Source organism: Equus asinus, chromosome 2 (assembly GCF_041296235.1).
Source record: "Equus asinus isolate D_3611 breed Donkey chromosome 2, EquAss-T2T_v2, whole genome shotgun sequence".
Lineage (NCBI taxonomy): Eukaryota > Metazoa > Chordata > Mammalia > Perissodactyla > Equidae > Equus > Equus asinus.
In genome coordinates this window covers 52,183,647-52,317,920 of record NC_091791.1, presented here as the reverse complement: position 1 = coordinate 52,317,920, position 134,274 = coordinate 52,183,647, and the positions used below count along the sequence as shown (strand labels likewise).

General features: G+C 36.3%; 1 protein-coding gene across 2 annotated transcripts; it reads left to right on the top strand.

Annotated features, from left to right (window-relative positions):
• The first annotated feature begins 55,587 nt into the window (after positions 1-55,587).
• RTKN2 (rhotekin 2) lies at positions 55,588-134,020 on the top strand. 2 transcript variants are annotated; one of them, XM_014833412.3, is made up of 12 exons: positions 55,588-55,893; positions 59,658-59,854; positions 70,714-70,772; positions 76,072-76,125; positions 77,456-77,573; positions 80,249-80,443; positions 100,189-100,283; positions 109,311-109,417; positions 110,356-110,487; positions 121,992-122,157; positions 126,228-126,335; positions 127,601-134,020. In XM_014833412.3, the coding sequence occupies exons 1-12, from the start codon at positions 55,834-55,836 to the stop codon at positions 128,134-128,136; spliced, it is 1,827 nt and encodes a 608-aa protein (XP_014688898.1). In that variant the 5' UTR covers positions 55,588-55,833; the 3' UTR covers positions 128,137-134,020. The 2 variants fall into 2 exon arrangements, with proteins under 2 accessions (XP_014688898.1, XP_014688899.1); XM_014833413.3 differs by lacking the exon at positions 59,658-59,854 and having other exon boundaries at positions 55,619-55,893.
• Positions 134,021-134,274: the final 254 nt, after the last annotated feature.

The window sequence follows — 134,274 nt, the reverse complement described above, 5'->3', positions numbered from 1 at the left end:
ACTGTATCTCTGGTGCCTAGATCATTGCCTGGCACCTAAGAGCCCTCAAAAACTGATTGTTGAATGTGCAATGAATAATTGCTACTCTAGAATTTTCTCAGTGCCTATTGTTCACAAAGCTTCAAGCCTTTCCTTTCTTGGTAGTTTATAACGTGAAGAGAAACCTTTGAGACATCTCCTCTAAGCGAAATGGTTGTGGAAGAGCTAGAAAGCATGTTGCTATGGATGAAATATACAGAAAAAGATTCAGTTAAAATAGGGGGATTGTTAGATAATGAGTTTGAGTTATGTAATTATGTGAAGAATGAATTGTAGAACTCATGTTTTGTCAAAATAGGGCCTGTTTTCTAGGACCTAGAATACATGGGCAATTTTATTCTACTATTTTAGAGGAAAATTCTATTTGTTTTTAGAAGCAGAGAGGAAAAAGAGAGCACTTATAGCTATAGGCAAGAGAGAACTGAGCTTGAAAATAATATATAGGCTATAGAAATAATTCTTCTGATTGGGAAGAAGGAAGGATTCCCTCCCACCTCCAGCACCCACAGCAGTACAGGAGTAATTTCCTAGGTTATGCCGAGAGATGGATCTTACTAGGTGACTCATGGCTAAGATCATAAGGTGAGTTAAAAAGATAGCTTCTATGGAATATTATTATTATAAGGTAAAAATAGTGTTCTTCAATCTTTACCCTCTAGTCTGATTCCTCTCTAAAAATGAGTTGTTAGATTACTTTTAAATTTTTATTGGACGTGAATATACATATAAAAATTTTTTGTATCATAAGAGTAAATCCTAGTGAATTTTCACAACTAGATATACTCATGTGGCCGGCATCCAGCTTAAGAAACAGATCAATTCCCTGCTTTCCAGAACACTCCTTCTTACTCCCTTCAAGTTCTTGTCCCCTCCTCCCCTAGGATAACCATCATCCTGACATCTCACAGCATGGGTTAGGCCTGCCTCTGTGAGCTTCATGTAAATGAAATCCTATTGTGTGTACCCTTTTTAGTTTTGGTAGATACTGCCTAATAGTATTCAAAAATATTATACCAATTTACAAACCTACCAGCAATGACTAAAAATTCCAAATGCTGCACATGCTCTCCAACTCCTGGAATTTTCTGACTTTCATTTCGCCGTTCTGGTACATGGGTAGTAATAATCTCACTGTGGTTTATGGTTTAATTTACAAGCCCCTGCTGGTTAATAAGGTTGAAGCACCTTTTCACACTTTTTTATTTTGATATGTAGATATCCTCTTGTGAAGTGTCTGTTCAAATCTTTTGTTCTTCTTCCTCTTGTGCTGTCTATCTTATTCTTATTGATTAGTAAAAGTTTGTATGTATTCTAAATATGAATCCTTTGTCGGATATACATGTGGGGATTTTTTTTCTCTATGTTAGTGTCTTTTATGTCTTGTTTAAGAAATCTCTACCTACTCCGAGGTCATGAAGATGTTTTCCTGTGTTCTCCTCTAAAAGCTTTATTCTTTTATTTTCACGTTTATTTCGGCAATCCATCTGGAATTAATTTTTGAGGAATGGTATAGGAAGGGGGAGGGAAAGATGGAGAGTTCCATGGTGTAACTGTTGAGTTGAGGGTAAGATGATGTCTAACATTTTGAACATGTTTGAGTTGTAGATATCCAGTGACTCTATTGAGTAAGTCCTTGTATGTGTGGGTCTGATCATTTGGAAAGATATTAGACATAGAAGTATAGGTTTCATTATTTTTATCCCTTTTGAAAACCATATTTTGTTAATTGTTCCCATCTATTCCAAATCTTTCCATATAGAGTGAGATAAAGATCATTTTCTTTAAACTGCCAAGATGAAAGGACAATAGGATATTATTCTTTACAATAATATTATGATATGTTTATTACTGTCAGGTAATGAAAATAAACCACCACTTCATTCCTGTTTCTCCTCCTACTTTACAAATACTAATTAGCATTCAGATCACTAACACGTGGTGAGTAAGAGCTTCACAGAGATTATTCATGTACTTCCTGGTTGCTAGGGATCCAATTTGCCCACATAGTAGATTGGACACACAGGAAGTGACTAACACATGCGTTAAGTTGCATGATGAAATAAACAAAGTAGAATTCCCTGGGTTAAAAACTTCCGAGAGAGAGAGAGAGAAAAATTCCCCCTTTGGAACAGTGTTCAGAGATTATCCAGGGCTTGATGATCCAGTTTGTAGCTACATATATTTTAATAGCATATATTTTGATAATCAGATGTATTTTTTATTTTCCTCTTGTTGCCACCTTGTGGTTATTTGCAAAGAAAGACAGATACTGTGACACCATTCATTCACTCAAGCATTCTACTACCCCATACAATCCTTGTTTGTTGAGTCATAGACATGGAAACTTGGTTTTTTGAACACACCATACTCTTTCTGACCTCAAGAGCATCCTAGAAATCTCCCTATCACCACCCCCAAATGTCCTACAGCTAGACTGGGTCCTTCTCCTCCTTAGACTAGGAAAGCTTTCACCCCGCCATGCTATCTTCTCATTAGTTCACCTGAGTCAATTTTTCATCACAGAATCCTGTTTGCTTCCTTCTTAGAAATAAGCAAAGTCTATATCATCTACTCTATTTTTTCTTAATCAGACTCAAGAGGAGTTTAATTTTATTGATCTTTTTTCCATGTTGAAAGCATTATTTATCTTTTGATTTTTTAGCTTTACATTTATTAATGTTTTTGTTCCTATCTTAAAATTCCTCCTTTCTAGTTCTTTTGGTTTATTTTGTTAATCTTTTTCAATGTTCTTCAGATGTACTAAGAATCCACTCCCTTTTTGGTTGTTCCTTCTTTAATAATCAAATCCTTTCAGGCTAACACTTTCTCTCTTTATGGTATAAGCTAGTATAGCTTTTGCAGCAGTGTCTCATAGGTTTTGATATGAAGTGATCTCCTTGTATTACTTTCTAGATAGTTTATAATTTCTTTTGACTTCATCCTTAATCCAGTGGTTATCTAGAAGCATATTTCTTAATGTCCAAGTACTTACAATGTAAACACATTTCATTATGCAATAGTTGATACATTCAAAAGACTATGTAAGAATTGGTGCCTATCAATCAAACTAAAAAATGGAACATTAACAATATCATTAGGGGCTGGTCCCATGGCCTAGTGGTTAAGTTCAGTGCACTCTGCTTCAGGAGCCCGGGTTTGGTTTACAGGTGTGGACCTACACCGCTTACTGGCAGCCATGCTGTGGTGGTGATCCACATACAAAAAATAAAGGAAGATTGGCACAAATGTTAGCTAAGGGCGAATCTTCCTCAGCAAAAAAAAAAAAAAAAAGTATCATTGAAGGGCACCTCTGTGCTTTCTCTTCTTTTCTATTGATCAATTTGACTAAACTTAAAACAAAAGCACACTATCTCATTACTCTGGCTTTATAATAACTCTTAATACTTGGTATGGCAAGCCCCTATATTGTTCTATTTCTTAGAAAGTGTTTGAGGAATGTTAGGAAAGAGGGTAAGTAAGGAAATCTAAGGACCTGCCCCTCAAGAAAAACACTGAAAAACTGACAAAAACTGTCAGCATCAACTTTATCACAACTCTGGAAGCACTCAACAGTTTACAGTAACCAAGAAAACACTTAATCCAGAAAAAGGCAACGGAAAACTGGAAGTAATTCTTTGTGGCATTTTAACCCTTTCTTACCCCGTTACCCCTTCCCCAGCTCAGTGGTGAGCTGAAGACGTGCCTATGAAGGGAGCAGAGCTAACCTTGTTCTCAAAGAATTGTGGTTATCTGTTTTGAATTGTCTAGTCACTCCCTGGAGGACTAATACAAAGCTCTTGCCTTAATTTTGTCTAATTTGAAACTCTCTTAGGGCAAAGAAGTTGCTATATTGAAGGATTTTTCAAAAACATTTACAGGCGGATGAATTACTTTCTGCCACCTGGGACTAAGGATATATCAGTTGAGGCAAAAGTCAACACTTCAAGAGGTTGTTATGGGTTGAATTGTGTCCCCCCAAAAAGATAAGTTGAAGTCCTGACTCCCAGCATCCTGAAATGTGATCTTATTTGGAAATAGAATCCTTATAGTGGTAATCCAGTCAAAGTGAGGTTATTAGGCTGGGCTCTAATCCAGTATGACTGGTGTTCTTATAAAAAGGGGAAGTGTGGGCTCAAAGACAGACATGCACAGAGGGACGATGATAGGAAGACACCCAGGGAGAAGATGACTATGTGATGCACCTAAAAGCCAAAGAATGACAAGGATTGCCAGCACACTCCAGCAGCTCAAAGAGACAAGAAAAGATCCTCCCCTGGAGCTGTCAGAGAGAATATGGCCCTGTGGACACCTTTGGATTTCTAGCCTCCAGGCCCATGAGACAATAAATTTCTGTTGTTTTAATTTGCCCAGTTTTTGGCACTTTATTGCAGCAGTCCTGGGAAACCAGTAGAAGGTCTTCACAGCCTATGATTTGGTAATGGTTTCTTAGAGATGACACCAAAAGCATAAGCAACAAAAGAAAAACTAGATAAATTAGGCTTCATCAAAATTTAAAACTTTTCTGCATCAAGGGGTACTATCAGGAGAATGAAAATCCAATTTACAGAACAGGAGAAAATATTTGAAAATCATACCTCTGATAAAGGTCTAGTATCTAGAATATATAGAGAGCTCTTACAATTCAACAATAAAAGGACAAAAAACCCAAGTTAAAAATGGGCAAAGGACTTAAATAGACATTTCTCCAAACAGTACATACAAATCATCAGCAAGCACGTGAATAGACGCTTAGTATCACTCGTCATTAGGGAAATGCAAATCAAAATCACATGAGATGCCACTTGGCACTCACTAAAATGGCTATAATTTAAAAACAAAAATAAGTGTTGGTGAGGATGTATAGAAATTGGAGCTCTCATATGTTGCCAGTGGGAATGTAAAATGGTATAGCCATCTGGAAAGTAGTTTGATGTTTCTTTAATAAGTTAAACGTAGAAAATACCATATGACACACCAATTACCATATGACTCCACTCCTAGGTATATACCAAAAAGAATTGAAAACAGGTGTTCAAATGAAAATTTGTACAAAAATGTTCATAGCAGCACTATTCACAATAGCCAAAAGGTGGAAACAATTCAATTGATGAAGGGACAAATATGGCAAATCCATACAACAGAGTATTATTTAGTCATAAGAAATCATAAAGTCCCGATATATGCTACAACATAGATGAACCTTAAAAACGTTATGCTAACTGAAATAAGTCACACACAAAAGGCCACATACTGTATGATTCCATTTATATGAAATATCCAGAATATCCAAATTCATAGAAACAGAAAGCAGATTAGTGGTTGCCAGGGACTGGGGAGAAAGGAGAATGGGGACTAATTACTTAATGGATTTGGGATTTCCTTTTGGGGTGATGAATATTCTGGAATAGTGATGATGGTTGCTGAACATTGTGAATGTACTAAAGGCCGCTGAACTGTAAACTTTAAAATGGTAATTTTTATGTTATATATATTTTTCCACAATAAAAAGAAGTGATAAGATAGTGAATGGGCTCATTTTCAGTTACTGCTTCTCCATATAAAATTTTTAGATGAGTCTATCAATATCCTTGACAGCTCCACATTACTGAATCTTTCAATCTATTAACATAGTGTAGGCCTCAATGTCTTCTTTACACCATTTATTTAGTTTTAATTTCTTCTCTTTAAAGAAATTGCATATTTTTCATTAGATTTATTCATAGGTACCTTATATTTTACAATAATTTTTTGTAAAATTTCATATGCATACAGAAAAGAACACAAATAATCAATGTGTGGCTTGATGAATTAACAGGAAATGGATATACTCATGTGAGTAGTAACCAAATCAAGAAACAGAACATTACCAGCCGCTCCCCCCAGAAGTTTCCTTTGTGTTCCTTCTAAGCCACTAACACTACCCTCCTCCCAAAAGAAACTGCTTACTCCTTTCACATCTAATTTTAATGTACTTCAAATTTTCAATGCTTCCGTCGTGGTTAGTGCTTCTTGTTTGCAGTTTAATAAATCCCCCCTAAATTTAATAAAGTATGCCTCCATTTTGTTATATTGCACATGCTTCCATTGTGACTTCTTATTTGACTCGTAAGTTATGTAAATATATTTGTTTAATCTCCAAAATTTGGGGGTATTTTCTAATTTTCTTTTTATTATTGATTTCTAGTTTAATCTCACCATGATCAAAGAGCATATTCTACCCACATTGCTTCGAAGCAATGTGATCAGTTAAGGTTTCTTCCATGTACACCTGATAAAATGTGAATTCTATCACCGTTGAGTGGAGTGTTCTGTATTTGTCTTTTGGTCAAGTTTGTTAATCCTATTATTCAAATCTTCTTTACCTTTAAAGATTTTTTTCACTTTTTTTCTTTCTTTTTTTTTTTTAGTGAGGACATTTAAGATCTACTCTCTTAGGAAAATTTCAAGTATACAATACAGGATTGTTAACTACAGTCCCCAGGCTTTATGTTAGACCCTCCGAACTTATTCTTCTTATTCGTACTCTTTGACCAACATGTCCCCATTTCACCTACCCTCAGCTCCTGGCAACTATTATTTTCCTCTCTGTCTCTAGGAGTACAATGCTTTTAGATTCCACATATAAGTGATACTATACAGTATTTGTCTTTCTCTCTCTGGTTTATTTCACTTAACATAATACCCTCCAGGTTCATCCATGTTGCCACCAATGACAGGCTTTCCTTCTTTTTATGGCTGAATAATATTCCATTGTATATATACACCACATTTTCTTTATCCATTCATGCATTGATGGACATTTAGGTTATTTCCATAATTTGCTATTGTGAATAATCCTGCAACGAACATGGGAGTGCAGGTATCTCTTCAAGATACCGATTTTATTTCCTTCAAATATATACCCAGGAGTGGGATTGCTAGATCATATGGTAGTTCTATTTTTAATTTTTTGAGAAACTCTTTTCCACAAGGGTTCTATCAATTTACATTCCCACCAACAGTGTACAAGGATGGATTTTTACTGCTTGCTTTATCACTTAGTGAAAGAAGCATGTAAATTCTTCCACTATCTTTATAAACTTGGATATTCCTCTTCTTTGGTCTGTAAGCTTTGTTTTATATATTTCAGAGACATAGCCAAATATAAGATCTTGTTTGGATTCTGGTTCAAAAGTACGTTTTAAGACACTAGGGACACTTGAACATAGGCCGTCTATTAGCTGATAGTAAGGAATCATTGTTAAATTTGTTGGATGTAGTGATATCTACCAGAGATACAGACTAAGGGGTTTATGGGTTAAATTTTATACTGTTTTGTAGAATTTGCCCGTAGGGTAAGTTGAGAAGACTGAGAAATGTATTTCTTTTAAGATTTGTATAACAAATACTTCTTCCTACTCACAAAGATATATATGATGGATAAATCAAGCTGCTTGGCTTCACATGGAAAGCTGGCCTGGAATTTTGTCAGAGGCCTTAGTCAAGCATAGGTAAAGACTCCATTTTTTTAACCAATAATAGATGATTTTCTTTTCTGTCTCTTTCTGTACATGAGCCAACAAATATTTTGGGGAAAAAATTCCAATATATACAATTTTGGATGGGTGGGAATATTTTCAGAGTGAAATCAGAAAACTCATGTGACGGTTAATTTTACACATCAATTTGACTGGGCTAAGAGATTCCCAGATAGCTTGGTAAACATTATTTCTGAGTGTGTCTGTGAGGGCGTTTCTGGAAGAGATTAGCATTTGATTCAGTAGACTGAGTAAAGAAGATCCATCTCACCAACATGGGTGGACATCATCCAATCCACTGAGGACCCAAACAGAACAAAAAAGAGGAAGAAGGGTGTATTCCCTCTCTCTCTTCTTGAGCTTAGACAGCCATATTTCCTGCCCTTGGACGTTGGAGCTCCTGGTTCTTGGGCCTTTGGACTCTGGAACTTACATCAGTGGCCCACTGGGGAACTGAGAGTTACACCATGGGCTCCCCTCTGACTTAGACTAAGTTACACCACCAGCTTTCCTGGTTCTTCAGCTTAGAGACAGCAGATTATGGGACTTCTCGACCTCCATAACTGCATGACCCTATTCTTTTAATAAATCTCCTCAAATGTATATCCGTATATATCCTACTGGTTCTGTTTCTCTGAAGAACCTTGACAAATACAACCCATAAGAAAAAAAAATTTTTTTTAAGATTTTATTTTTTTCCTTTTTCTCCCCAAAGCCCCCTGCTACATAGTTGTATATTCTTCATTGTGGGTCCTAGCTGTGGCATGTGGGACGCTGCCTCAGCGTGGTTTGATGAGCAGTGCCATGTCTGCGCCCAGGATTCAAACCAATGAAACACTGGGCTGCCTGCAGCGGAGCGCGCGAACTTAACCACTCGGCCACGGGGCCAGCCCCTAAAAAACTTTATTTAAATTAAAAAGAAACCAAAACATGGACAGACTGAGGTGAGAGTTCTGATTACAGTAAGTTTGCTAAGATGTAAACTATCATTAGTGCCCAGGGATGTGAGCCAGCAGTCTTCAACATAGGAATCAACTAACAAGGTTGTGAGCAGCAAGATATAAGAGGAGAATGCCACTGGGAGATCATTCAACTAGAATTGTCTTTTGTAGGCTGATCATGGAGTGGATTTAATGGAAACTAACGTTTTTCCTCTATTCTATGAGTTGAAACCACCCTCAAGTATAGTTCTCAGGAAATTTGTGCAGAGGTATTAAAAATAGCATGTGCGAATTGCCTGATCTCACCTCTTTATAGCCAATATAATGGGCACTAATTTTTCCTGTTTGCAGATGTAGAAACTGAAGTTGAGACTTTCTCAAGTCCATATAGGTTGTGTATAGTGTAATGACTGCAGCAACCCTTAATTGAACAAATATTGTGGGACAGGCAGTATGCCATGTGTGTTACCAAAGTAATAGTTCTCACAATGAACCTGTAAGGAAAGTATGATCATATCCACTTGACGGATGGGAAAACTGAGTTTCTGAGAGCTTGAGCAACCTGCCAAAGCTCTACTCTAAGTGCTGGGTAGTTGAGATTTTATTTTGGCTCCAAACCCTGCATTCTTTCTTGTGTATTGTAAAGCCATTGACTGCCATGTGCTTCAGATTAAAATGATCATTTAACTACATTCATATGAGATTCTTTTAGAACACGTTACCTTAAATTTCTTTTCCTTTTCTTTGCCAATTGTTTTATTTCTTTGCCATTTAATTAGTTTTTAAAAATTATAAAACTAATGCTTACTTTTTTTTAAAAAAAAAGATCAAATAATAAGAAAGGTATAATTAAAAGTAAAACTTCTCCCATCCTCATCCCATACCTTTCCTAGAGATGACCACTGTTAAATTTCTTACATAGTCCTTTTCGGAAAATTTCTGTCTATATTCAAACACACAACACATTTCTTTTGACTTGGATGAATACACACTTTACATACTGGTCTGCACCTTTCTTTTTTCACTTAACATATCTTGCACATCTTTCCATATAAGTATGTATAGTTCTACATTTTCATTTTAACGGCTACATCTATTGGCATTCCATTGTATGGATGTACATCATCCAGGTAACCAACCCTACCAGGGTTGTTTCCCTTTTTTATTGTAAACAATACTGCAACAACCCATTGTGGATGGATATCTTTGCACATGTATGCGAGTTTATCTGTCAAATTAAATTAAGTGCTTGAAACTCAAGGATTATCCTCTAGGCAAGTCCTAATTTTGGTTATAATAAGTAATGGGGCATAAACGTCAGGGATCAAAGAGACCCAGAAGCCAGTTAAAAAGAATTCTTCTGCAGCATCTTTATTATCTACTGAAAGCAACATTATTTAATATTCAGATATTACCACATTGGCTGGTGAGCAGGATTCTTTCAAATATCTGAGCTGTCCGGACTCACCATTTTTTACCAAGATGATCATGGAGGGTTTTGCCTACAGGTGAGTGACATCTTCAAAGGGCCAGTACATTCTGGTTCTTTTAATTACCTTTCTTAAGGAATCACTGGGGTGTCCCAAGTCCCTCACACTAACTTGTTAAAGTAATATTAAACAGCATGCTGGATCAGTCCTGAAAAGAGATTTTCCATAAGCTGTGCAATCATAACGTGTTCAATTTGTGCCAATAATGGGAAGTTGTTCTAAGAAAGGAGCGTGCCAATCCTGGTATGACTTACTTTGAACAATTTTTATCTCACAGTTTGATATTTCTCTTTTTCCTCAAGAGACTAAGGATCGTTAAATATATAGAGTGTATTAAAAGGCGAGTTTGACTAAAGATTTATTGGAATGAGGATAAATCCCAATAAGTGGAAATGCTGACTTAAATGACATGCCTTTTAAATTTTGATAAATACTGTCAAAATGTACTCTAAAAAGTTGTTTAAAAGTATATTCCCACAAGCTTATATTACCCTGAACCCCACCCCTTTCCACATACACATCTTCATCGTGGAAGTTACTGATGTTATGATTATGGAAAATATAATTTGTAAAATATGATATCTTGTTTTTCAATTAAATCCTTAAATTATGAATGAGATTTAGCATCACATATTTCTTTTACTTACAAACTACCCATCTCAGAATTTCTTTTGAGCACTTCATAGCAAAGTGGGGAAATTATCTCATGTAAATATGAAGGGAGACAAGTCCAAATTCCCTTTGAAAAGTAGCTTCTTTTCTGGAGCAATGCTCAGATTTTTTAATAAACTCCTTGGCTCCTTGAGTGCACTGTGACTCCCCAAGAGGAGAGGTGGAAGAGAGGTTTGGAGGAAAATCTTCATGTCACACTCCTTTCCCTGACCTTTCTTATCACAACAGATCATAATGACTCCATCTCTGGTTCCTAGATGCTGTGAAAATATTATTTATGAGTATGTATTACTGTGTGTAAAAACTGTAAAGTACAAGTTTTTTGTTTTTATTCATTATACAGTTGTGTTATGTATTTAGCCTTAAGAACTGTCTTATGTGATGACCAAAAAAGGGGCTAGATAATGTAATAGATTGTCTGCAAAGATAACCGTTCCTCCCATGAAGCAGTGAAGACTATTTCCCCTCCCCTTGACTCCAGTTGGTCTTGTGACTTGCTGTGACCTATAGAATGTGATGGAAGCAATGTTGGGCAAGTTCCAGGCCCAGTTCTTAAGAGGTCTGGCAGCTTCTGCTTTCACTTGTTTATAGGGTGAAACAAGAATTGAACTATAATGTAAGAGAAAGGGAGAGACCCAGCCAGCTCTCGACCATTCCAGTCACACTAGCTGAGGTACCTGACATGTAAGTGAAACCACCTTGGACATTATAGGGCACATGAAGTTCCCAGCTAACTGCAGTCACACAAGGGAGCCTAGTCAATACCATGTGAAGAAAAACCACCAACGGAGCCCAGCTAACTCTCAGAATCATGGAAATAAAAAAGATAACTGAAACACTAAGGTAAGGACTAAAATAGTACCTAGAGAGAAAATCATATGAAATATAAAATAAAAACCAATTGTCAAGACAAGGGAGCTCAGTGTAGATGGATGGGGAAGGCCCAGACCAACGTGACAGTACAGAACTCTTGTCCTGAGTTAGAATTCAATGGCTGGGACCAGTATTCTAGACATGTGTTTCCAATAGAACTTTCTGTGATAATGGAAATGTTCATCTGTGGCTATTGAACATTTGAAATGTGGCCAGTGCATCTGTGGAGCTCAGTTTTTAATTTCTTTTAATTTTAATTAATTATGTTTAAATATAATAGCCCCGTGTGGCTAGTGACTACCATATTGGACAGTGCAGCTACTCCATCACATATCAGACTTGACCCGAGAGGGATAAAATCAATAACTCACTCCAATGTTGTGTCTTTTCATCTGCGTCCTCCTCAGAATTCTGAGAAGAACCTCATCACTCAGACCTTGATCTGCTTACGAGTCCCAGATTGCTGCTTAGAGTGACCATATCGTCAGTCACCATCTCCATTTGGAGAACCAGGAATCAGAAGAAGTGTGTTCTCCCTTGTTGTGGTCTCTGAGTAAATAGAGATGAGGCTGAGACTACAACTTGAGAAAAATCTGCCTTTGCCTTTTATTCTACGTCTATGAATAGTCTTGAGGTTAAAGCACCTATTACAAAGGAAATTTCTAAGAACTTTAATTAGGGTATTGAAATTCAAACCCAAACTTCTTTCAATATAGAAATGTTTTGTGTGTGTGACCTCTGTCAGCCTCCTGCAGCAGCAATAGGACACATTTTGGGAATGCTCTTTTAGAAAACTGCAGAAGAATTTTTATTAAACTGGGCTAAATGTCAGAATGAAATATTGAACACTTCAACCATAAATACTACATGATAACTTTCCCAAATCAATTCCATTTCCTTAATTAGAAAATTAATCACTTGAGATTATTAAACAAATATGAGGCAAGATTAAAATGATGATTTTCATTTCCTTATGGGTTAATTTTTAAATATTTAACAAAAATAGAATAATGCTTTTCTCAGAGAAGGCAAGATTGTAGCTGAGATTTAATTTAATTATATGGTAACGAGGCTCCAAAATTTTCAAACACCATTTTTAACATTCCTACCTCCTGAAGGCAATATTGACATTCACATGAATAAAATCATCCTTCTTCTATACTCACCTGGCAATGAGCCATGATTTTCCGAGGAGCCAAGGACAAATAATTATTTCAAGGACTCTTTTTTGCCAGAGAAAAATTCTTGCTTTCTTAGGAGAATAGAATTTGTTCTGCTTCACTGACTGATTTCACACCACCAAGATTGAAAATGTACTGTTTCTACTTCCTATGAGTCCTTAAAAGACTCTCCTACCCTCCAGACTTAGTTCCAATTGGATCGTCAAATTAAGGTAAACCAGCATATTATTTCAATCACTTAAAGACTCAGTTAAAATGTGAGAAGGCGTCTCTTCTCCACAAATTCCTATTCATGAAATTTTATTGTCGATAGTAGTCCTCAAAGATCATCTTCCTCCACAGTTCTCACGTTGGCTGCGTGTTAAAATGGGAGGGGGGACTTTTAAAAATACAGATTCCTGGGCCCCACTCCAGACTAATCTCAGCTTGAGCGTGGGGAGAGCAGGCATAGACATCCTTAAAGCCACTTGGGAGATTCTAATGACAGTTACACCATTGAGCCAGTCCACCATGCTCACTTTCCAGATGTGGCAACTGAGGACCAGTGACTAAGTGTGATGTCGCCATTTCCTTTCTTATTTATGAGGCCATCAGGACTGGAGCTGTCTAAATAAAGTGGTGGTTTTCCAGCTTGTGAACAAGTCACCAGGGTTACATGGGGGTGTCTCTAGGGCCACTTCAGGAGGTGAAAGGGGACAGTGAGGAAGGGGGAGCCTCTGATATCCCACTAGAACACCCTCCTAGCTGTTTGTATATTGAAGTTCTTCATATTTTGTTTGAAGAAAGGGTTCCACTGCTAAAGTATGCCAAGTCTGAAAAATCACTCCTCAAAAATGTGAATATTGTGTGTCCATTTCTGAGATGTTTATCAAAGTATCTTAGGAGCCAGACACCAATTCAACTATTAGTGAAATGTAAAAACACTTAAAAGAACAGAGGAGTGTTTATTCTTAAGTCACATTTTTTTCAGGTGTTTCATGAGCTCTAAGGGGCTATCTAAGCTCAAATATTTGCACCAATGAAAAATATGTGTACCAGGTAAGAATCTCAGGCCACAAGTGCAAGTTTTTAAAATGTACTTCATTTTTCTGCCTATTACCCTCATATCTAATGGATCTTGCTCCTGCCCATGCTTGTGTGCAATCCACGGGATTTAGGCAATTCCAAGGCATTGGGGAGGAACTCTGGTCCCTGGTCTTTGTCTGTCCTCAATGGGATCCTCTTTCCCCCCTAGCTTCAGGTCATGAGGTATACATGAGGATCCTGTTTACTTCTGACCACAGAGTCTCTTAGGTCCAGCTCTCTATCAATGGCTTTTGCCCATTGGTTGGTCTCTCAGGAAAGCATTCTTCTTCTCCTCCAGACCTCTTGGGTTTGGGGACCATGTGAGGGTGTATCAGGCTCCTCCATACAGACACCCCTTCACCATATCTACTCTATTGCTTCCCCACCATGTGCTGAGAGAAGACCCATAAAGCTTGCTACCTCTCCTGGCTCCATGATGGAAATGAGGCAGAGCTTTTCTCTGTTGCTGGATCCCTTCCCAAAGCTTTCTCCAGCAGTAGGGACCAAGGCACAGGGACCCTCTCTAGAAAACATCAGTGTCAGTGTACTCTGATTCTTCTTTCTTATGGATATTGTAATTGAGAAGATGGGAAAACTGTCTTGAACTGAGAATATTTTCTTCTTAAACCATTATTCTATTCTGAAGCCTTCAGAATCCAGGCTCTTGCAACTCAAAACACCTTTTCTCCCAAGACAGTTGTTTCTACTATCATTCCAAAGGCCTGTTTAAAACTAAAGTGTGAACAATTGCCTACTTGTTCTTCCTTCTCTTGGGTCATCTCCTCCTAGAAGTTGCCTCAGTGGAGGTGAGGAGAGTCACAGGGGACAAAGGAGGATGGGGGAAAAAACACATCAGTTAATACATTGACGTTGTATCTTTCTACACATGCATACAGGGAAATACTGATCAAGTTCTGATCAATTTCTTGACCTCTTTTCAACGTTCATCACCGTTTCATCCCTTTCTCTTCGTTGCGTATATTCTCTAAACAGGACTGGCTATATAGTTTGAGGGACTTAGTGCAAAATAAAAAGGCAAGGCACCACGTTCAAAAATTATTAGCAATTTCAAGACGCCTATGGCAGAACATTAAACCAAATACAGGGTCCTTCTGAACACAGTGGCCCTGGGCAATTGCACAGGTTATATCTGTGAAGCTGGCCCTGCTTCTACCCCTTAAAGCATCTCTTTCCTTGATTTTTATTGGAGTTTTGTTTCTTTTGTCAAAAGAAAATTCAGAGAGCTTTACTTGATATGAATATTTTTTGAGTGAGAAACAAGCTGTTTGTTACAATGATTGGTTATTTCAATGGGGTTTCCAGACGGCATGGGTTTGGTTAAAAGTGATTATCTTAGGGGCCAGCTGGGTGGCACAGTGGTTAAGTTCTGCGCGTTCTGCTTCAGTGGCCTGGGGTTCACAGATTTGAATCCCCAGCATGGACCTATACTACTCATCAAGCCATGCTGTGGTGGTGTCACACATACAAAATGGAGGAAGATGGGGACAAGGTGTTAGCTCAGGGCCACTCTTCCTCAAACAGAAAGAGGAAAATTGGCAACAAGTGCCAGCTCATGGCCCATCTTCCTCACCAAAAAAAAAAAAAAAAAAGTGATTATCCTATACTATTTTAGGAAAATGACTTAAGTTTTGTTTATGATTATCAGAAGCATTGACAAGAAATAACCTAAATTAAGTTTCACTTTTGTTTATGAAATAACCTAGATTTAGTTTTGCCTATGAGGCTTAAATTGTTTTGTCTGCTTGGGGGATTTTCAAGCCTGGTCTCTATTTTATTTTATTTTAACAGGGTTATCAAAATAATTTAAGAAAATCTAAATGTCTAGCAATAGGAATTCATAATATAAATTACAGAATTTCCATGTGATAGACAACTATGCAGTTATTTATGATCATGTGGGGATATTAAAAGACATGGAAAAATGTTATCATGATTCTGTATACCCATACTGGAAATGTTAATGTGCCTGCCCTGCCCACACCCCAGTGTAAGGGAATCAGTCCCACTCACCCATCTTGCAGCCAGGAAGTGGGGACCTTGTTTCACCACATGGCTCCTCTCTCTACTACCGCTGATTGGCTCAGGAGTGAATAATGGATCCGAGAGTAACCAATCAGTAGACTTGCCAGCAACCTACTCTCTGTACTGGCTCGATGGAAAAATGAGCAGGGCAAAGTTTGAAATTTGTACTAAAAACCCAGAGAGTATGAGACAATAAGGGTGAGAGCTCAATTAAAAGGTCACAAAGCAGGGTTGAAGCTGGGCAAAAAGACACATGGAGGGCAGCCAGCCACATAGTCAGCCCAGCTCTGCAGGGCTGACTCCAGCTCCTGGTCTGAGGTCTTGGCAGCTGCTTGGGATCCAGACCCACACTTCAGCCCGGTCCACAAGGGGGCTGCCCTAACTCTATTTCAAATCTATACATGTAAGCACACATTAAAAATATAAAATTGGATTCATAGTCTACACACTCTTTTAACAGTTGCAAGATAGAGATCCACTGAGGCCAGTCCATATGAAGGCCTTAGTGAAAGGATTTACAAAGAATGACAAGGAAATTGTCTTGGAAATCTAAGAGCACGGCCCTTGTGGACTGGGCTGGAGCGTGAGCTCAATTTTATATATATACTGCAAATACATATATATTATGTATACACACACATATATTCTCTTTTTGGTGAGGAAGATTGGCCCTGAGCTAACATCTGTTGTTAATCTTCCTCTTTTTGCTTGAGGAAGATTGTCATTGAACTAACATCTATGCCAGTCCTCCTCCACTTTGTTTGTGGTATGCTACCACAGCATAGCTTGATGAGCTGTGTGCTGGTTCACGTCTGGGATCCAAACCATGAACCCTGGGCCGCCAAAGGGGAGCACGGAACTTAACCACTATGCCACTGGGCTGGCCTCTCATTTTTATGTGTTTCATGTGTGCTTATATATATGTATGCATTTGAAGTAGAGTGACAAACTTACTAACAATATTCTTACATGTACCAAGAATATGTGGCTTCTTTATTTCTCCATTAACTGATCTGATCACCTAAAAGATACGTCCTACTGGGTGCCTGGCAATGTTCCAGTTTTCTGTGGCATAAATGTCTCCATCCAGTTTACACATTCATTTAAGTTCAACCCCCTACATTTTTGTTAAAGATATATCTGCATGTAGACAAAATATCATATTTATAAGAGTATTCATTGCAGTATTCTTTATAATATCAAAATTTTATCTATGTCCATCAATAAGGAAAGAGTTAAATAAATTATGAAGCATCTTTACAATGAAATACTCTCCAGAAACAAACAAAACAAACAAACAAAAAAGTGCACTATATACTGTACTGATATGGAAATCCCAGTGATATATTTTAAATGGGGAAAAAAAGGATTAAAAATATTTATACCATCTTTGATTTAAGAAAAGGAAAAAGCAAGGATAAGAATATATATTCACATTTGCTAACAATAGCATAAAGAAACTCTGGAAAGATACACAAGAAGCCAATTTAAATTGCGTCCTTTGGGAGGAGTGCTACTGGGGGACTAGGAATAGTGTCGATAGGAAGCAAGACCTTTTCCTGTCTATATCGTTTCAATTTATGGACAGTGTGAATATATTACTATAAAAATGAAGCATATTTTTATAAAGTAATAACATTCGACTGCCTATGAGAGTGATTTAAATAGTATCTTTTGTGTGACTTTGGGTGAAATATCAGCTCCTCAGACTTACCCTAATTCCCCCTAATTAGTATCTGGTTAGGGCTAGGTTAAATCATCTCAGGGTGGTGGAGTGAGGGGAACTTGGATCCCTGTTGGTGATCTCTCTTTTCTGCTTGGTCATGCCTTCCCTGCTGGCATCCGCAGCTGAAGTTGGAAACTGGCGTCCTTTACTCTCTGGTCTTTCTTACTTTGATCAGGCCCAGTGTTGCTACCAGGCTGACTTGGTCTTACCTTAGCACTTGCTCGTGCTCGAGACCTCCTGAGTCTCTCCCATATCCTCTGTCTGGCTCTGCTTTGAGTCTCATCCCACAACCTCTGCTATAAGATCATCCTGCCCAGGCCTGCTGACTTCCACGGAGCAATCTTCTGATTGGGCCTTCACCCCCTACCTGACTCCCTGCATCTGGTTTCAGGAAGCCCTGGGTCTAATCAGGAACATGGGAGTCTGATGTATTGTCCTTTGTACTTTCCTGACTGTTTTTCGTAATTCTATTTGTTTTTTTTAATTTTAAGTAAAAGAATTCTGTTCGGCCTTAGGTTTAATGATGCTTCAGGGCCATTTTTAGACCTGTTTTTTCAGGACAAGCTGGGATTTGATTCAGTATCATGATCGGTTTGTGAGCGGCACAAAAAGTGAGGTGGGGAAGGGTTTAGAAAATTAGAAATGGAAGATAAAATCCCCCTACACACACACTCACACACACACAATAGCTCAGTCATTGTTTCTTCCTCTCCCACTATCCCAATAATTGTCTCAGATCACCAGTTCATCTGGCTAGTTCAGACTCAGCCTAGGAAACAGGTAGGGGAGATAACTTAAGTGGCTCTTCTGTAACTATCTTTTCTTTGGTCTCAAAATTTGGTTTGTGATGTCCATTCTGTTTGGTCAAGAGAATGCTGACCTCCTTCCTTAGTGAAAGCAGATTTTATTCAAGGTAACAATGCACTCAGAAAAATGTCAGCTCTTTGGAAATCTTGGAAAGTCTGCCTCCAGATCTTTTTATGCAGAAAATAACTCTGATGCTTTTAAGCCTCTGCAGTTGGGTCTCTTTTAATAACAACTTGACTTAATTCCTAACTGATACAATCATGGGTGGGAATTTGTTCATTCATTTATTCCTTCATTCAGCAGATTATTATTGAGCACCCAGGTTCTAGGGACTATGCTAAGTACTGAATATTCTAGTACTATATATTGGAATTATGAAAAAATTTTAAAAATTATTATTATTATTATGCATATTGTGTTGAGTCCTTTTTCCACTTGCCCCTCCAAATCCACTCTCCATGCACCCTGCTCTGTACTCCGGGAGGCTGACCCATATGGATGTCATTACTGAGCTCCCTTACTCTTTAGTTCCACTTGGCTTATTTGTTTCTCCAGCTCCCTCCCTCTGGGATTGCTATAAACTGGCATCATCCTTTTACTGTAAGTCGCAGCTCCTGTCAGGCAGCCCTCTCCAGCTGTACTCTTTGTCTCCAGATGCTGGTAACTGTCCCCTTTTCTTATGTATTCAGGCCTTGGGTGGTCATACTGCCCAGTGTACTAAGCTTGGGGTCTCTCTCCATCCTTTCCATGCCTTTATAAAGAGGTCGTTTTCAAAACTCTCCTCAAATTAATCAACTGGAATGTGCCATCTCTCTGGGACACTAACGACACAGCTATCATTTATTAAGAACTCCTTTTGTGCCAGACGTTGCTGGGTGTGCCATTTCATTGAATCTTTACAGTCTTGTTCACACTTTCCCAGTAATGCTGAAGAATAGACATTAACTATAACCAAGTTGTTAACTAGGTTATTTTATTTTTCTAACCAGAAAACTTACAGAGATAGGCTCACCCTTATATAAACAGTCCAATCAGCATTTATTATGGATATACCCCTCCATCTTGTTCCCTACACCAGCTTTCCTTTCTGTGCCTCTTGCTCACAGCTCCTGGGGCTGGCCCTTGGGGTTCAAGTTTCCCTTCCGTGGTGCCTCTCTCTGTCATCTCAGCAGTGCTCCTTGCTCCAGCCACAGTTACCTTTCCTGTGCCACAAGCTCTCAGAACACGGTCCTCCCTTCCCTTCAGTAATGGTAAGTTTTCTAGATAATAATACTACAGCACTCACTGATAATTGTTTTCACCCCTCTGAGGGGTAGCAAGAACTCTCGTTGACCCATTCCCTTAATTTAAACCAAGGGCTTAACCTGTACTGGTAGTTTTGGAGACTGCTGTGATGATTGAAAGAGACATTTTGGTGGTTATGTCCTTATTGATTGCAGACCCACTTGGTTATAAAGCGGTTTTGTGCAGGACACTAAAAAAACCTCTCATATTTAGTTTCGTGAAAAAATTCTATGGCAATTTTCCACCAAAGTAATTTGGTTCCTGAAATTGTTTTCCCTTAGGTGTCTTTAAAAATTTTGAGTTATATGTTCCACACTAGGAGAGGAATTCTCCAGGCAACGTATGGAATTAACAGAGGTAAAAAAGAAAATCATTTTTGGCAGTGAAACAATACTGTCTTACCTTTCATATGTGTAGAAAAGCCCAGCCAAGTCCATTTACCATTATCAAGGATAATAGGTAATTTAGCCTCCTAAACACTTTCACATTCTCTTTCCACATTATAACACATTTTTTAAAACAAGCTATGTCCAAAAGTGCATTCGTTATGTTCCCAGGCAACATACATTCTATAGTTTCTACTGATTTGTTTCTAGTATTACAGGAGAGGCAGGAAAAAAAATATCCAAATGGTTCTAGTTGCATAATAAAACCTACATGCCAGGAACTCCCAGCGTCACAATTCCAAAAGCAGCCCTCCACATGTGCACGTCTTGTTTCCATTATCCAAACAATGCTTGAGTGGTTTAGTACAGCCCAGAGATGACTTGTTTATACTGAATGATACCGATAGCAAAGAATTCTGCCAAAAACATTCTATAGCACAGGTATGAGCTTGCCTGAAGTATAGAACTCAAGAAACCCAGTAGTCATTTGATTTGGCTTGGTACGTTTAATCCCAATATAAAATTTTCAAGAAACTATGGAATCCCTTGCAATATTCTCCTCCTATGACAGTGCAGAGAAATGTATTACTGACTCCTACCAATTTTCCTTGACTTCTGCAGTTATAAGACAGATACTGAAGAGTAGAATAACTCTGGCAGTTTTAAAACATGGCTGCAAATTCTCTGACACTCCTCCCATTGAGAGGTGGGGTCTCAGCCCCTCTCCTTGCATTTAACAAGCTTGCAACAGCTTTGACTACTAGCAGAAGGGATGCTATGTAATTTCCAAGGCTGGGTCATAAAAGGCCATGCAGCTTAAGCCTTGTTTGCTGGAACGTTCTTCTTAGAGCCTTGAGCCACCATGTAAGAATCTGACTGCCTTGAGTCTGCCATGCTGGAAAGTCCTGGAGTAGGCACTCCAGTTGACAATCCCAGCTGAGTCCAGGCTCCCAGACATCCATTCCTGCCAAGGAGACAGAAGTGTGAATGAAGCTGACTTGGACCCTCCAGACCAGCACGAAATTTCCAGCTGAATACCATCGGGCAAACAGAAAAATCCCCCAGGCAAAGTCGGCCCGAAATCTGACCCACAAAATCATGGGATGCTATTTTGACCACTGAATTTTGGGAAGTTTGTCTTACAGCATAGGGAACCAGAACAGTTACCTCCTAAGTAGCGTAGTCATTGATCAGCACACTACTATTAAGCAGCATAGCTCTGTTTGATAGACAAGGAACTGAACCACCGAGTGACACGGAAATGCAGGGCTACAGCTTGATTTCACTTGAGAGCTGTGTGTTCCTCCTTCACTACGACATCTTTTCATGTTGGTCATAAAACTTTCAAATTAGGATATTAAAAATAACTAAGTCCATTGACTTTCAAATTGTGTCCTCTGGAGACTTAGGTCTCCAAAAAAGGTGACTCAAGGGTCATTCTGGGAGAGGAAGCAATGGGAGTAGAAGTGCCAAGCAAGGGAGGTTCTGGCCCTGTTTCAAACCAAATTGGTTCTGCTTTTAGTAGCTTATAAAGCCTGTTGATATTCCACTTAAGATATCTTTCGAAAAATGTGTTTAATTACTAAAACAAAACTGGCAAACAAAAATGTTTTCAAAGTAATGATCTAGTCCAAAATCCTTATTTTAAAATTAAAAAGCCAAATCTTCAGAAACAAAGTATCTTACCCAGTCTTATATTAGTTATTGGCCAGTCAAGCTCCATGATTCCTATTATAGTGATTTTACCATGTTTAAACAATTGGCCCCGTGTCATGCACATTAGCAAGACCCAAGACTGAGATGAGTTAATTTATCCAATCAATATTTACTGAACACCTGTCAGGTACCAGGTCCCATACCAGGTCCTGGAGATGTGCCGTCGAATGTCATGGGCGTGGTTGTTGCTTTCACTGGGGTTACCACTGGACAGGAAATAATTATCAACCAATAATCCATGAGCTTCCTTTCTATAAATGGCTTCAGCTTCTGTCTCCACCATATTCATAACAAGAACCATCAATAGAGAAATTGTTAAAAGTTATATCATTTAGTCTCTTGCTGAGAACAAAAGTCAAGTTGTAACAGAGGAAAGGAAGGAAGCAGGGAACTATAATCATCCGGAAACGGGAATAATTAGGTCCCAACATAGTAGAGTAGGGTCATGTGTATAAAAGCACAAGGCTGTATAGAGTTTTCAAATTGCTATAAAACTGCCAAAATGAATTTTCAAGAAGTTTTACCCACTTCTTTGTGTTGTTTATTCAACTTTGAGAACATCTCCTTAATTATTCCAAGAATTTTTGTAAGTACTACAAAATGTAAGTACTACATTTCGGGTAGCATTCATATAACATGCTTTATAAAGATCAAAGTAAACACAGGTAGGAATGTGAGACAGTTTTTAAAAAGATACAGACCACTTGAGAGAGTACTTGGATGTGGGTGATTTTTTTGTGTTGGGGGGAAGATTTGCCCTGAGCTAACATCCACTGCCAATCTTCCTCTTTTTGCTGAGGAAGACGGATCCTGAGCTAACATCTGCGCCCATCTTCCTCTAGTTTATATGTGGCTTGATGAGCAGTGCCTAGGTCCACACCCGGGATCCCAACCGTGGAACTCCGGGCCACCAAAGCGGAACGTGTGAACTTAACTGCTCCACCACTGGGCCGGGCCCTGGATCTGGGTGATTTTTTTTTTTAAAGATTTTATTTTTCTCCCCAAAGCCCCCCCCGGTACATAGTTGTATATTCTTTGTTGTGGGTCCTTCTAGTTGTGGCATGTGGGACACCACCTCAGCGTGACTCGATGAGTGGTGCCATGTCCGCGCCCAGGATTTGAACTAACGAAACACTGGGCCGCCTGCAGCAGAGCGCAAGAACTTAACCAGTCGGCCACAGGGCCGGCCCTGATGTGGGTGATTGTTAAGCATGTACAGGTATAGAGATAACAAATCAAAATATCTCACCAATTCAGTTATATAAATTCAATCTCTTCAGGCAAACCAAATATAGAGTTTGTGAACCAAATAATTCTCAATGACTGAGTTAACACTGTGGAATCTTCATTATTAAAGGGGTAAAAGGGATATTTTAGACTTTCTATTTTAATTTTAATTTATATAAAGGCTCTGTTTAAACTCTTTAGAAAGGTCAAGCTGTAGGACCAAACTTTGTGACTCATTCTCTTCTTTAAAGACTCCAGTTTTGGCAAAATCATCTTCAATTCATCCATAAATCCTTTACTTTGCATGATCCGTAATTTAAACCCAAAAGTATTTTCCTTTTGTAATAGAGAAAGCTCATTTATCTGGCATCATCATCATGGAACGGTGTGTTATGGCAAACTAAAATTCCAGAGAATGATCATTTTTATTACATGTGAATTATTTACATCTATAAAATACAAACAAAAATATGTCACACAAATTTATACTGATGATTATTTAATCTTTGGTAATTCAAATGACACAACAAAGATTGAGCCTCAGCCTCACACTGTAAACATTTATTCTCATTGTCTACGACAACAGATATAAATGGTGGTAAATATTGGCCTGGGTCTCCACTAATGCATGAGTAACACTTTCAAAAGGCTTTTCAAATCAATCTTTTATGTGAGTTTTTAACTCCCATTTGCATAAAAAATCCTTAAAAAGAAAACAATAAACTTTACACACACAAGCACACACACATAGTTACATATTTACCTATCTCCCCAAATCAGAGATGAACTTTTTGTGACGAAGGCCCATATCTTGGAGCTTTATTTAGCAAGCTCCTAGCACAGAACCACAACGCAAAGATAGTACTCGATAAATGTTTGTCGAAATTATAGATAATGAGTAGTACTTAACATCATTTCACTTACATTGATTAATTTTTTTTTGAAGATTTTATTTTTTTCCTTTTTCTCCCCAAAGCTCCCCAGTACATAGTTGTATATTCTTTGTTGTGGGTCCTTCTAGTTGTGGCATGTGGGACGCTGCCTCAGCGTGGTTTGATGAGCAGTGCCATGTCCGCATCCAGGATTCGAACCAACGAAACACTGGGCCGCCTGCAGCGGAATGCGAGAACTTAACCACTCGGCCACGGGGCCAGCCCCTGCATTGGTTAATTTTGTTTTGTTTTGTTTTTCCCAAGAACCTTTTGACTGAAAAAGATTGACTAAAAAAATGAGGCTTAGAATATTTGTCACTTTTACAGACATAGCATTATTATGTGGTGGAACCAGAATTGGACCTTTTTGACTAAATCTTGTCTCCTTTCCACTCCTGGATTCTACCTCCCCTCATAGAAGAAGGAAATAAACGTTTTCATTTTTGGGGGGCCGGCCTGGTGGTGTAGTGGTTAAGTTCATGCACTCTGCTTTGGCAGCCTTGGGTTCACAGGCCCAGATCCCAGGTGCAGACCTACACATCGCTTGGCAAGCCATCCTGTGGCAGGCGTCGCACACATAAAATAGAGGAATATGCAACAGATGTTAGCTCAGGGCCAATCTTCCTCACCAAAAAAAAAAGTTTTCAGCTTTCTCTTGTTGTTATTATTGTTATTCCAGCAAAATAGTATGTTGCAGTGTGTTAGTTCATTCATTCATTTATCCTCTAGTACTCTGTCTTTTTCATTTGCTTCACAATACTTATTACAGTTTGTAATTCCCTATATATATATTTGTTTGTTGTCTGTCTTTCCTACTAGATCGTAAGTTCCACAGGGGCAAGGGGGCTGGTTGGTTTAATTACCCAGAGCCCAACCCAGAGCCTTGTGCACAGCAAGCATTCAGAAAACATGCGATGATGTTTGTTGAATGTTACGGAAAATATTTCCATTCTGTCTTCAATCCCTGAGCTACAAGAGTGTAGGAAGCACGTTTACCCTGGGGGGAGGGAGCACTGAGTAAAGGGCACAGCCTGAACTGGAACCAGGCACCTAGGACCTACCCTCGTGTACTGACCACACAATCAGAGCCAAGTAACTGACATTCATTCTCCAGTATTAGCTTTTTGTCTCATTCAGATGCTGTTTTCAATAGAATCTGACATTTTCATCCATGATTGACTTCCTACAGAGGAAGAAATCCTTTTTATTCGTTGGTAGGTGCTTGCTTTAATTGTTTTAAACTTTTTCTTTTAATTTCAAAAGTAAAACATACACTTGACACAATATTCAAACAAATAATATATAAAATACAGCTCTTCCCCAAACCTGGTCCCATTTCCATAGGAAACTTCTTTTCAGTTCCTTGTAAATCCTTTCAGAAAGGTTTTATTCATTTACTCCTGTGTGCAGGTGCATGTCTGTGTGTGTGTGTATATGTCATGTTATAATTTATTATCTGAATCAAGACTCTTTTGATGGCGAAAGAAGGTACTAGTAATAATGATGCAGGGACAGCAAGCATAAGCCAGGAACGTCCTTAGCAAACCTTGACATATGGTCACCCAACCTTGAAGTGTTACCCAAACCCTACTAGGGGGCATCAAGATCGTGACCACCAATTAAGGACCCAGTCTGCTGAACTGTCCAGCTGCTCCGTTCTTGTGCTCTAGAGTTTATTCTGTGATGAAGCTTTTACTGGTCCCCAGGGAAATAAGAATAATCAGTACCAGATTATGAGATTTAATTCAATTTAAAAATTTGAGTCATGTTCTGAGGTTATGCCCTTTCCACTCTTTTTGGTACTTAAATGTCATTTCAAGTGTGTAATGGTGGTTGTTTTATTTTTCAATGTCAGTTCCAGTTTCAAATTCAGTTAGAAGAACAATAACCCACTAAGATAGGTCTAACAGAAAGTTTGGAAGTAGGTGGTCAGGGCTGCTACAATGGTTCAGTGAGGTCAGCAAAGACTCAGTCTCCTTCTTTATTTCTACTCTATCATCCTTGGCATGATACCTCCTCAGTTCACGGTATCAAGAGAGCTACTGCAATTCCAGGCATGACATTCAAGTTCCAGGCAGAAAGGGGAAAGGGCAAAGGTCTTCTATTCATAATGCTTAGTTTTTTTCAAAGTTGGCAAAAGAAGCCCTTTCTGGTAGTTGTACTCTTACATTTCATTAGAAAGAATGGGGTTCCATAAAAATCTTTAGATCAATCACTGACCTGGGGACATCAAGACAGCTAGAGAGCTCCTTTTGTTTGTTTGTTTGGTTTTTTTTGCTGAGAAAGATAAGCCCTGAGTAACATCTGTTGCCAATCATCCTCATTTTTTTGCTTGAGGAAGATTAGCCCTGTGCTAACAACTGTGCCAATCTTCCTCTACTTTATATGTGGGTTGCTGCCACAGCATGGCTGACAAGTGGTGTAGGTCTGCACCTGGGATCCAAACCCACAAACCCAGGCCACAGAAGCAGAACATGCTGAATTTAACCACTACGCCAAGGAGCCAGCCCCCTAGAGAGCTTTATGAAAGATAAATCCCAGATCAAGTCATGCCTCTGCTCAAACTTCCAAAGGTTTCCCCACTGTGCTCAGAGTAAAAGCCAAAGTCTACTGGGCCCTACACCATCGACCTCCCCACTGTATCCCTGTCTGATCTTGCCTCATTCTGCCCCTCACTCACTCTGTTCCAAACACCCGACCTCTTTGCTGTTCTTTGAACACACACAGCGCATCTCCTCCTCAAGGCTCTGTGCCTGCGGCGTCCTCTGCCTCCAGACACCAGGATGACTCACTCCCTTCTCACTGAGGCCGTCTCGAACCATCCTCTGTAAAGTAGCAGCCATCCTCCGCCTCACGCCATCACTCCCTATCTCATCTTCTTAATTTTTCTCTCTAGCCCACCATCTGGCATACTCTGCTTGCTTATGTGTTTAGTTATCGTCAGTCTCCTCCCACTAGAATATAAGCTCCCTGAGGGCAGGAGCTTTGCCTGTTTTGTTCCCTGCTGTATCTCTAATGCTTGAACTGTGCCTGGCTCACTGTACGTGCTCTATTGACATTGAATGAATGAATGAATGAATGAATGACCATCCTGGTCTAGAGTCTCATAATTCACCCTTAGGCTTGAAGTAGAGACCTATCTTTCCTAAGATCAAGGGATGTTCCCTCTCTGACTGAACAAGTCTGACTCCTAGCAGGGTGGAAAAGGCTGCTGAGTAGGTAACAGGCAGTGCCTGCCACATATTCTTGGGAAATTGAAAACATTCTGTTGATTCCACTCATTTTTTTAAAAGTCCAACTCAAAATTATTGTATCTAGATACCTTTCTGGCCACCAACATTATTACCTCCCTACCTTTTTTGGGGGTGGGGGGGGTGAGGAAGATTGGCCCTGAGCTAACATGTTGCCCATCTCCCTCTTTTTGCTTAAGGAAGATTGTCACTAGCTAGGTCCTCTCCCCTTCTGAGTTGGACAGCCCTTCCAGGTGCACTTCTCAGCTGTCCACCTTCTCCGTCGACCCCTGACAGCCTCCACTTTCCAGGGGTGCCCTGTGGGCAGCTCCTCCACATCCGATCCCCCTATTGTGGAAAATGGAACCCAAACAAATAAAACACTCTTCTATATGTCTTCAGTGTAAATTCCTAAGAAGCAGACCATCAATAAATCCTATTGACACATCAGTCAAAACTGAAACAAAATGTATTAGATACATTGAAAGAAAATATATTAGAAGGTAGATGCATAAAACAGGAGTGAAATAACTTCAAAATTACTTAAGTAGAATTCCTAAAAGATAAATTCTCTATTTAGTACTAATTCTAATCAAGATTTTAATCCTCAGCGATCACCACTGGAAATGTAATTAGGTTCAAAATAACACATTCTAAATTGGTCTTTTAACTCTCACAAATTGTTTTCTGCCTCTAAACTTTATCACTCAGCCTCCACTTCTCCCTGGGTTGTTACAAACTTGTATGAGGAGTTCTCCTCTATTATTAGCCTAAAATTGTTTTTTAGCAAAATGATGATCAAATGTCGGGAAATCGGTAGCATTCTGTACGATCCTGTGTTGCACGGTTTGAAGAGTACTGTGCCCACAGTGTGGAGAAGAGGCAGTGGGCTTGTGGGTGGGAGACAAGAGAGAGGAGGACAGATCCCCCTGTCCCCACACGCATGGAACATCTGTTCCTTTATGTTAAATGGAAAATCAGACTCACCACAGCACGACAAACCAACTTCTGAGGTGTAATTGGGTAGCTAATGTTCAAAAGAAATAGTATGCTCTGTGAAAACAAACAATTTTCTCTTGGCAGTGGGACTTTTGAAGTTTTGTATAAGATTAGATAACCTCTTATCATCATTTCAACATGGGATTTCAAAACAGATCTAAAAGTGTTTCATACTCATTTGGTCTTAAGATAATAAATGAAGGTGGTGGGCTTTTTTTTTCCACCCCCTGCTCTGTTCCTGGTTGCACACATGTATTTCGGGATGTATGCGGTGGGCATACATTCATTAACCCAATAGAGTTTGTGCACCTACTATGAGCTGGGCTCTGCAGGTGAGATGATAATGTTCAAGGCCAATAACGTGCCTGCTTTCAGGGAGCTTACATTCTGGTGAGATGTGACAATAAATAACCATCATACAATAAATGAATAAGCAGAAAAAATATCAGATATAGATGAATGCTATATACTGTATTAGAGAATTAAAAACACGGGTAGTAAGGAAGCCATCTCTAAAGAGGTATCATTTAAGATGAGAGCTAAATGACAAGAAGTAGCCAGCCACAGAAAGTTCAGGGAGATCTTCATTCCTGGAAGAGGGAACCCTCGGTCAGAGGTTCGAAGGGAGAATAAGTGACACACTTGAAGAACAGGAAGGTCAGTGGCCAAAGCAGAGAGAGAGAGGGGGAGGGGGAGAGGGAGGCAATGTTGGTGAGATGGGCAGGGCCAGGGCTTTGAAAGCTGAGAAAAGGAATCTGCATTTTACTCCATTGGGTTGCCACGTAGGATTCATTGTAGCAATATGCTTTCATTTTATTTATCCATTCAATTGTTGATGGGCATTGAAATGTTTCCAGGGCTATAATGAAGGATTTCATAATGGAAGGGTGCGTCTTCACTTCTCTAACTCCTTTGGATACACACACCCCACCCCCAGCCCCTAACACGTGCTATGTTTAAATATGAAGAAAATATATCCAAGGTTTGGTAATGTGTTTTTCCATTTTAAAAGTAATACATGTTCTTTCTTAAAATTCGCAGGAAAAAACTGTAAAGAAGAAAATCAGCATCACCAGTATCCCACCACTCAGAGGTGCTGGGTGCCTTCCCTTTGCCTCTGACAATCCTCTCTCCACCCCTTAGCCCTGCTTTGATCCCTGGGAGCCTGATCTGTGTGGGCTGCACTAAGTAGCCCCCTTGCCTCTGGGCTTCCTGTTGTATTTGGCCAATGGGAGGCACTGGCGAGAGATTGGAGGGGTGGAGGACAGAGAGACTGGGGTATTTATTGTCCTTGTCACTTCCTGCTGGCTCTCCATCGATTGGCTGTATCTCTCTATAAAAGGACTCAGCTCCTGTCAGGCAGCCCTCTCCCTACAGCCACTCTTTGAGTTCTGACAACTATTCTTTAAATCCTGCTCACACCCTTGTAAATAGTCCCTTTATTAAATGCTCCTTCAAGCACCCAGTCTGAGTTTGCCAGCCGTATCCTGGCAGCAACCTGACTGATAAACCAGAGATATTTATTTCCATTGTATTTCCAGTAACTAACACTTACAGTTTGGATCATGCTTTTGTCACTTAATATTATATTTTCCTATATTATTAACTATTATTTGAAAATATTACTTGCATGGTAATATTATTCTATTCATGATTTAAGCATTCAATGATTATTGAACACTTAGATTACTTGTAATTTCTTGCCACCAGAAATAACTGTGACGAATAATATCCTTATCTGTATTCCTACTTTTCTGTTTAAAAAAATCTTTTCCTACTGTGAGGTAATGAAAATACTCTCCTATATTATGATCTAAAAGCTTTATTGTTTTGATTTCATATTTAGATCTACAGTATAACTATGGAGAATTTTTCTTCCACGTGGATACCCAAGCTGTCCCAGCACCATTTAAATGACCATCCTTTCTCCATTGCTCTGCAATGCCACCTTTTTCTTAAAGTAAATGTCCATTTATGCATAGATTTATTTCTGGGCTTCAGTCTGTTCCATTAGCCTGTCTCTTCTTGGGCCCAGATCATACTGTTTTAATTAATGTAACTTCATAATAAGTCTTGATATCTAGTAAAGTAGGTCCTTCTACCTAGTTCTTTTTCAAAATTGTCTTGACTATTCTTTTACTTGACTTTTTAGGGGGATAAATGGTGCTAAAGGGTTTTGTTTTGTTTTAATTTTATTTTTTAAATAAACATATGGTAAGGTTGACCTTCCTTTGAGGGGTATAGTTTTATGAATTTTAACACAAGTGTAGATTCATGTTACTACCACCCAAGTTAGGATATAGGCGGTTCCATGACCCCCAAATTTTCTCATGCTATTCCTTTGTAGCCACATTTTCTTCCACTCTTAACCTCTGGCCATCATTGATCTGTTCTCCATCGGTAGAGTTTTTCCCTTTTGAGAAAGTCATATAAATGGAATCATACAGAATATAACCTTTTGAAACTGACTTTTTTCACTCAGCACAATGTCTTTGATATTCATGAAGTTGTTGTACGCATCAACAGTTTGTTACTTTTTATTACTGAGCAGTATTCCATTGTATGGATGTACCAAAGTTTGTGTACATACTCACCCTTTGGAGGACATTTGGGTTGTTTCCAATTTTTAGTGATTATAAAGAAAGCTGCTATAAACATTTGTGTATGGGTTTTTGTGTGAACATAGGTTTTCATTTCATTTGGGTAAATATCTAGGAGTGGGATTGTTAGGTAAGAAGTGTATGTTAAACTTTATAAGAAACTGCCAAACTGTTTTCCAGAGTGGTTGTACCATTTTGTATTCCCATCAGCAATGTTTGAGAGTTCCACTGACAGAGCACTTGATACTGACTTTTTGTTGTTGTTTGAGCCATTCTAACAGTTTGACGTGATATCTCATTGTGGTCTTAATTGGCATTTACCAAGTGACCAATGATGTTGGACATCTTTTTATGTATATATTTGCCTTCTGTATATTCTCTTCGGTGGTCTACTGAAGTCTTTTGCTCCTTTTTTTATTTGTGGAGTTTATTTTCTTATTGTTGAGTTTTTAAAATTCTTTGTATATATGGATACAAGTCTTTTTTGTAAGATATGTGATTTGAAAATATGTTATCCTCATCTGTAAGTTGTCTTTTCATCCTCTTAACTTTATCCTTCACCAAGCAAAAGTTTTTAATTTGAGAGAGAACTTCAATGCTGGTGGTGCTACCAAAGATGGCTGAAGCAATGGCAGTCCCCCGAGAACCTCAGGGCATTGTGGTGCCAGGGGTGTCTGTAGTAACGGTTGTAGGGGTCAGTGAAAGGAGGCCTGTGTGACCATAAGTGGTCATCTCAAAGGTCTTGCCCTCCAAGCGCAGTCCAAGCACAGGAACAGCACGTAGCAGCAGCTGAGATGGAGAGTGAAGAATGGATCAGAGCAATAGCAGCTGGGGTTTATGGAGTGCCAAAGCTTGAGAGAATTTCCCTTAACAGGTGGAGTTCAGAGGAGGGGGGAGATCCCTCTCGTGCAGAGTGGTAAATTCAGGTGAGTTCTTTGATCCCAACATATATTAAATTGTAGTCATTTCCCTTTTTCCTGTCCTAGGTGTTCCACTCCACTGACTTCAGCAAGTTGAATATCCAGTTAGCTCAGTACAACCTAAGAACATTCTGTCTTCCAAAATAATTACCTGGGTTCATCTACAAAAGGTTGAAACTTTCCAATAAAAGAAAATGAAAAGACATGTTTTAAATGAGCTGTATGTGTCCTCTCTTAGTTTCCTATGTCACATTCCCAGAGAAAGCCCATTATTCCCCCAAATGAGTTTTTCTGATCACTTAAACAAATAGAGCATTCTGCTCCTCTCATTACTTGTCATAATGAATATTTTCAAATTAATGTATCACACAGTTAACATGTATGATATTGTTGTTTTCTTATAAATTTGCTGTCAAATTTTGAAATAAACAGGCCCATAGTAGCAGAATAGATCTGTACAGTTTCAAATATTTTCAAAGCGTATTTCTATTCCATTCTAATTTCTGAAAATAGCAGGAGCATAAAAATGCCTCCTTTCCTGAATATAATTTCTTGAATCTAATGAGAAATATAGGTTACTAAAAATGCTAAGCCTCAAAACTGAAATCTTTCAATATTTATCCAACAAATATTAGCTTCTCTCTCATGTTCAGATGTTGATTTTAATAGACATTAGAATTTTCCATTGCTGTTAATGTCTTAGAGCAATGAAAAGAGGGTGGAAAAGAGATGAGAATCTTCTTTATTTCTACAGAGGAAAATGTTTTCTAAGATGAAATTCAAGCCATCTATAAATGTATGTCTGTCCCAAGTTAACATGAACATCGGGACACATTTTAGAAAAATATCAGTTTAATGGGGGGGTTATTTTGCAAAAGTACTTTGATAGCAAGGCTACAGTCAAAAGTCAGGAAGAATAAATTCGTATTTATTAGACAAAAGACATTAAGAGATAAAATGATGCATCTTTTTTTTTTTTTTTTAAGAACAAAGAAGCGCCAAGATCAGGATGACCAGTAACCTCTTATCATAGGACCTATCCCAGGAGAAATTTTCTTTCATCAACTTCACCTCCTTAGGAAATTTCTGTTCCTTTACTTTCTCCTCTTAATTTTCTGAATTTTACTGTGCTATTCATTGGGGTTGGAATAGGGGCTTAGTAATTCAGATTTTCACAATAATTACTGTAAACATGTTCCAGCATATGGGTAACTGATTGTGAATGAGTCCTCGAAGCCTCAAAGGAAGGCCAAGAGACTTTTAGCTTTAAAAAGATGTGAGTGTTATCAAACCAAAACAACTCAGGAAAGCACCAAATGAACTTTTAACTTGAACAACATCTTAGTAGGATAGCTTCTGGGTGAACTCACTTAGAGAAAAATGGTAAAATGTATCCCTAGAAAGTGTGTTGTTGACTAGAAGGCAGTTAATTTTAGGGGGACATCTTCTAAACATGCTAACTTTGATTATCTGTTATTCAATGTTAAAGTCTTTCTTCTGGCAATAGTTAGAAAACTGGGGGGCCAGCCCCATGGCCGAATGGTTAAGTTCATGTGCTCCACTTTGGCAGCCCACGATTTGCCAGTTCGGATCGTGGGCACGGACCCACACACCGCTCATCAAGCCATGCTGTCACAGTGTCCTACATAGAAGAACTAGAAGGATCTACAACTAGGATACACAACTATGTACTGGGTCTTTGGGGAGAAAAAAAAAAAGAGGAAGATTGGCAACAGATGTAAGCTCAGGGCCAATCTTCCTCACCAAAAAGCATTAAAAAGGAAAGAAAAGAAAAGAAAACTGGGTCAGTTGTTAATTTCACGATTGATCAAAATTAAAAACTTTATTTTTAGGCCTTTGTCACATCAATTGGAGATATTTGGAACCAGGAGTTATAATAGAATAATCAGATTTAAAATCTGTAGAGTCTCAGAGAAGCTCTACCCTATCCACCCTTTCCTTACTCCCCTGTTTATTTACTGATGAGAAAACAGAGAAGCTAGAAAACTTGTCCAAGGCCACTGGCAGAGTTGAAAGTAGCCTGGAATTAGCCAAATGTACAAACAGTTCACCAGTCTCTCTGATTTTGCTCATGACGTTCTTACCACATCAACTGTCTAAACCTGTTATCGTCTTCCTCAATGTTGGAAAGTCTTGTAGAAACTTTCCCCTCAACCCTAAACCGAGTTAGATGTCCCTCCTCTGCCATTCCTTTGCAAAACCATGACACAGTGCACATGGCATTTGTCTGCTATGTTGTAATCACTGATTTCCCTCTCTCTCTCTCATTAGACTGGGAGGACAGGTCCTGTGTGTCTGAATCTCTGTATTCTCCGCACCTACATGATACTCCGGCTACATCAGGCGCTTAAAGATCTATGTCTTTAAAAGATTCAATCCATAGAATCAGTCTCCTTGTTTTGAAGACTACATTTTTCATTATATGGTCTGTACTTAGGCAAAGTAAACATTTATTTTATTATTGCACTGAATATCTGGATCTGTTTGTTGCTTTGTTTAGACAAAATATACACTTCCATTTTTCAGTTAATGATATTGGGAAACGCTCTACTCCCTGTGTGGTTTGGGTAAGATGGACCCCACTCTCAGGTCTGGGGGTGCTCAGGAGACCTGATCACTATATTTCACACCCTTGGCTAGAGACGTTGTTGCAGGGAAGACTATACAACTCAAGTCGGATGAATCTGACTAAATCCCAGGACTGCTCTTGGAACTCTTTGGGAGGAAGGTCTCCTGATGCTAAAACTGCTCTCAGTAAATTTGATTTTAGTTTGAACCTTCCCGGGGCCATTACCTGGAGCCTGATAGTGAAGCCAACACTGAGAAAAACAGAGTTGTGAGAAAAACAGATGAAGATTTGGTAAGCTTCTGAGCCTAGGCATGCCCAATATCAGTGCTATCAATTAGAATGTCCTTAGCTACAAATAAGAAAACATTCCATTAAAATGAGCATTCCTTTTCCTCATATTACAAAGACTTCAGGGGTAGATTGTTCCAGCACTGATTTGGTAGGTCAAATCAGGGCTCTTGGCCTACACCTCTTGTCCAACCACTTCAGCGTCACATCCTCACACAACCATGACCAAGGACAGGAAAGAAAAGTGGATTCTCCTCAAGGCCTCTCTCTTTTTATCGGGAAGGAAAGTCTTTTCCAAGGGTCCCAGGTTGACTTCTCCTTATGTGTTATGGAACAGGACTGGGTCACCTGCCCATACCCTAGCTGCAAGGGAGGCTGTGTAAGTGCAGATCTGTTATTTTTCACCTCCACAGTGAAAGATAGGCCCTCCCAGCAAGGAAAAAAGTGGTTGTAGAGGGAAGCAAACCACTTGCAGGGTCTATCAACCTCATTTTCCATGGATTTTTCAGGTGCATGAGGAAAAATCGTTCATTTATTTAACCTACTTTGAGTTAGTTTCTGTCCTTCGCAACTAATCATCTGTCCTTTGCAACTAATCATGTATAATAAAATATTTCATTTTTAAAAGTTATCTTTTTATCCTAAGTTTTACAATACTTACAGGAAATTTCTTATAAAGTAGTGTACTATTACCAAAGAAATAAAAAAGTACAAACACTATTCATTTTTAGAATATGGGTTTGCCATCCATATTTTCATAAAGGGTGACTCAAACGTTCATGTTTGTTAAGTGGAGAAGATAACTGAGCCATTAGCTCACAAACAGGGCTTTGGTATAATTTCAACATGAAATCAGTTAATAGTTTTTAGGATTCTTCATCTTTATCTGGTTTTCAATCTTTGAGATAAAAATATTTTTAGAATTTAAGACTAATGTGCTCTTTTATCCACCACCCATTCGGCAAATGCATGTCATTCCATTACTCACTGTTTGAAAAAAAAAGAAATTTTACAGAAAAAGAGCATAGAACATAAAGACATAAAAGCTGCCTTCAGTTGACTGGCAGAATTGGGACTCACAAATTTTCTTCTCTTCACAAAAAAAGTAGGCTACTTCCAGTAAAAAATGTATTTCTTTAATGCATTTTTCAGTGACTAACTTTTAAAGATTTGAACCATTTGTAAATTGGATATTCTTTCCAATTTTTTTCTAAATAATGTTGCTTTATTTTTTTCAAAAGCCAGGACAGATGGCTTTTTTATTTTCAAATTTAATTATAGCTGTACATATGAGAAGAAAACTTGTTACTGCCGTTTGCATGAATTTTCTCAAAATTTTGCACACAATTTTACAAAAACTAAATTTTCTCAGCTTTCATAATAGGTCAGAAAATAGATATCAGCAGGCTAGCTGGACTAATTTGGAATGATTAGTATAAAAAAATGAGCCTTGTACCCCAATCACAGTTATATTGAGACATCAAACTCTTCTGAGAATAATTATATTTGAGTGAATAAAAACATAATCTGAACTGGGAACCAAGGTGAATGCTAATCTTAGCTGCACTTTTGAACCCTTTCTAATGTTATTCAAACCTTTTTTTAATCTATGGTATATTTCAAATAATATGTTAAAAATATTTCAAATTGAAGTAATGCAAACAATTAGTGCCTAAAACGTGAAGATATAAAAATATTTAGACCCACTGGGAAAAGTTGGGGAAAAAATAAAAATTGAATTTGACCATGCCTCTACATTTTCTCAACCTTGGCACTATCAACTCTTCAGCTAGATAACTCTTTGTTGGGGGAAGGATCTGTCCCATGTATTGTAGGATGTTTAGTAGTATCCCTGGTCTCTTCCTGCTGGTTTCCAGTAGCATCTCCTTCCATTGTGACTACTAAAAATGTCTCCGGGCATTGACAAAGTTCCCCTGGGGGACAAAATTGCCCCCCACTGAGAACCACTGTTCTAGATTCAACTACCAACTTACAAGAAATTAGAGGGTAGAAGAGGAGGAGGTGCAATCAACAAAATCTACAAGGTGGGAAATTCTACAGATCAAATGACCTGGTTTTTTCTACAAATAAATTGCAAGAAATAGAGAAAAAGAGATTAAAAGAGTCTCAAGAGGCATATCAACCAATTGCAATGTATGGAACATATCTAACCCTGATTCATACAAACAAAATATTAACATAGTATGCAACAATAAGAGAACTATGAACACACTAACTGGATATTTGATGATAGTGAGGAATTACTGGAATTGTGGGATTGTGGTTATGTTCCCAAAAAAAGATTTTATCTGTTAGAGAGCCTACTGAAATACTTTCAGGAGAAATGATGTGCTGTTTGGGATTTGCTTCAAATTGATCCAGGGCTGGGGCTGGAAGGAGGGGGACAACTCAGGTGAACAAAGACTGCTTATGATTTGATAGTTTTGAAGCTAGGTGATGAGTTCATGAGAATTCATTAAATTATTCTCTTTACTTTGAATTAGGTTTAATATTTGCCATAATAAGAACTTAAAATATTTAGACAAGTCTTTTCTATTAGTTTTAGCCTCATACACTATCCCTGTATTAAGAGCTTAATTTTTTTACTGAGTGATTTAAGTTATTGATTACTAAGTTAATTGCCCAGAGAAAAACACAATGCATTTGCTTTAATCTAAATCTGCTGGCTCTATTAAGCCACTTAACAAAAGTATCGCTAAATCACTATTTTATATTAAGTAGACAGAGCAAAGTCTGACACAATGCCCAGTATGGTAGCTTTCAAGTAGTGCCCCTCACTGACTCTGGGGTTCCACAGAAGTACTTTCAGAAATATTTGATTCAAATTTCACCTTTTAAACATTTTTCAGGCCCGGCTCCATGGCCGAGTGGTTAAGTTCACGCACTGCGCTGTGGCGGCCCAGGGTTGGGTTCCTGGGTGCTGACATGGCACCGCTCGTCAGGCCACGTTGAGGCGGCGTCCCACATCCCACAACTAGAAGGATCAGCAACTAAGATATACAACTATGTACCGGGGGGGTTTGGGAAATAAAGCAGAAAAAAAAAAAAAAGATTGGCAACAGTTGTTAGCCCAGGTGCCAATCCTTAAAAAAAAAAAAGGAAGATTGGCAACAATTGTTAACCCAGGTGCCAATCTTTAAAAAGAAAAAAGAATTAAAAGGAAGATGTGACATTTTGAGGAAAAAAACACATTTTTTCCAATTATTTTTTAACACTACCATTTAAAAAACCCAACTTGGCGACTTACCTACCTGTTACCATGTATGCAAGTTATCTAGATTTTCCTAAGATGTCACAGAGTGAAGTTACTTCTGCTGTCACTGTTTAATTAAATAAAGAGCACCCTGAGATTGTATGGTTGAAAAATAGTACAATTTCCATTATGTACTAGTTTGTGTGAATCCAAATTTTCTCAACATTTTGTAATCCCCCCAAATGTAAATATTTAAAGTACTTTATGACCACAGCTTGTAATCATAATATCCAAATATTAATTTTTTGTTATCTTTAATCAACATAATACTATGAAAATGTTTTTAAATGTCCTAAAATAATTTTACACTTATCAAATGCTGAATTATTTACTTTATACATTTGAAAAAATGGTTGTGCTACAACAAGAAGTTTCAATATCAATGTCCATGTGGAAAGGAAATCAGGAGGTCAGGTGAGGCCTGGCATCAGCTTTGAACAAACACACCAGGCACATCTGGGGCAGGATCACATTTCGAGAAACGAGGAAACGTTAGAAATTTCACTCTAGATAGAAGTCCTGTCAGGTCAGGAATCATGTCTGGTTTGTTCACAAGTATATGCCCAGACCATTCCGAGGAGTGGTTTACAGGAGCTTTAGTTCCCACCCGAATCTCTATTAGGTCCCACCAAGTCACTCTAAATTGGAGATTAAAAAAATAATAACACCTGTTTTTAATCAGTCAGGATACCCACAGAAAAGAGAATCCAACTCAGAAGATTCAAGAGTCTCTAAGGAAGGGCCTCTTCCCTGGGATGTGAGCAGAGAGAAGGGCAACAACAAGGTATGATGAAGTACCCAGTGTCCAACAACAGGGGGAAGCCACTGGTGCCCTTACACACAAGGGGGCTGTGAAACGTGAAATTAAACGGGGTCGCTTGTGTCAAAGGGCTTTAAAATGAAGCCGGGAAGCCATTAAGGAAATGGATCTTATGCACGTACTCATGGGCAGAGCATGAACTTTCGAACGGAGTCAAGACACGAATACTCTTGTAGAGAATGCTACAAGAAACCTGCTACTCGTCACAGGGACGAACTTTTGCCTTCCTCTAGCTAGTCTTAGCGATCAATTATGTTTAGCCAAGATTAGCCTTCTGCCCCAACTCCAATAAACATTCTTTGTAATGCAAACCTCTGCCTTTTGCCTTTAAAAGTCCCTGCCCCTTACTCCCTAGTGGGACACTATTTGAGCTGCTACTTGAATCTGTATACCCCTAATTACCTTTCTTTGATCCTAAATTAAATGCCTCTCTGCCTCTCATTTTAGTTCTTCCTTTTTAGGTTAACAGGGCAAAGAGAGGAAATGATGCTACTGAAGCCCAGTGGCAGTTGGAAACTTGGAAAAGAGGCTGAGCCTGGAAAGGGTACAACCTCTACTCAAAACAGGAGGGAATTAGGAAGAAACACCAGTCCCTCTGTGCCCCCATCCTCCAGCTACTGCCAGTGCCTCCCATTGGTTGAACCAGCCAGAAGCCAGCAGCAAAGGAGCCTGGGAGATGCCTGTCACAGAGGTCAGCCTCCACAGCACAGAGCAGGGCAAAGACAGTGAATGGCTGATGGAGGTGGGCAAATGGAGAATAATCAGAAACCTTCTCCCTGCGCCACAAAATTGGCAAAATGAATTGTCAAAATTGACTTTAGTGGAGCCATTTTAAAATGGAGTCAAAGCTGCCCTTCCAGAGAAACTGCCTTGCTGTCTTGAAACTTGGACTGGGCCAAAATGGCAATTGTTTTACAAGCAATTGTTTGAGAAGTCAGCAGGAGAATGACATCCTGATCACAAAGTCTGATGATTGTGGACTTTGTGAAGATAGAATCAATAGTCAATCAATGTTAAGCCAAGACTAACCCTATGCCGCCAACTCCAATTAAAATTCTCTGTCAAACGACCTCCCTTCTTTACCTTTAAAAGTCTCTGATTTTTACTCCCTAGTGGAACACGTTTGGGTGTCTACCTGAATCTTTGTCTCCCAAATTGCAATTCTAATTTCCCAAATAAATATCTGCTGTTTAAATTGTAGTAATCTTTCCTCAGTTGACAGAATATTTAAAATCCTCAGGCTGATATTGTCACCAGTTAAATAATAAAAGAATGAAATCAAGTAAGCTCTTTAATCTAGGGTTGGAACACTTAGGTTACCAGTAGGAAGAAAAAAACAATCTTCATTATAGCTTCTACTTAAAGATTCCATTTATGCGAACAGGGTCTACATATTTCTAGTAAGTTTTAAAATTTCATTGTGTGGTGATCAGACAATTCAGGTTTGTCCTCTTCCCTTGAGTGGCAGTCTCATATAGTGTCACTGCCTCTGGGAGGGGTCCCAGGCTCCAGCAATTTCTACCTCCAGTGACATCTGCTAAGATGGCTACTGTCTTGCCTGCTCCTTAGTTGCAGGGCCACACAGTTGCAAGGAGTGTCCCTTTGGGCCTATCTGCAAGGTTCCTTTAGGTCCACGGCGCTCTCTACAATTTCAGTGCTTCTTTCAAGGTGCCCTGGCATCAGCGTGCTGCTCCCAAGTTGCTGGGCTCTGGGAGGGCTGTCAAGGACTTCTCCCTCTGGGCATCCTTCTCCATTCATGCAGAGAGGCAAGGGAAACTGTTGAGCCCTTCTCCACTGAATCTATTTACTTTGCCACCTCACAGCTAGTTCTTCCCTGGGGTCTTACTGCTTCTCCAGTCTCTATCTAGGCATGAGGCTCAGGTCCTCTTGATCCTGGATCCCCAACCTGTCTTTGGTTTTGTCAATATCCCCTTCCCAGGGACACACATTCTCTAAGCTCTCTTAGCTCTTTCTTGCACTTTTCACCTCTCCTAACTGGTTGAATCTGATCAAATTAGGGAGTGGTTATGGGGAAGCCTTTCAGAGTTTACAATACATCTCTTCAAATCTTTTGTTTCTGGTAGAGACCAGAGTTTTGACATTTCTTCTTTATAGCAATATAAGTATGGTTCTAAACTCTATCAGACACAGGCTCTCTTATTGTATTGTATTGTGTTGTATTCTATTCTATTCTATCCTATCCCAATTGGAAAGGTAGTGTAGTAAGCTCTAGAAATGAACAGATCTGGTGTAAGTCCCAACCAGGTTGGCCACTTATTAGCTGTGTGAATTAAGCAAGTTTCTTACCCTGTGAGTCTTCCTTCTTTCCTCTACTGTATTTATCTTCCTCAGGGGTGTGAGGATTAATAAGATAGAACATATAAAGCACTAAGCATCATAACTGCAGAACAAGAATACCACATATATATTAGCGGCTGCTGCTGCTGTCATTATCTTATGCAAAGTCTCTAATTCATACTTTATACACAGGGCTACTGAAAAGATAGTTATTATCTAAGCAAATAGACTCCAATTCCATTTTTTTCTTAAAGATTGGCACCTGAGCTAACAACTGTTGCCAATCTTCTTTTTTTTTTCTGCTTTTTCTCCCCAAATCCCCCCAGTACATAGTTGTATATTTTAGTTGTGGGTCCTTCTAGTTGTGGCATGTGGGATGCCGACTCAGCATGGCCTGGCGAGCGGTGCCATGTCCGCTCCCAGGATCCCAACCAGCGAAACTCCGGGCCTCGAAAGCAGAGTGCACAAACTTAACCACTTGGCCAAAGGCCGCCCCTCCAATTCCATTTTTAAATGGGGAGAATATTTAGATGTAGAAAATGCTTTTAAAAAATGGCATGCTTTTCTAAGCTTACCATTTATTTAACTTACTAAGGTCCATAGAAATAATTTGAGTAGGAACACAAGCTATGAAATCAAAGCTATTAGGAAAATATACACATGTTACTTTTCAATAATGTAGGTGAGAAAAAAATTGACCCTAACTAAGTTAAACTCAACATTAAGAATAATTGGTTGGTAGAATTTTCAAAAAAATAATTGTGTTTTCAGCATAATGATTCCACTTAGCTTTATTCTGCAGTCATTTTCACATTTTTTTCTATTTTAATATTCATCTGTAACTTCGTAATTGCTAACTGAAGTAGTAAATTCTACAAATACATAAAGGAAATGACCTTTCTCAAATATAGTAACCATGGAAGAGCTTAACCCTTTGTCAGAAACCCAGCATCTCTTCCACATGCCTGAGACTCAAAGGTTTAATTCTCACTTGACATTTCAGATCTGTGTTCTTTACTAGGGCTTGCTGCATAATATGACTTTGCTAATATTATATCCTCCTCTAGAAGAAAAATCAAGGAGTTTGATTCTGAATCTCTTGGATTCTAGCCCAAACTAATGGGAGATTTGTGTACCAAAAATCTAAACCAGAGTACAAAATAATTAAAAAATTAAAGATGTTAATGTCCCCTTTCATACTTTTAGCTAATCATCTTGAAAATAAGTTTTCTCTAATCGATACTGTACTAATGAGAGAGATGTTTGTACTGTGAAGTCAAATATGATTAATTTTAGAATAAATCAATTTTTACAAAATGTATTAGAAGTAGAACTAATAAAATTACTGCAGTATTATCATATTAGTACACAATAATTAAAGCTAAAATGAGCATATCAAATTGAAAGGATGAAAACATGATTTATAATATCCGTAAGGATTAATAACTTACAAGAGAATTACTCATTTCTTTAAACAGTGTTGGTTTATTAAAAAATAGGAGCATAAGTGACTAGGACTTATTTCTTATTGACCTATTTTAGAAGGAAGCAAGTTGGTTATTAGGAAAGCAAATGAGAGCTGAGAGAAATAATCTATCCTAATTGATCATCAATTAATTTTTATTGGTTATTCTTGCCAGACATTTGTATGAAATTATTAATATTGAAAGTACCTCAATAATTTAGCCAAGTATTTGACATGTTATTTTAATGATACATGAAAGACATCTTGTTAACGTTCTGGAATGAATAACTTTATTCATACAATCATAAATATGACGATCATAATAATAGATTCCGATTTGTAGTCTCATTTTTAAAATTGATTACTATGGCATCAGTCTGACATTTTACCTAGTGTTGTATAATGTTTTGATATTAATCTTGTTAATTTGAGGTTTGAAATGTAGCAACAGAAATAAATAATAATGATCCTGAGAAATTATTTAATTCAACATACAGAATTTTACAAAGTATATGGGAGTATTGAGGCGGAGCTGGAAGTGGCAAGGCTTTCTGTTCTACTTTTCATCTGAAAAATTAAAGACAAAATTCAGCAACTGAAATCCTGTGTTTGGTTATCCTTCTAACAGTAACCTTTCTCTAATGAAACCTGAGAATGAATTCAACAACATTGAGGCTAACTCCTGGCTTTCGATAGAGAGATGTGACTATCGTTCAAGAGCCCAATCTTAAAAGCTGTATTTTGCTTTATTTTTGAAGAGGAAAATTGCTGCTACTGCAAGGAAGGAAAAAATGACTTTCTCAGCGGACGAATGAATGCATTTATTCTGCGGCGGGTGCAGCTATACCACAGTGCAGTCAAGGAAGCATTTTATTTAAAAGACGTTGCAACGGTCACAGCCACTGAGCTCCTGGTTGATTAATGAATCTTATATAAACCCTGGCAATTGGATACGGAGGGCAGACAAACAAATTGCACAGTAGGATCTTCGGTAGTGGGCACCTCTTCTTTCTTGCTCCCACTTTCTTTTCCATTTAACTGTCTACATGTCCAACAGCACTATAACTTTTAGGCTCACAGCTGGAAAGACAAACCATAGCCAAACCCGTTCACATATTTCTGTTGATAAACATAAGGAGATGGCCCTTGGGGAAATCATGTATTGCCACCTGGGTGAAACCTTTGCCGATACTGTAAGCAGTGATTTTTAAATGATGGAGAAATATTGTGGGAGCCCACGAATAAGAACCAATTCATGTCCTTTAGTAAATGTTGTCATCGAAAAGGCCACATCAGAAAATCACTTATCAGATGTAGGAATTGGACCTCAAGATGCCATGTAGTATATATTAATGTTTATACAAATACATAATAAATTAAAGCCAGCAATTTATCATATTACTAAAGATCTTTAGGAAGAGATTGCCAATACACTCCAGAAGCACATCAAAGGTACTTAATAAGTAGTAAATTCTTCTGTTATTTTTATAACATTTTATAATGATTACATTGTTTCTACCCTCTTCTATAAAATTGTAGAGTAGAACTAGACAGATTCTGTAAGGTTTGTTCTAATTTCTAAAATTCTGTGATTGAATCTTTTTTGCTCTGAGAGTCCTGTTATACATTTTGCCAATAGTCACAAAAATTCTGACCTGATTAAGCCATAAAGAATTGACATCAACCTAGATCTTTCTTTGCTAACATTGTTACACAATAGATTTTATTCTGTACCCTAAGAAAAACATAGTATAGCACCTACCTTGTACATTTGGTGATAATTACTAAATCATTCTCATATTCAAAATACACATGGTAAAACCTTCTATTTATTTAACATATCTAACCAGTCATTCTATTAAAATGAATTTTCTGGGACAATGTAAATTTTTGCAGGGGAAATGCTTAGCTTGAATAATAAAAGGTGATTAACATGCTTAATCAATAATTAGCTTGTTTCCCCTATAAATGAATTAGATATAGAAAAAATTAGTAAGATATACTAAGGGCTTTTAAGAATTTTTTTATTCCTTTCTACAGACATTTTCAACATGTAAAACTCATTTTTGTTAAAACTGCATTATGTTAAAGAGTAATTTATGATAATCCTCATTTCTTTAACCACTATTTTTATTTTATTAATTTTAAGCACAGTTAATAAAGGTAAATTTAGTTTTAGAAATAAGCAATGTCCAAAAGCAGAACCTGAGTTCATCTTAGATAATAAAATACATATCACTTTGCATGTAATTTCTATAATTAGCTTGAACATAAGAAACCATTAAGCAAAAACGCAGAGAAGAATTCAGTTAAATAAAAACTATGCAGAAAAGTAAGTTCTTGGGCACGGAAGAAAATTCTTTCAGCAGGGGGATTACCTGGTCTTTTCTATTTAATATGAGTACATTTTTCTGCGCACAGTAACATTTTAAAAGAATATTTTGGTTAGACATTTTTCAAATATGAATCACGTGCATGATTAGAATTATATGGAGTTCTTCAAAGTATTTAGAGTGACGCATTAAACCTGCAGGTAAAAATCTCACATTTCATTTATACTATGCTAGGAAGAAAGAGTGACATTTTGATACTAACATCCACAAAATAAAGAAATGAAGTTCCGAAAGATGAAGATATTGTTAGCACATAAAAAATAGAGATGTATATCTGATGCCAATGTTCTTTAGCATGCACAAATGCCCTTTCAAGAAGTCAGAGCCACAATATTTGAGTTACAAGTGACAAAAATTTTCTTACTCATACTGTGTACTATTTTACACTTTATTTACTTATTTCAACTCAAGAATTTAGTTCATGTTTTATAAATGAATGACTATCTGTAAGTAGCAGAGAAATAGTTTGAAGCAATGAAATTATATTCATGGCAGAGTCAATAGAAAGAAATTAGAAGAGTGATCAGCAAAGCAAGCTTTCCTTTAGCAGCAACTATTATTTAACATCTAATTTAAGCATAACTAATAAGTAAAGCTTATACAGCTGAAAATGAATCCTGAATGTTTTAGATTTCTCAATGCAAAACTAGAAAGGACAGAGATAAGTAATCCATTGCAGGCGTCTTCTACGTAAGAGAAGAAGTTCAGTGTTTCATGTATAATTATCCATCACACATCATCATCATTACTGTGATAGCACCAGTCAACACAGCACTTTATAGAATCAGCATGGAGCCCTGCCCTACCTGCCTGGCCATTCACAACACAGCAAATGGCAAGCCAAAAACAACAGTCCCACGAGACCCAGAGTTCCTTCTCAGGGACAGCTTTAGTGATCGTTTACGGTCTTTGTTAACCAATGCAGAACTGCTGAACAGGCTCACGCTCTGTGGACAGTGGTCACAGGATGTTCTCCTGCCTTTAGGTTTTCAGCAAATAATAAGGCATTTTTACAAGACTCTATGATTTATTCTTTCTAATGTGGTGATCTCAGTGCAAGACAAGGGTTAACCCCTGGGAACTCAGTATTTGAGGATGAAGGAAAGGCAGATGGAGCTTGAAAACAAAGTAGGGTAATAAGCTTGACTCTGGAATTTGTGGTAAGCAAGCCAATTCAATGCTCACCCTGATATCACACAAAATAAAAATATAATACTTTCTAAGGCCAAAATAAACTCTTTTTCTAAAATTACCTTTGATTTTATTTTTGCTAGTCACAACTCTTTATCTTACAATAAAACTTCCAAAGCATTAAAGGCTCTTCAAAGAGGTTTATGATTATAAGACAGGGTGTGTGTAGTTACTTAGATATTTTAGATGCAAATATCACTACTTCATGCTGAAATTATCAAGTCACTCATTCCACTGTTATCTAACTTGAATCTTGAGTTTTCATAACTTCTCTAATGTTTTCTTCTTGGGTTTGACCTTGTATAGATATGAATAAACCAATTCAATGTTGTGAATCATACTACTGGCATGCATTTGCACATGCTTTGCATTTTTCAAACACTTTCACAAGTAGTGGATACCAACAACAAGCCCATGAAGCAGACAGGGGAAGAATACTTAGTCCTACATCACAGGTGAAGAAACTTAGGTTTAGAGATGTCAAGTGACATGGCACATAGATATTAGGTGGCAGGGCTACGACAATACTTTAAATCCTGTCTCTCAGTTTGGTACTTGTATCAGTCAGGATGGGCTAAGTAATGCTGTAGCAACAAACAGTCCACAGATCCAAAGGCTCAAAACAACAAAGATATATTTCTTGCTCTTAATCCATGTCTATCACAAGATGTCTTGGAACTCTCTCCAGTTCTTTCACTCTGAAACCCAGGATATTGTACCATTCATTATCTGGAAAGTTGCCTGTCACTGGGACAGAGGGAAAGAAAATTACAGCATATCACACACTTGCTCTTAAAGCTGCTGCACAGACACTTCTGCTCATGATTCATCAGCCAAAAAATGCCTCGTAGCCATGGCTAATTGCAAACATGCGAACCTATGATGCAGTGAACCAAACCAGAAATATTTTTGAATGTCATTGATTACAACAGTAAGTCCTTCTACGTAGTAAATATTCAACTAATTCACCTTCCTATAGGCAATATGTACTCAGCCTTCTCTGAAGAAGTAAACCCAAAAATGTCATATAATAAGGACATCAAGCTCAAAGAGCAGGATCTATGGGTAATACATTGTAATCCCCATCAGGGAGAAACCTTGAAGTCTGTGTGTGGCTCCTCTTGAACCAAAAGATCTATGAACTAAAAACGCAAATAATCTGCTCTCCAAACATCCAATATACATTGGCGAAACATGTTCAGGTAACCTCAATAACTATTCCCCTTTAGAAAGAAGAATGGGAGACACAGCAGTTGCTGGTCTGTAACAGGTGTGAAATCCCAGTGGGCAGATATTGTAAGGATCCTCTATCTCAAGGGGAGAGAAATGTTCTTTGATTAGACCTGGAAGGGGCTTTCCAGTCCATTTAGTCTCCATGGCTCTTTGTTCTACCCTCTGAAAAATTTCGTCTGTTCCATTTTCCTCCTTAGACACATTCGAAGTGAACATCGGGGAATAGGACCTTGTTGGGACACTGAGCAGCTTTTTCTGGTGACTATATTTGCAGAAGGAGAAAAACAAAGACAATATGGTGAGTTTCCCTTAAAACCAAATGTGTGCAATTTGAGACTGCTCTTTATTCTGCAGTTATGTACTTCTTATATTTTTGGTGTTAAAATACCCTTTCTCATGGACTTCTGTATCGGCTGTATGGTGGTCTTCACGAATAATGGTTCCTCTCACTATTGAATAAGTTTACATAAAATATAAATTATGCATAAAATATAACTTCTGTAGCATTTCTGGGATCTCAAGAAAGAAGAAAAATCTCTAAGAGACTAAAAATAGAACACAACAACAAAAACAACTAACCAAATGAAAAAATCTTGAGTTGAAACCAGAGCTGTGAGCTATACGTGCATGAGTGCAAATGCACATGCACAAAAGATTTTGCTCTTCCAGTGGCAAGTAGAAGAACTCCACCTGAAATTCTTATATCAAACCTAGGAATCTGGGATAACAGGTCTCAGGTATCTAGACCCTTATGGTTCCTAGCAGAAGCATGCTCAAATCTTCTCTGGAAGAAAGTTGACGTTAGCTAAATATGAACACTGAATCAAAGGCTAAAAAACACAAGGGAACAAGTCACCATGAGTAAATGTCAGTGGAAGCATCACCTGCAGGTAAAATCTCACATTTTATTTATTTTATAAAGATTTTATTTTTCCCTTTTCTCCCCAAAGCCCCCTGGTACATAGATGTATACTTTTTTTACTTGTGGGTCCTTCTAGTTATGGCATGTGGGATGCTGCCTCAGCATGGCTTGATGAGTGGTGCCATGTCCATGCCCAGGATCTGAACCAGTGGAACCCTGGGCTGCCGAAGCAGAGCGCACAAACTTAACCACTCAGCCACCAGGCCAGCCCCTCACGTTTTATTTATACTATGCTAGGGAAAGTGACATTGTTATAGCAACATCCACAAGGCAAAGACATGAAATTCCAAAAGATGAAGGTATGGTTAGGACATAAAAAATAGAGTTGTATATCTGATGCCAATGTTCTCTAGCATGCACAAATGTCCTTTCAAGAAGTCAGAGCCACATTATTTGGGTTACAAGTGACAAAAAGTTTCTTGATACTATATACTATTTTACACTTTACTTACTTCAACTTGGAATTCAGCACAAAGAGGCAAGAAAATGGAGAATATAAAAGAAATGTTAGGAGATAAAGACAATAGAATAAGATTTAAGCTATGTCCAATTGTGGTCCCTGAATGACCAAAAGGATAGAGGAGAGGCAATTTTTGAAGACTTAATGCTTAAGAATGAAGGATATAAATCCAAAGTTACAAGGTGAACAATGTATTCTTAGTGAGCTAAAGAAATGGTTACACATTAGAAACATTTCCTTTAAAAGCAAGAAGAAAATAAGAATGCCCACTACCACTACTTCCATTTAACACTGTATTGGCTGCCTGCCCTAACCACTGGAGTGTCAGGTAAAAAGAATAACAACTATTAGAAAGAAAAGAAACACAGTTGTTATTATTCACACTTAGTTGTCTACATAGAATACTCCCGAAAACCCACAGACAATTTATTAGAAATAATAAGAGTTTAGCAAGCTATTTGGATATAAAAACATAGACAAAAATTAGTTTTATTTCTATACATTAGCCACAAAACAGAAGACATATTTTTAAAGCATTATTTGCAATAGCAAGAAGAGATATAAGGAATTCAAAAATATATGGAACAAAAAATATGCAAGGTCTACGTGGAAAAAACTGTAAAACTTTACTGAAAGACATCAAAGAAGATTTAAATTTGCAACACATGTGATGTTCATGGATAGGAATGCCCAGTATCCTAAATATATAATTCCCTTCTAAATTCAATGCAATTCTGATAAAAATCCCAACAGGCTTCTTTTTTGTTTCTTCAGAACTTGAGAAGCTGATTCAAAATTTTACATGAGAGAGGAAAGGCCCAATAATAGCCAAGACACTCTTGAGAAGGAGAAAATGATGGCGAATATCTATGAAGAGAACATTTCCAGAACCAAAGCAGGAAGAGAAGAATTTGTCCTTACCCTAATTGATGGTAGAAGTGCACGTCAAGAAAAAGCTTACCTAGAGAAGGAGCTGAGTCTGTCCAGGAAACTGGTGGTGCATATAAGAGACCGTGAGAGGTGGTGGAAGCGGAGGGAGCAGAATTAGAGAAAAATTTGAGGAAGTGAGTCCACAAGTGTGCCCTTCTGTTAGACATAGATGCCTCTAGAGTTGTTATTGGTTATCTAAATCAGCAATTTTCAAAAATTTTTGTGCACAACACTAAAAACAATTTTAAAAAACTTTTTACTCCTTATATATTTTTAGGGTGGTATCTGTACTGTTTTAGTCTGTGTTTAAATAGTTACAAACGATGTAATTGCTGGTGTATTGAAAATAATTACGATCTAAAATTTAAAACATTGTATTAAGTGTATACAGTGGAATCCAAAATGTTAAAGATTTGGCACCCGGCCACCATCATCCACTTAAAACATATACGAACCACTTTATCTCTAAGGTGGAAATTTTACATTGTTCTTTTTCCTACTTAAACTTGTATTTTTATTCCACTTCCTCCACAGAATTTTATGCTACTATAAAATATTTTTGTGCTTGAGAGGTCTATTGCTTATCTTATCATGTTTCTCTGCAATAAACACATACATGTAAATTGGAATTTTATACGGTTTTACATTTCATGTGATAAGATTTAATTGTCATGAGTTTTCCTTTGGATTGCATTATTAAAATCATTAGTAGTACACAGTTGATAAAAACAAAATAAGTGTATTACAAATCATAATGGATCAATATTAAACATCAAAAGTAAAATTTCCCTGGAAATGAATCTTGAAGTGCGATGGATGAGCCCTTTTTTCCCTTCAACTAGTTTATGTATTTATGGGTGAATATTAAATAATGCTAGAATGAGACAGGTTCCAACATCAAGTTCACATCTGGTTTTCCTTTTTTTTGGTGAGGAAGAGCATCGCGGAGCTAACATCTGTGCCAATCCTCCTCTGTTTTATGTGGGGTGCTGCCACAGCATGGCCTGATGAGTGTGCTAGGTCTGCGCCCAGGATCTGAACCTGTGGACCATGGGCAGCAGAAGTGGAGCACACAAACTCAACCACTATGCCACCAGGCCAGCCCCTGGTTTTCATTTTTATAAATGTAAGCACTGAGTTCCCGGTTCATTGCTTACAGCCAATATCAACACCAATAAATTTAATTGTCCCTTTGGCCCCCAGATGCTTTACTCTGGGGCAAGGCAGTAGGGATAGGTAAAAGTGATGCCTTTCTTTTGTCAAGTGGGAAAAAGTGATTGTGAAAGAGGGACCAATGTGAGGTCTAGAAGTGGCAAGTTGTTAGGTGGATCAATTTTGGGGTGGGGAACATAAGCTGAAGGTCTTGACGATTCCTTTAAAACTGCCCAAGCCCATATAAACCTTGGAAAGTCATCATGTGATGCAGTTTGAGGACCACTGATTCAAGTCATGTAACTAATTCCTCTGGCTGATTTGCTTGCTCAATTAGGAACCCCTTGATTTTAATGTCATTTGAGTGTCCTTAGGGCTGTGTGTAATATACAGGTCGCATTAACAGTAATAACTCAAATTGCACTTAATTTCGTCCCCACCTAATAACAAAACCTCTCATCCTTTGCAAATTCCTCGCCCACCCCCCAAGCCCAAAGCAATGGCTCTTAAGTGCTCATAGATTGAACACTTGGCCACATGGCCAATTCTCGTTTCTCACTGGGCATAGGCACCAAGGCATTAAGGCTGCGCTTCCACACTTTCACACAATAAAATGCACTGGAAATGAATCAAATTTTGATGATTCATTTGATCAAAGGTAAGTTCCATTTTGTAAGCCAAAAAATGTATTACTATTTTGTCAAATAAGCTTCTTTTAAAATACCACATATTATCACCATTGCCCAACTTGTACGAGAATATCTTAGAATTATTTCTGGTTATGAAATGTTTGAGGCATCCAAAAGAATATATGTGCTGTATATGTAAGTTATCAGGTAAACACTAAAGTGAATACGCGAGAAGCCATGACTCAATTTAAGAAATAAAACATTACGAGTAGCTTTATATCTGTATGCTCTGTCTCCATCCCATCCCCCTGCCTTTCTCTGAGACATAGTCACTATCCTGAATTTTGTTTTTAGCACTCTCTTTGTTTTTAAATAAAAACTTTTATCACAGGTATGTATTCCTAAACGATGTACTTAGATTGTCTCATTATTCAGCTTTCTAAAAATTATATATTCTGTTTTACTCCTCTGCAACTTGCTTTTTTCGTGTAATATTTCTGATTCAGCCATGATGGTACATGTACCTATGATTTATCCATTTTTCCTGATATATAATGTTCCACTCAGTAAATTGCCAGAATTTTTTTTATCAATTCTCCGGAAATGAACATTTGGATTTTTTAAATACTTTTGCTATTACAGGCAATGTTGCTGGTACACATTTACAAGAATTTCCCTAAGGATATATATCCTGAAGAGTGGACTTGCTGGGTATGCATATTTTCACTTTATAAGATAGTTCTGAACTTTTCTCCAAAATGATTGAACAAATTTATATCCCCACTACCAGTGTATAATATCCTTTTGACTTGCATCTTCACCAACATTTGGTATCATCAAATTTCTTAATATTTACCAATCTAGTGACTATAAAATTCTCTTTGGGGTCTTAATCTGTAAATTGCAAATTTTCAAATTTACGGATTAAACTAACAATAAAGTTGAGCAACTGTTCACATTTTATTTGCCGTTTAGGTTTACTCTCCCACAATATGCCTACAGTAACTTTTGATCACTTTCCAGTTGGGTTTTTACTGATTCGTAGGAGTTCTTTATGTATAATCTAGGTATTAATTACTTTTCAGTGGTAGGCGTTATATCTTGAATATATCCAACCCTATTCACTTGGCTTTTCTTACCCAGTTCTCAGGGTTCTGCAGTCCTGTACATTTGCCAAAGGTAGTGATGTTTTCTTCCTGCAGCAGCAATGCCTCACGTTTGTGTGGCATAACCAGTTTACAAAGCACTCTCACAAATCTTATCTCATTTGAGTCTCCTAACAAATTGTAAAAGACAAGCTAGGTATTATTATACTCGTTTTACAGATAAGGATACTGAGTGTTTTGCCCATGGTCATAGGGCTAATAAGTCCCCAGACTCTGCATTCCATATCCTCTGTATGATTACATGATGCTTCAGCTGTTTGTAGATGATGGCCTATTCATTTGAGCAAATGCTGTACCTCTGCTTAGCATCTTTACTTCAGTTTCTTCTTTTCTTTACATATAATTCAAAATACAGCTCCAGCCTGTGAAGTTCATTCTAAACTCATTACCTAGAAGATAACAGATAAGTAAAGGAAGCACCAAGAGAATTGTTTAATAGGATATACATTTTTTTATCTTAGAGTCTAGGGGGCCGGCCCAGTGGCACAGTGGTTAAGTGCACATGTTGTGCCTTGGTGGCCTGGGGTTCGCTGGTTCGGATCCCGGGTGCAGACATGGCACTGCTTGGCGAGCCATGCTGTGGCAGGCGTCCCACATATAAAGTGGAGGAAGATGGGCACGGATGTGAGCTCAGGGCCAGTCTTCCTCAGCACAAAGAGGAGAATTGGTAGCAGATGTTAGCTCAGGGCTAATCTTCCTAAAAAGAAAAAAAGAGAGTCTAGGGGATATTAGAAACCACAACAGTTACCTGTCCTGGGGCAAACTGCATTTTTTAAAATAACGGGTCTATTATGTAAGAGAGCTGATTTCAAGTTCAGTATTTTCCTTTCTTTTGGTCTTTTAGAGAGTTAAAAAGAGGAATGTAGGGAATAAAGAGTAGACAAATATACTTTAACATTTATTAGTATTACTTTCTAAATTGGCTGTTCTATCCACATCAAATACTGATTTTCTATTTAATTATTAAATAGTATATATTTGTTATATATGCTAATATTTATAATTAGCATTAAATGTATAATGGAAGTAATATTGGTAGGACAGTAATTCCATCACTTAGCCTCCAGCTATATCTCCTACACAGGGATGGTTGGGTGGACATCCACCTATTGAGGGAGCCCAAGGAGGGTGGGATATTATATCGAAAATGGGAGATGACCAAATGTTATCTCTCAAACATTTGAGATGGTGAAAGGTAGTACTTCTTACTTTCTGGGCGTCATTAAATTCATTTATTCATTCATTCACTCATTCTCAAGCTAATCAAACTATTGCATACGAAATCTTTAACGTTTTGGTACTTTCCATGGATTATTCTATTTTTATGTACATCACATACACCAGAGAAGACTATGTTTGATGAAGCTAGCAGTAATAAGAAAAGGCCTGGGAATATATAAGGAAACAGCATTCCTACTCTGAGGTATTTTAATCATCGCATAATAGTTTTATCTTAAGCACTTCCTGGCCACATCCTTTGATGAATAATAAAGAGATAGGGCCACATCATATCTTCCTCTCCAAAGAGAAAGGTCTTTAATAGCAACTGTCCAAACTACAGATAATTACTAAATATGATCTTTCCTAGATCTCTTTCTTCAAGTATTATAAATAAGTGCATCTCCATTTATATAGCCAATAATTACTCATCAGATATTCTTCATTGGTGTCCAATTTAAAATTGGTCGGCTGGTCAATTTTCATGAAACAATGCCTTCTATAAGTATTTTGATCTGAGTCTGAGAGCTGTGTGTGTTATATGGAAATGATACATGTCTGATGATGAGCTCCCTGTGTGTATTTATTTTATGAGTCAGGTACTATACTAGGCTCATGCAGCTCAGTTTGAGTAGAGGATAATTATACCACAAAGTGGTAAGCACAAAAGAGGAGTGTGCACTGGGGGAAGGGTACCTAATGACTCTGGAATTCAGATCTGTCTTTGGAGAGAATGAGGTGAACTCCGTGTTGGTAATTTTGAGCTGGACATATTTTCTAATTGTGTGTAAGGATATGGGTCATTCCTAATGACCCATACATTCCTAATGTACAGTCATTCCTAGCTGGGCAGCTTCTAGTATCATGTAGTTCAAAGGGCCTCAAAGACGCAAATTATCCATTTGAGAGTAAGGGCACTCACTATATTTTTAGAAGTACATCTTCAAACCAACTGCTTTAAAAAGGGTCTTGTGGATAACGTGACCATATAATTTAATATCCACTTTGGGACAAGTGCAAGACCAGTGAGACACTGAGACAGATGCAAACAGGGACTGCTTCAAGCAAATAAAAAACCGTCGCCCTGTTTATAGAAGGAAAAGTGTCCAAGGCCTTCTATGAGGTGAGGGTGGACCGGCTGATTTGCTGGACTCCTCCCTCAGAAGAAAAAATATCAGAAGCCAGAGGCTTCCTGTTGCCTTTTCAAGGAGAAGTCAGGCTAGGCCAGGGAGAATGGATTTTAAGCACCTTTCAAGGGCCTGAAATCTTTGGCACCAGAATTTTGATTTTTAAAGATTGTATACTTTCCCACTACGATTAATAACAAAACTCCTTAACGAAAAAGAGTCTTTGTGTTTGTCTTTAGGGACAATGAGAAATGGGTCTCTGGAGAAATAATACCCCATCGTGCTGTCACCTTGGCTGTTGGTGGCCAAAGTAATGAAAGAAGTTTTTTGCAAGAAAGAACAGACTACGTGGGTGAGAGCATCTGGAATTATAAAGAAACATTGGGGGCAAAAGCAAAGACCTTGTGAAATGTGTCACGGTGTCTCACGAGCCTGATCAGTAAGTCCGTGATCTGAGTGACCCCGGGTGACAATGTTGTGCTGTGTGAGAGAGTGAGCGCTGAGAAGAGGGTCACTTGGTTCTCTGGGAGCGAGGCCATGGGCTCGCAGTGACACTGTGTGAGTGAGCTGCCTCCAGGAGCCCAGGGACTGCAGCTTTGACTCAGCCAGCCCCCAAACGCTTTGGGCCGCCTTGGGAGGGATGCAGGCAGAAGGCACCCCGCGCAGAGGGCGTGCCTCAAAAACCACCAGCCTAAACCCTAAGCTAGGTCAGGCGAGCTCAGCGATTGACACTTTCACTACAGCCCCGCCCACTGTGGTGCAGCTCCGCCCACGTCCCAAACTGCCTTAAGTCGGCCCGCAGCTCCCCACTTCCCAGCCCGCAGTGAGAACTCGGGCTCCGCAAACCGGCGCGGGAGGCGCGGGGCACGGGGTGCCCACTGCGCGTGCGCCCGACTTGGTACGGCCCCCTCTCCCTGCGCCCGACTTGGTACGGCCGGGCGGTTGGCGTCCTCCGCGGCTCCAGCCTGCGGCGGGCTTTTCAAATCATACCTTTGGAGGAGTGGCGGCGGCCGGGCTGCGGCGCTGGAGATGGAGGGGCAGACCCTGAGGGGTCCCGAGCTCGGCCTTGCGGGGCTTCCCGCCCAGCAGGTGAGTGAGAGGGGGCCCAGCTTCCAGTCCTCCCGCCGTTGTTTGGTCTTGTCGGGAAAGGCCTCGCTCCGCGTTTCGTCTTCAGCCGCGGCCAGAAACAAAGGGAAGGAGTAGGAGACTGCACTTTTGAGGGGCTAACGGAGCTGGGAAGCCCCCTTCTCGGCCCCCTCCGCCGAAGCCCGATTTCTTAGGGAGGAAACAGGCCGCAATGGGGAAGCGATACCAGCGTCCCGCCGCGCGTTTCCGAGCGCACCTGTCCACTCCTCTGCGCCCCACGGTTTGGACACTGATACTTTGCGAGTGTAGGTGAGGCAGGGGGATGCCCGGGATTTCTAAGAATCTCCCCGAGGCCAGTGCAGGACAGTTTGCTTACTACTGGATTTTATGGAAAGCACGGTTACCAGAGCGATGTCTCCACCCAGCAGTGAAGACTTTAGCTCCCTACCTTCCTCTTTGAGGTCAGTAAGCATCACCGTTGAATGCTCAATGGGTGCCCTCATTACATGATCATTGTTCTCACTGTGTAAAGCACTAGACATCAACTACTGCCGCAGGTGCGCTTTGCACTCCTTATTAACTAAAGACAAGTCTTTTGACTCCATAAAGCCTTTGTTGGCTAGAGTAGTAGCGTCTGACCAGAGAGGTTTTCTCTGTGTGTAAAGTACAGGCGTGTACTAAAGGAAGTTGCATGGAGAACACAAAACTATTAGCACAATAGCCCTTTTTTTTAAAAGACCCCAATACGTTTAAAAGCATCCATACACTCAACAATTCATCCTACTTGTGTCAGCCCTCCCAGATCCACATCCATTCACCTTAGAGCAGGGGAGGAGGGGTCATACTTCCCTATGTATGTTAATCTGACTCGGTTAGGGATCAGCAAACTACTGTAAAAGGACAGATAGTAAATATTTTTCAGCTTTGATGGCCACACGGTCACTGTTGAAATTAGTCAGCTCTGCCGTTGTAGCTTGAAAATAGCCGTAGACAGTATGAATGGGTGTGACTGTGCTCCAGTACAGCTTTATTTACAAAAGAAGGCACTGGCCAGGGTGTAGTCTGCTGGACCCTGCTCTCACGGATGGAATGCTAATATTAACGTCTGCTAGATATTTCTCATTTCTTTAATGAATATTTAACCTTACAAAGTTTTTTTTTAAACACTGACTTTACATTCCCTTTCTCTACTATTTCCCAAGCCTCTATAATTTTATGAAGTCTGTATCAAAAAGTGATGAAGAGGGGCTGGCCTGGTGGCACAGCGGTTAAGTTTGTGCGCTCCGCACAACTTAGGCAGCCTGGGGTTCACTGGTTCAGATCCTGGGCGTGGACCTACGCACCACTTCGCAAGCCATGCTTTGGCAGGTGTCCCACATATAAAGTCGGGGAAGATGGGCACAGATGTTGGCTCAGGACTGATCTTCCTCAGCAAAAAGAGGAGGATTGGCAGCAGATGTTAGCTCAGGGCTAATCTTCCTCAAAAAAAAAAAAAAAGTGATGATGAGAAGACAGTCTTCATTTACAAGATGAAAATCCCAGAAGCCCAAACCGATTCCTTTTAATGTGGCTGTGGCCACCTACTGGTTCCTTAAGGTTGCTGCAGTGTTCCAGATTGCTGTGGAATATTTCAAGTAGTCCAGCAGTGCTTCTCTGCCCTGGTTGCACTTTGAATCACCAGAGGAATTGTAAAAAAAAAAAAAAAAAAAAAAGTGCTCAGGCTCCACCTCCAAAGATCCAGTTGTTTTGGGGTAGGTCATAAGCTTAGTTACTTTTATAAAGCCCTTTGTCTCTGCCCGAGGTGATTCTAATGTGCAGCTGGCTTTCAGAACCACTGCGCTGGTTCAACTGCTGCCTCACTGTAGCATTTAAAAAGCAAAATTGAATTTAATGGCTCCAGATGGTATTTGTTTATATTTGAGTTGTGGGGTAAAGCTATTCATCCCAGCTTCAAGTTGCTCCCTGTGTGCACTCTCCAATGCTAACCAGCCTGCCAGAGTTTATTTCTATAGACATATGGATCACATAGATAATTCTTGTAATTAATTACTAATTACATTAAAGAAGAATTTACTTTGGGTCTGACAAGTCATAAAAAGATAAAATGGAGTGGTTGAAGTTCAGTCATGTTTAAAGAAGGAAAACCAGCAAATGACTACATTTATATAGTACACCAGTTTTGAGTTAGACTACAAAAAGAAGGTTTTTATGTGGTGATTACATGATGTAATTACACAAGGTAATTAAACAGATCTGTTTTCTGCATGTGAATAGTACATTTGATTGATTTAGATAGTCAAGTTAAATCATCTACTGCAGTTGCTCTTTTTGGGTAATCTTCATACACTATTGCTCTCCTAAGTTACAGCTTTCCTTTTTGAAAAGATTGTCTTTTTAATATCTGGAAGTTTTGTTATTAGATTCCCTTTACATTTTTTGATATAGATTTTAATCCAATTACAAAGTAAATGATAGCATTCATTTTTTTTCCCACAGAAGCCAGGATGACCATTTTATTTTTAGAAATAGATGTACTGGAGCATTATTACATGTTTGTAGTATAGTAAAGAGTATCTGATGATTTATAGTTTTTAAAAAGCCACTGTGAGTTAAATCAGAATAGTATGTTTCAGTTTATAGAATTTTAATATTACACATGAAATTAGTTTATAGGATTAGGCCATTACAAGATCATTGTATGGAATAAAAGACTTTCAGAACTAAAATGATTTGGTAGTTTGATGGTGACTCTTTAAAATAAATATATTCAACTATATTCTAAATGTCTGTTCCAGGTAGCTAAAGCTTCTGGCATTTTCTAAGCCCAGTGCTTTCACTCTGTTGCTTCTGAGATTGTTTTTATGTTTGTTACCATGACAAATAGCCTATTACCTCCCTGCTGCTAAAGCTTAGTTCCTTTATTCAGCATCTGCTCTTTTAGGACGTTTGTCCTTGGTTAATTCAGCGTCATCACCACCTCTTGGTATTTCACAATGGATCTTATATAATATGTACGTGTGCTGTATTGTTTACATTAATTAGTATATGATCATATTAGTTTCTTGAGGCTGCCATAACAAATTACCAAAACTGGGTCGCTTCAAACAACAGAAATTATTCTCTCATAGTTCTGGAGACCAGAAGTCTGAAATCAAGGTGTTCTCCCACTGAAGGCCCTGGGGAAGAATCCTTCCTCACCTTTTCATGCCTCTGGTCCTTGGTGCTTCTTGGCTTGTAGACTCATTACTCCAATGTCTGCCTGCGTCTTCATGTGGAGTTCTCTCTGTGTCTCTGTCTTCACATGGCTTTCCCATAAGGAGCAGTCATTGCATTTAGGGTCCACACTAATCCAGTATGACCTCATCTTAACTAATTACATCTGCAAAACCTTATATCCAAATAAGACCACATTCTGAGGTTCTGGGAGGACAGGAATATTTGGGAGACACTATTCAATCTCGTACAATTATGATAAGAATATGTATATTTCTCATCTTTGTTCTGTTTATTCGGTAGATTATAAAGACTTTCTAATAAAGCAAGAAATTAACGTTTTGCAAAAAAAAAAAGATTAACGTTTTGCAAAGACCATTTTGAAATAGCTATATTTTTAATATACTATCATACATTAAAACTTTGTTACTTTCCCAATATGGTATAAAATTGTAGTGATATCTGGTATATTTTCCATCTATTAGGAGTAAAAAAAAATGTAATTTTGGATTTTTGCTATCTTTTAAAATGCTTTTCTCTCTCTCTTTTTTAAGGACTGCTGCATTCAAGAAAAAATAGATTTAGAAATTCGAATGCGGGAAGGAATATGGAAACTCCTTTCTCTGAGCACTCAGAAAGACCAGATTTTGCATGCAGTTAAGAATCTTATGGTGTGCAATGCTCGAATAATGGCTTACACACTGGAGCTACGGAAATTAGAAGAGCAGATTGCAAATCAAACTGGAAGATGGTTAGTAGCATAGTTTACCAGTGGCTTCTAATGTACTTAAATATTTGAATTAAAAACACGATATAATTTAAGCTTGAGGTCAAATATCAAATCACCAAAGCTTTTAAAAAGTCCCTGAAGTAGCCTCTGATATCGTAAACATTTTGGCAGCAGAGCTCAGAGTAAACTTACTATTAAGGTGGCACTTTTCACCGGGCAGCTTCGTTGTTAAGTGAAGTGGTTAGGAAGCAAGGATTGAGGGAATATTTTAAGAAGAGGGACCAAAACTGATAATTGAGTATATAGAAATTAAAGTAAAAAAAAACCTAATTGCTTGAAAATGGTCCAATAAAGAAGATACTGTCTGAGGGTAATGGAAACTTAGATGTAGAGATCGAAATGAATGGGCAGCAAAATTAAAAAGATACAAAACCTTATGAATGAAAGGGAACTTAAAAATCTGCCAGCTTATCCCCTTCATATAGTGAACATAAGTCCCAGAGAGGCAAGTGACTTATTCAAGGACATGTAACTAGCTAGTGACAGAAGCTAATGAGAGGTTACTTAGGATTTTCCAAGTGACTTCTGATCCTTGTTCTCTCTGTCACTCTCTGCTGCCCTTTTGGATCAGGTCTAGGATTTGTTAATGAAATTTATATCCTGTGTTCTGTCACTGCATGCTGCCCTGTTGGATCAGGTCTAGGATTTGTGTGTGAAATTTACATGCTATCCTGTTTATAATGCCAAATCTTATTTGGACCTAAGAATTGATTCAATTTAGTGGTGAGATTTGGTTTCTTTTTTAATATAGATGGTCCTGCATCACCCATTGTTGATCAATCATAAAGCTCTAGCACTAGTGAAAAGTTCCTTTTTAGACATTAGTGGCCGTTGGGCTGTTCATGGTGCATTTCCATTAAATTCTTGAAAACACAGGTCAGAGAAAGAGATTTCTGTAAAAATAAAATAATGATGAGATCATGATATAATAAAGACTTGTGTACAAGGTACCTAATATTTATTAGCTGTATTGCCTTGGGATAGCTATTTAATCTCTTTCCGCCTCAATTCTTTCATTACAGTTGGCATGATAATATTTACATTTTGAAAATTGATTATATAATTAAAAACCTAACGTAGTAACTTCTACATAATTAGTACTCAACAAATGTTGAGTAATTTTCATTATTATTTATCCCTGGCATTATAAAATGAAATTATTCCAGTGTCATAATCTAGAAAAATATTTTTCAGATAGACATACATTCTTTTAAGTCAGTGCTTCTGAAACTGAGTCACATGTATCACTGAGAGTACATGATTATGTGTCAGGAGATATGCAAAGCCATAGAATAAATATGGCATGAATTTTTAAGATAAAGCATGATAAATTTGGAATTGTGGCATAGTTATGGGTTATGTTCTCATGGGGATATATGTTCCTTCTCACCAGCCTTTATAAGGATATTTTGTCAAGGAGGGGCTGTTTCAGTGGACAAGTTCGAGAAGTACTGGTTTAAGTACAGTGTGGGACTAAACACTCAGTATTATATCATCTCTCAGTTATATGGAATTCCTCTGGGAATCATATCTGCCCTCCGTATTTATAATGCATTGTGAATTGTTCAATGGAAGTTCTTTCAAACTGGCTTCTTTGTTATTTTGACTTGCCTTTATAGTCTTTAAGAACTTCCTTACTTTCTGGCACATAAAGATAACACAGGCTTACCTGGTATTTTCTGTGCCTTCAGACCTAGAATCAGTTATTTCTCTAATGAGTCCAGGTTCCCTTTAATGGTGAGTGGTGTTTTGAAACCAAGATCTGGGCATTAGGTGTACTCATTGTTACTGGGGATCACTGCTTTTATGCCTTTTTGGTGGATGTAGCTTTGGGAGAGACTTTTAAAACAATCATGAGTTTATAATGATCTTTATAGGTTTTTGTTTTCTTGAATTATTTTATTTTATATTTATATCTCTTATGCTGAAAATCTTAATTTCTAAATAATAGTAATATGTTTCCTTATTTGTTTTATACTATGATTATGTAAAATAGTTTCATCATTTTAGTACTAGTGTAATTACTGACAGTAAATGCACCTAGGTAAGTTCAAGATTTCTTTGCAGTTCCTTTCCAACATACAGAAATTATGAAAGTTTTCCAGTATATAGAAAAGTTGAAAGAATTGTACAGTGAAGACCATATACCCACCACCTAGATTCTACAATTAATATTTTACTGTATTTGCTCTATCCTGTATCTTTCCTTTATTCATCCATCAGTTCATCTTATGTTTTGTGATGCATTTCAAGGAAAGTTCTTTTTGTGTGTGTCTGTGTGTGTGTGTATACATATAAATATATATATACGTTCCTGTAGTTAGTGAATCAGGAGACTACGTTAAAAGTTACTTGATGTAATCTTTTTCTCTCTGTATGGTCATGTTATCAGTTTCATAAACTGAATCATTTGTTACTTGTTTCAGTTCGGGTTTGCCTTTTTTTTACTTCTGAATAAATTATACTTTTTGGATATGTTGTGTTTCTTTTTTCCCAATTCCCAACTAGGAGTACTTGTCTCTACCCCTACTCCAAGAGACAACCACTGTTCTGAATTTTTTCTGCCATAGGTTTTGCCTGTTCTAGAACTTAGTAGAAATGGAATTGTCCATTTGTGCTCTGTTCTTTCCTTCAGCATACTTTTGAGACTCATCATGTAACTTGCATGTGTCATTGATTTGTTCCTCCTGATCGATAAGTAGTATTCCATTGTATGAATGCATCTATTCCCTTCTTCTGCTGTTGACTCTTCTCCAGTTTCTTCCTGCTTTTAGTTGCTTGCCGGTCCCTTCAGGCAGTTCTTTTTTGAATAGTTTTTCCAGATTTTATATTTTTTTCTGTGGGAGAGCTTCTCTGATATGAGCTTCTCTAACTTTACCAAAAGATGAATTCATTTTGTTGCATTTTGATCAAATAAATTTTTATTTTTTCTACTTTACGGAATATTTTGATATTTTCTTTCTGACGTCATATTGTCAATTTTCATGAGCTTTTGAAGTCAAATATTCTTTTTCCCACAGTACCAAATTTGATATATATGTTCAGAAGATCTGTTATTGATTGTTTTTAAGGTTTTCTGTAGCCTTGCTTATTTTTTGACCACTTGAACTATCTTGGACTGAAAGAACTAAGTTAAGATTTTTGTGGGGCCGTCCCAGTGGCACAGCGGTTAAGTGCGCACATTCCACTTTGGTGGCCTGGGGTTTGCTGGTTTAGATCCCGGGTGCGGACATGGCACCGCTTGGCAAGCCATGCTGTGGTAGGCGTCCTGTATATAAAGTAGAGGAAGATGGGCACAGATGTGAGCTCAGGGCCAGTCTTCCTCAGCAAAAAGAGGAGGATTGGCGGCAGATGTTAGCTCAGGGCTAATCTTCCTCAAAAAAAAAAAAAAAAAAGGATTTTTGTTATTAAGGCTCTGCTGTCTTATCCTTGTATATCCTGTACTTTTTCTTTTATGAAACATTTGGTACTTTAGTACTTGTTATATTTTCATCGTCATCTGCAGCCTTTAGCATTGTACAGTTTCCTTTTGTTGTTGTTGTCTCATAATGCTTTTGGACCTGAGTTCTACAGTTGCCTGATAACAAGATCCTATCCTCTGCTTTCTTATTGTTTGCATTTGTTTGGTATATCTTTGTCCATCTCTTTATTTTAGCCTGTCTGAATCACTTTGTTGAAGGTGTGTTTCTTTTTTTTTTTTTTTGAAAGATTGGTACCTGAGCTAACATCTGTTGCCAGTCATCATCATCCTCTTTTTTTTTCTTCTTCTCCCTAAAGCCCCCAGTACATAGTTGTATATTCTAGTTGTGGGTCCTTCTGGCTCTGCTGTGTGGGATGCTGTGTCACCATGGCTTGATGAGCGGTGCTAGGTCCATGCCTAGGATTCAAACTGGTGAAACCCTGGGCTGCCGAAGCAGAGCACATAAACTTAACTATTTGGCCACGGGGCCAGCTCCAGAAGATGTGTTTCTTGTATTCATCCCCAAATTGGGTTTTACATTATGAGCCTATCTGAAAATCCTTTTACTAGAGGAGTTAAGCCTATTTACTTTTATATTACTGATATGGTTGGTTTCAGCCTTGTCATATTCTTTTATATTAAGTTATGTGTATTATATTATAATTATGGTTTGTCTTTTACCATGTGGTCTATTTTCTTTGCTCTTTTTAAATTTTTTTTTTAAGTAGAGTTTTATTGGTCATAGTACTTTCTAGAACTTTATATTTTAAAACTATGTACTAATAACTTTATAATGACCTTAGCTCTTTTTTTCCTTACTTAGGCTTTTACTCTTTTGTTTTTCTGCTTTAAATGTTTTGTTTTGTTCCCACTTATTATCTGTGTGGAGATCAATGAACTTATCCTACTTTCCCATTTCTTCCTTCTCTACTTTGCTACCTTTTTCTTTTTTTTTTACCCTCCCCAAAGTCCCAGTGCGTAGCTGTCAGTCCTCCTAGTCCTTCTGTGTGAGCTCTCCCCACAGCATGGCCACTGACACGTGAATGGTGTGGTTCTGCACCCTGGAGCCAGGTCTAGGCCGTTGAAGAGGAGCACACTGAACTTTAACCGCTAAGCCATCAGGGCTGGCTCTACCTTTTTTTCTAGGTTGTATTATTTCTCCTTTGGTGGAGTGGATAGTATTCACATACTAATCTTGTACTTGTGTCTCCACCTTTGTTTTAGTCTTTGATCGGCAATTAAGTATGGATTCACTACCTATCCTTTTGTTGTACTTTTCAAAATCATCTCTTGCTTGGAGGGAGCTCATGAACTAGTAGAGTCCTCAACATGAGTACAGTTTTCTTCACATTCTTGCATGTTTAAAGTGCTTTTCTTCAGTTTTGGTACTTAAAGGGCATCTTGGCTGGATACAAAATCATTGGCCAGCACTTTATTTCTTTGAGTTTCTTGAAAACCTTGCTCCATTCTTGTCTTGTTATCAACAAATCTAATGTCTAATTTTTTTTCTTTTTAAACGACTGATTGTATTCCTTTGTAAATGACTTAGTCTTTTTGTCTGGAGGCTGAAAATACTTTTCTGTATCTTAAAGTCCAATAATATTACTGGGATATGTCTAAGACTGAGCATTTTTGCTTGCATAAGACCCTTTCAATATGTAGATTCAGTTCTTCTACTTTCAGAAAGTTTTCCCAGAGTTAAAGCCCCCAAAATAAAGCATTTATGTGGTATTTTTTTTTCCTGAGGAAGATTGACCCTGAGCTACATCTGTTACTGATCTTCCTCTTTTTGCTTGAGGAAGATTGTCACTGAGCTAACATCTGTGCCAGTCTTCCTCTACTTTGTATGTGGGACACCACCACAGTGTGGCTTGATGAACGGTGTGTAGGTCCACACCAGAGATCCAAACCCACGAACCCTGGGCCACTGAAGCCAAGTCTGCAGACTTAACCACTACGCCACTGGATGGCCCCAATAAAACATTGATTTTATCTCACTATTTTGTTTCTCTTATTTAAGGACTCCAGTTGCACTTAAATTGGATCTTCTTTGCCTATCTTCAATGTCTATCACTTTCTCTTTGATGTTTTTAAACCCTTTATTTCATTTTTGTTCTTTTGGTTCTTTTCATCCTCATCCACTATGTCTCTTAGTGTACTCTCAGTTTTATCTCTTCATCCTTGGGCACCTTGTATTTTACTCTTCATTTCAGAAATGATTTTGTTTTTTCTGATTTCTTTCCTTGTTCTTTCCTCTCATTTTTTCTTCTTTTTGTCTATTTACCTGTTGTTTGTCCTTTACTAGTCTGAAAGTTTAGATTTCAGATCTCTGGTTTCCTTCATATTTGCAATAGCTTATTTAACTGCAGTTAATTCATTTTGGAGTATTGTGTTACAATTTTGTTATTTTATATTTTTCAGAGAGTGGTTGGTAGAGTATTTTTATCAGCTAAAGCATTTTGATTCTTTCTACTTTCATTTTATAGTACCTTTCTATGGATGTCTGGATCCTTTTTTTGTCCCTAGTGAAATATATAGGATGTAGGATTTTCCTGGGCCAAGTGATGAGGAAGTAGGTAGAAGAGCTTCTTGATTTCTTAGTTCAAGAGTGTTTTCTATTATTGGAACTGTGAACAGCTGCTTCTTTAATAAATGGTGCCTTTTGGGATGTTAGTAGGTTGGTTTTATGATTGTTTGATACTATTCTGTTTCTTGGGATTTTTAGTTTCAATTGCTTTCTTCTTTTTGTTTTTCCATGGCCAAGCTTTCAGAGTTTACCTCCCACATTGTGTGTGTCTCTTTTCCACAAGACTAACTTATTCTGAACCAGAATTCTTTTGGAGCCCCTTCCTGTCTACTCCCCAGGAACCAATGCTATGGTATCCACCAAGTCTTATATCCATTCTCTTTTCTTCTGGAGGAGAACACAAGCTGATATTATTTGTGTTTTGCAATGCATACCTGACTCTTTACTTGGGTAAGGCGTTCAGGAGCTGGCTTTGATGGTTTCAATAGTTAATTTCCCCACTTACATGTAAATTGAAGTCTCTGTTTTCCAGTTATCCTGTAAGTGTGGGATATAGATGATTTTATTTGCTTTCCTTGTTGACCTGAAAGCTTTTGTAGGATGCCTGAAGAGATTCTGATTTGGGTAGTTACCATTATTTTGCAGGAACTGGGAAGTCATACTCTGATCAGTTTAACAAATGCTTTAAAGGTGCAAATGTGTGTCTTCCACATAAGCTCCAAGTTAAATACTGAGGACAAAAATATAAATATAGTCAGCCTTTCCTATCTGCAGATTCTGCATCTGTGGATTCAGTAACCCATAAATTGAAAGGTCTGTGATGGTTGCCTTGGTACTGAACATGTACCGACTTTTTTCCCTGTCATTATTCCCTAAACAACACAGCATAGCAAGTATTTACATAGCATTTACATTGTGTTAGCTATTATAAGTAATTTAGAGATTATTTAAAGTATATAGGAGGATGTGCATGGATTATATGTGAATACTATGCCATTTTATATAAGATACTTGAGCATCCTTGCATTTTAGTATCCTTGGGGGATCCTGGAACCAATCCTTAGTGGCTACCTAGGGAGGATTGTACTCACAAAGTAATCTTTGTATTTGTGTAACATTTTAAGAATGGTATAGAATACATATAAAATATTGTTTCATTTAGAAGCTAAGGTAGGAAGATATTTCCCCCCTTTTACAGATGAGAATACTGAGGCTAAGAGGTTAAGAGCAACTCTTTAACATAAATAGTTATTGATGGGTAAGAGTCAAACCTAAAACTTTAGCCTAAATCTACTAAATCTACTGCCTGCTCCATCAAAATGACCATCTCCTATTTCACTTCATTCAGTATTCACTAAGTATTTATTGAGTGCCTTAGAACGCACTGAGCTGTATACCAGGCACTGGTGATTCAACAGTGAACAAAATAGACCAAAAAAAAAATCCCTATGCTTAGAACTTACATTTTAACAATGATATTCTCCCCTGCCCCAGCCTGTCAATCTCTCTCTTGTCTTAACTTCTGAGATACTTTATTTGGCTTTGTAAAGATAATACTAGTCAAAGTCATTTATAGGACCTAATTATGTCTATTATTCAACAGAATTATGATTTTTAATAATGCCATAATAACAATATAGTTTCTTATTCTCCAGTTGCCTAGTTTATTGCTTATATACTATAACTTTAAAAAAAGAAAAGAAAAAATATAGGTTACAAGTGAAAATTGTATACTCCAGGTATTTCTACAATAAAACATGGTATGGTAAAGGCATTATTGATTTTATTTTTAAAACTTTATGTTGTTTGTTGTCTGTTGAAAAGAGTTTGTTAGGTCAAGGTTTGAAAGAGAAAGCTCATCTTCCCAAAATAAGATACTTATGACGGTATTAATTTTGTACCACATAGTTTTAGGATGGTTTAAAATTCCATGTTAAGCATTTCTGAGTGTTTTAGTTCTCACTTATTTGCATAAAAGGTGAAGGATGTTATAACCTGCTTTCAAATAATAGAATCTCATTTAGAATGCTTTTAGTACTTCATTAAGAAAATATAAAATACTTTCATCGTTATGCTGTTTCTCATTATAGCTTGTTAATTTTGACAAAGAAATGCTATTTTAAATTCTCATATGGAACAATATTGAATTAGATAATCTATATTTACTCAGTCAATTTTAATACAGATTTTTGAGCAACAAAGTGGCTGATTGGCACCCTCTGTTGGTCATTTTATTTACCTACAGGAAGAAATAAAATTAATAAAACAAAGTTAAAAGTTTGTCTTTTATACTTTTATGTTTTCTTTTAAATTAGCATTTATAAATCTCACCAAAATAGTACTCTAAGCTGGGTTCATGAGAATAAGATACACTGTTATTTAGCTATGCTTTTGTTTGGATAATTTTGTGGTTATTTCTTTTTCCTCAGGCTGGCTCACTAATTGTAGCGTTTAGAATTGGCATTGACATTGCAGATTTTCAAACAAGTATTTATTTAACTGTAGCAAACTATTAGCTACAGTAGCACGTTATTAAACAGATAATGTTTAACAATTTTATTGTCAATTTGGGTTAATTAGAAAAACATCACATTTTAGCACCCTAAATAACAGTTTGAGGAGTTATTTGAATTGAAAATAATTCAAGCTTCAGAAAAATCAGGCTGAATTACTTCAGTTCATCTCTCATTTTTTCAAAGACAGACTTAATTCTGTATGATTATATGTTTAATTGGATTTATATTATAGTTTGATAATATTTGTATATAATAAGTTTCTTGACTGGTCCTGGAAATCCTTTGCAAATAATTTATAATTACAGAGAAGGAAACTGTACTCTGCCAGGTAGTTGCATAGTTTGGAGGGGAAATTTTTTTTTTTGGTAAATATTCAGCAAGTTTGCTTTTGGTGGTTCTAATATTTCAGAATTTCACTTGCCTGCCAAAGTCTCAAGTTTAATCCAATTTAATAATACCTAATGAATCTCAACTTTAGCATAATCTATGACCTATTCCATAATACTCAAATTACTCACCATATTAGAACTTCCTTGTATTTTTTCAGTGAAGTAAGTATTTTAAGAATTTGTATTATGCATTACTCATATAGAAGGTGTTTTTAGAAATATTACTTACAAATGCCAACCAACTGTGTTCATATTGTATTTCTTGTGCCAATTTGAGGAAATTCAAATTTGTGTTTGATTTCTAGTGAGTCTTTTAAGTGTATTATTTTCACCAAAATATAGTAGACTATTCAACTGAACTTTTTACTCTGATGAACTAATAAGCAAGCTACTGTTCTCCAACATGACAAACTAAACTTGAGTATAAAATATTGTACTTGACTCTTTTTTGAATTTATGATTGAATGTAACATTATTTTGAAATAATCAATGAGTACTTTTATTTTTCACTGAGTAAATTCCCTATCTTAACTTAAATACCACTATGACCATAAACTAATTAGATAGGATTCTGAGAATTTATGGCTTTAAGTTTACTACATTACTTTAATTATAACTCGTGTGCGATTCTGTAAATACCATATTAATGTCCCATATAACGTTATCAACTTAAGTATGTAAGTAAATTACTTTAGCTAATTTGGGGTATATTTCGCCTATAATACTTGTGTGTTTAACCCAGTAAGGGAGTACAAAAAAGTAGGCTGATATAGTTTGTTTTCAAATTTGGACACATGATATTGAATACGTATGAGATCTTTTTAACAAACCTACTGAAATGCAATGAGGTGGTGTCATACTCTTCTGAAAATTAGATAGATAAACTTCAAACTCCCACCCAGTCTTTCTCCAAAGCCCTCTTAGAATCAAACAGTATTCAAATGAAAAGTTTCTATCTTATCACATATTTGAAGTACCTAATTAAATTAACCAACAGTAAATTAGCTAACCAGATTAAATAAAGACCAAAAAAGGTTTAAAGAAGAATACTCTTGGAAATATTACGCTAGAAATGGAATGCTAATGTCTAAATGCAGCTTATTAGGAAATAGGATATTGGAGAAATACTGAAGGATGGGATTGATTTGGTCTAGGAGGAGATAACTGTTTTGGAAGGTTTTTTTTATGGTAATAGTATATTCTAAAGTCAAATCTGGAAGTGTCTTATATCCCAAGAATTTCCTTTGAGATTTTTTCTATTGTCATGATAATATTTTCCTCTCCACATTTTATTCTCTCTACAGAGCCACTCCCTTCCTTTCCCACCTTAGGTAATTTATTGTTTTAGTTTATGCTTAGCTTTTTGGAATTTGAAAGAAATGAAATATGATATTACCGCATATAAATATGTAGCAGAGAGTAACTTTTGACATTTTTTAGATTTTATGAGGACAAGGTACTCCTAGGCAGGAAGTTCATGATTGGAAAGTTCATTAGCTCTTTCAGGCAACTATAATCTGGGAAACTAGCAATGTAATTTATGAAATGGTGATCCAGGATGTTAATAGATCCTGGGACCTGGACAAGTATTGTACATCTTGTTTATAAATGTAGGTGACCATGAAATTTCATTGTAGAGTAAACCAGTATATAATCATCAGGGAATGTAAAGCTTATATGAAAAATCAAAGAGAATGGCTAATTATATTTCTCTTAGAGCCAGTTAACTATTGACTAAACATCTTCAAGTTTGACTAGTTGTTGACAAAACATCTTAAAGTTTGAGTCAAGCAATTTATATTAATTGGAAATCATTATTATTCATGGATATATGTTTGTTTTTAATATTTAGGCATTTGTGAAAGATTCTTAAAATAATTGCTTATTAGAAAAGATCTTTTTTTCATTAGGTTTTTTCCTTTTGACAGTGATGCGAATTTTGAAAGTGAGGAACGAACAGCATGTAAAGGAAAGATTGCCATATCAGGTATGTTATAGATGGATCGTTTTTATATTGCTGAATAAAGTCTATAAGGCAAGTTTCTAGAGTTGGTGGGTTTTCTTAATTCCCTGTGTCCATTCTCTTCCTTCCTTTTGTTTTGTGTACCTCTATCAGAATATTTATTCTAAAACACTTTTTTCATCATTATGCTCTTCATTTGTATAGAATTTTACAGTTTGGGAGAACTGTTTCATATACATTACATATGATATGCAGTTTTCTTCTCAGTGCAGCTTTGTGAAATAAGCAGGGTAGTTCTCTTTTCTACAAACTCAGAGGTTAAAGGACTTCCTGTAAGTGGTTGAGCTGGGCTGCAAACTCAAGTCTTTTGACTCTCCATTCCTTTCCTGCTGAGAAGTTTCAATAATGTTTTTAATGTCTAGGCTAGAAGTTCCATGAGGGTTGGAACTATGTTTATTTTGTTCATCACTATATACCCAGAAGCCAACACAGTGCGTGCACATAGTAATTGCTCAGCGAAAGTTGATTGGATGGATGACTGTTCTTCATTGCCTGTAGGAGAAAGACCAAACTGTTCCCCCCAGAGTTTTCCATTCTGACCCAGCTATTTTTCCAGCCATTATCTTCCACTACTCCTATACATAAACTGTCTGCTTTAGCAAGACATTTCTCTCCCTGTTCTGTCAACACACCCCATGCTTCTTACACCCAATTAGCTTTTGAAATAACAATATTATCTTCAGGGTCTATAAAGCCTTCTCTGTTATCATTCCAGCTAGAAATGAGATTTCCCTTCTCTGAATTCCTGATGCAGTTAGAAGACCCTTTACCACTAGATGGCACTTTTGCTGTGTTGTCTCAGTTTCTCCAAAGTGTTAAGGAAGCTAAAGACAATGGCTTGGAGATGCCACTGATTGAAGTGAATACGTGGCTGACTCGGGTATACACTAGTTAGAGAATGCACCTTTTACAAATCTTATCTCATAAGTACATTTTGGAAACAACAGACCTCCATCAGTCCTTAAGTAATAGCTAGGTTGTTTCATTGACCAAAAGCCCTGTTCTCTTAGCTCCAGGGAGCCTGCTGCTGCATTTCAGGCCCTCTCACCCAAGGGACTGTTTTTAAAAATGTCTCTATGGATAAACAAAAATTCTCATACAGGAAGGCTAGACCTGAATTTTACATAGGACATATTGTCCTAAATCAGAGGAATTGCCCTCAGCAAAAAGATTCTTCAGAAAAATAACTGGACTATATAAAACTCTGTTGCTTGTTTTGTAGTTATTTATATTCATGTTTTTATCTTCCCAGTTATAAGACTGAAATAAAAATTAAAAAATGTTTTTTATCTTATATCCTTTTGATGCCACACATAGTACTTTTACATAGTAGTTCACTGTGTTCAATAGATTTTAATGTGAAGAAATTATAGATCTTTAAAGGAGATTTTCTAAAAATACTTAAACATAATCCTTCGTTTCTTTCTTCTGAGGTAGTACCACTCAGTACACAAATGGGATATGTTAACTTGCTGTTGAAGACTCAAATGACGTGATAGAGTTAATAACATCTATTGTCATTTCTTAACAGTTTATTGACTGCAGCAATTCATGAAATTAGCATTAACTGTACATTTAGAAGAGTCCTTAAGTAAAAGCATTTAAAGTAAGAGAAAACAATTTTCCTGACCACAAAATACTCAAGTGTAGAAATTAAGCTTATTTCTGCATGTGTTCTTTCTTTCCAAAAGATAATTTTAAATTAAGGAACTGAAAGTCTCAGAAAATGGGATACATATGTAATTTTGTTTCATCTTTGCTTAGACTTAATTATATCTTGTCTGTGTATTTGTAAAAAATAAAAACACAAAGGAAATTAAAAACGAATTCACCTTTATAAGTCCATTTTCTTTTGATGATGGGATGAAAATGTGACTTGCTTTGATCAAAATGAATATTTGCAACAAAATTTCATAATGTTGAAAAAAATTTCATAATGTTTCTGAGAGTACATTGATCGCCAGGAGATACCTGGTTTTCCATTTCCAGCTTCACCACTCAAGGATCAGATCTTTATAAAAGTAAAAAGAATAATTGAGATTTATCCTGATTATTTCTGCTAAACACCAAATGATTGCATCGTGATAATTGTCTCAGCTTATTCATTGACTGTTAATTCAATGACCAAAGCCAAATCAGTTCACAAAAGTGCCTCAGTTCTCCCTTTTGAAAATGATAGACTTCTAGGACCTAATATCATCAAGTTAGCCATCCTATTATGGCTATTTCAGTTTACCATTAAAATGTCAGTGAAGACCAAAAAAAAACAAGACAAAGGTAAGAGTGCTGTAAACTAAAACTGAGTCAAGCATTTACTAGAATCTGGAAGGAATTTGTACTATTTGAAACTGAATTAAGAAACATAGCCAGTGGGTTACACATCCTTTGCCATCTGAACAGTACATGACCACTTGGGAAAAAGATGAGAAATGTCCACCTTCTCCTCTGGAGGATCTGACATAGCTCTGCGTGGGAAAGGGCAAGACTGACCCACAGGCTGTGGATGCCCAGCAAAGAAAGTCAGGGCCCATGCTTCTCCAAGGTAGTGTAAATAGTTAATACAACCCTAATAGAAGAAGAACAGCTGTGAACAAGGACAGTTGTGAAATGAAATGAGTCAGCAACTGCGGTCAAGCAAGAAGCAGGCTCTTTGACAAGATATCAGCCAAGTCGTAATTATAAGACAATAAGGCAATCCCATTTAAAATCAAGAGCAAAATAATAATGTTTATTATATCAATATAATTTAACACATTTTAGAAATTCTAGCTAAAAGAGTAAGATGAAACTATTGAAAAGAAATAAATTGAATACTGTTTGAAGGTAATAGATTGCAGACCTAGAAAATCCAAGGAAATTTACTCAAATACTATTTGAATTAAGAAAGAATTCAGTAAAAGTGGCTAGATTCAAGATAAATATACAAAAAGTGGTAGCTGCTCTCAAAACCAGCGGTAACTTGTTAGAGAATATGGTAGCAAAAAAGATCTCCTTTACAATAAAGACAGCAAAAGCAAAAACATTAAATACCTCCAAGAGTAACCTTAATAAAAATGTACAGATAATTGCATCATGCTACTCTGTGTAGAGACAGAATGTTACCAAATTATCAGTTCCCAAATTAATTTTGATAATAGAATTCTAATAAAACATTTTGGAAGGGGAATTTTGACAAAATATTTCTAAAATTCACATTAAGAAATTTGCAAGTGAGAATAAAATATTTTTGGAAGAATATATTTCTAACATAGTACAATATAAAGGTTCAATGGTTATAGTAGTATGGTGTTGGTATTAGAATAGACAGTAATTGATAAATGACTCAATTATATCCATAAAGCATATAACCAGGGAACAGACACTCAGAGTGGCATATATAATAAAGATGGCATCATTAAATCAGTGGGGAGGAGAAGGCCTCCTAAATATATAAATTGAGCTGGGACAATTATTTTTATAAGAAGAATATTTATATTTTTACCTCACATACCCAAAATTCTCACATAGATTAAATAACTTTTTTCTTTTTTAAAGATTGGCACCTGAGCTAACATCTGTTGCCAATCCTTTTTTTTTCCCCTTCTTCTCCCCAAAGCCCCCCAATACATAGTTGTATATTCTAGTCGTGAGTGCCTCTGGTTGTGCTATGTGGGACATCACCTCAGCACGGCTAGATGAGCAGTGCCATGTCCACGCCTGGGATAGGAACCAGCAAAACCCTGGGCCGCCGAAATGAAGTGCGTGAACTTAAGCACTCAGGTCATGGGGCTGGCCCCCTAAACAATTAACTCTTAAAAGAGTTAAAATCGAGAAAATGCAAATCTAAACAATTAAATCCTGTCTTTTGACTATTACATTGGTAAATATATTTTAAAAATTATTGTTGGACGAGATATATGTAAAGTGGCACATGAGGAGAACTCAATAAGTAATAATTTTTAATCAAAACTGCTAAGGCAGCAATGGGAAGGGCACTCATTCACACCTACCTGGTTGGGCAGGGTAGAATGAAGGAGTGATATAAGGCTTTTCTAGAAAGGAAATTGGAAATAGGCATTAAGAACCTTAAAAATAGAATTCTAAACAAAAATGCAGACAAGGATCCTGGGGTCCTGAAAAGGAAGCACAACATAAATGTGGCTTATGTTCAAAAAGATTTGTAATTATTTGAAAGTGGCATAATTAATAGGTATGAAAAACATGCACCTAAACTTCCTAAGTGTAACAGGGAAGTGTCTTCAACAGAGAAATTTTCCACAAAGGTTTGAGGAGTTTTTGTACTGTCTCAGGAATTAAAAACAACTTCACTTACCTTTGAGATCTCTACTCTGCTGAGTTACACTGTAATTCACGCATATTAATCTATTTGCAAGAACCTTGATCCTCTAACTTTGAAAATGTGTAGATAGCGTAGGAATGTCAGAGGAAAATCGTTATTACTGTTAAACTAGTATTAAAAGTCAAGGGAAGAATGAAGGAAACTAGGAAGGAAAAACTTTATGTCAAAGCCTCTAGATTAACTTCTGGAATAAGGATCATTAACAATTACTTTAGAGGTTGAAGAATGTGTGAATGAGAGAAAATGTGTTTAGATCACTTTTAGAACATATGCCCTTTTCTTGGCCTGAAAGAAGTAATGCATTTCTCTTTTTAGTTTTCTTTCTTAAGGGAAATGCCACAGTTTGTAACTTGAATATACAAAGATCTGCAGACAAGTTCCATCTTCTTACTGGAAAGAGCTTGGATCTGTTTTTCAAGACCTCGGTCTCCCAAAAACCAATGATCTTACACGAGTCATTTAATTTTCTTCATCTTTAAAGTTTGCATATTGAATAAAAGTTCTAAAGTCCTTTCTCCTTCTACTATTCTATGATTTTGAAATGTATTTGATTACATTTGCTGCTACTGCTTACCCAAAATAGAAATTTAACGTTGGGTATCCCATAATTCACCTATTTCAAAAACATAGGTCAAAATGGAAGTGGTATGGCATAAGCTTATTACAGACCTTACTTAATAAATTAAGTTCTTGAATTATAGTTGGTGGTTTTTTAGCAAATTATTTAAATAAGTGTAACAGATTTTATATTCCTAGTCTAAGCTATTTTTAAGAGAAAATATCACCTGTGTTAGAATATTTAAATAATAAATTGTATGTTTGCTTTAATGGTCAGAATCTATTATAGAATCCAGAGGTTCATTTCATTCTAAGAAATTAATTTACCAAAATTAATTACTTGTCATTTTTCCCCCTCCCTTATAGATATTCGAATACCATTAATGTGGAAAGACTCTGATCATTTCAGCAATAAAGAACGTATGTATGATTTTAATTGGTAATTGAAATGTTTACCGTATAGTAAATTTGTGATTATTGGGAGAAAAAGCTGCTTCCATACTGAAATAAATTGATGTCATTTGACAGAATAAGCAGAATCTTGCTGAACTGTTTTTCTGATTTTTAGTATAACTATGTTGTAATTGCTTGATACTAATTAAGATAATGCATATCTCATGTACTTTTAGTCATTGATAGGAACCTGTGCAAGGACGGTAAGTAACGGGTTGTGGGGAAAGGACATGTGGAACAAAAGAAAATGTTTAAGGAGTAAAGATGAAGACAACATTTCTTCTATTTGACCAGAATCTGGTATATCTTTTTCTGCCTTGTTTTGTTATTTTAGATTATTTAACAGAATGGAAGAGGGAAAGATTTTTAGCTTGATCTGATTTTTCTTTCTCCATCAGCATTTTATGGCTTTGTATAGTCTTCACAAATCCATGTATTGCTTAGGTCATGAAAATTAACCTCAAATGGTTTCTAGCTGTTAGAGGCAAAGCCGAAAAGATATGATAATCCTTTATCTTTCTTGTCTATTGTGATAGCTTTGTTCCTCATACTGTAAAAACTGAATCATATTGAGCATAATTAGTTTTATATGAAGACTCCAAAATCAGGTTAGTGTATTTGTTATTCAATTAGGAAATTTAATTTACTTTACAAAGGAATAGATGTGGGAATTAAGTACATCTTTCTGATTACTATAGAGAATAAGTTTTTCCAAAGAGCTACATTTTCTCAATAATGAGGATTTAGTCCTTTAATCACCTAATACTTTTTTAAAATATCACCAAATTAAAAGGCTCAGCAGCTATGTTTTTGGTATTCACATGTCTACTTTTTATTATTTTTGTGGTTTCCTCCCTTGCTGTTAGTTTGGTGGAAAATGTTTTGCTGTTGTTAATGTGCCTGCGCTTAACCTCTTATAATAGAAAACTTCTTTTTCTTAAATAGACTTGGAAACCAAAATGACAGAAGTATTAGTATATATATAATAATACATTTGCTATTAATTAAAGCTTAAGAAGTTTTCTAGGAATAAAATTTCTGAGTTTGGTGGTTACTTTACGCTGCTAAGAGGCCTATATTTTTAACTTTACTTTTTGATGCTCCCTGGTTTAATTATTATGTTCTAGTTGGGTAGGGTATTGATATATACTGACCAAACAGTCGCTATAAACAGTTAAGGATTACAATGTATGAAAATAAGAATCTATTGCTACTTTTCTTCATTTTCAAGTAGTTTTTAACATAAGCGTGATTTATCGCATGGATCATTGCTTAAAATGTTGTTTTTCTTCTCTAGGATCACAGCGCTATGCCATTTTTTGTTTATTCAAAATGGGAGCTGAAGTTTTTGATACTGACATGGTGATTGTGGATAAAAAAATCACAGATATATGTTTTGAAAATGTAACTATATTGTAAGTGTTTTTTAATCTTCAAAGAATGAAAATAATCTAAAATTCTACCTTTTTTAAAAGAAGGCAAAATTACTGGGTCTTTTTTTTTAAAGATTGGCACCTGAGCTAACAACTGTTGCCAATCTTTTTTTTTTTTTTCCTGCTTTTTCTCCCCAAATCCCTCCAGTACATAGCTGTATATTTTGTTGTGGGTCCTTCTAGTCGTGGCATGTGGGACGCCACCTCAACATGTCCTGACGAGTGGTGCCGTGTCTGCGCCCAGGATCCGAATCAGCGAAACCCTGGGCCACCGAAGTGGAGCACGCAAACTTAACCACTCGACCATGCGGCCGGCCCCTGGGTCTTTGGATTATTTTTGAAGCATGAAGATCTTTAAATGTTTAAATTGATTTTGAAAATTACTTTACTCAAAAGAAGCCTATTTCTGCATTTTCAATTTTCCGAAAATAAAATAAAATGAAAAATCATGTAATATTAGTAGTAAATATTTGGCTCATTTGATATGATAAATTTTTATTAATTTTTATAAATATGTGTAATTTCATTATTAACTAAGCTATGAATACAGTGGAATTTCATTATAACATTATATAGAGTGAATTTGGGCATAACACAGGTTCTTATATCTCACATAGGAGATTTAGTTACAGAAATACTAAAATACTTTGTAAGATAGTCCTGAAATATGTACCATAGGAAAAGCACTTTAGTAAAATTTTGAGATGTCCTTTTTCTTACAGTGTACTTCTTTCATGTTCTCCAAAACAATAAAAAATTGGGTGATCCTCAGGGCTGTTTTTATTGCCCCTGCTCTTTTACAAGCTCGTTTTATAGTGGTCATAATACAGAACCAGAAAGAACTCTTCAGGTAGCCATAGAAATCATTTTTAACTAACGTAAGCTTTTCCTGGCTTCTTTCAAAGGTTCTATTGGCCTAAATCAGTATGTGTTGTATTTCTTTCAGGGTTTCAAAGATACTATCTTCATATCTAAATAGTAATACCTACTTAACTATTGAAATAAAATCAGTATACGTGTTTTGCAATTTTCCGCTATGGAGCTGTACAGTTGAGATTGGAGAGTACTAGTTTTGTGCCTCACATAACATTGAAAAAACAATTGCAAACCGTGTTTTGTGGCCTCTGTCCAGTGTCGCATAAGTAATTGTGTTGCTTAGAAAAATAAAATGCATCATTCTGAGTTGTTAGCAGTAGTGCAGGCCTCCCTACAAGCTCTGTTGAACCAAAGGGATTTATTTAGGATCCCAAAAATATCACCAAATGCTTACATAATTGAGACTAAAATCATTTCCTTTAGTTATCTAAAACATTTATTTCCATTATCAACTATTGCTAGTGAATTTTTTTTTTCCTGCCAAAATCATCCTGTTAATGGGCTCTTTTCTTCATGTCACTTTGCTATTGTTTGTTTTTACCACAAAGACAAAAGTCATAATTTTTCTTCAGGGAAAGAACAATGCAAGTTACTTGGGAAGACAACACATGATTTATAATTTTTTAGAAATTCTGTAAATATTTTAAATTGTTCTAAAAATAACTACTGACAAATGTTCTAAATGCTTAAAAATGTGCTTTTTGTTATGATTGTTTTTAATAAGTATTCAATATTTATGAATCTCTGGTTTTTCTCTAAATATTGACATTTGTTAGTCATTACCAGGAATACTGTATGTTTAGAAGTTGCCAAACAATAAACTACAAAAATATCTGGAAGTTATTCCTTGGATTTATCCAAACTATAGATTGGCTATTTAAATCTTTAAAGGTCTATGCAGTATTTTTAAAATCTCTGAGGCTGATGGTGCTTCCCTCTATAGGCAACACCTGCTACTGATAGACCTCTTTTGCGGTTTGAAGTGTATTTCGTTGTTAGTAACACCAACACAATCTTTTATGGTAAAGGTAGTTTATTGTATCTGAAAAAGGGCAAAGCCTATTTTAGCGTTCTCGCTAAAATTGCAGAATTTCTACATATTGGTTTAATAAATATATATTGAGTACCTTTTATGCTAGGTTAAAAATACAAAGATTATCCAAACAGCACTTGCCCTCAAGGAGTTCCTGCCTTGAAGTATGTCTCTTTATACTGTTTTTTGTTTGTTTTCCCGTATGTAACCAAATAGTGAAATGTTATTTTAGAGTTATTAGGTACAAAGGTTGGGGGAGGGCATGGTGATGAGTGGACTCTGTGAGTAACTCTCTGAAAACTAAAGAATTCAGTCTTTTGTTTCTTTTTGTTTTTTCGTTTTTTGTTTTCAAACCTTTTTCTTTTGAAGGAATAGTCATTTCAGGAAGTCGTATGTATAATGTCAATACCTTGAGAGTAGCTATATTAAAGGAATGACAAAGAGAAATAGTTTTGGCAACAAAATGACCAGGGCATTTTATTCTTTTCTTTAAGTAATATGCCTGTATATATTAGTTAAATTGAGTTAAGACTGTCCTACTTTAGAAGCTAGTAGCTCTGGAAATTGCAGTGACTTTCTCAGGTCATTTAGATAATAAATAAACACAGGGAGATTCTGTCTCATTAACATATATTAACATAAACCTGTTTTAAATGCTGATTTTGAATGTTCTGAAAACATCAAAGGATGTTGTAACTTTTTTTCTTCTGAGTTAAATTTCTAACATTATCAATGCTCCTTTTTTCAGTAATGAAGCAGGGCCTGACTTTCAGATAAAGGTGGAGGTATATAGTTGCTGTACAGAAGAATCTTCTATAACCAACACACCAAAAAAACTAGCTAAAAAACTGAAGACATCTATAAGTAAAGCTACGGGGAAGAAAATAAATTCAGTGCTTCAAGAAGATCATGAAACATGCTTGTCCTTCAGTTCTGCTATTTTGTAAGTTTTCTAATACAGTATTTATAGTGACATAGTATAATTATGTATTTATGACATTTTTAAGTATTCTGTGTGAGTATATGTTTACATTTTAAATGGAAAGAACATCCTGAAGCAGAAACAAAATTTGGTTGTTTTGACATTTACCCAACTGAGGTATCCTTAATACCTTCTTTTGAAAGTAGGAAATTGGGTGACAGTGTTTTTAGTGATTTGGAATTCCACTATCTACCAGAAAGAGGAAATGTTTTTCTTGGAAAGGGACTATCTATATGTCAAAGTGTTTGCTACCGATCACTCTACTAATTGGATTTCTAATATGTGTGCCATGCTTTATTCTGATAGATTTTTAAAAATATTTTATCTCCTTTATAATAAATCCACGTTACCATGATCACACCTAACAAAATAAAAAATAAGTCCTTAATGTCATCTGATATCTAGTCTATATTCAGATTGCCCCACTTCTGAAAAAGTCCTCTTGTGATTTCTTTGGGCAAATCAGGATCCAAACGAGGGCTACAGTCTTGCATTTAAGTGAGTCTTTAAGTTTCTTTTAATCTTTAATGGTTTCCCATTTACTTTTTTTGTTGCCATTATTTATTGAGGATAGCAGATCTTGTAGAATTTCCAATATTTTGAATTTAGCTGATTGCATATTTATGGTCTTTTTAAACATCTTTTTCTATCCCCTCTATTTCCTATGGCTGGTAGTTAGATCTAGAGGACCAATTGGATTCAGGTTCTCTTTTAGGGCAATAATGCTTCATATTGGTTATATGTACTTCCTACTATCTCCCATTAGGAGGCCTTGTCCCACTTTTAGTCATATTAAAATTGGTCAGTGGGTTCAGGTGTTGCCAGCCTGATCCATCCATTATAAAGTTCCCTGTCAGTCTTTTATCTAATGGTTTTAGCAGCCATTACTGATCATTCATTATTCCATTAGGGTTTATAATTCGGTGACCTTTCTAAATTTGTTCTGCATTTTTTTTTAAACCTGAGATTCTCTCAAAGAAGAACTTCCTTTCATGAACTCTCTGTTATAAATGCAAAAAATTGATGGAGGAAAAAATACTTGATTCTTTTATTTGCCCAATTTTAGAATAATAAGTTGATATCCTAGCAACCATGGAGGTGATCAATATTTTGTTTTATTTGAATTCTTGAATTTTTATATATTTGTGTTTTAGTCTGTTATAGTTATTATTCTCTTTGAAGCCAAATGTCCCATCTTTGATCAGTGGGAAGCTTTAAGCTGATTCCTGCATCCTTTTGACACAATCTAATCTCTGGTAGCTTCTTTGCTTTCTGACACAAGATGTTGCACAGTCATTTTGTATTTTTCTGCTCACCATTTCTTCAAAGAACCCTGGTTTCTTTCAGATACTTTCTTTAAACATTGTGTTTGTTTCTTTACAAATAGTTTTATGTTTATGTTTCTTGGGAAAACTGTTCATCAGGCTACATTCCTAGTATTTCTTTGCATGTCTTAGTAGAGTTGGCTCTTTAGCATGTCAGTAATTTTACTATAATTACAAAAAGCAAAATATTTTAGGTATAGATCCTGGAAATGTCAATCATCAAAATATAAATAACTCCTTTCATATCAGATATATTACGTGTGAAAACTGCCTTGGAACTCTAGTATTGTGGCTTTCAGTCTATTTTGATTGAGGCTCACACTAAGAAACACATTTGACATCATGGCTGAGTACACAGCTACATAAGCAGATAGATTTCATGAAGTAATACTTAGCCCTTGCTAATTACATTATATAGGCATATGTCAGAGATGTTGTGGCTTTAGTTCCAGACTACTGCAATAAAACAAGTCACATACAAGTTTTGGTTTCCCAGTGCATATAAAAGTTATGTTTACACTATACTGTAGTCTATTAAGTGTGCAGTGGCATTATGTCTAAAAAAACAATGTACATACCTCACTTATAAAATACTTTATTGCTGAGCCAGCCCTGATGGCCTAGTGGTTAAAGTTCCGCACACTCTGTCTTGGCGGCCCAGGTTTGGTTCCCAGGTACAGGGCCACACCATTCATCTGTCAGTAGCCGTGCTGTGGCAGCGGCTCACATAGAAGAACCAGAAGAACTTAAAACTATACACAGCTATGTACTGGGGCTTTGGAGGGGGAAAAGGAAGGAAAAAAGGAAGAAGATTAGCAATAGATGTTAGCTTAGGGCAAATCTTCCCCTGCAAAAATAAACAAAAAAACCTTTATTGCCAAAAAATGATAATCATCAGAGCCTTCAGTGAGTCATAAATTTTTTGCTGGTGGAGGGTCTTGCCTCCATGTTGATGGCTGCTGACTGATCAAGGTGGTGGTTACTGAAGGTTGGCGTGGTTGTGACAATTTCATTAAATGAGACGGCGATGAAGTTTGCTGCATCAATTGACTGTCCCTTTCATGAACGATTTCTCTGTAGCATGTGATGCTGTTTGACAGCATTTTACCCACAGTAAACTTCTTTCAAAATTGGAATCAGTCCTCTCAAAACCTGCCACTGCTTTACCAACTATGTTTATGTAATATTCTAGATCCTTTGTTGTCATTTCAACAATCTTCACAGCATCTTCACCAGGAGTAGATTCCATCTCAAGAAACACTTTCTTTACTCATCCATAAGAAGCAACTCCTCGTCCATTAAAATTTTATCATAAGATTGCAGAATTCAGTGACATCTTCAGGCTCTACTTCTAATTCTAGTTCTCTTGCTATTTCTACCACGTTTGCAATTACTTCCTCCACTGAAGTCTTGAACTCCTCAATGTCATCCATGAGGGCTGGAATCGACTTCTTCCAAACTCCTGTTAATGTTGATATTTTGACCTCTTCCCTTGAATCGTGAATGTTCTTAATGGCATCTAGAATGGTGAATCTTTTTCAGGTTTTAATTTACTTTGACTAGATCCATCAGAGGAATCACTACCTTTGTCAGCTATAGCCTTACAAAATGTATTTCTTCAATAATAAGACTTGAAAGTTGAAATTACTTCTTGATCCATGGGCTGCAGAATGGATGTTGTCTTAGGTGTGACAACAATGTTAATCTTGTTGTACATCTCCATCAGAACTCTTGGGTGACCAGGTGCATTGTCAATGAGCAGTAATGTTTTGAAAGAAATCTTTTTTCTGAGCAGTAGGTCTCAACAGTGGGCTTAAAATGTTCAGTAAGCCATGTTGTAAACAGATGTGCTGTCATCCAGGCTTTGTTGTTGCATTTATAGAGCACAGGCACTGTAGATTTAGTATAGTTCTTAAGGGCCCCTGAATTTTCAGAATAGTAAATGAGCATTGGCTTCAACTTAAAGTCACCAGCTGCATTAGCCTCTAGCAAGAGAGTCAGCCTGTCCTTTGAAGTTTGAAGCCAGGCACTGACTTCTCCTCTCTAGCTATGAAAGTCCTAGATGGCATCTTCTTCCAATTCTTCCAATAGAAGGCTGTTTCATCTACATTGAAAATCTGTTGTTCAGTGCAACCCCTTCACGAATTCTCTTAGCTAGATCTTCTGGATAACTTGCTGCAGCTTCTCCATCAGCACTTGCTGCTTTACTCTGCACTTTCATGTTATGGAGACAGCTTCTTTCCTTAAACCTCATGAACCAACCTCTGCTTACTTCAAACTTTTCTTCTACAGCTTCCTCACCTCTCTCAGCCTTCATAGAATTGAAGATTAGGGCCTTGCTCTGGATTAGGTTTTGGCTTAAGGGAATGCTGTGCCTGGTTTGATCTTCTATCCAGACCACTAAAATTTTCTCCATATCAGCAATAAGGCTGTTTCTCTTATCATTTGTGTGTTCTGTGGAGCAGCACTTTTAATTTCCTTTAAGAACTTTTCCTTTGTATTCACACCTTGGCTGACTGTTTCGTGCAAGAGGCCTAGCTTTCAGCCTGTCTTGGCTTTTGACATGCCTTCCTCACTGAGCTTAAACATTTCTAGCTTTTGATTTAAAGTGAGAGATGTGTGACTCTGCCTTTCATTTGAACGCTCAGAGGCCATTGTAAGGTTATTAATGGGCCTCATTTCAATATTTTTTGTCTCAGGGAATAGAGAGGCCCGAGGAGAGGGAGAGAGACAGGAAAACAGCTGGCCAGTGGAGCAGTCAGAACACACACAACATTTATTGATTAAGTTTGCCATCTTATATGGGTACAGTTTGTGGCGCCCCAAAACAAATTACAATACTAACATTTAAGATCACTACTACAGGTCACCATAGCAAGTATAATAATAGTGAAAACGTTTGAAGTATTGTGAGAATTACAAAATGTGACACAGAGACCCAAAGTGAGCAAATGCTGTTGGAAAAATGGTGCCAATAGACTTGCTTGATGCAGGGTTGCCACAAACCTTCAATTTGTAAAAAATGCAATATCTGTGAAGTGCAATAAGCAAAGCACAAAAAAATGAGGTATGCTTGTAGGTATCAGACTTTCTTTTAATTCTAATTCTTTTTAATTTTTTGAAAATGCTGTTTATGAATCATTAAATTGATTTCATGATTCATGAATGGATATCATCCATTGAAAAACAGTCATAGAAGACATAAGTTTCTCCTAATATAAATGTCATTAAAAAAGAGGAAGGGGACCCTTTAATTTTCTTCCTTTAGAATTAAGGCCATCTTAAACCTCTTCTAGATTAAGATTATGGCTTAAAGGTACTTTAATTAAATTAAAGATACTTTAACTCAACCATAAGGTAGTGGAACTATTTCTTTTTGATGATTAAATGAACAATTTTATTTCAAGGTTGAAACATAGACTTTAGAGCTGAAAGAGACCTTTGAGATAAATCCCCAAGTCCCGTAGTTCTAAAACATTTTTAAGCAGAAAAATTTCCATATTTAAAAAATGACAGGACTGGTAGTGTCCTGGACAAATTGCTTTATTCCCTGGACCTCACTTTTATCATATGAAGGTAAGGATGCTTACACACAATCATTTCTTTTTAGAAGGCTCCTTAGAGATAATTCTAGGGTTTCATACACCTTTAAAGCATGTGAAAACAATGAGTGGGGCTCTCAAACAGATTAAAACTTCATTGTTTGGCAGCGAATACTTAAATTTTTATCCTGTCATTTATTATTTGTCTGACCCAGGGCAGCTTAATTTAAATCTCTGGGTTTTTGTTTTTCCTTCTGTAAAATGGGATAACAATAATGTGATAATCTATAACCCCATAGCATCATTATGAGATTCAAAAAGATAATTCATGAACTTGGTGTATAATAAGCATTTAGTAAATGTAGCACTATTTTTACTGTTCTAGGACCAGTGATTTTTCTGAACTTTTTTCCCAAACTCCTGCTGAAGCATTGCAGTTTAGAAACTTGACATGGGATTATAAAATGTAGACAGATATTTTTAAATTTAAAACCATTGTTTATAATTTCATAGAAGATAATCTAAGTGATGTTAGAACTTGTATGTAACCTGCATTCCTCTTCAAAGCCTAGAGGAATTTTTAAGAATAACATTATTGGTATTAAGTTTTTTTTAATAGGGACTGACATTTGTCTTGAAGTGTTTGTTTTCTTATTCACATTTGTCATTCTACTTGGTTTATACCTGAATCCAAGCACTAATTTTCTTTATGAACATTTACCATGAAATTTGCCTGCCGTTTTGCTTATTTATACTATTAAAGTTGGCTAAAAGAGTAAAACCTTTTACAACGTTTCACCAAATCCTGTTCTCCTAGTACTAGCACTCTGATGAGCATCTGGTGTGAGTCCTGAGTTAAACTCATAGCCCAGGACCACTCTTACCTGATAACTTCATTAACTGACCACTTCAGCATCGTGATAGGAGTTTGAGAACAGCGTTAGAAATCGGAAAGCATAAGGGGATCAGTTTTGTTTCTTCAATTGTGATCTAGTTCAATGAGAAGATTCCTAATGCAGCTTTTAATTTTTAACCAAAATGGCATAAATCATCAAATTTGGGCAATATATATCTTCTCTAGTAATATGGCATGTGACCAAATATAGCTGTTGTTTCTGACAAAAGAGTACATTTTTTCAGACTTCCATTTAAAGTAGTCATTTATTTTTTCATAACATTTTTGGACACCCCTCCCCCCCCAAAAATGTTATAACAGTTGGCCTATTTGATTAAAAAAATGTAGCTGATTAAACTTTTGGGAACTCAATATTAGGGTTGGCTAGAAGGAATGAGTGTAATGTTTTAGTAAGAAAATGTTATCCTGACAAGAATGCTTTAAAAGTGAGATCACTGTTGGTTTTGGAAGCATTGGCATTTTAATTAGTCATGGTTTAAAAATGAAGTAACTTGACATATCATCATAAAGTATTATTGGATCTGAAAGAAGACAGTGAACATTTTTGGTAATCTTTAGCATGCTCCCTGATGTGATTCATGTATTCACTGTATTTGTGGAATTTAGCTTACTGAAATTCCTTTAGCTAGATTTTCCCAGTGCCTCTGATAGCTGAATTAACTATTTTATGCTTCTCGAGAACTATTTAGTACATTATTCTTCATTGTATAAATATGCATCATTGTGAAAACTGGTAAAATTGAGAATGATTATTTACTCGACAGAAAGGTGTATTAACTTTTTTAAAAAAAGCCACTATAGCACATTTAAAATTAGATTGGAGTTAACAAAGCAAGTGTCCTAACACTTGTCCAGAATAAATGGATCGTTTGTGTTTTGAGGAACAGTGGTGTTAACGGTTTGGTAGTGTGAAAGATGATGCAGTGTTCGAACATAACTAACGAATCACTCAGCTATTGAGTATAATTTATTCATTCATTTAATCATCTTAGAAGTGATTATTCAGCAGTAATATCATGTGGTACATTGGACTCAAAGGTTTACAGGTCATGTTTCTTGCACTCAAAATTCTTGGAGTAGTAAAATATGGTCATTATGTATCTGTTTTAGCACAAAAACTACCTTAATTTTAAACTATTTTTTAATGAAGTATAAAGGTAATTAGTATAGTATAGTGGGGTTCTCTGTCCAGTAGACCACTTGCTAGCCATGGGCAAGTCAATTACGTGCTCTGAACTTTGGTTTCTTCATCTGATTATGTAGAGCAAAATATCTGCCCTGTCTACCTCCAGTAGTTATTATTTGTGAACCTTTAAAAAGATATTGCTTGTCAAACTGCCTTAAATTACACATAGGTAGATGTAGTAACGTTATAATGCTTTGTGTGTCTCTGTTTTTTAGAGGAGGTTTTCATCCTGGCATGACTTTACCACATTTATCGTTTCATTAAAAAGTAATATAAACTTGAAAAATAGAATTTAGAAGAGAAAAAAAGTTATTCAAAGTTCAACCACCCTAAGTCAAATAGTCAAATACTCTTTATTAATTTTGAACTGATATTTTTCTCCCCCCCCCCCTTTTTTTTTTGGTGAAGCAGATTGGCCCTCCACTAAATCTGTTGCCAGTTATCCTCTTTTTGCTTGAGGAAGATTGTTGCTGAGCTAACATCTGTGCCAGTCTTCCTCTGTTTTGTATGTGGGACACTGCCACAGCATGGCTTAATGAGCAGTGTGTAGGTCCACACCTGGGATCTAAATTTGCGAACCCTGGATTGCCAAAGTGGAACACGCAAACTTAACCACCATGCCACCAGCCTGGTCCCTCTTCCAGGTTTTTAAATACCTAGCTTTGGGAGATATTTAGATATTCATAATTATGCTATACATTCAACATTTTTCTGAAGTTATTACAGAGTCTTCACATAAATATTTGAATGACCACATTGTTTATCAATTGGCCCTATTATATCATAGTTTATTTAATCATTCTTAGAGAAGGTTGTCACTAACTTTTTTTTGTATTGCTATTTTCGTATGTGTCATTCATTGGAAATAGAGGCAAATGTCTTACATCTTTACCTTCAAGTAGTTGAGGAAAAGCTGTCTTAGTCACAATTATTTCTTAAGGCCTGAGAAAAAAATTTAAACATAGACCTTGGTCATCACATAATTTTAGCCTATTCTACCCCATAAGTTGCTTTCTAAACATGCTGCCTCTCCACTGCACTCAGTGCAAAGGCACAGCCTATAACATAGCTGCCTCCTGTGCACACCAATAGCAGCATTTTATATTCCACTGTGTATCGAAATGATGCTTTTCCTGAAGTGAAGAATACTCAAATGTTTTTAGTGGTCAGTGAGAATAAATTACAGTGTCACTTCTAAAAATAAAACCAAAAATTTCTTCATTCCCTTGCTGTCCCTCTCCCTGCCTCCCATCATTTCAGATATTTTTCTTGATGGACTTGAAATACATGTGACTATTCATCTAATACCTTGACCTCTCAGTTTCATATAACCTCCTTGCCTCCAGCGATCTTGTCCTCTCACCTGTTTCAGCCGTCCCCCTGGTGATTATACCCTGGATCTTGTCATTACTAATAATTGCAAAGCTAAAATTTTTGTAGTAGGTATCCCAATCTACCCACCACCTCCTGCATTTCCAGCTTGCTCCCGTCCCTGCTTTGATGCCACGTTAGCTCAGACTCCATGATTTACCATTTTATTATTTCCTAGCATTTCTCTCCTTTTGTCATACTTACCTTGGAAAAACTCCAACTTCGGTTAAATCCTACTTTTAGCTCTTCTGCACCTGCACTCATGAGGAATAGATGAGGAAGCTGGAGAAAAAAAGTCATAGTGACTGCTCTCACTTTACACACATGATCACCACCCTTCAGTGAATTTTCAATATGACTGAGCAAAAATCCTACTGAGTTTCCATAGCCTTCCACTTCACATCGCTTCAGAGTATTTCACATCATGTTACTTTCTCTTCTGAAACCGCATACCCTCTCTTCTCCACTCCTTATTCAAAGCTGATGACTTTGTGGTCATGTATCATTGACACTACTGACGCAATCAGAAGAGAGCTTGCATATCCTCCGTCTACCAAATCTACCAGCCTAGCTGTGTCTGTATCTTTATCTGCTGCTTTCCTTCCTTGTGAACTGCCTTTGCCTCATCTAAGGCCACCTCCTTGTGCACTAGATCCAAGTAGACTCCTGCTGTACATGTCCCCTCCTCTGCTACACCATCAGTTTCTTCCACTGTCATTTCCACAAACATATAAACATGCTGAAATTCCTCTCATTTCTACTGCCTCCTTTCACAGCTATCCTTTACAGAACAGTTTTTTATACTCCCTATCTTCACTCCCTCTCCTCACGTTCTCACTTGGACCATTTCAATCAGCTTTCATCATGTTACCTCCATCCCACCCTACAGAAAGTGCTCTTGTTGAGGTCAACAGGGATCTACGTGTTGTCAAAGCCTATGGTCGGTTATCAGAATTCCTCCTCCTGGACCTTTCAACATTATTTAAAACAATTTATCACTCTTCTTGGAACACTTCTTTTTTTTTTAATTTTTAAAAAAATTTTTATTGAGGTTATGATAGTTTACTACCTGGTGAAATTTCAGTTGTACATTATTGTTTGTCAGTCATGTTGTAGGTGCACCCCTTCACCCTTTGTGCCCACCCCCCGAACCTCCTTTCCCCTGGTAGCCACTAATCTGTTCTCCTCATCTACATGTTTAACTTCCACATATGAGTGGAGTCATACAGAGATTGCCTTTCTACATCTGGCTTATTTCACTTAACATAATACCCTCAAGGTCCATCCATGTTGTTGTGAATGGGATGATTTTATCCTTTTTTAAGGCTGAGTAGTATTCCATTGTATCTATATATATCATATTTTCTTTATCTAATTATCAGTTGATGGGCACTTAGGTTGCTTCCACATCTTAGCTGGTGTAAATAATGCTGCAATGAACATAGGGCTGCATGGGACTTTTGGAATTGCTGATTTCAAGTTCTTTGGATAGATACCCAGTAGTGGGATGACTGGGTCATATGGTATTTCTATTTTTAGTTTTTTGAGAAACCTCCATGCTCTTTTCCATAGTAGCTGCACCAGTTTGCATTCCCACCAGCAGTGTGTGAGGGTTCCTTTTTGTCCACAACCTCTCCAACATTTGTTACTTTTTGTTTTGGTTATTTTTGCCATGCTAGTGGGTGTAAGGTGATATCTTAGTGTAGTTTTGATTTGTGTTTCCCTGATGATCAGTGATGATGAACATCTTTTCATGTGCCTATTGGCCATCTGTATATCTTCTTTGGAGAAATGTCTGTTCACGTCTCCTGCCCATTTTTTGATTGGGTTGTTTGATTTTTTTGTTGTTGAGTTGTGTGAGTTTTTATATATTATGGAGATTAATGCTTTGTCAGATATATAACTTGCAATATTTTTTCCAATTGGTGGGTTATTTTTTTGTTTTGATCCTGTTTTCCCTTGCCTTGAAGAAGCTCTTTAGTCTGATGAAGTCCCATTTGTTTATTCTTTCTATTGTTTCCCTTGTCTGAGAAGACATGGTGTCCGAAAAGATCTTTTTAATACTGATGTCAAAAAGTGTACTGCCCATATTTTCTTCTAGAAGCCTTATGGTTTCAGGTTTTACCTTTAGGTCTTTGATCCATTTTGAGTTTATTTTTGTGACTGGTGAAAAAGAATGGTCAATTTTCATTCTTATACATGTGGCTGTCCAGTTTTCCCAGCACCATTTGTTGAAGAGACTTTCTTTTCTCCATTGTATGCCCTCAGCTCCTTTGTTGAAGATTAGCTGTCCATAGATGTGTGGTTTTATTTCTGGGCTTTCAATTCTGTTCCATTGATCTGTGCACCTGTTTTTGTACCAGTACCATGCTGTTTTGATTACTGTAGCTTTGTAGTATGTTTTGAAGTCAGGGATTGTGATGCCTCCAGCTGTGTTCTTTTTTCTCAGGATTGCTTTAGCAATTTGGGGTCTTTTGTTGCCCCATATGAATTTTAGGATTCTTTGTTCTAATTCTGTAAAGAATGTCATTGGGATTCTGATTGTGATGGCATTGAATCTGTAGATTGCTGTAGGTAGAGTGGATGTTTTAACTATGTTTGTTCTTCCAATCCATGCACATGGAATGTCTTTCCATCTCTTTATGTCGTCATCCATTTCTTTCAGAAAAGCCTTGTAATTTTCATTGTATAAGTCTTTCACTTCCTTAGTTAAATTCACCCCGAGGTATTTTATTCTTTTGTTGTGATTGTGAATGATATTGTGTTTTTGAGTTCTTTTTCTGTTAGTTTGTTATTATAGTATAGAAACCCTACTGATTTATGTAAGTTGATTTTATACCTTGCAACTTTGCTGTAGTTTTTGATTATTTCTAATAGTTTTCCAATGGATTCTTTGGGGTTTTCTATAAATAAGATCATGTTGGCTGCAAACAGTGAGAGTTTCACTTCTTCACTCCCTATTTGGATTCCTTTTATTCCTTTCTCTTTCCTAATTGCTCTGGCCAAATCCTCCAGTACTATGTTGAATAAGAGTGGTGGTAGAGGGCATCCTTGTCTTGTTCCTGTTCTCAGGGGGATGGCACTCAGTTTTTGCCCATTGAGTATGATGTTGGCTGTGGGTTTTTCACATATAGCCTTTGTTATGTTGAGGTAATTTCCTTCTATCCCCATTTCGTTCAGAGTTTTTTTCATAAATGGCTGTTGGATCTTGTCAAATGCTTTCTGTGCATCTATTGAGATGATCGTGTGGTTTTTATTCCTCAATTTGTTGATGTGGTGTATCACGTTGATTGATTTGCTGATGTTGAACCATCTCTGTGTCCCTGGTATGAATCCCACTTGATTGTGATGTATGATCCTTTTGATGTATTGCTGAATTCGGGTTGCCAAAATTTTGTTTAGAATTTTTGCATCTACGTTCATCAGTAATATTGGCCTGTAGTTCTCCTTTATTGTGTTATCCTTGTCAGGCTTTGGTATCAGAGTGATGTTGGCCTCATAGAATGTGTTAGGAAGTGTTCCATCCTCCCTAATTTTTGGAATAGCTTGAAAAGTGTAGGTATTTAATCTTTTCTGAAAGTTTGGTAGAATTGGAAAGCCATCTGGTCCTGGGGTTTTCTTCTTTGGGATGCTTTTGATTGCTGTTTCAAGCTGTTTCCTTGTGATTGGTCTGTTCAGATTGTCTGTTTCTTCTTGACTCAGCTTTGGGAGGTTGTAAGAGTCTAAGAATGGATCCATTTCCTCTAGATTACCCATTTTGTTGGCATATAGTTTTTCTTAGTATTCTCTTATAATCTGCTGTATTTCTGTGGAGTCTATTGTTATTTCTGCTCTTTCATTTCTGAGTTTGTTTATTTGAGCTTTCTCTGTTTTTTTCTTTGTAAGTCTGGCTAGGGGTTTGTCAGTTTTATTTATCTTCTCAAAGAACCAGCTCTTTGTTTCATTGATCCTTTCTACTGCCTTTTTTGTTTCTATAGCATTTATTTCTGCTCTGATTTTTATTATTTCTCTCCTTCTGCTGACTTTGGGCTTTGTTTGTTCTTCTTTCTCTAATTCAGTTAGGTGTAGTTTAAGATTGCTTATTTGGGATTTTTCTTGTTTGTTAAGGTGTGTGTGTATTGCTATGAATTTCCCTCTTAATACAGCTTTTGCTGTATCCCATATAAGTTGTTATGGCATGTTATCATTTTCATTTGTCTCCAGATATTTTTTGATTTCTTCTTTAATTTCTTCAATGATCCATTGCTTGTTCAATAGCATATTATTTAGTGTCCACATCTTTGTCGCTTTCTCAGCTTTTTCCTTGTAATTAATTTCTAGCTTTATAGCATTATGACCAGAGAAGATGCTTGTTGTTATTTCAATTCTTTTAAATTTATAGAGACTGTACTTGTTTCCCAACATGTGGTCTATCCTTGAGAATGTTCCATGCGCACTTGAGAAGAGTGTGTATTCTGCTGTTTTTGGATGGAGTGTTCTATATCTGTCTATTAAGTCCAACTATTTTAGCTTTTCATTTAGTTCCACTGTTTCCTTGTTGATTTTCTGTCTGGATGATCTGTCCAATGATGTGAGTGGGGTGTTGAGGTCGTCTATTGTTTTTGTGTTATTTTTGATATCTTCTTTTAGGTTTGTTAATAGTTGCTTTATGAACTTTGGTGTTCCTGTGTTGGATGCATAATATTTATAAACATTATTTCTTCTTCTCCTTTGATCATTATATATTGCCCCTCTTTGTCTCTCTTTACCTGCCTTATCTTGAAATCTGCTTTGTCTGATATGAGTATTGTGACACCTGCTTTCTTTTATTTGCCATTAGCTTGGAGTATCGTCTTCCACCCCTTCACTCTGAGCCTGTATTTGTCATTGGAGCTGGGATGTGTTTCCTGGAGGCAGCAGATTGTTGGATCTTGTTCTTTAATCCATCTTGCCACTCTGTGTCTTTTTATTGGAGAGTTCAGTCCGTTTACATTGAGGGTGATTATTGATGTATGAGGGCTTAATGCTGTCATTCTGTCACTCATTTTCTGGTTTTCCTACATTTCCTTTGTTTCTCGTTCTGTGTGTTTTCATCTACCCATTGACTTCTGCAGTTTCTTATGCTGTGTTTGTTAATTTTTTCCTTATTTATTTTTTGTGTCTCTGTTCTGCTTTTTAGTTTAGTGGCTACCCTGAAGTTTATATTCAGAATCTCGTGCATAACATAGTCCATTTTCTGATGGCCTCTTCTTGCCTTAGTCTAAACTGATTCAGTCCCTTTCCTCCTCCCCTCCTAAGTTATTATTCTCATATCTTATTCCAAGGTGTGTTGTGAGTTTGTGGTTAAAGTGACAAGATTGTCTTTGTTTTTGGTGTTTTCCTTCCCTTTATCCTAATGCTATAGTTGAATATTTGCTATCTTATTCTGATTCTATCTATTTGTCCCCTTACTCTGTGTTTTGTGACCCATTTCTCCCTTTTTTCTTTTTTCAGGTGTGAGGGCCTTCTTGGGGATTTCTTGTTGCGGGGGGGGGGGGGGGGCGGGGGTCTCGTGGCTGCGAAGTCCCTTAGCTTTGGTTTGTCTGGGAAAGATTTAATTTCTCCCTCATATCTGATGTATATTTTCACTAGATAGAGTATTCTTGGCTGAAGATTTTTATCTTTTAAAGTTTTGAATGTGTCATTCCATTCTCTCCTAGCTTGTAAGGTTTCTCAGAGAAATCTACTAAAAGTCTGATGGGGGTTCCTTTATAGATTATTTTCTTCTGTCTTGCTGCCCTGAGTATTCTTTCTTTGTGATTCATTTTTGCCAGTTTTACTACTATATGTCTTGTAGTAGGTCTTTTTACATTGACAAATCTAGGAGATCTGAAAGCTTCCTCCATACACATTTCCTTCTCATTCCCTAGATTTGGGAAGTTCTCTGCTGTTATTTCTTTCAGCACACTTTCTGCTCCGTTCTTCTTCTCTTCACCTTTTGGAATACCTATAATTCTTATGTTGCATTTCCTCATTGAGTTGGATATTTCTCAGAGACTTTCTTCATTTCATTTTAGTCTCAGTTCTCTCTCCTCCTCTTTGTGGAGCAATTCAACATGTCTATCTTCGATTATGCTGATTCGCTCCTCTATGGTGTCCACATGTGCATTCAGAGAATCCATATTTTGTTTTATCTCTTCCATTGTGTCTTTTATCTCTAGTATTTCTGATTGATTTTTCTTTATAGTTTCAACCTCTTTTGCAAAGTAACTCCTGAACTTGTTGACTTGTTTCTCTATATTCTCTTTTACCTCATTGAGTTTTTTGACGACAGGTATTCTGAATTCATTGTCGTTTAGTTTACTCATTTCTGAGTCCTCAGGACAGAATTCTGGGTATTTGTTTTCTCTCTGTTTTGATGAACTTCTTGATGCTGGAAGCACAGGTTTTTCCCATTGTGACATTATTTGGTTGCTGTTACAGCCTATCCTCACTGGATGGGGGTCGAGAGCCGCATATTCTGAGCCCTCTGCCTTCAGCTGAGATGGGGTGATACAGCACAGGTGGTGGGGGGACGCCGCTTTCTCTTGTGTGCAGTCCCCGGTTTCCTGATTAGCTCTCGCTATCTGGTCTCCTGGGATCTTGGCTTGATGAGGTCACCCCACATGAAAGTTTCACACTGTTAGAGGGCTTCTCTCGAGGCTGCAAGGGCGCTAGGGAGTCCTGGGTGATCCTGTGGATGCATGAGCTCTCCCAGACTCCTTCCCTCACAGAGCTTCCCACAGCAGTGATCTCAGTGTTTAGGGGAGGGAGCGAAGTTCTTTCTTCCCCCATTCCAGCTCCTCTGAGGGGGGCTCCAGTCTCTCTGTCCTCCATCATTTGGCTGCCGTGACTCTCTGAGGATTCCTGTGCTATTAGGATATTTTCTGTTGGAATATGGTTGCTCCTTTTTTTTGTATGTTGGAGGGCAAGCTTACTCTGCCATGCTACTGACATCACCTTGAATCACTTTATTAACTTGCCTTCTAGGACACTACTTTCCTGGTCTTTCTTCTACCTTAGTGACTGCTCCCACCTGTCCTCTTGTTCATTGCTCTTCAACTTAATCTGAAATGATAGAATGCTTGTGCCCAGTATTCAGTCCTTGGACTTCATTTAGCTTTCATTCAATTTAATCTATATACTGGTAACTCCCAAATTTTATTCTCCAATACTTGTTCCTCTCCTAACTCCAGATTCGTATACACAGCTGCCTACCCTACAACCCATCTAGATATCTAAAACAGTCTCAAACTTAACTTGTCCAAAACTAAATTCTTACTTTCCATATCTGTTCTTCTCTCACTCAGCCTCATTGTGGTTAGTAACAATTCCATTTTTCTAGTTGCTCAGGCTGAAAGCCTTGGAATTGTCTTTGATTCTTTTCTTTTTTCCAAATCCCATATCCACATTGGGTGAACTTTAAGAATAGATCAAGAATCTTACCACTTCTCACCACCCCACCAACAACCACTCTATTCCAATCCTATGTCAGCTCTTGACTGGTTACTTGCAATAGCTGTCTAGTTGGTGTCTCCATTTTCACTTTGGCCTCTGTGATCTACTCTCCACACAGCAACCAGAGAGATCATTTAAAGATACAAGTCAGGGGACTGGCCCCTGGCCTAGTGGTTTAGTTTGGCATGCTCCACTTCAGCGGCCCAGGTTCAGTTCCTGGGCACAGACCTGCACCACTTGTCAGCAGCCATGCTGTGGTGGCAACCCACATACAAAATAGAGGAAGACTGGCACAGACGTTAGCTCAGGGCAGATCTTCCTCAAGCAAAAAGAGGAAGATTGGCAACAGATGTCAGCTCAGGGCGAATCTTAGCACCAAAAAACAAAATAAAGCTAATCAGGAACCAGCCCTGATGGCCTAGTGGTTAAAGTTCAGTGCACTCTGCTTTGGCGTCCCAGGTTCATTTTCCGGTTGTGGAATCACACCACCTGTCTGTCAGTTGCCATGCTGGGCAGAGGCTCACAGTGAAGAACTGGAACAACTTACAACTAGCATATATAACCATGTACTGGGGCTTTGGGGAGGCAAAAGAAAGAAAAAAAGAGGAAGACTGGCAACAGATGTTAGCTCAGGGCCAGCCTTCTTCACCCCCCCAAAAAAACGTCAAGGTAAATCAAACCATACTGTACACTTTAAACTTATATAATAATATATGTAAATTATTTCTCGATAAAACTTCTGGGGGAAAAACCCAAGAGGTGTTCTCCAAGGGAGTCGCATTCTATGGGGTATGCCAATGTTCACTAGTGACGTGCATGCATGCATTTCATACTTGCTACACGTATACCTAGTTTTTCTTTGTAATAGAGATTTTATTAAAGATTTAGTAAGAGACAAAGAATGTTTATGAAACATATCATCTGGCACAATTAATAAAAATTCCCAGCAGACTTCTCTTCTCCAAAGTTTGTCTCTTTCTGTCTGTCTGTCTCTCTCCTTTTTTAACATGCTCTTTGATATTTTGAATGTTGAAATTTTACTATTTTGTAAAATAAATAATAAAGTCAAGAAAAAGTCTTGAAACAAAATAAAAGTAGCACAGAAAATACAATTATTATTGAATACAACTTCACTTTTTATCACCATGAAGTGCCAGGATATGAAATTTATCCTCAGAATTTTTAGATACTTTGCAAGAGTGCTATTTTAAACTAAGTAGTATAAAGGGAACTATAATTATAATGAAAAAAAATGGAATTAGTAATGAAGCCCTCCATTTTCCCATACTGTAGATAGAAACCTCAAATCTTTGAAGTTGGTAAACCAGAAGGAGATTCATTCGTACTCCCTGGTAAATAAATATGAATCGGATCCCTTCACTCCCCTTCCTATTAACCTCTCCAATGACTTCCCATTACACCTGGAATTAAATCCATTCTTCCAAGACTTGCAGAGTCTTAAGTGATCTACTCCCTGCCTGTATTCCCAGCCTTGTGTTGTACCATGCTTCCCACTTGCACTCTGTGCTCCAGCCTCACTGGTCTTCTTTCAGCCCTCTCTTTGACCATGCTGTTCTCTCTGCTTGGAATGTTTTCCTGTGTTCTTTGCTTGGCTTGATCTTTTATGACTTCATATCTGTTACCTCCTCAGAGTCCCTTCCCAATTCCCCTACCTAACACAGATCCTCACTTTTCTCATCTTCTTTTGTTCCTTTCGTAGAAATAGTTGCATTATAACTTACAAATGCCAATATTTGATTTACTCCTCTACTTACTCTCTTTTTCCTCCCTGCTGCAATAGGATATAATACTGAGTCTTGTTTACCATTAATGCCCATCACCTTGCATAGGACTTGGCACATATTAGGTGTTCAGTTAATATTTTTGAATGAATGGAGATCCTTTACAGAAACATTTGTGAGTTAACCCAAGTAACTTACAGGTTTTCTTGAGATAAAATAGCATAAAGAGATAAATACGCTAAGTTGATTAATAATTTATGTTGACTATAACTTGTCATCTATAACATCTAAATTTTCTTTTTCATTTTTTTATTGTGGTAAATATACATAATATTTAGGTAGGGCTAAATTACTCCTAACCCTTTTCACTCTGGAAATTTACCATTTTAACATGTGTAGTTTGATGGCATTTAAGTATATTCACAGTGTTGTGCAACCATCACCACCATCTATCTCCAGAACTTTTTTTATCTTGCAAACTGAAACTCTGTATTAAACAGTAACACCTTGTTACACCTAGCCACTGGCAACCTCTAATTCTGCTTTCTATTTCTATGAATTTGACTACTCTAGGTACCTCATATAAGTGGAGTCAAAAGTATTTGTCCTTCAAAGGGTTAATCTCCATAATATATAAAGAACTCACACAACTCAACAACAAAAAATCAAACAACCTGATCAAAAAATGGGCAGGAGATATGAACAGACATTTCTCCAAAGAAGATATATGGATGGCCAATAGGCACATGAAAAGATGCTCATCATCACTGATCATCAGGGAAATGCAAATCAAAACTACACTGAGATATCACCTTATACCCATTAGAATGGCTAAAATAACCAAAACAAAAAGTAGCAAATCTTGGAGAGGTTGTGGAGAAAAAGGAACCGTCACACACTGCTGGTGGGAATGCAAACTGGTGCAGCCACTATGGAAAACAGTATGGAGATTTCTCAAAAAATTGAAAATAGAAATATCATGACCCAGCCATCCCACTACTTGGTATCCATTCAAAGAACTTCAAATCAGCAATTCTGAAAGTCCCATGCACCCCTATGTTCATTGCAGCATTATTTACGATAGCCAAGACGTGGAAGCAACCTAACTGCCCATCAACTGATGACTGGGTAAAGAAGATATGGTGTATGTATACACAATGGAATACTACTCAGCCATAAAAAAGGATAAAATCGTCCCATTCACAACAGCATGGATGGACCTTAAGGGTATTATGTTAAGTGAAATAAGCCAGATGTAGAAAGACAGTCTCTGTATGACTCACCTCATATGTGGAAGATAAACAAACACAGACAAATAGAACAGATTAGTGGTTACCAGGGGCAAGGGGGTGGGCACAATGGGTGAAGTGGTGCACCTATAATATGACTGACAAATAATAATGTACAACTGAAATTTCACAAGGTTGTGAACTATCATAACCTCAATGAAAAATAAAATAGAAAAAAAAATATTTGTCCTTTTGTGACTGGCTTATTTTACTTGGCATAATATCTTTAAGGTACATTCATGCTGTATCATGTGTCAGAATTTCCTTCCTTTTTAAGGCTGAATAATGTTCCATTGTATGTATCCATGTTTTGTTTATCCTTTCATCCTTGAATGGACACTTGGGCTTCTTCCACTATTTGGCTATTCTGAATAATGCTGCTATTAACATGGGTGTACATATATCTATTCGAGTTCCTACTTTCAGTTCTTTTGGGTATATACTGAGAAGTGGAATTGCTGAATCATATGGTAATTCTATTTGTAATTTTTTGAGGAAACACCTCATACTGTTTTCTATAACGGTTAAACCATTTTACATTCCCATCAGCAATGCACAGAGATTCCAGTTTATTCACATTCTGGCCAACACTTGTTATTTTCTGGTTTTTGGTTTTTTTTTTTCAGTAATAGCCATTCTAATGAGTGTGAATTGTATTTCCTTGTGATTTTGACTGGGTTTTCCTAATGGTTAGTCATTTTGAGCATCTTTTCCTGTTTTTATTGGTCATTTGTATATCTTCTTTGGTGAAATGTCTATTCAAGACCTTTGCCCATTTTGCAATAAGGTTATTTATTTTTTCATTGTTGAACATCTAAATATTTTATGGAATAGAAAATATACTAAAATAAGTAAAACATGTCTTCTTTCTCACTATTAGTGGTGCAAAGTATAATTTGCTAGCTCATACTACCCTTACCTTGGAAAGTGCTGAGGATAGCTTCAAGACCCATAATTTGTCCATTAATGGAAATGGTAAGTACAGTCTATATTTTACTTGTTATATATGTTATGTTGATATATATATATGATGATGGTAATAATTTCTAATTTTAATATGTTACCCTGAAGTGGATATTGGCTTAAATAATGTAGGCATGAGTAATTCTCTGGATTCTTTCAAATATGTCCATCCCTTTTCCCCAAAAGAGAAAACTTTGTTTTCCTTCATGCTATTTACCAGAGATTTGTTTGTGAGGCTAGCTTAGTGAGAACAGAAGGGTTTTGCATATTCTGAGTCCTTGCCTTTGGCTTGAAATTAATGACTTCACCATCCTTCTAGTTGGCAGTCAAAGACCTGTCTTATTTTTAAATTTGAAATTGAGGAAGCCAGCCCTTCTGTTGGTAGGAAACAGAGGATATAAGAAAAGGTAGGGCTAAATTAATCTTAACCCTTTTCACTCTGGAAGATATTGGTAATTGTAATTTATCCAAAAGAAATATATAGCAAAGAGAATAAGGGAGTTAAGTGATTAGGAAGGTTTGTAAAACTTGGCACGAGCACACTCCATTCTCCCAGATTATTTTATCTATGATGAAAAATATACAGTGGTGTTGGTAAAGTAGTTTGGAAATATAATTTGGGTTATTCTTGTTCATATTCTGAAACAATGTATAAAATTATGTACTACCTTATTGCTGTAAAGATGGGTGGCTCTGTATTGATGAGATGGATGATTTTACAACAATATTTTTTGTTTTACACTAAAAAAATTACATTAAAAACAGAGAAAAGTTCATAAAATGTAAATTTACAGTTTAACAAATAATTATGAGACGACCGTGTCAAGAAATGGAACATTGTCAACGCTACTTCCCCTCAGTTACCCTAGGTGTAAATATGTCCCAATTTTTATGGTATTTGCTTAGTATGTTTCTTTATGGTTTTATCTCCTATGTATTCTTAAATAATATAATTTAGTTTTTCCTTGTTTGCACTTTATATAGATAGAATCACATTATGTCTTCTCAGTGACTTGCTTTCATCATTCAATATGTATGCATTTCATTGCTTTTAGTATTTCATTGTATGATTATATCACTATATATTTATTTCTTATTCAATTATTTTTAACAGATATAGGGTTCTTCAGGTTTACTGTTTCTTGAGTCAGTTTCAGTAAGTTATAGTTTTATGCATTTGTATTTTTTAATCTAAACTTCGGGTTTTATAAACATTCACTTCTTCGTGACACTTTATTGAATTTCCACAGCACCTGTAGTGATGTCCCGCCTTTCCGTTCCTCATACTGTTTTCTGTACCATCTCTGTTTTTTATTATCAGTCTTCCAGTAGGTTTGTCCATTTCCTGTTTCAGTGGCATGTTCTGTATATGCTAATTATTTGTTAGAAATAATTGTTGTAGTCTACATATTCTATATTACTGTGAGAAGTATGATAAAATCTGCTATGATAGTGGATTTTTCTAGATCTCATAGTTATGTCTATTTTTGTTTTATATAAGTTGAGCCTTTACTATTTGATACACACAATTTTTAAATTGTGTATTTTCTTACTAATTATTAAATACTATTATTACTTCAAACTGTGCTACTTTTACATTTTAGATGTGCCTCTTCAAATAGGATTATATATTGAATTTTAATTTTTATCCAATTTGATAATCTTTGTGTTTTTTTTATTAGAGCATTTGGTCATTTTGCATTTAATATCAAATTGTTTATAACCCATATTATATGATATTAAATATTTGGATTTAAATCTACCATCGTATTCTGTGTTCTCTATCTGTTTGCCTCTTCCATGGTAGTTTTTTTGTTCTTTCTTGCCTTGTTAAGCATTGATAGTTTTATCATTTTAGTTTTTCCTTGTTCTAATTAAAGTTATAATTCTTTTTCTCATCTTTTAGAAATTACCTCTAGAAATTTCATTAATCATACTTATTAAAGTCTAAAATTAGTAGATAGTTTTACCCATTTCTCAGGCAATGCAAGGACTTTAGAACAGTGGAACTCCACTTCTCTGACCCATGTGTCACTGTTGTGTATTATAATTCTATTGGATTTTTAAATTTCACACGATGTTTTATACATTTAGTATTTATGTAGATTTGCCTGCATTGTTTCTGTGCACTCCTTTCTGTCTGGGACTGTTTTCCTTTTGCTTGAAGTATAATCCTTGCAAGTTCTTTAGTATGTTCTGCCGGTGTCATACTTCTTGGTTCTTTGTGTTTGTCCGAAGATGACTTTATTTTGCTTCATTCTTGAGAGAGATTTATCACAAAGTATAGAACTTTGGCAGTTAATTTTTTTTTCTTTCTGAATATTAAAGAGATAATTCCACTATCTTCTGGCTTCTTTTACTGGCTGTTGAAAATCATTTGTCAGTTGTCACTTCTTTGAAGGGTAACTTTTTATTTTCTCTTTGTCTTTGGTTTTCTGAAGTTTCACTATGATATAGGTTTAGAATTTGATTTTATTTATCCTGCTTTTGGAACTCTTTGAATTTCTTTAAATTGTTGATGGTGTCTTTCATTAGTTCTGGACAAAATCTCACTTGACAGCCTCTGCTCCATTCTCTTCCTTTTCTCCTTCTAGCATCCCTGTTAAACCTCTGTCAGTTTTTCTCACTCTGCTTATTACCCTTTACAGTGTATTTTTCATCTTTTTGTCTGTCTTTACTTCTTTTTTGGATTTTTTAAATAAACTATCTTCCATTTCCTTTATTATCTCTACAGCTCTGATTTGCTGTTAGACCTGGATGCCAAGTTCTTCATTTCAGTTATTGTATCTCTCAGCTCTAGAAGTTCTGCTTGACTTTTTCAAATCTCCTATGCCACTTTGTATTCCCAGCAGACACTGTTAACGTTATATTTTAGGTCTTCATTAAAAGAGTAAGTATAGCTGTTTTATAGTCTACGGCCAATAATTCAGATATATAAAGTCTTCCTGGGTCAGTGTCTGTTGTCTTTTTCCATTGATTCTCACTCATAATGTCTCAATTCCTTGCATGTCTGGTTATCTCATGCACTTGTCATTGTAACTGAAAGTTTACATATAGGAATAAATTGATGCTTACTATTTTATTTGCTTCTGGCAGGAACTATCAGTTTAGGCCACTTTATCCAAAGACCATGCCTGAGTTTCTCTGGACCCCTCCTATCCCCACCTCCAGGCAATGGGCATCCTAGGCGGCGAGGTTAGTTTACTTCTGGTTCAACACTCCCCTGTTGGTGATCTCTTTTAGATATCAGCTTAGTGTGAGGAGAATCTCCCATAAACTGCTTACATTGTTCAAGCCCTAGAATTTGTTCTCTGTTCTGCTTCCCTCATTGTGCAGGATCGTTAAATCATACATTCAGATTTGCTGGGATTAACAAATGCTCTCAGAACAAAAACAGCTTCTGTGCTCACTTAACTCACTGGTTCTCATTTATCAGGTTTGTACTGGTAATTTCTTACAGTCTTGTTACCTCTTTGTTGCTCCTGGAAAAAAAATTTAAATATATTTGATTCAGCATTTTCAGTAGTTTTCAGTGGGAGGATTGGTCTGAACAATTTAGTCTTCCATCACACAAAACTTGAAGTCTCAATACTATTAGCATTATCAATTTTATCTGAAAATCTGGCAAATGAAGTTTGTTGTCATCCCATTTGTGTCAGTTCTCTAGAATTATCAATATTACCACCATGTGTTGAGTGCCTACTATGTGTCAGACACTGTTCTATAGAATATTATTCAGCCTTTAAAAAGAAGGAAATTCTGCAATATGTGACAACATAAATGAACCTTGAGGACATTAAGCTGATTGAAATAGCTAGTCACACACAGAAGGACAAATACTGTGTGATTTCACTTATCTGAGGTATCTAAAATAGTCAAACTCATAGAAGCAGAGAGTAAAATGGCAGTTACCAGGGTCTGGGGGAAGTGGGGGGTGGGGAGCTGCTAATCAACGGTGTGAAGTTTCAGTTATGCAAGATAAATAAGTTCTGTATCTGCTGTACAACATAGTGCCTCTTGTTAACAATACTCTACTGTACACTTAAAAATCTGTTGAGGGTAGATCTCCTGTTACATGTTCTTACCACAATAACATATAAATAAATAATCACTTTTAAAGCAGTTTTTATTCTTAGTCTCTGAGCTATAGTTTTAAGGGAGCATTGCAATAAAGTGGTTAATAGTAGGCACTGTAGAGCCATCAGCCCTGGATTCATGTTCTAGCCCTACCACTGGCCAGCTTTGTGACCTTCCCAAGTTCCTCATTTTACTATCATTTACATTTTACAGTTGAGTAAAATACAGCTTAGAAAGCGTAACATGCTAGCAAGTGGTTAAGCCAGTTATAATCCAGGACGAATGATCCAGGACAGGCTGCACTGTTTCTGCTATGCTTCCTGGTCAGGCAGGATTCCCGTTAGAGCACCTAAAGACTCAAAATACTACTGATGAGTGGACAATGGAATTATGATGAAAGGCTCTATTCTTTGAACCAGTTCACCTGAAAAGTTGTGGAAAGGAATAGCATTCACAAAGGAAGCACCGATTTAGCAGCGAGTCCTCAGCTGTCTTCCGTGTTCTATTAGACGGTGCTAGATTCCCCTTTAATAAAATGCTCACGGGCAAATAAGCTTGGGGACTGTGTGGTATGCCTCTTTCTTAGAGAAACACAATACAGACTCACATATTAAAGACTATGAAAAGACCTAAAACTCCTGACATTGGAACTTGTACATTCCACAGAAAAAATTTTAAGAAACACTATATGCCTAATTCTTTGTATATAATAGGTATATTCCTAGAAGTATGTATAAATTAAAATCTTGTAAATCAATTATATTTTGAAAAAGAAGAAAGCTTGTAATTAAAAAGAAAATTTTTTGTAAAAAAAACACCCTCTAATTTATTCTTTAATATAAATCTATGTTAATATAATGGGTTTTCCTAAATAAGGTTATGTCAGTGTCTACCAAATACTGTAAAATCAAGAGGAAATACAAGATTTTGGAAATTTGGAACTCAACTTTATTATTCTTGCTAGTTGAAGAGAAAAGCCAAAATGGTATCTTAAGGTTTATATTTGTCATCAAGAAATTTTTATGCTTTTTATAAAACAATGAAACCACATTGTGAAGATTGACTCACACGGAAGTGAGATGTTATCTGGCTTCTTTCTTTTGCCTGTGTTTTGTTTTTGTTGTTCCTGTCGTTTTTAAACTCCATTTTGTTCCCCGTTTGAAAAGAAAATGAATTAGATAAAACCTTTAAGCAATGAAAAGTCAAACTGCTCTTTCACTTCCTGTTTCATTTCATCTTGTCCTACCACCTCCCTTGGTTAGAAAAGAAGAATTAAGTATTTTGAGTAAATGTGTTGCACAAGGACTTGAGAGACAGCAAGAGAAATGGAAAGGGTGTGGTAAAGCGGTGAGACTGCCCTGGACGTGAAGCGTGGATCATGTGCCTCGCTATCTTAGATGTCATATACACATCGTCTTGTTTGATTTTCACAACAACCCTCTTACTTAAGTGAAGGTACTATTTTTAAAAATGAGAAATTGATAGATAGGTTAAGTGACTAGCCTAGATGCCTTATTTCTTATCAGAATTAGAGAGAAGCTGTGGTTCCACATTTGTTCCGTAGTGGCCCTGAGCTGGAAGGGAACCTAGATTAGAAGTAGCAGGTGATTGCAGGGTGTGTGGCAAGGAGTCTGGAGAGCAGGGAATTCTACGTCCGATATCCCTTTCCAAGGACTGCAATCAGGAAGGAATTATTTTTCTTGGTGTCTCATGAAATCTGAACTTATTTTACCAGAGAAACGCACGGTTACATCTGGTATTTAGGTTCCAGATACAGTATTGATTGAACAAAGTTTATGAACTGGTCTGAAAAACTAATCATTTATGATCCTATTTCTTTAGGAAGTGCATCCTAACTTAAAAACAACCAGCTTACAGATATTTAGAACATAAGCCATTCATAAATCTGGGGTTGCTATATAAAGAAATTTGCTTTCAAACTTTAAATTCATAAATCACAAAGCTGATTTCAGATGTATTACTCAGATCCATGCTTTTATAGAATTTTTATTTCATTTCCTGCCTATTTTAGGAAAGGAGATTCTTATTTATTTATGTCTGCATTTTGCAATCATTGCCTGTGTTGTATTTATACATTTATTTCTCTCAGGTCAAACCCTTTATTTCTAAAAGATAGCAGCTTTAACAAGGTGTTAATATAAAAGATTTGAATAGTCCCAGACAATTCATTGCATGTTCTTCTGTAGTAGAATGTTGAACAGGTAAGTTGATAAAAACTTTTTGTTTTACTTTGTACTCTTCACTTGGCTGGTCTTTTTCATTTAATTGATGTACCAAACCTTGGCTACATTGCATCTGTATATTAAATAATTGTGTTTTACAGAAAATGTTCTGTTTTCCAGAGTTACTGAGATTTCTGGTCAATAATAGTAACAGCTGATGGCTAGCTATTTTGGAGGCACTACCAACGGGGGTGCAGTGAAAACTTTAAAAATCATTTTGTGTGGTCCAGTGTGAACAAAGGGCCATATTTTGGGTTTTTATTTATGCCCTGATACACAGAATAAATTATGCAATGCTTTCCTTTCATTCAGATATGAAGGCTATATACCTACCTACACACTGCATTAAAGGATTATATTAATATTTTTTGAAAGAACTTCCAAAATATGTTAATACTTATTTCCTACTAACAGGACGTCCGGCTGCATCACTACAACTATCCAAGTCAGGAAATGAATATTAAGACATTGTTGCCATCTAATCCTCAGACTCCATTAAAAATGTTGCCCATTGTCCCAATAATGTACCTTACGACAAAAAGATCTAGTGCAGAATCATGCATTGCGTTTAAGTATCATGCTCTTTAGTTTCTTTCAGTCTGGACCAGTTCTTCAGTCTCTCCTTGGCTTTCATAATCTTGACATTTTTAAACATCATACATCAATTATTTTGCAGAAGGTTCCTCAATTTGGGTTTGTTTGATGTTTTCTTGGGATAAGATTCAGGATATGTGTCTTTGGCAGAAATATCACAGAAGTGATGCTGTGCTCTCATTGCGTCCTATCAGGTGCCATGTAATTTTGATTCATCCCATTACTGATGATGTTCACTTTGATCACTTGATTAGGGTGGTGCCTGCCAAGCTTCTCTCCTGAAAAGTTACTCTTTTGTTGCCCCCTTTGTAATTAATACGTATTTTGTGTGTGAGAGGGGAGTACCTTGAAATTATGTTAAGTATAATATTTCTTATTAGACTTTCAATTTATTCATTGATTTTATCAATATGGACTCATGTTTTCCTATTCAGTGCATCATAATCTGTTAATATCAGATTTTTGAGGTTCAAATTGTCTCCAGTTTGGCCAATGGGAGCACATTCAAGATGGCTTCTGTGTCTTTTTGACATATATTCATCCTTCACTGAGGACTTCCTTGATTTATGGCATAACAAGATATTTTAGTCTCATCATGTACTTTCCCTGCTCCAGCCCTGGAATCAGCCATTTCTCCAGGAATGCTGGTTCTTTTTAGTGGAAATAATATTCAGAAGACATGATCTGGGCTCTAGGTATATCCATTGCTATTAAAGTGTCACTGTTATGGTCCTGCTGTTCCTCGGCCCTCAAAATATACGCATATATATTTTGTCATGTATTTCTTAATCTCTCTATGTTGAAAACCATAAGTTCACACCAATACATCTAGTTCTAATCCAACACCACAGATTTCGTTCTACACATTTTTAACTCCTTTCTCTGACAGTAGGAAACCTGTCTTCTGTTGTCTTTAATGCTTTTTCTTTTTTGATCAGTCTCCCTGAAAGCAACCATTCTCCCACCTCCTCGACGTGGATGCTTCCTTCTTTCTGGGACTCTGACTCTCCATTGTATGTGCCCCCTTGCGCAATGTGGACACTCTTTACTTTGCTCAGACTCATACAATCCACACAGGGCTGCCCTCCTCACCCTGCTCAGGCTTTAACTCCCTGAGCCTGGCTGCCCTCACCCTCACCTCATGTGGATACCCACTTCAGCCTGCCTGTGCTCTGACACCCCGTGCCCAGCTGCCTGTCTGCTTGGATGCCCTTCTCACTGAGCTCTGACTTACTGTTCTGGGTCACTGAATGTGTGGATGGCTTCCTTGCTGCTCTGAGACTCTGACTCCTATGGCTGGGCCACCCCTAAATGTGCACACTCTCCTTACTCTGCTTGGGTTTTGACGCCTCAAATTGGGTAGCCACCCACATAAACACCCTCCTCACTCTGCTTGTGCCCTGACTCCTCAGGCCAGGCCATCCCCTCAGCAGAGATCCCCTTTGGGCTCTAGGCTGTGCCCCATGCGATTCGTCCTCCTCAGTCCATTCAGGCTTTGACATCTGGTGCTGGGCAGTGCTCCTACTCACCCTGCTCATCCTGCCTGGCTTCAGCTCCCTGCTGTGCAAACCACAGCTCCTCCCCCAGTTCCCTAGCACAGATGCCCATCTTGGTCGGGCTCCACCTAATGGCTTACAACTGAATTTTTCAGTAAGGGAAGAGGAAGGGCCAAAAGGTTTATTATTATCTTAAAGTTGTGCTCTGAAATGCTTTGTTCAGTGGATCACTTTGCTAATTATTATGTGAAAATCAGAGCAAGAAGTAGAATTTGACATACAAAAATCACTTTATTGGAATGTTTTTTATATTAAATGAGTTTACTTATATGCCCTGAACTACCTCCATTGATTAATAACTTTAAGATAGAGTGAGTACAAGAGATTAAAAGTTCCATGTTTATTTCAGGTGATAGCATGCTATAAACTATTGGTTTAATATCCTTTCCTGTCTACTTTCTCTTATGTGATTTTTGTCATTGAATATGGTACCAGTATTTGAGTAAGATGCACATTTACTATGTTCTTATATAAAGCAAAAAAAAATTATAAAAAGAAAAAATCACAATGTCTAATGACCTTAAATAAACACATATTTGTAACTTGATTTTTCTCTCTCGTTTAAATAGAGGAGTCTTCATTTTGGCTTCCCTTATATGGCAACATGTGCTGCCGGTTAGTCGCCCAGCCAGCTTGTATGGCTGAGGATGCATTTGCAGGATTTCTTAATCAGCAGGTTAGAGGACTTTAAATATCCTACAACAATTATAGCTCCAATTTAGATTTTAATATACTGGCAGTTGTTTGGACTTCTGGTATTGAGAAGTATTTTTTAAAGTCTTCTTTTAAATGACAGTTTTCTCACTGTTGGACCTAGAATGTAGTGGGGGGCGGTCTGGGGTGAGAAGGTGGGAAGGAGAGGGGCCTAATGCAATTCCGATGGTTAAGGAGCTGCCTCTCCAGGTTCCTCTGCCTCATTAAAGCAGTAACGAGATAATCAGCACCAGAGGGCTCCTTGTGGAAACTGAAGACTGCGCCACACCTTTCACATAAAGGCCTTTCTGGCAGACAGCTTTTGCCACAGTTTAGGCCTCTGGGCTTCCAAAGCTGCCTCTGTGCCACCTACTCCTGACTTATTTATAACTATAGTTATTTATATTCAGTAAATAATTAATTATGGGCTTCAATGAATCAATATCTTTTTCTAAAAGATTCCATTAAGAGGAAAGAAAATTTGCATTCTTTACAGGGTAGTCATCATTTCCCAGTGTTCTGAGAACAGTAAGGGAAAATTATATTTTGAATATTGAATTATTTTTATAACTTTCCTGAGTCATTAGGTGAATTGCTGTGGAATTCTAAGCACTAATTTTTAATAGAGTATCTTCTCTAAAACTCGGTTGATTTATGATTTTATGTGTATAAAAGTTATGTGGTAATTATTACCTCCATTTTGCTTAATGCTTTTGAGAATTCCAAACCTTTCTTCTCTGATATTAACGTACTTCTTGATTTTGGGCTAATTGACTCGTGCAGTAAATTAGTGGGTAACTCTATCACATTTAAAAATTTCAAAAAACTAATTTAATTTTGATAAATATTTTGTTGAATTTAGAATTAAGATGATAAATACTGATTTAAGGTTGATAGTTTCTTGGTTTTTTTTTTTTTCAGCAAATGGTGGAAGGTCTGATTAGTTGGAGAAGGTTGTATTGTGTTTTAAGAGGGGGTAAACTCTATTGTTTTTATACTCCTGAGGAAATCGAAGCTAAAGTGGAACCAGTTTTGGTAGTGTCCATTAATAAGGTAAATAAAATGCTATTTTGAAAATAAAGATAAAACGTTTTATCAAGTTTGTTTTTGTCCATAACTCACATTGTTGCCATCTTATAAAGAAAAGAGAAGGACTGCTAAAAATAGGTTAGTTCATAAAGATAATTTAGTCCTATTTTTCGTCCATTATAGAGCTTATCCAGTAAAGGAAATAGTATATTTCCTAAGAACACACAGTAGTAAATTGGAAATCTGTATCAGTAAATAGGTTTTAAAGCAGAGAATGTAACTCCACATTAACAGGATATTTACATTTTTCATGAATTTATTTAAGTAAGAGATTTTATAAATTGTTAGCTTCTGTTACAGTGATGCTCTTTCTAGTTAATATTCAAATGAACCCATAAAAAGACATTCCTGAGTATGCTTTCTGATTTCTTACAGGATTGATGGGCAGTTGTCCAACCTTCTGTCAGAATAGGAAAGCCTGACAGTCGGTTCAGAATATTTGAGTGCTTACCCTGCATTTCAAAAGTAGTACTACACACCTAGAGAGTCTATCCAATGAGTGTGTACACACACACACACGTACTGGTTTGATACAAAGGAGATTATTAAAGTTTCGTTACAAATTTTTCACCCAAAAATCTGTAGGAAAACTTTTCAATATAAGGCAGACGCATTTCCTTTTATCCCATGATCTTAAATTTATCTTCATCTGTCATCCAAGTCTAGTGTTTATTAGAGAGTTTTTCCCCCTTTCTACGGCATTCCTGCTCTAAAATACTTCAACGGCATTTCTAGAGCAGAACGTCATGTTTTCTGCCTGTGCAGTGCTCTTCATTGTTGCTCGTTGTTGTACTTTGCTTGCCTTTGGAGTGGTTGAATTAAAGGATATGATAAAATGTGACCCATCACATCTTTTAACTGTACATATTCTACTTTGTGTTTAAATTTTCTTTTGAAGAAAACTGTAAAGTTCTATGTCCTGAACAACATGTGGATATTGGTCTGCTAACCTGTAAAGACTTGAGTTAATTTCTGTCATCTTTTCCAATAATAACATTTGATCTTTTTATATCCTGCTTTTAGAAATTACACTGCTTTTTACTTAAAGGAATCCTTCAGTGAGACCTTTTATGATGTAATTAAGTCCACTTAATTTATCCATTTTGTGTATTAGAAAGATTAATACTGCTCTTAAATAATATACCTCAATACTATAACATAGTTTATTTTGGTTTAGAAAATTGTTTAAGCAAATATAATTTTATTATTGGAAAATCAATGTAATTTTTTCATTACTTGCCAACATTTTGTTTTGTTTTGTTTATACACCATTTACTTTTCCCCACCTTAGTCTTTTGAAAATTTCAAATATACAGAAAAGTTGAAATAACAGAATAATGAACACCCGTATACCCTTCGCCCAGATTCTTCAGCTGTTGTTAACATTTTGCCACATTTGCTTTCTCTCTAGATAGTTTAAAAACTTTTTTCTGAACTATTTGAAAGTAAGTAGCAAACAGCACAAGATTTCTTCCCTAGGATATTTTAGCATGTTTCTCCTAAAAACAAGGATGTTTCCTTTATAACCATAACATTGTTATCACACTCAAGAAACTTATTGTTGATGAAACAATATTATCTAAATATAGAGCAAATTGCCCCAGTTGTCCCCAAAATGTTCTTTCTAATTTTTATTTATTGTTTGATCCAAGACCCCATCTGGGATCACAAATTCCATCTGGTCACCATTCTTTTGTTTGTTTCCTTTTCATCTAAATTGTGCCCTTCTCTCGCTGCCTTGTGTGTGTGTGTGTGTGTTTCATTACATTGAGATTTTTGAAAAGTGCGGGCCAGTTTCCAAATCTGTATTTGACTAATTGTTTCACTACATTCAGGTTAAATATTTTTGGCAAGAGTTCTACATGGATGATTTTGTCTAATCTGTTTTACACTAGGTAGCTAGATAGTAAAAATGGAATCCTACTAATTTTTTTTCTTACATGTTGTACAATGAAATATAGATAATCATAAACCAAATTAAAATGTAGTCTAAACAAATGACATTTTTAAAGTCATTTGTTTTGTTTGAAAACAGTCTTCAAGGGATTCATTGTACCTTATCTCAGCCCTTTAAGGTAGGCAGAACAGGTATGTCAGACCTGTTTTACAAGTATATTATTTGTGATTTACAAGTGAAGAAACAGACTCAGAGATCAGCTAATAAGTAAAATTATATAGCTCACTCTTTTCCTAATGACTAGGGAAAATTTAGAAATTCATGGACTGTTTTTCTATTTCCTTATAGATATACGGCTAGACTAGATTTGGAAGGCAAAATTAGACTTTTTCCTATCTCCATACCCATTGAATCAGCTTTGAAAGTAAAAAATAGCCCTGAAATAAGATTCTGAGCCTGAAGCCGTGATCTACGTATAGGCAATGGCCTGGGCATATACTGAATCTTCACCATTTAAATTTAAGAGAACAGTTATAATGGAACTCCTCTGTTATTGTAGCCAATGCATCTCTATTTTCTTGTCCAATGACAAGGATCAAATTCCAGAAAAGTGGTTAACAGTGTTTACATAGCCTGAGTGAATTGATTTTTTTTTTCAGTTGACTCATTTTTCCTTGTGGTAATAAAGGCTGTTGGCCTGGAGACTGATGGGATTCTGTAGTCAATCTGCTCCATTATTAAGATGAGTGAAATCAACATATTTAGCAATCCCAGGGTGGTTTCACAGTTGATCATTACAAATTTACAGGAAAATGATTAATCCAGTAATTTGTATAGTCTCAGCCTTAGACTTGGGGACAAAATGGACTATATTTGACCCTGAGAACTATTGGCATAAATATCTCTTCCATTGTACATAACTTTTGCCTAACATACAAAAGAGAATTTTAAGGTTAAACCGTGAGGTAAGAATTAAGGTTGGGAAAATTAATGTAATTTAGTTGCTGATCTCATCAGAAATTACACTCATGACAAAATCTTCCATTCTCTAGCTTTGTGATACTACCATCTAATTTTCTGCAGCACTGATTCCTGCCCTTTCTCTGTAGAAACTTTTCTCCTTGCAGTTCCTGCTTCTACCTCAGATTTCCTTTGAGCCCTTCCATTCACCTGAAAACTTCATTCTTAACAGTGATTGCCACTGGTCTCCTTATTTAAATATGTCAAACGCTATCTCAGTCGAGAAATCTATTTGTTACTTCTGAAAACACAAGTGTTATATAATTATGTCTCCTATTAATGTAATTTTTACTCATTTTTTTCTCAACTTATAAAATTATTCAAGTTTACAGAAAAGTTGAAAAAAAATACTATAATGATCACTTGTATACTAGCTAGATTCACCAGTTAACATTTTCTCATCTTTGCTTTATCTTTTTTTGCGGGGGTGGGGTAGTTTAAACACTTTATATTATATTTACTTATTTAATTTATTTATTTTTTTTGGTGAGGAAGATTGGCCCTGATCTAACATCTGTTGCCAATCTTCCTCCTTTTGCTTGAGGGATATTGTCGCTGAGCTAACATCTATGCCAATCTTCCTCTGTTTTATGTAGGATGCCGCCAAAGTGTGTCTTGATGGGTGGTGCTAGGTCCACACTCGGGATCCGAATGTGCAAACCCCAGGCCACCAAAGCCAAGCCCACAAACTTAACCATTATGCCACCTGGCTGGCCCATCTATTTAATTTTTAATCAGCTGGGTGGTGGTATAGTTTACATAAAATAAAATTCACCAGTTTTAAGTATACAATTTGATAATTTTGACAAATAATACACAGTTGTGTAATCATTACTGCAATTATTATTGGATTATATGTTTTTTGTGTTTTTTATCTTTTTTGTGAGTACGTTTAAATTCTACTCTCAGAAAGTTTGTTATACAATAGTGTTATCAACTGTAGTCACCATGTTTTACATGAGATCCTCAGACCTCATTCATCTTATAGTTGAAAGTTTGTAAAATCTCTTTACTGATCTATATTTTTTGCTGACCCATTTGAACATAACTCTCCAACACTGACACTTCATCTCTCAATACTTCAACATGTAACTCTTAAAAATACGGGCCTTTAAATATATATATATTATATATTTACACACAGACATGTGTCTATGTATATATACATGTAAATTTGCAATACCATTATCACAACTAAGCAAATTAACAATAATTCCCTTATATCATCTAATATCCAGTTTGTATTCAAATTTTTCCTTCGTTCCCAAAATGTCCTTTTAGCTTTTGCTTTCAATCTAGGAATATTCAAGGATTGTGCATCCTTTGTACTTCTTCTAAACTGTAAATTAGTTCTAGAGGCTTGATTATATTCATTTTAAACATTTCTTACAAGAATATTTCATGGATAAAGACAGATAGTTTATAGAGCATCCTGTTCAGAGGCACTGATATCAGCTTGTCTCAGTATTGGCAATGCCAAGTTTAATGACTTGGTTGAGGTGGTGACCACTAGCTCTCTCCAGTATAAAGGTAGGCTTTCTTCTTCACACTTAGCAAGTAGTCAGTGAGGTGATACTTGGCACTGTGTGAATATCTTTGTCATCCAACAGTCTTTCACGTAAAGGTTTTAGTGACCAGATTGCCCTTGCCTGAATTGGTTATTGCATTGGAGATTGCATATGTTCTTCTCATACTGTCCTTCCTTCTACATACATTAGCTGGCATTCCTTTGTAAAGAAGGACTTTCTCTCATCAACTGGGAATGAATTACTGTCCTTTCTGAAAAGACAGGATAGATGTTTAATATTTTAATTACCTATTTTCAGAGTAAGGAGTTGGTATTACATATTGGTGTTGTATTGATATTAGCAATATGTATTGGAGTATTATTATCCCCTGCAGAGGTAGCAAATGAATGCCATGTCTGTTGTCCCCCCCACCCCCGCCATATTATGATAAACTCATAAATTTTTATCTATTCAGTGTTTTAAATTGCTTGGCTTTTAAATATAAAATGGGGGCTGGCCCCATTGCCGAGTGGTTAAAGTTCAGCATGCTCAACTTCAGTGGCCTGGTTCCACAGGTTCGAATCCCAGATGCGGACCTGGTCTGCTCATCAACTGTGCTGTGGAGGCATCCCACCCACAAAAAATAGAGAAAGATTGGCAGAGATGTTAGCTCAGGGCTAATCTTCCTCAAGCGAAAAATAGAGGAGGATTAGCAACAGCTGTTAGCTCAGGGTGAATCTTCCTCACCAAAAATAAATAAATAAATAAATATAAGGTAGATGTTTTAATTGTTTTTCTTACTTTGAAAATTTCTAAGGGACACATGCTATTAGTGTATTCTTACATAAACAGTATCTTTGATAAATGCCAACTTTGTATTTTTTGATATGTAGAGTAAGCATCAAATAAAACTTTTAAGAATAGTGTTTTTATTTCAGTTTTTAGTATATTTCGAATGCTAGGCCTTTAAGGTCTTTTTATGCTTAATAAAGTTAAATAATAAATAAAAATCAGAGTTCCTTTCTTTTGATTGTCTTTCCTCTCTCATGATTTAGAAAATAATAATTTTCTTAATGCTACTTTAAAAATTATGTGAAAGCATAAATTGTGCAGTTGCTAAGGTATATAAATAATAGTTCTGTTATTTTGATCACAGAATCTGTTCTCTAACTATAATTCTTGTCCTTCTAAATGGCATTTCCTGTAAGGCTAAGTCAGTTCATTAATTTTCATAGGGAGCCATCTGTGGAAATAGTCACATTAGGCAAAGAAAAGCCTAAAAGCTATTCCCCTCCCCTTTTCAATCCAAATTTGAAAGGATGATTTACTTCAAAGTGATTGCTTCAACTTCAAAAAACTTCCCTATGAATGTTGTTGAGCAAGACATTCTCAATAAGGGGTACTTAACTGGAGCCACTGACTCTCTTATACATTGTAGAAAGCATTTGATTAGCCAGAGTTTTATCCATTGCCAATGGGGTGGGGAGTGGAATGGAAAAGAAGTGTGGGTCTTTGAGATCAATAGTCTTTTCTTGATTTAAATACTATGCATCACTTCATTTTAATGAATAATAAAATCTGTCCTAAACAAGTCAATAACTCCTTGGTGTGATATACCTTTGTTAAATTGTCTTGAAATTGCTTTTAACCATTATGTTTATCATGGACCCTAGCAAGCAAAATTCTTATGAAGCATATGGGATTTTCTTCTGATTATATTGGTCCTCGTAATGTCTGAACCCTATCAACTTTTCAGATTGTCCTTTATTAAATGCGGTAAAAATAATTTTTTAAACAGCCTTTTCCTGTAGGAGTTTACATCTAATTTCATTGACGTAAATTGCAAATAATTATATCACACTAATACTAATCATACCTAATGCTTGGCTTAGTTTATGGTTATGCTTTACACATTTCAAAACCTTCCTTGCCATGTATTGTGAAGATATAATTTCTTTGTCATTATAGTCTATATAAGGTCTAAAGCTTGTTTTTAGCCAGCAACATTTTGTCTTCATCTCTAATTAACAAGACTTTAGACCAAACACCTTTCAAAGAACTCATTTATCCTTACAACATGTTTGTGAAGAAGATGTGACTGAAATAATAATATCTCTCCATTATAGATAAGAAAGCAGGCACTTATTTTTTTCTACTTGTATTTTATTTTATTGTTATTTTTTTCTTTGAGGAAGATTAGCCTTGAGCTAACATCTGCTGCCAATCCTCCTCTTTTTGCTGAGGAAGACTGGCCCTGAGCTAACATCCGTGCCCATCTTGCTCTACGTTATATATGAGATCCTTACCACAGCATGGCTTGCCAAGCGGTGCCGTGTCTGCACCCGGGATCCAAACCGGCGAACCCTGGGCCACCGAAGCAGAACGTGTGCACTTAACTGCTGTGCCACTGGGCCGGCCCCTTCTACTCGTATTTTATTCTTTTAATTGTCTTTTTGGAAAATTTCAAGATAATCTACAAAGAGAATAATACAAATGAACCCATCTATACCCTCACACGTTACCCCCACCATAGAATTATTTTGAAGCAAATTCTAGATACTGTATCATTTTACTTGTATTACAGTTGTCATAGTTGAGAAAATTTATAGCCATATATATAGTCAATATATCATCAAAAGTCCAGAAAGCATTCAACTTTCCCGGTCTGGTAATTTTTCAATGGTTTTTTGAATCAGGATCCAAATAAGGGCCATACGTTGCAGTTGATTGGTTAGGTCTCAAATCTCTTAATCTCTTGGCTTTCATTCTCTCTGTCTGTCTGTCTCTCTCTCTCTCTCTCACACACACACACACACACACACAAACATAGGTAATCACATATTATTAAAGAAATTGGGTCATTTATCCTATGGTTTTCCATAGTCCATAGTCTGGACTTTGGTGATTGCATCTTTGAGTTGTCTTTTTTCTTCTATTTTTGGATCAGATTTAGGTTTGTTGGTTGGTTGGTTAGTAAGAATATGTCTTAGGAAATAGTGTGCACTTTTATCAAGAGGCATATAGTAAGTCTGAGTCTTCCACTCATATTAACATCCAGTGATAAGCATTGCTTAGATCTTTTATTTAATTAGGGATTGCAAACTGGTGATATTTTAACGTTCTTTCTTCATTTATTACCCGGAATACTTCAACTTCATCAGCTATTTGGTTGAGGTACAATTCTTACAGGAAAGGATAAGAGCTTGATTTATATATTAGTTACAAAAACAATGAGGTGGTTCCCTAGCATCCTTTAAAGGTGACCAACGAGTTAGTTTTTAAATATCATTAGCAATTTAAAAACATTTTATGCATCAATCCATTACCATTGTTATTCTTATAGATGTTCAGATTGTCCCATCTTTGGCTACTGGAAGCCTCTTCAGGTTGGCTCTTGAGTCTTTTTGATCAACCCTGGTAATCTTTGATTTGTTAGCGTAAGATGTTCCAGGATCATCCAATACATTTCCTGACCCAGGCTGGGAATCAGCCATTTCTCTAAAGAGCTCTGATTCCTTTTAGTAAAAAAGAGCATTTGGAAACCGTAATCTGGGTACGTAATAGACTTTTTTAAGGTTATATAGTCAAAAGTAAAGTAAGGTAAGAAACAGTTCATGGATCTAGTCCTGATCTAATAATTTTCCATTACCACAGAAATGGAGAGGTTGAAGTACAGTTTTAAATCAAAATAACAAACTACAAGAAACTTTCCTTTGACCTTAGAGTTCATTATATTTTGTTACAAAATTTACTTCTCAGTTTATATTGTCATTGATTTCACTTGGCCTTCTGTGGGTGCCCACCATCTCATGTAGTGGAAGGTTGCAGTTCAATATGTGCTGATTGATAAGAGTATAGCCAGCCAAGGATTAAAATTTCATAGCAGGTAGTCTCAAATCTATCTACAAATCAGTGAAAGTTGACCGTAAAGCCTCCCAAAGCAACTAAAAGGGTTGAGATTAGCAAAAGTAAAACAGAAAACTCTTGCCTTGGGTAGAATACTTATCTCAGAACATAAGTTTCCTCATCTATAAATTAAAGAGTTGCATTAGAGATTGCCTCTTGAATCTGAGTCTATCAATGTAAAACTTTTTGTCATTATCTGAGTTGTTCTTTTCCTGTCTCATTCATTTATTCATCCAATATTTTTCAGTTACTTAGTGGATACCAGGCAATACTTTAGGCGGTAGAAATGAGAGCTAAAGTACTCAAGCTTCTTGCTTTCATACCCAACTAAGAAGATATACCTTCCTCATCTGTACATTGTGAGCCCACGATGGCAACAGTCCTGAAACTCACCTGTTTTCTCTAATCCACTCCTTGTTTGAGAAGTGAAGTCCTGAGCACTGTTATTGACACTTCGCCCACACTGAGAAATAGCTTGCATGAACTTTTTGACAGTATTAGAAACTTTGTTTAATCACTTTTTCTTTGACATGCAGTTTGTGGTTGAAGAAATTTCCCTTGAGTTAAATTATTTGGGGTGATAAAATATAGAAGTTAATTCAAATGATCTATTCTGCATTTCATTTGCACCTTTTAAAAACCTCTCGTGTTTTAAAAATTTAGCAGTTTTTGTGGTTACCAGAGTTAATGAAATGTATAGTATTTATATATTATTGCAGTATATTTTCTAAGAAGGATATAAATGATCCAGTTCATCAGATTTTCTACAGGGCTATTTTCATTGGAAATGATATCTTGGTATTATTTAAACTACATATTCATCTATAAAAATCACACTTGCCTTATTTGAAAGTTGAATCCATTTTAATCCTATATACAATAGGTAGTCGGAAATTTGTATTAAAATGAATTTGGGTGGAGGGAAGCACAGTTTCAGCAGCAAGAATACTTCATATGTTATTGTTTGGATTTTTTTTTAATACTAACAGAAATAGAGGGTACCCCCTCCCAACCCTGCACTGAATCAGCATTCAATTAGTCTGATAGAGAAGTACATCAAAGATCCTTCCTAGAGCTTAAGTCATTCTCTGTAGTGATAATAAGCTTTATATTTAAAGAGGTTGATTACATGCATTCTTGGGCTCCAAGGATGCCACTTAGGGCAGCATTTTTTTATATTGTATAAATAATTACTTAAAAGAATTAATTCACGAAGTTTATTACCAAGGCACTGGAGTGTAAAAAGACCCTATTATGATAAAATTATAGTGCTGGCCGTAAGTCCATTACAGTCCTCTGAAGTCACATTCCTACATTTTAAAAAGGACAGGATAGATTGACTTTAAGATGGTTACCAATCTGGGGGCCAGCCCTGTCTTAGCGGTTAAATTTGTGTGCTCCGCTTCAACAGCCCGGGGTTTGCTCATCAGCCATGCTGTCGTGGTGTCCCACATACAAAGTAGGAAGAAAAGAAAAATTACCTACATAAAAAAAAAAAGGAAAAAGATGGTTACCAGTCTTTATATTTTGTGATACTCCAAAGTTTCAAAGTTATGTTGCTACTTTATATAGCATACATTTTTTTCTCATGTGAATTTTGAATAAGAATTTCTCCTTTCAGCAAAGAACTTCTTATGTAGTATATGTGGTGTTCACCTGCTCATATTTACCCATTTTTCAGGGAATGGATAGCTTTTCTTCCTGACTCTTTGCTACTTCCATAATGTCCATATGTGAATGTTGGTTTTGGTGTGTGACTGTACATACAGTCTCTCTTCACTCCATACTCAATGAAGTGAAGAATTTCTTCCCACTCTTAATCAGCTTTTGTAACTGCCAGCCAAGTACTCTTCTGCATACATTACACTGGGCTTAACCATTTTCCTCTAGAACTGCTCTACCCAGTACAGTAGCCACTAGCAGCTGTTAGGGACCTTAACATGTGGCTGGTCCAAATTGAGATGTGCTATAATTATAAAATATAGACTGAATTTTGGAGACTTAGTATGAAGAAAGAATGTAAAATATCTCAATTTTTTTATTGATTACATGTTAATATTTTAGATATGTTGGGTTACATAAAATACATTATTTTAAAATGTAATAATTAATTATTACATAATTATTTTCACCAGTTTCATTTTACCTTTTTTAATGTGGTTGCTAGAAAGTCTTAGTTTACATGTGTGTCTCTCATTATATTTCTAATGGATAGCACTGCTCTAGAATAATGTAATATCAGTCATTATCCAGGCAGCCAAATGTCTGTCTTTGCATAATAAATAGTACTATTCCAGGCTTTTTTCCCCAAGATGCCTTGGAAACTACATGTAGTTGCTAGCTTATCTGTGACATGGCTTGTCACATGTGTGACTTGGGAATACTTTTCTCTTCTACACATGTACACGATAGGCATCACCACGATACCATACCTGGTACCACTCAGAAAAAAGCTTTGGACTATCAACATGAAGGAAACCTTTGCCTTTGTTGTAGAGTGTCATATTCAGCACTTTAAAAATAATTTTTACCATTATGAGGGTTATATTACTTTATGGATCTTTAGCTATGAGCTTTGTAAATGAATGTTACATATGAAATAAATGTTAATGAGGAAAACCTGTTTGCTGCAGTAAACACTAAGTTATGGTTTTACTGCTTTAACTGATAACACTGTATATTATGAATGAATATTATAATAAGAATCATACTTTACTGATTCTTCTGTTTTATTATTGTTGGAAATATAGTTAACGCAATTCACGTTACAGTTATGACAACACTGTACTTGTTTTATTGCAAGTTTTAAGATGTGTATAAAAGACAACAAACTCCTACTTAAACTGAGAGATCAAAACAAGTTATATTTTTATCTCATGGAATTTAACATAAATGCCATATGTAGCATATTTTAAAAAATTATTTTTAATATGAAGCATTTTTTTAAAACCTAAAAAACCTTCTGTATTTGAATTTGAATATTGAAAATTCTCAAAATTACTATTTTAAATTTCAAATGATCAGCAATAAACTTATAATTACATTAGGTATAAGCATGGTAGCTAAGCAATAAAACATTTATTTGATCATTACAGAAATATTTTCTTGTAAAACACCAATTTTGTCCTAATTTTTAGGAAACCAGAATTCGGGCAATGGATAAGGATGCCAAGAAAAGAATTCATAATTTCTCTGTCATCAACCCTGTTGCTGGACAGGCTGTAACTCATATTTTTACAGCTGACAATAGAGAGGATCTTCAAAAATGGATGGAAGCCTTCTGGCAGCATTTCTTTGATCTTAGTAAGTCAGTGTCTGGATTTCCTAGTAGTATATTCATATAGCGTGAAAGGATGCACACAGCAATCTAAATATTAAAATTATATTATTACCTTATAGTTTGTATCAGGAATTTTTTATGCTCTTGAATCAAAAGGTAGTGTATCATCATGCTTTTTTCTCTCCTCCTTCCCCCAGTGCCTGACTGACTATAGTATAGTATACCTTTGAATTCCTAGTATCCCTACCTCTTACTTTTAAGTTCCTCTTGTCTCTAAAACAACTAGACCACATTTTTTCAAAATATTAGTATTTAACTACTTGAGGCAGAGTGTTTGATAAAGGGATAAGAAGTCATTTGAGGAGTAAAAAACTTCTCTAGGATAGTGATGATCCTAAAATGTTCAGGAGGAGCCTCATTTTTATGTCACCTTCTGCAAACTCCAGACTCATAATATAATCTTGGGCATCATCCAGAGATTTTTTTTAAACCGTACATATGGTTTTTCAGTTTCAATAATACACTCCAACGGCATGGATTATAAAAACAATGTGATAGTAATATAATAGAGTTCTAGAATGTAGAAGATGTAAGGTTCTAATATTCTCAATTTAAGAAGGAATTTTATCAACAGGAAAATATTGAAATTGTATATTGAAAATGCAGACTAGTGATAATGGCTCTTTCTAATCAAACTAAGCCTACTGTTAGATTCAACCAGTATTTTATGTCTTTAAAATGCTCTACTATAAAATTACCAAGTAGAGCCATTTCCAAACAATAGAAAGTTAGTTCTGAAACTCCTAGAAATAGTCTTAGAGACATTTTAGGACTTTTTATGAGCTGTTTTTGGGAACTTTATAAAAGAGGTAATACCTGCAGTTCCCAGGTTAATTTTTATAAGCCTACTCTGATCCATGGCATGATCAAGTATTACAGTGATGGTTGGGGAGGGGGCAAAAATGGGAACTAAATTTATTGATTACTTTCTACATACCATGTGGCTTAATTTATTTCTCATAACAACCCAGTGAGATAGAAATTGTGTCCCTCTATTCTAAAGATGAGAAAATTGAGGCCGGAAGAGGTTTCTAGATTACTGCAGGGAACCAGAGGACTCCCTCCATGTCCTTCTTGGATTCTTTAGGACTTGTTTCCCTTAAGTACTATCCCTAGGCATTCAGTGGATGTTTAAATACTTGTTCATGCTTATCAGCATGCACTACATTTCTTTAAAATTTCAGCTGATCTTAGGTGTGTAACTTAAAAGACAACAACTTCCTTTTGTTTGCTGATCACAGCTAAAATTTTAACTGCTTTCCTAAATGCTCTGAGTTAGACAGTCTGTTTTACAAAAGACTATATTATTTTTAGAAATGATTCTGATATTTTGTAATTTTTACATACATAAAAAAGGAAGGAGAAGTAAAAGGAGGTAAAAATGTTGGAATATTATAGTCTGAATATCAGCTACTGCCAGATGATCTCATGTTTCCGTTCTCCAGATTATGCAAAATAATTTATCATGCTAAGATGGGGAGTTGCAAGGATAAGAATCTCATGACATTTTTATACTGTCAAAGTAATAAGAAAGTGATGACAACGGTTCTCAGGTCTGGCTACTTCTTTAATATTTAATGCTTTTGGGATAAAATCTGCCAGTCTAATTTTTAAAGTACAAATTCAGTTAGATTTGCACTTTAGAATTCATTGTTTATAAAGAGATGAAGCAAAGATGGAAGTGTTTATACTATCCTCAAGGCTGACTTGTAGTTTAAAAATTTTTACTTTCCTGGAGATAGTGTAGCCTCTTGTGGTCTTAGGTGGAGTATGACGTGTAGAACAAAGTAGAGGGTAGATTTCCAGGGCAGAAGAAAGTAAAATCAATTTAATATTTAGAGAAGTTTTGACTCCTCTTAAGAGTAGAAAATCGGGAGAGCGAGATAATTAGAAATCATGAGGAGACATTAATGGAACTAGATCTGTTTAGCCTGTAGAAGAACAGCCTGAGGAGTGGACGTTAGGAGGCAAGGGGAATGTAAGAACTAATTTTTAATATTTGAGAACTAACAAATCTGTGAAAGAGAAATGCCGCTTGTTCTGGATGATCAAAAAGGGTAGAGCCAGGAATGGTGAGTCAAAGATAAATTTTTTCCAAATATTTAATAGTATAAATATTGAGTTATAGAAGTAGCTTAGCATAACAGATCATTTTGACAACACTATAACAATAAATATTATTGTGGGAAACATCTTCAATATACAGATATCACGTGAACAACACATACCCACTTAATATTTCATATTGGGCCTTTATTTTTATGTTAGCATACTGGTATCATGTATACTGTGCATTCTGATTTATTCACTGGTAAAATAAATGTTTTAGTTGTAAAGTCTTGACCAGTGAACGTACCACATTTGTGCCTCTGACTTCAGTAACACGTGGGATGATGTGGCTTTATATTCCATTTTTCAACCTGATTAGTATTCTGCTACCAGTTTAACAATGAAAAGCTTTCATCTATCAATATAGAAAAATACTGCACATTATAATTTGTCTAGATTTGACAGAGAAATGTTTGCTAGTTTAAAATGTTTCATTATTTTTCCATTAGATAGGCCTTTTTTCCTGCCCCCAAGAAGGAAAAGCTGTCTTTTACATATTTATCTAAAAAAGGAAGTAGAGGGGAGGAATAAGTTATCAGATCTCAGATCCTACTAGATTTACATTCTGCAGAGCAACCTTTGAAGCTTCAAACTCAAGATTTTATTCCTTTTATGAGTTGCTATGTTGCTATGTGGGTTATTTTGAAATTTTTACCATATTCTATATTTAGCATTGTAATAAAACATACTAAAAGGTTTTTTATGTTTCTTAACTGTTTAAGGTGATGGATTTAAGATTTACTCATATATTACCATCACAGTATATTAGACTTAAAACAAGAAAAATGAATAGATAATTTGACTAAACACGAAATATCTTTAATTTTTAAGCCATGGAGAATAACTAAGTTAGATATTGAATATGGAGATTGAGACTATAATAAAAGGAAGAGAAATATAGATCATAATCAGTCTAAAATGGCACATATGTATATTACTTTTACTTTTCTACTAATGTAAGGTAGAATAGAAGAATGGTGAAGCCCAATAACTTACTGTTATGATGTGAATATAGAGACATAGTTTCTAGCATAGTTCTTATCCAGCTTGCAAGTGCACAATAAAGATGGAAAGGTTACATTTTTTTTATATCCACTCAGCGGAAATAAAATCTGAGAATTTTATTTTAAGATGAAACTAGTAAAACATAATTATAAAAGAAAAATTAATGTTATCTGTACTTTAAAATTTTAACTTAATAATTGAAACAACTTATTCAAGAGTTTTTTTTTTATTTATTCTGAATGCCTACTGGCTTTATTTAAAGTACTCTTCCCAAAATAATTAGATCCAGCTAGAATTTTGAGTGATATGTCTTGATAGTAATAAGCTTTTTTATACCTTTTACTTATATGAAAATACAGCATTTTCTAGTTATATGATTTTTTAAAAGCATGATAATCATCTTGAAGAGATAATTGTTAAATAAGCAGTTCTTATTTCTTAATTAAAATTTTCCAACTTAAAACCATTTTTGAGAACCACTACTCCTTGCATTTTTTTCTACTTCCTCCTAGGGAACTACATTTCAGTTGATTTTTACCTTTCAACTATCTTAAATACTCGATGATTTTATTTAATATTTAAATTTTATTTGATATTTTATTTAATATTTAAAAGAAACTTTGACCATGAATAGAAATTTGTTATTGACCATTTAGTGAAATAGTACACTATTTAATAGCTTAGAGCTCTCAGCTTAATATCTGTGCATAAAACTTTATTTTTAAAAGATTAACTTTATGCCCAGACTTGGACTTTGAAATTCTAGGTAGTGCTGTGTTTTTGTGGCTTCTTTTAGGCAATGCTTTATAAATTCACTGTTACTTTTCAAGGCAAAAAATGTGTTGATATCTATTGAAAATGAAATATACATCTTCACATTTATGTTTTAAACTAGCCTGCCTTTCTCTGTCTTTCTTAGGCCAGTGGAAGCATTGTTGTGAAGAACTTATGAAAATTGAGATTATGTCACCACGGAAACCACCTTTGTTCTTGACAAAAGAGGCGACCTCAGTCTACCATGATATGAGTAAGTGGGGTTTGTCTTTTCTAAGCTGCAGGATAACAAAAACAACATTGTCCATACTCAAGCAGCTTATTCTATTGACATTAAAATGCTAAAATTTTCAGGGCACAGTCAAATGAATGAAAAAAGACGATGATTATAGACTAAGGAACTCATGTTTAATAGATGAATTAATACAAAATTAATGAATACATATTTTTCATAGTTTGAATGCTTAAGATCAAACAAAAATGTTAAGGCTTCCAAATGAATAAGAGTGCACTGAAAATAAATATTAGCTGAGTAGCTGATGAAAATTCTGAAAATGTAAACTTGCAGATTCTAAAATATAATCATGTTTAGTAATTTTTTTGTGTGTTTTCTTAAATTTGTTTTAAAGTAATGTTGAAAATGAATATTAATAAATCGAAACTTTAATTTCAGGCCAAAAAATTGGTTTCATACTTGGGAAAATTTAAAATTTCTCGACTCATTAATATTCCATTTTTCCACACTTTGAAGGAAGTATATTTATCTTTGTAGGATTGCCTCAGTGAACGGTGTTGTGAACAAGCACAAGTCAATGTTAAATTCTAGTCCATTTTGCCACAATGTCCCTGCACTTACATATGCTTTAAAATGTTAGATTAAAAATGATACATTTGGGTTTACACACTTGAAAATACCAGTGATTCATTAAATAGACATTTATCTCTGTTGTCTTATTTTTCCCGAGGAATGTTTCATCCAGCAGCCTTATCACCAAAGTGCTATCAGGGCTTCACTCTGCTTCCCTGGGTTTTTGGTTTTGGACTTTTTCCCTATTAACAGAGACTTTGCTGGTCTACAGAAAAGAATACTAATCTAGTTACATTTGTCCCAGTCTATATATTAGGCTTTTATAAAAAGGGAATCGACTCTTACCTAGATGTCAGATAGATTTTAAATCCAAGAAAAGTTAATTAATAAATATTTAATCTATAGAATTGAATTGAAAAACGTTCTGATGTAACTCCACTCCTTTGAAAGCTAGATTTTTATTTAGGATTATATTTATGCATATATACATTGTGTGCAGTGCGCACACATAATTTCCTTATTTTTTGGTTCTATTGGTATGGTTATTTTTACAAGTAAATGCCAGTAAAAAGAAAAATCTACTTGCTTATTCTAGTCTGCTTTTGATGACGATTATAGATAGCATATTGGTTTGGAAAATAATAACTTAGGTAAAGTGTGCCCTGCTTTTGAATTTTTTTCCCATGTATTTTTTCTTAAAATTTTTACAGGCATTGATTCACCTATAAAACTTGAAAGTTTAACTGATATAATCCAAAAAAAAATTGAAGAGACAAACGGACAGTTCCTTATTGGTCAGCATGAAGAATCCTCACCACCACATTGGGCCACACTCTTTGATGGTGGTCATCAAGTGGTCATTCAGAAAGAGGTGTTATCTCCTGTAAGCAAGCGGTTACATGATGGGAAAGGGAAAAAGAGGCGAGCTCCTCTTCCTCCTTCTGGTAAAGCTCCATTCAGCTTAAAAACACAAAGCAACACAGATCAATTGGTTAAAGACGGCTGGGAAAAAACAACTGTATCTCAGACCTCGCCGTTGGATACCAAATTATCAACCCTAATGCATCACTTACAGAAACCAATAGCTGCTCCTCGGAAACTTCTTCCCGCCAGGAAAAATAGTTTAACTGATGGTGGACACACAGATATGAAAACCAATTTTGAAGTCAAGCCAGTGCCAGCTCCAAGGCAGAAATCTATCAAAAATCTTTTGGACCCTAGATCATGGTTGCAGGCACAAGTATAGAAAACCCTTAAAGTATATGTACAAAACATTTAACAAAGTCCTAACTGTGAAGCTTAATTCAGAAACACTGTAGATATAGTAATATGTAATTATGTAGGTAAATATGATAGTGATTTACATCAGTAATAAGCTGTTAGGTATAAAAAATATTTTATAATGAAGAAATGGATTTCTCTTTTACTTCTGATTTTCATCATATAAGTGATTTCCCTAGCGCAGTGCAAAAGGCAGTTTCTAGACAATATCCTAATTGTTGGAAGGGTTAATTTATTCCTAAATTAGGACCAGGCTGTGAACAAGCACTAGGCAGAAGAAAGCATTAAAATTTCTTTGGGGAGAGACTGTCTAGTAATTTAAAATGTGTTAAATATGAGCCATATTCTCATTATGAGAATATTAATACTAACGGAATGTTTCAAAAGTTTTATTCAAACCACAAATTATAGAATCCACCCAAGAAAATGTCTCCTTAGCATTCTGGAATTCTCATCTAATGGCTCACTGGCTCTCATCTATTGTTTAACTCACTGACCTTTCAAATTCCTGGATAAATTTTGGAGTATTAAATTCCTCATCTTTAGAGGGAATTTGTAATGTGCTATTCAAAGTTGTTTCCTTGATGAGCCCTGAAATCCTGTTGACATTAATTCTCATAAGGGAGGCATAGCATTTATTAGTTTAGAGAAAGGGTAGATGAAATGTTCTTTACTTCCATTTTCCTATGCATGGTGCTAATTTCCATTGTGATATTGGAATTTGGGGAAATGAATAGCTGATTAACACCTTAAAATTCATTTAGTACTTATTTAAAAAGCAGATGGCCAATTCAAAAATATCAGAAAAGTTGGCCATGGTGATAATTTTCAGAATTAATCCTTTTAAAAATTTTAATTAGATTTCCCTTTTCTAGTCAGGGTTGATGTCTGCTATTGATATTATTCATCAAAAGTCCTATTTTTACAATAATGACATCAGAAGCATTTCCATAGGAGGTAATTTCCATAGCAACTGATCACAGTGACCCAAACAGGATTATGAAATCAAGTGAGGAATAAATAGCAAGATGAATACCTTAAAGGAACAAAAAACCCATTTTTTTATAATAGTGCTTCTTGTAAACAAGAGCTGAACAATTTGAAAAATCTAATCAGAATTTCCAAATAAAACAGTTTCCATAAGGTGTCAGCAACAGCACTAAAAATCTCAAATCACAGTGAACCCTAAATGTCATTGCATGAGATAAAAATATAAGGATTAAATTACTGCCCTGCATGTAATCTCTGGAGATCTTTTTAAAGCTCATAAGAACTCAATTTGGATCAGAACTACATTATTACAAAGTAAAATGAACACTTGACAAAAAATAACATTAATTTAATGGAGCCTTTCATTATTTTTAGATACCAGAGTCTTTTTTCATTTGTGTAGCATGATGTAACTGCCAGGCTACTTTTGTGTTTGCCCAGGACTCCTAGTAAGAATTGGGACTCGAGGGAGTAATGATATAAAAGCTCTCCTGTGGCTGGCGACAACAGGATAGACATAGTGTTTGACGAGAAGGAAACCCTAGATGCTTGTCTGATAGAATTTAGAGACAGTCATGTGTATGAAAACCTAAAAGAAATAGAATTAATTTGTTTCTTCTAACTAGAAGGCTCTCATAAATTTCTGTTGTGATTGCCAGTTCAGTAAATGACATTTTAAAAATCTAATGGATATTCTTTGAATTTTTGTTTATTTTTTAAACCTTACTGCTGTTTTTGACAGCATTTGTGACTGTTATTGCCGGTAAATTATTGAACTTGAAGATGCTGCAGGCAAATTGTTTCTGAAACTGTCATCTAAGCATTCTCTCTCTTCTTTTTTTTTTAGTTGAAGCCTCCCTTATAACAAACCAGTGTTAAAACTTCCAAATTATATTCTTGTCATTTCTCCTCATGCATATTATATCACTAAGGATTTAAGTTGAGCAAGAAAGAGAATTTATTCATAGAGAAATTACCTAGCAGTTGTGCCTTCAATGGGACACTTTGAAACAAGGCTGACGCCCTTGTTCCTAGAGCCATTTAGGTGAAGCCTGACCAAAGACCACCTTCCCCTCACCCCCCAATTATTCAGGCTGTTTCTGGGGCCCTTCTTACTGTATGTTACTTTGAAATCGAGCTCAAGTCTTTAGCTGCATTTCCTTTGACATTGCACTCATTAAATGTTAGTTCACTTCCCCCGAAAAGGTATAATACAAAGCTGGGGCTCCCCTTCCTTCCTTCCTTCCTTCCTTTCTTCCATCCTTCCTTCCTTTCTTCCATCCTTCCTTCCTTCCACAGTTAAAAAAAATCTTTCCTTTGTTTCCCTTGCCTGAGGAACCATGATATTCAAAAAGATACTGCTGAGACTGATGTCAAAGAGCATACTGCTTATGTTCTCTTCTAGAAGTTTCACGGTTTCAGGTCTTACATTCAAGTCTTTAATCCATTTTGAGTTAATTTTTGTGTATGGTGTAAGATAATAGTCTGCTTTCATTCTTTTGCATGTGGCTGTCCAGTTTTCCCTGCACCACTTATTGAAGAGACTCTCCCTTCTCCATTGGATGTTCTTGGCTCCTTTGTCCAAGATTAGCTGTCTATAGATGTGTGGTTTTATTTCTGGGTTCTCAGCTCTGTTCTATTGATCTGAGTGTCTGTTTTTGTGCCCGTACCATGCTGTTTTGATTACTATAGCTTTGTAGTATTTTTCGAAATCAGGAAGTGTGATGCCTCCAGCTTTGTTCTTTTTTCTCAGGATTGCTCTGGCTATTTGGGGTCTTTTGTTGTTCCATATAAATTTTAGGATTCTTTTTTCTCTTTCTGTGAAATATGTCATTGAGATTCTGATTGGGATTGCATTGAATCTGTAGATTGCTTTAGGTAATACGGGTATTTTTAACTATGTTTATTCTTCCAATTCATGAGCATAAAATATCTTTCCATTTTCTTTATGTCTTCTTAAATTTCTTTCAATGATATCTTATAGTTTTCATTGATAGGTCTTTCACTTCCTTGGTTAAATTTATTTCTAGGTATTTTATTCTATTTGTTGTGATCCTAAATGGAATTGTATTCTTGAGTTCTCTTTCTGCTAGTTTGTTATTAGTGTTTAGAAATGCAACTGATGTTTGTATGTGGATTTTGTACCCTGCAACTATACTGTATTCATTAATTATTTCTAATAGTTTTTTCCTGGATTCTGTAGAGTTTTCTATATTTGGAATTATGTCCAAAAAATCTAAAAATACTGAGTTAAACACTTTGTCAAAGAAGTGCTTGTTTTCTCATTTCCTAAAGCGGAAGTTTATGACAGAGAAAAATATGCCGTGTAGTAAAAGACATTTCAGCTTTTTATGAGCTGGCTTTTCACATTCCTTGTTTGTCCTTTTAATTTGTTTCTTGATATATGAAGACTATAAACTTGAAACAAAGAGTTAGCTATCAGATCTTGATAATAATATTATAATTGGAGAAACATAATAGAAAAAATAGATACTTTATGATATTGTGATAATTCTGATGATCTGAAGATAATGTCTTGGCAAGTTACATTTACATTTCAGGCTCTTGGATGTCAATTACTTACAATAACATTAAGATAGTATTATTTTTAATTGCTACAAAGTGGTAAGCTTTTTATTTAAACATCCAGCAAGGAGAAAGAAGGCATTTTGTTATTATAAACACACACTTCCCAAAGTAAATAGTCTTTCAAAATAACAGGCATGCCAAGTCTTAGTGAGTTTTGTTAAACCTCCTTAACTGTCTGCCGTGCCCCCGACTTCTTTCAAATGGATGTGCATGGATGTGGAAAACAATCCATTTATTATACATGCCTCATCTTTACCCTTTAGGATCCTACTAAATGTGTTTTACCTGGTACTGTTTATTAAAGATGGAAGCTGTCTTGATTTAGAGACAATTCATGTAAGGTAGGTTAAGCAGTCAAATATTTCTTGAGGCTTATGTTCAGCACCTCAGCCACCTACTGAGAAGTTAATTAATTCAGTCCAAAATGAAATTATAGGGCAGTTTAGTGCTGTTTGTGTTAACTGCCATTGGAATATAATCACCTGTGTTACCATGAATGAGGAACAACTGTATTAGACAGAGGTGGAATGCTGCACAGGAACAAGAAGAGAAGTGCTTTGGCAGGAAGAATATCTGTCCTTGTGGTCAGAATTTATCAAAACTCATTGTCTTTTTAAAAAGTGAATTATTGAATGGTAAGTAGACTTTAACTGATGACCACTCATATTCTAGTAGTTTTCTTCAGTGTTCTATTAGTCTTAATCTATAATATAGATAGAGTTGACTTTTTTGCACTTACTTTTCAAAAACATTACTATTTTTAAACGTTTACCTGTAACTGCTTCATTCTTAATAATAGTTATGTGAAAATGGTTTATTCTGGATCATGCGTATTCTTAGTTAACACTAGAAAAGATGTTACTTTTGAATTTATTTTTTTATTTTTTATTTTTTTGTGAAGAAGAATGGCCCTGAGCTAACCATCTGTGCCAAGCTTCCTCTATTTTGTCTGTGGGACACCGCCACAGTATGGCTTCATGAGCATTGTGTAGGTCCTCACCTGGGATCCAAACCCCGGGCTGCCAAAAGGAAGTGTGTGAACTTAACCACTACACCACCAGGCTGACCCACTTTTGAATTTTTAAAACACAAGATTTCGTTTGAAAATAGGGTGTGTTACTTTCTATGCTTGTATAATTGGCATTGTTTGTAATTTTTATTTTTTAATTAAATGTGAGTCAAGCCTCTAGATTGAAAAGTATTATGTATGTATTTTTTAAAGTACCAAATATTGGTAAAGGAGCCAAGGTCATTTGATAAAACTTCTGCACATTAAAAGAACTAGTTCATGAAGAACATTTTTTAGCTTTTTTCCTTAGGTACCCCCTCTGGGCATTCTGATAGAAGTAAACAGTGTTGTGAAATCAGTTTAATCAGGGAAAGAAAGACATAACCAAGAACTGGTGTCAGTCATTATAAGACTAATATTTGATAGCCTTGGTATAACTAACATTTATTAAAATATTTGCATGTAATCCTTATTACAGTGTACTCTTTTAAAAATCCATTCATGTAAACTTAGTTTTACGTTTGATACAGAATTTCTCCAGAGCTTAAGTGGCTCTAATAACAAATTAGGGCCCTAGGATACTCTGTTGCTGTTAGCTACAAGAAGACTGTTTATTTTAATGCACCTCCCTCACTACTTAATTTTTTCCCATGGAGCACCTCAGGGGAGGAGGAGAGAAAGAAGAATCCTCGCTCAATTATATTATTTCAACATTTTATTCCTAAATCTGGAGTGTGACCAGAAATATTTCACATTTCTTTTCAAAAACACTTGCCTTTCTCTAAGGAGAGAAGCCTACTAATCAATGTGCGCAAATAAACAAAGCACCTTAAGGTTCAATTAACAAAAAATAAACTATACAGAAATGTTAACAAACATTTTTATTTGTTTAAATATAGGAAAAAATACCAATCCCAGCATGTTTGATAATTAGAAAGCTAGGCAAAATTATTCTAAATCTTACTGAAAATTGTGTTTTCAATTGCAACATTTTGCTTTGAGAAATATGGTAAATCTCTTAATGTAACTACTGAAGGAGAGAAAGAGTGATAAGATCTTGTAAATATATAATTATGCTGTGTCATAAACACATTTCAAGATAGCAAAATAGATTGTTTTGTTGCAAATGGATACTTTTCTGAGTGTGGTATCAAGTTATTTTTTATGTTTGTTTACTCAAAAGAAAAGTTTTGTTTTTGTTTTTGCGAATGGATACATTTTTGTTGAATTTAGCCATCTTAATAAACATATATTTTAACTTAATTGGTTGTAGCTATTTTAACTTTGTATTAAAGATGAGAAAAAGTTTTAAGAAGAGTTAGTCATCTACGTACCTCAAGTATTAAAACATGTTTTATATATATAAAACTACGGATATATACATACATATACATATATGTACTTTTAAGTCTTCAATCCATATATTTTCAGTTAGTTTTAAAGGATTCCTTTAAAATGTGCTGCCAATGCTTGAAAAGTCCAGGCCCCTTCCACAGCTCACAGGAAGCGTCACAG

Excerpts from the sequence above, each read along its gene's own strand:
- RTKN2 (XM_014833412.3), top strand. The coding sequence starts at position 55,834 with ATGGAGGGGCAGACCCTGAGGGGTCCCGAGCTCGGCCTTGCGGGGCTT. Across the intron at positions 59,855-70,713 it reads GCAAATCAAACTGGAAGATG|TGATGCGAATTTTGAAAGTG; the intron begins GTTAGTAGCATA and ends TCCTTTTGACAG. Across the intron at positions 126,336-127,600 it reads CTCAGTCTACCATGATATGA|GCATTGATTCACCTATAAAA; the intron begins GTAAGTGGGGTT and ends AAATTTTTACAG.